The following is a 110,884-nucleotide window of genomic DNA, read 5'->3' as shown; positions in this document are numbered from 1 at the left end:
GAAATCGAATTCTTCTCAATAACAATTTCTAGGTCTGATTGAAGAGTAAGTCTACTAAGTATCATATATAAGTTATTTATTTATTATTTAATTGTAGTTAATTTTAATTGCTTAATTTTGAAGTACTATTTCAATGCTTAGCGAGTTGTGTAATTGAGTTCTATGTTGATGATTTTCAAATTTCATTTCATCAAGTACTTTTTTAAATAGACTAAAAACAGAACAGAAGCGGTGATAACCCAGAGTGCTAATGTGACACTTGCACCATCTCATTTCATTGATAGACCGATAGAGACAATTACGACAGTGTGTGTGTGTGTGCGGGCAAAAACAACAAAACTGCCGCCGAGTTGAGATTAAAACTAGAGCGAGCACGAGAACTAGAACTACTTAGAAGCTACTCCCAAGTCTTGTTGTCTATTGTCCCCACTAGATTTGTTCATCTCAATCTTTATCTCTCTGTCGTTGTCTCTGTCTCTGTCTGTGTCCCTGTCTCGAGCGATTAAGTTTGAACTTTTGATTTCCTTTAGTTGTACTTGCCACATTTTCGAATCGAAAATCAGTTTTACTTTGACCACTTTCGAGAGCACAACATGCAGCTGGATCCAAGGATTCTGCTGCTGCTTCTGCCACTTGTAGGCATCTGCCACGCCCAACCCACCAACAGCTTCCACGACTGGGATGTCTTCACTCCTCAACCTCTGCGACCTGCGCCTTGGCAGGAGGAACCCACAACTCAGCCACCATCAAGTGGTGGAGTGCAGATTCCCGGTGTGGGAGAGGTGAATGGATTGCGTGGCTTTAAAACAATCAAGAACCGACCCATCGATGCCTTTTTGGGTGTGCGTTATGCCAAAGTGGGCACTCGTCTGGAACGCTTCCAGGAAGCGAAACGTTTGCCGTATCAGGGTCGCATCGATGCCACGCGTTCGTCACCGAATTGCGCCCAATTCCCGGAGGTTCAGCGCCTGCAGGAGGCCGAGGCACGTGGCGAGAATGTCGATGATTGCCTCACGTTGAACATCTATGCTCCGGCCGGAGCCAAGCAGCTGCCTGTGCTCGTCTTTGTCCACGGTGAAATGTTGTTCGATGGCGGTGCCGAAGAGGCACAGCCTGACTATGTCCTGGAGCACGATGTCGTCCTGGTATCGGTCAACTATCGTCTGGCGCCATTTGGATTCCTTAGCGCACTGGAGAAAGCGTTGCCAGGCAACGTTGCGCTTTCCGATCTGCAGTTGGCCTTGGAGTGGGTTAAAGCTAACATTCGTTACTTCGGCGGTGATGCGGAGAAGGTCACTTTGATTGGACAGGCTGGTGGTGCGACCTTGGCGCATGCACTCAGCATCAGTCCACGTACACAAGATCTTTTCCAGCAGCTGATTCTGCAGTCGGGAACCGCGCTGAATCCTTATCTGTTGGATGAGCAGCCCTTGGAAACTTTGACCACGTTCGCTCGTCTTGCCAACTGTCCTCCAGTCAATGGCCGCAATCTAGGTTCTGTGTACTTGTGTCTAAGTAATCTGCGCACCTCGCAGCTGGTGAGCGCCTTCCAGCAGCTGCATGAACAGAACGAGCCACGTGGCCTCAGCTCGTTGGGTGGCTTCAAGCTGGTCGTTGGCGATTCCCTTGGTTTCCTGCCCGAACATCCTGCTGCGCTGATTGCCAACAGCAACAAGCTGAACAAGACGAAGCCCCTGATTGTGGGTGCTGCCAAGGATGCCAGCGCCTTCATACTCTCACGTAAGTTTGGCATTCTTATGTTCTCTAGTGATAAACTTTAATGACTTTTTGTGTCTGGCAGGTTTCTACGATCAGATTCAAAGCTTGCAGTCGACGAACATCAGCGACTACATCAACGTTGTGCTCCGTCACACAGCTCCCCCACAGCAGCACAAGATCTGGCATGATTGGGCGATCCGTGAAATCTTCACGCCAGAGCAGACGCGCTACGTCAACGCTCGCAGTGTGTCGCAGGGTTTGCTCGAGCTGACCAATCTGATTTTGTATCGTGGACCGGTGATTGACTCCATCAGACTGTCGCACAAAAAGAACCCCACCTATCTGTACACCTTTGACTACCGCGGCGAACACCATCGCTTTGGACACCTCGACAATCCGCTGCCCTTCGGCGTGGATGCCTCGCTGAGTGACGACTCCGTCTACCTGTTCCCCTATCCCGAGGAGGTGAGCAACCTGAATCCCGAGGACAAGTCGCTGGCCCGCGCTTTGGTTGCCATGTGGGTGAACTTTGCCCAGAGCGGTATTCCCAATCCCAATGCGAACGTTTGGCCCAAGGCTACCTCGGAGTACGGTCCGTTCCTGCGTTTCACCAATTCGCGGCAAAACATTTTGGAACAGGATCAGCACTTTGGCGAGGGCATCAATGTGCCCAGTCTATACCCACAGCTGAGTGCAGTCGCTGCTCCAGCAACAACTACGACAAGGCGTCCGTACTACAGACCACAGCAGCCACCAACCTATCAACCACAGCCGCCACAGCAGCCAAATTACGAGCAACAGCAGCCAACTTATGAGCAACAGCAGCCAACTTATCAGGAACAGCCACAGCAGCCAACTTACGAGCAGCAACAGCCAACTTATCAGCAACAGCCACCACAGCAGCCAACTTACCAACCTCAGCAACCAACTTATCAGCAACAGCCTCAGCAACCAGCCCACCAGCCACAGCAGCCAACTTATCAACCACAGCAACCAACTTACCAACAACAGCCACCACAGCAGCCAACCTACGAGCAACAGCAACCAACTTATCAGCAACAGCCTCAGCAACCAGCCCACCAGCCACAGCAACCAATTTACCAACCAACTTATCAGCGTCAGCAGCCAACTTATCAGCCTCTGCAACCAACTTACGAACAACAGCCACAGCAACCACAGCCCGCTGAGCCTCAAGATCCCACCGCGCCACAACAACCAACCTACTATACTCCCTACTATTATGATTCCCAAGAACAAAGAAGACAGCAACTGCTGCGTGAATTGGCACTGAAGCAACGAGAGCAACAGGAGGCTGAACAACAACAACGCGAAGAACTGCAACGTCAAGAGGAGGAGCGTCGACTTGAGCAAAGACAACGCGAAGAGCAAATCCAACGGGAACAATTGAAACTAGAGCAATTGGAGCGTGAGCTACGTCAACGCGAACAGCAAGAGCGCGATCAATTGGCAATACGTCAGCAAGAGGAGCGGGAGCAAACTGAGCAAGACCAAGAGCAGCGAGAGAATGAGGCAAGACAACAGCAAGAACACGAACAGCGACAACGCGAGCAGCAAGCGCGTGAGCAACAGCAGCGACAATACCCAGCGCCAAGCGAAACCGAGCAACAGCAGCAAGAGCGACAATATCAACGCCACTGGGAGCAAGAGCAGAGGTCTCAAGAAGAACGGGATCAAGAGGCAAGACAGCAGCAAGAACGCGAGCAGGAAGAACGGGAGCAGCAGCAACGCGAGCAGGTGGCACGAGAGCAACAAGAGCGTGAGTCACAACCTGCTCAGCCCGAAGGTCCTAATCTTGATGATTTCCCCTCGTATGAGGACTATGTTAAAGCTTACGAACAATGGATAGCTGAGCAGATGAGCCGCTCCGTCCCACAGGCAAATGTCAGCGCAGAACAGGATGCTGAAGCAGAAGAATCCCCAGTAAACAATCAATATGAACCACAATATAAAAATTCCTTAGGTCCGCGTCGTGCTAAGCAAATGCGCAGATATCATCTTCGTTTGTTTTAAATATCCAATTCATTTTAATATTTCACTAATAATGTAAATTCCAATATATACAATGTATAAAAAATTGGTTAATAAATATAAATCAGCCTTGCTAATTTATCAAAGCAAATTTGGAAATATTATTATAATTGCAATACATGTCATATCTCTGCCAAATTTTTAAGGATCTTGAACGGCTAAAAATTTCCAACTTAGCGAGTGCAATACCAGGCGAACAGAAATCAGCAGAAAGCAAACGCCATCTATTGACTGAAGCTGGAATTAATTTTGCGCTGGCGCCATCTATCGTCATATAGTTCAATTAAAATTTCGGTCAGCGCCAACACTTTCAACACTCTGTGTCTCGGTCATTTGAAGACCGATCATGATGTCCTTTGGCACAAGGATTGGTCTAAGCGATAGTTTTAGTCCCTTTGATCCTGGCAATATGTGTCCTTTGAAAATATGGCAGGATATGACCGAAATATAGCATGTTTTCTAAAAAATACCAAGTTCGCACCCTCAAAGTATGCTACAAAAAATGGAATTTTGTCTAGCGCCAAATTTAAATTTGAAACAAATCCGTTAAATTTCAAAACAATTTTTCTGTTTTTTTAATTTTTGTTATATCTCTGTCAAATCGTTAAGGATCTTAAGAGGACTTACCTTTTTGTTATCAGGATAACCAAGACTATTGATTGCCATTCAAGGATTTTAAAGAACTTTAAAAAAAATTAACTTCAACTTTTTCAAGGGGTAACCATAGAAAAATGGCCAAAAATTTCAAAAATTCACTGTATCTCGGTCATTTGAAGGACGATCGCGATGTCCTTTGGAACAAGGATTGCTTGTACTAAAACAAACTAATTGGTATACTCAAAAGGACGAATGTCCTTACAGGACCTGAGATAATGTGAACAATTTGTATACAGAAAATTGCGTATATCTTAGTCATATCCTGTCTGATCCTTACGAGTCCTGTGTCAAACGAAGTTTTTGGATGGGAGATATCCTTGTGCCAAAGGACATTCCGATCGTCCTTGTAGTTCACGAGTTATCCTGCAATTTATGTTTTTCGCCTGTTTCCTTTGAGTTCCGGACTGAAAAATTTCAAGAATTGGATCCTTAGATGACCGCATATTTTGTTGATGCCAATCGTTAAAGTTGGTCCTTGCGATCCTTGAAATGTGTGTCCTTTTAATATGTGGCAGGATATGGCCGAGATATAGCTTGTTTTTGAAAAACTAACATTATCGCACCCTTAAAGTATGCAACAAAAATTGGTTGATCTTCGTGAATGGAGATTGTTGTTGTTGTTGCCCACTTGAAGCTACCGTGAACAGACAGAAATTGCCAACTTAGCTAGTGAAATACCAGGCGAACAGAAATCAGTAGCAAGCAAAAACCGGCTTATTTTTGTGGCGCCATCTATTGCTCAACGACGGAATTACATTTTGAACAGGCGCCATCTATCGCCATATAGTTCAACTAAAAATTGTTTAAGGCTACAAATTTCAAAAACTCACTGTATTTCAGTCATTTGAAGAACGATGGTGATGTCCTTTGGCAAAAGGATTGCTTACAGAAAAATAAATTTATTGGTGTACTCTAAAGGACGAATGTCCTTACAGGACTCGAGATAAAGTGACCTTTCTGTAGACAGAAAATTGCATATATCTTGGTCATATCCATGCGAATCCTTACGTGTCCAGTGTCAAACAAAGTTCTTTGATGGGAGCTATCCTCCTGCCAAAGGACATTCCAATCGTCCTTGTAGTTCACTAGTTATCCTGCAATTTATTATCTTGGTATATTTCATTTTTCAAACGAAACGGAAAAATTACATGTGCTGTATGTCAAGCGATAGTTTTAGTCCTTGTGATCATGGCAATATGTGTCCTTTGAAAATATGGCAGGATATGACCGAAATATAGCATGTTTTCTAAAAAATACCAATATCGCACCCTCAAAGTATGCAACAAAAAATGGTATTTTGTCTAGCGCCAAATTTAAATTTGAAACAAATCCGTTAAATTTCAAAACAATTTTTTTTGATTTTTTATTTCGTTTTTTTGCTATATCTCTGTCAAATCGTAAAGGATCCTAACAGGACTTACCTTTTTGTAATCAGGATAACCAGGACTATTGATTGCCATTCAAGGATTTTAAGGATCTTTCAAAAAATTTACCTTCAACTTTTTCAAGGGGTAACCATAGACAAATGGCCAAAAATTTCAAAAAGTCACTGTATCTTGGTCATTTGAAGGACGATCGCAATGTCCTTTGGAGCAAGGATTGCTTGTGCTAAAACAAACTGATCGGTATACTCAAAAGGACGAATGTCCTTACAGGACCTGAGATAATATGACCAATTTGTATACAGAAAATTGAGTATATCTTAGTCATATCCTGTCTGATCCTTACGAGTCCTGTGTCAAACGAAGTTTTTTGATGGGAGCTATCCTTGTGCCAAAGGACATTGCAATCGTCCTTGTAGTTCACGAGTTATCCTGCAATTTATGGTTTTTGCCTGTTTTCCTTAAGTTCCGGACTGAAAAATTTCAAGAATTGGATCCTTAAATGACCGCATATTTTGTTGATGCCAATCGTTAAAGTTGGTCCTTGCGATCCTTGAAATGTGTGTCCTTTTAATATGTGGCAGGATATGGCCGAGATATAGCTTGTTTTTGAAAAACTAACATTATCGCACCCTTAAAGTATGCAACAAAAATTGGTTGATCTTCGTGAATGGAGATTGTTGTTGTTGTTGCCCACTTGAAGCTACCGTGAACAGACAGAAATTGCCAACTTAGCTAGTGAAATACCAGGCGAACAGAAATCAGTAGCAAGCAGAAACCGGCTTATTTTTGTGGCGCCATCCATTGCTCAACGACGGAATTACATTTTGAACAGGCGCCATCTATCGCCATATAGTTCAACTAAAAATTGTTTAAGGCTACAAATTTCAAAAACTCACTGTATTTCAGTCATTTGAAGAACGATGGTGATGTCCTTTGGCAAAAGGATTGCTTACAGAAAAATAAATTTATTGGTGTACTCTAAAGGACGAATGGCCTTACAGGACTCGAGATAAAGTGACCTTTCTGTAGACAGAAAATTGCATATATCTTGGTCATATCCATGCGAATCCTTACGTGTCCAGTGTCAAACAAAGTTCTTTGATGGGAGCTATCCTCCTGCCAAAGGACATTCCAATCGTCCTTGTAGTTCACTAGTTATCCTGCAATTTATTATCTTGGTATATTTTATTTTTCAAACGAAACGGAAAAATTACATGTGCTGTATGTCAAGCGATAGTTTTAGTCCTTGTGATCCTGGCAATATGTGTCCTTTGAAAATATGGCAGGATATGACCGAAATATAGCATGTTTTCTAAAAAATACCAATATCGCACCCTCAAAGTATGCAACAAAAAATGGTATTTTGTCTAGCGCCAAATTTAAATTTGAAACAAATCCGTTAAATTTCAAAACAATTTTTTTTTGATTTTTTATTTCGTTTTTTTGCTATATCTCTGTCAAATCGTAAAGGATCCTAACAGGACTTACCTTTTTGTAATCAGGATAACCAGGACTATTGATTGCCATTCAAGGATTTTAAGGATCTTTCAAAAAATTTACCTTCAACTTTTTCAAGGGGTAACCATAGAAAAATGGCCAAAAATTTCAAAAATTCACTGTATCTCGGTCATTTGAAGGACGATCGCGATGTCCTTTGGAACAAGGATTGCTTGTACTAAAACAAACTAATTGGTATACTCAAAAGGACAAATGTCCTTACAGGACCTGAGATAATGTGACCAATTTGTATACAGAAATTTGCGTATATCTTAGTCATATCCTGTCTGATCCTTACGAGTCCTGTGTCAAACGAAGTTTTTTGATGAGAGCTATCACGGCGCCAAAGGACATTGCGATCGTCCTTGTAGTTCACGAGTTATCCTGCAATTTATGAATTTCGCCTGTTTTCTTGGAGTTCCGGACTGAAAAATTTCAAGAATTGGATCCTTAGATGACCCCATATTTTGTTGATGCCAATCGTTAGAGTTGGTCCTTGCGATCCTGGCAATATGAGTCCTTTGACTAGGCGGCAGGATACGGCCGATATATAGCTTGTTTTTGAAAAACTAACATTCTCGCACCCTCAAAGTATGCAACAAAATTTACATTTCTTTAGCGCCAATTTAAAATTCGTTTTTTTGGCTATATCTCGGCCAAATCTTTAAGGATCTGACAAGTTTATACATTTTTGTAATTGACATTTTAAATTAAGTTAAATCTTGTGGACAATTATTTACTCTATATTAAAGAATGTACAAAATTATGTTTCATATAAATACAATATTGTAATTTAAATTAATATAAATTTTCATCATTTTAATTATGCTAATTAAACAGTTTAGAAGCGTATCTTGTTGCGATTGGGACGCTTTACCAGACTCTTCCTAACGTGCACTTTTTTAAGTTTACTGGCAACAGCCGTCGCCTGTTTTTTTGCGCTGTGCCTGAGATTTCTGATGAGCACGTTTGCGAAGATAGTAAATCTCGCGAATGAGACTGTGACCCTGATCCTCGTCACGCAGAGTAGCGGAGAACTCATTGAAGTAATTGCCGGCAATGGTGAGAGTCTCGTCGATCTTCATGTAGGGGCCATAGAGTGTGGTCATGGGTGGCCAGTAGCCTGCTTTGTAGGAGCCCAGCGGATTGCCAGTGATGACAAAGTTGGTCCACAGATCCACCATGCGGCGAGCCATTGCCTCATCGGGCGGACTGAGACGCTGCACATGCTCCGGATAGGGGAAAAGATAAAGCGCCTCGTCTGTGAGTGAAACGCCCGCCTTGAAAGGACTTTGCATATTCGTTTCCTCGTCCATTTCGCGATAGCGATTGAACTCGCCCGCATAGTCAAAGGAGTAGAGGAATGTGTTGTCCGGATTGTGCTTGTTGTTCATGTTCAGTGCCAACAACACAGGAAGCTTGTGGTTCAGTGTACCCGCCACCTGAGAAATAAGAAAAGATTGTTACTCTGTCCGACTCTTCACAATCGCAGTACTCACATCAATTAGCCTGGGTATCAGCATATCGAAAGTGCCATTCTCGAGCAGCTGGCGATTGAAGAAGTCATGTGTGATGAAGCTGGTGAGGAGCATGGTCTTGTCAGTGCCCACAACCTGGCGTATGATGTGATCAATGTAGTTGTAGGTGTTGTATTCGTCATCCGGTATCTTTCCCTCAAAATCGTTCTCCACAATCTCGTTGAGCACACGCGTGCCTGCGTTCTTGGGACAGCCGCCCATGGCAGGATACGAGAAGTTGGACTCCAGCATCAGATCATAGGGATGCTTGGGCAATACGCCACTCGGTCCGCCGATGGTAAACTGTATACCTCCAGTGTGTCCAATGCCCAGATCAGATTTCTCCAACTGACAACAAGAAGAGAGTACTTTATTGAGTGTTTAAAGTTCGAAAAGTGAGTAGAGTGGAGTGACATTCACTTACCGCATGGTCCATAAAGGCATTCAGCAGCTCCATGGCGCTGAGCTCCATGAGACAATTGTTGAGATCACGCACAGTGACCATTTGGCACTCGGCCTTTTGGGCAATCTCCTGGGCATGCTTGCGAGGATTGTCCTCCAGAAAGATGGGCATGATGGCGGAGCCAGAGTGATAGATCACCTGACTGAACAGACCCCGTTGCACCATCGGCGAAAGTGTCAGCAGATGCGCTATGGCTGCTCCCCCCACCTGACCCGCAACGGTTACTCGACTTGGATCGCCGCCAAAGTATGTGATAAAGTGCTTGACGAACTGCAGCGCCAGAAAGATATCGAGGAAGCCCGCATTGCCGGGAATCTCATCGGTCTTGGTGGACAGAAAGCCAAAGGGACCAAGGCGATACTGCGGCGTCACCAGCACTATATCCTTCTCCAGCAGATAGTCTGGCGGTGCCTCAGAGTTGCTGCCCTCGTAGAGATATTCCCCGTGGATGTAGACAAGCACCGGCAAGGCGCCTGTTACATTTGGTGTCGTGATTGTCATGGTGAGGCAATCCTCCACGTCGAGCACATCGTCCAGCTTGGTCAGCGAATCCATGGACACCACCGAGGGGCAGCCAATCTTCTCGGCTGTCGCATCCATCACATCCTCCCAGGGCTCTATGGGACGCGGTGGCTGCACAGAGGAGGGAATTGAATTAATGATGCGTCAAAAATCAAAAGACTGCAAAGTGATTCGTTTAATGATTTTTAACCTTTTAAAGACTTATGTTTAAAATGTGTTAACTCAACTATAAACATTGGCCAAAATTGGAAAGAGAAACTCAAGAAATAGAGCAAAACTAAAAGTTAATTTAGTGAACTTCTTGAAATATGAATACTTTAAAGTGTTTTTTGTTTTGCAATTAACCTAATAAACAGAGTTCGAAATAATCTCAATACGTTTAAAATGGAAATAAAAATAATAAATCAATCTGAAGACAATGATTAATTTATTATTTTTATTTCCATTTTAAACGAATTGGATCTTATAAAATGACATTGTTTAGAACTACGATTATTAGGTAATTATTTTTAAATGTGTACTCTTGTTTTAGTTTTAGAAGCTATTCACTGATGAAGTTTATACTAAAAAAAAGTTGAGAAAGCTGTTTAACATAATATAAGATTATTTTGAATTTTGCTCCCGTTTCAAATTTCTTGATTTAATAATGTATTCTTGATATGTTTTTCTCTATGTTCTTCTAATTTGCTATGGCTCATCTCATTGCAATAAAGAATTGGTTTTGTTATTTCAATAAAATAATAATAACTTAAAGCTTACCTTGAATCGATATTGTCCCGTTGGCGGCTCGGCGTATCTCATATCCACAAACTGTAGAACTTCTCGATTAGTCCACGCTGTCTCGATGACTTTGCCCTGAATGGCGCCCAGTTTGGGCAGCTCGACAATTGTGTCCTTCTCCTCATCGTATTGTTTGCCACGCACTCGTGCCTCAACAGCTAAGAGCAAAGCGATAACGATGATGATGACGAAGACTACGGATCCAGATGACATAGATGAGCAGGAGAATGAAGACGACAGCACTCGAATACGCACGAAACTCAACTGAACCTTGGAAGATGATCCGGTTGAGCTTTTTGCCCAGGTCGAACTTGTCCGCGAATGAAAAGAAAGAAAAATAAATAGAAAAAGTTTCACCCCGGTGCGCATAGATCATGAACAGAGACTTGGAGACTCGGAGCCGGGCCTTTAGCATCCATATGTATATGCTAAGAAGAACGCCGAAAAAAAGAATGCCGAAAATGGAATGGCATCACAGACTCGAAGACTACATAGTGATCCATGCATATAAGAGATGTGAAAAACGGTGTCCCATTGCTTTTAATGGTGTGCAAATAATTAATTATGGAATTCGTTTGCTCCGGTTTTGTTTTTGTTTACGTTGTTTCGGTTGTTGTTGTGGTTGTTGCGGTCTTCTTAAAAGTAAAAGCATCACAAAGTTCCAGCAATTTGCTAATTGTCCGGCAAGAGGTCAATTCCAGCTGAGCCAATCACGAGCTGAACTAATTTGGTCAGCTGATCGTCACATTTGGTAACACACAGCATTAATAGTTGTCGACGTATTCTCGTAAATAGTTTTGTCGGTCTTCTGACGTTTATCTTTCTCACGACGAAAGTCCAAGCTTCAATTATGCGTTTAAAGCTGCGGGCCAAATGAATTTAAATTTTTAATTAATATTCATCTCGATGGCGGCGGCGGCGGACGGAGATTTGCGGCTACTGGTTTTCGGACTTAGTCTCAATTTGCGCACATCAAAATTAATCACTGCGAGCAGCGGGTGAAAGCATTTACCATTAAATACAAAACCTTAAAACAGGCAGCCGCTATAAACTTTGACAGGTCAACAACCTTTTTGAGCTGAACTCTTAACTCTTTTTGATATTTATCTATATATGCTTGTATTATCACATACATTATCAATAATTTAACATAAATTTAACCCGATGATAACATAATACTTGGAGTATTCTTTAGAATGCCACCTCCGAATGAATTATTCAAACAATTTATTTATACTCGACCCGCAAGAAAGTGTTAAATCACATTTACAAATCAAATCATTAATATGCTCGTATTGTTTTGCTGCTCAAATGCCTCACATACGAAATAGTTCTCAGTGGCGCATTTGAAATTTTTCATTTCAAACTTTGGTCCTTCAATATTCACGCAACCCGTATTTGATCCTCAACTTTTCTCCACATCTTGTGTCGACTTGAACGCGGTTCTCGGTCAACTACAATCGAATCTCAACCGAAATATTAGAGGTTAACTACGCTCGCTAACTTTAGAACACAAACTGTAGCCAATTAATACTTTACACTATTTAACAAATTTGTATTATTCGCTTTAAAACAATAATTACATAATAGATGTAAATAACATCCTACAATTAGTCACATAGATTCAAAGTTTTCTACAACTTATGGTTGCTTATATATAAAACAGTTTTATAAATCTCACAGATTCGTATTGAGCTTTGGAGCTATGTATAATCGAACTACTTCAAACGTTACACTTTTGTTACTCAGATGGATGTATATAATTGTATTATCACATACAAAATAAGATCGATAATGTAAATATAATAAACTTTTGGAAAGATTGCGATATGAATAATTGAAAAATTCTTAAGATCGCCATCAATAATAAATTATTCAAGAGTCCGCAAGAAAATGTTGACATTTACTATCTACATTTCCATATTGAAACAATTTTCAATAAATTTATTCCTCAAATGCCTCACATATGAAATAATTTTTCGACCGGCAATTCAGATCAATCATTTCAAACCTTGGTCCTTGGATGCCTGCGCATTCCTCACTTGCACTTGACTTTGGTTCTCCTCTTCTCCAATTAAAAAATTCAGCTCTCGATCCAGTGGTGATCGATACGTATTCATCAATTGACAGATCACTGACGTCAGTCCAGTAGGTGCCCTTTGCATACAGTTTCGGAATGATTGCATCCAGTTCCTCTTGATTATTTAGCGTGATCAAATGGCCACCGTGTCGATGGCATGCAAATACGGATGCAAACCAAGTGAGTTGCAACGCACTCTCAATGTAATAATATCCAGATCCGATCTGAACAAAGGGTTTTCGCAATTCCCTCTTACGCTTTTCAATTGATTTCATTTGATCGCTCAAATTCTTTCTATTTCTCGAAATGCGTTGCGTATTAGCAGACACCCTGAATTTCTGTGTCTTTAACTCTTTATCAATTTTATCCAGTCTGGCACTCGCATTGACAAATTGCATCGTCTCGTATTCGGTCAAACGGTTATACAGTGTGGCAATTGTGTTATGCAAGGGTTTCAGCTCTTTGAAGCAATAGGCATCGCAAGGAGCAGGTGCTCCGACCACAATTCCTTGCTGCCGATGGGGGAAAACACGTTTAACCGCTTCTTTAATTTCTGATTACTTATACGTACCGCATAACCGAAGGAAAGCCACAGAGCAAGAATAAGGATGCCTTCAAAATGGAATATCATCTTGTGACGACTTGAACGCGGTTCTCGGTCAACTACAATCGAATCTCATTCGAGTTATCAAAAGAGAGCTACGCTCGCTAGCTTCAGAACACAAACTGTAGACAATTAATATTTTACGCTATTTATCTAAATGTGTATTATTCGCTTTAAAATAATAATATATGTATATAATTGTATTATCACATACAAATTAAGATCGTCGATGTTATAAACTGTTTGAAAGATTGCGATATAAATATTTGGGAAATTCTTGTGATCGGCATCATTAATAAATTTTTCAAGAGTCCGCCAGAAAATGTTGACAATTACTATCTACATTTCCATATTGAAACAATTTTCAACACATTTATTCCTCAAATGCTTCACATATGAAATAGTTCTTCGTGTAGCAATTGAAATCATTCATTTCAAACGTTGGTCCTTCGATGCCTGTGCATTCCTCTTTTGCTCCTCCGTTTGGTTCTCCTTTTCTCCAATTAAGAAATTCAGCTCCCGATCCAGTGGTCATCGATACGTATTGACTAAAACTCAGATTATTGACGTCAGTCCAGTAGGTGCCCTTTGCATACAGTTTCGGAATAATTGCATCCAGTTCCTCTTGATTATTAAGCGTGATCAAATGACCACCGTGTCGAAGGCATGCGTGGACGGCTGAAAACCAACTGAGTTTGAGCTCACCCTCAATGTAATAATATCCAGATCCGATCTGAACAAAGGGTTTTCGCAATTCCCTCTTAGGCTTTTCAATTGATTTCATTTGATCGCTCAAATTCTTTCTATTTCTCGAAATGCCTTGCGTATTAGCAGACACCCTGAATTTCTGTGTCTTTAACTCTTTATCAATTTTTTCCAGTCTGGCACTCACATTGACCGATTGCATTGTCTCGCATTCGCTCAAACGATGATTAAGTGTGGCAATGTTGTTGTGCAGGGGTTTCAGATCTTTGAAGCAGTAGGCATCGCAAGGAGCAGGTGCTCCGACCACAATTCCTTGCTGCCGAAGGAGGAAAACACGATTAATCAGCTTCTTTAATTTCTGATTACTTATACGCACCACATTATCAAAGGAATGCCACAGAGTAAGAATAAGGATGCCTTCGAAAGTCAATATCATCTTATATCGACTTAAACCGGTTCTCGGTCAACTACAATCAAATCTCAATCGAAATATTAGAAGTTAACTTCGCTCGCTAACTTCAGAACACAAACTGTAGCCAATTAAACTAAATGTGCATTATATCCGCTTTAAAATAATAATTGCATAATAGATTTACATAAGATCCAACAATTAGTCACATTGACTCAAAGTTTTCTATAATTTATGCTTGCATGCTTATAAGACATTTTTATAAGTCTCACAGATTCGTATTGAGCTTTGGCATAACTCCATATATAATCGAACTACTTCAAACTTTTGTTACTCAGATAAATCTATATAATTGTATTATCACATACAAATTAAAAACGTCGATGTTACTATAATAAACTTTTTGAAAGATTGCGATATAAATATATTACTATCTACATTTCCAAAATGAAACAATTTTCAAGACTTTTATTCCTCAAATGCCTCACATATGAAATAGTTCTCTGGCAGGCACGGGTAATCATGCATTTCATATTTTGGTGAAACGATGCTCACGCATTCCTCTTTTGCTCCTCCGTCTGGTTGTCCTTTTGCCCACTTAAGAAATTCAGCTCTCCAACCAGTAGTGATCGATACGAAGTCATTAACTTCCAGATCAGTGACGTCAATCCAGTATCGGTTCCTTGTCAGTTTCGGAATGATTGCATCCAGTTCCTCTTGATTATTTAGCGTGATCAAATGGCCACCGAATCGAAGGCATGCACGGACGGCTCCAAACCAACTCAATGTAACCCCGTCTTCAATGTAATAATATCCAGATCCGATCTGAACAAAGGGTTTTCGCAATTCCCTCTTACGCTTTTCAATTGATTTCACTTTATCGCTCAAATTCTTTCTATTTCTCGAAATGCGTTGCGTATTAGCCGACACCCTGAATTTCTGTGTCTTTAACTCTTTATCAATTTTATCCAGTCTGGCACTCGCATTGACAGATTGTATTGTCCCGCATTCGCTCAAACGGTTATTCAGTATCGCAATGGTGTTGTGCAGGGGTTTCAACTCGTTGAAGCAGTAGGCATCGCAAGGAGCAGGTGCTCCGACCACAATTCCTTGCTGCCGAATGAGGAAAACACGTTTAAAAAGCTTCTTTAATTTCTGATTACTTATACGCACCGCATAACGGAAGGAATGCCACAGAGCAAGAATAAGGATGCTTTCAAAAGACAATATCATATTTTGTCGACTTGAACGCGGTTCTCGGTCAACTACAGTCGAATCTCAATCGAATATCAAATGACGGTTACGCTCGCTAACTTTAGAACACAAACTGTAGACAATTAATATTTTACGCTATTTATCTAAATGTGTATTATTCGCTTTAAAATAATAATATATGTATATAATTGTATTATCACTTCAAAATTAAGGTCGTCAATGTTACTATAATAAACTGTTTGAAAGATTGCGATATAAATATATTACTATCTACATTTCCAAAATGAAACAATTTTCAACACATTTATTCCTCATATGCCTCACATATGAAAAAATTTTTCGTCCAGCATGAGTAATCATGCATTTCATATTTTGGTGAAACGATGCTCACGCATTCCTCTTTTGCTCCTCCGTCTGGTTGTCCTTTTGCCCACTTAAGAAATTCAGCTCTCGATCCAGTGTTGATCGATACTAAATCATCAACTGACAGATTATTGACGTCAGTCCAGTAGCGGTTCCTTGTTAGTTTCGGAATGATTGCATCCAGTTCCTCTTGATTATTTAGCGTGATCAAATGGCCACCGAATCGAAGGCATAAGCGGACGGCTCCAAACCAACTTATTACAATCCCATCTTCAATGTAATAATATCCAGATCCAATCTGCACAAAGGGTTTTCGCAACTCCCTCTTACGCTTTTCAATTGATTTCACTTTATCGCTCAAATTCTTTCTATTTCCCGAAATGCGTTGCGTATTAGCCGACACCCTGAATTTCTGTGTCTTTAACTCTTTATCAATTTTATCCAGTCTGGCACTCGCATTGATCGATAGCATTGTCTCGCATTCGCTCAAACGATTATTAAGTGTGGCAATGGTGTTGTGCAGGGGTTTCACCTCGTTTAGGCAGTAGGCATCGCATGGTGCAGGTGCTCCGACCACAATTCTATGCTGCCGAGGGAAGAAAACACCTTTAAACAGCTTCGTTAATTTTATTACTTATACGCACCGAATAACCGAAGGAATGCCATAGAGCAAGAATAAGGATGCCTACCAAATGGAATATCATCTTGTGACGACTTGAACGCGGTTCTCGGTCAACTACAATCGAGTCTCAAGCGAGTTATCATAAGACGGCTACGCTCGCTAGCTTCATAACACAAACTGTAGACAATTAATATTTTACACTATTTAACTAAATGTTTATTATTCGCTTTAAAACAATAATTACATAATATATGTAGATAACATTCAACAATTAGTCACATAGACTCAAAGTTTATAAAACAGTTTTATAAATCTCACAGATTCGCATTGAGCTTTGAAGCTATGTATAATCGAACTACTTCAAACGTTACACTTTTGTTACTCAGATGGATGTATATAATTCTATTATCACATCCAAGTTAAGATCGTCAATGTTACTATAATAAACTGTTTGAAAGATTGCGATATAAATATTTGGGAAATTCTTAAGATCGCCATCAATAATAAATTATTCAAGAGTCCGCAAGAAAATGTTGACAATTACTATCTACATTTCTAAATTAAAACCATTCTCAATAAATTTATTCCTCAAATGCCTCACATATGAAATAGTTCTTCGCGTCGCAATTGAGATCATTCATTGCAAACGTTGGTCCTTCGATGTCTGCGCATTCCTCTTTTGCTCCTCCGTTTGGTTCTCCTTTTGCCCACTTAAGAAATTCAGCTCTCGATCCAGTGGTGATCGATACGAATTCATCAACTGTCAGATCATTGACGTCAATCCAGTATTTGCCCTTTGCATACAGTTTCGGAATGATTGCATCCAGTTCCTCTTGATTATTTAGCGTGATCAAATGGCCACCGTGTCGATGGCATGCGTGGACGGCTGAAAACCAAGTGAGTTTCATCGCACTCTCAATGTAATAATATCCAGATCCGATCTGAACAAAGGGTTTTCGCAATTCTCTCTTACGCTTTTCAAATGATTTCACTTGATCGCTCAAATTCTTTATATTTCTCGAAATGCGTTGCGTATTAGCCGACATCCTTAATTTCTTTAACTCTTTATCAATTTTATCCAGTCTGGCACTCGCATTGACAGATTGCATTGTCTGGCATTCGCTCAAACGATGATTAAGTGTGGCAATGTTGTTGTGCAGGGGTTTCAACTCGTTGAAGCAGTAGGCATCGCATGGTGCAGGTGCTCCGACCACAATTCCTTGCTGCCGAAGGAGGAAAACACGTTTAATCAGCTTCTTTAATTTCTGATTACTTATACGCACCACATTATCAAAGGAATGCCACAGAGCAAGAATAAGGATGCCTTCGAAAGTCAATATCATCTTGTGTCGACTTGAACGCGGTTCTCGGTCAACTACAATCGAATCTCAAGCGAGTTATCAAAAGAGAGCTACGCTCGCTAACTTCAGAACACAAACTGTAGACAATTAAAATTTTACACTTATTAACTACATATATGTGCATTATATCCGCTTTAAAGTAATAATTATATAATAGATTTACATAACATCCTACAATTAGTAACATTGAATCATTAATTCAAACTTTTTTATAACTTATGATTGAATGTATATTAAAAATTTTTATAAATCTCACAAATTCATTTTGAACTTTGGAGCTATGTATAATCAAAGAAAGTATTTCAAACGTAACATTTTTGATATTCAATTATAACGATATAATTGTAATATCACATACAATAAACTGTTCGAAATATTCCTATTTATGTAAATATTTAGGAAACTTTTAATCACGAACTCCAAGAAATTATTACTATTAACACATTTATTTCGTATTTATTTTGTACACTCGCACATATTTGTATTATTCCTCAAAAGCCTCACAAATGAAATTCATCTTCGTAGAGCATTTAAAATCATTCATTCTAAAATTATATCCACCGATGCTCACACAATTCTCAATTCCTCCTCCGTTATTTGGCTCCCACATTCCCCAGTTAAGAAATTCAGCTCCGAAACCAGTGGTGATCGATAGGAATTCATTCTCTTTGTTGAGATCATTGATATCAGTCCAATATGTACCATATTTTTGCAGTCTCGGAATGAGTGCATCCAGCTCCTCTTTATTATTCAGCCTGAGCAAATGTCCACCGTATCGAAGGCATGCGTGGACGGCTCCAAACCAATTAAGTTTCGTTGTATGTTCAATATAATAATATCCGGATCCGATTCGAATAAAGGGTTGTCGCAATTCCCTCTTACGCTTTTCAATTAATTTGCCTTGGTCCCTCAAACTCTCTCTATTTTTAAAAATCTCATGCGAATTAGACAATATCGTGAATTTCTGTTGCTTTAACTCTTCATCAATTCTATTCACTCTGGCGCTGGCATTGATGGAGTGCTTTGACTCGCATACTCTCAAATGATTATTCAGTGTGGCTATGGTGGAGGTCAAGGGCTTTAACTGTCTCAAGCAGAAGGCTTCGCATGTCATAGGTTGGACCATAATAGCTTGCTGCCAAAGGACGAAAAAAGTACGTTTAAGCAGCTGCATTAATTTCTTATTATATACGCACCGCATAGCCAAAGGAATGCAACAAAACAGGCATAAGGAAAAGTAATATCATCTTGTACCAACTTTTGCGGAGTTATCGCTTATAACGAAGCTTGTCAATAGTTGAGCTCAACTGGAGGCGGATCTCAGTCAAAATATCTTAAGTTAGCTACGCTCACTAAGCACAACTAAATTAAATCTGTATTCTATCCGTTTTTACACAGTGATAAAAGCTAAGAATTCTGCATTTCATTATAATTTCACACAGAAAAAGAACGGAGTGTAACAAATTTAGTTTACCCTATATCAAATTGTAAATATAAACCAATGAATATATACAATATGTATATTGATTTAAAGTATTGAAGAAGTTTTTCTAAGTTGTTCCTTTTTTATACCCGCTACCCAAAGGGTAGAAGGGTATTATAACTTTGTACTTTATTCTTGATCAGCGTCAACAGGCGATCGTCTCTAGCCATGTCCGTCTGTCCGTCTGTGTGTCTGTCCGTCTGTCCGTATGAAACACTGGATCTCAGAGACTATAAGAGATAGAGCTATAATTTTTTTTCGGCAGCATTTGTTATGTTTGCACGCAGATGAAGTTTGTTTCAAATTTTTGCCACGCCCACTTCCGCCCCCGCAAATCTAAAAAAATAATAACAAGCGCAATTTTATAGCTAGAGTTGCGAATTTTAGTATATACAATAACTATAGTAGTTATGATTCCTGAAAATTTGGTTGCGATCAGATAAAAATTGTCGAAGTTATTAAAGAAATACTTTTGTATGGGCAAAAACGCCTACTTACTAGGGGTTTTAGTTGCCCTGGACGACAATCTGGTATATTATGCCGTATATTTGGTATATTTTTAGTATTTTTGGTATATTTTGAAAATAATACCGCAATATTTTGCCTTTATTAAAAATGCGTAGCGGGTATCTCACAGTCGAGCACACTCGACTGTAACTTTCTTACTTGTTTAGTTTTGTTATGATTCATATTAAATTATAAACATTTGCTTCGTAATACCATAAAAAATTTGTTTGTTCACATATAATTCGATATCAATACGATAACGCAAAAAATGAATTTATTACTAATCTGTAAGATGTGTTGTTTTATAACATCACATTGAATCAATATCTCAAGTTTATTTACTTGAATGTAATCTGAACATTTTAATAAATTATTTATAATTGCACACCAATTGAAATATTTCATACACATTACGTTGGCCCACTTTTGATAATACAATAAACTGCTCGAAAGACTACGATATAAATACTTGAGAAATTTTTAAAAACTTGACTTTCAATTAATAATTCAAGAGTCCGCAAGAAAGTGTTAAGTCCTGATAAGAAATCAATTCATAACTATTATGCTATTTCCATATTGTAATAATTCATAAGACATTTATTTATTTTTTATTTTGTACACTCGCATATTATGTATTGTTTTATTCCTCAAATGACTCACAGATGAAATACGTCTCTGCGCCGCATTTAAAGTCATTCATTTGAAAACCTATTCCAAACATATTCACGCAATGCTCCAATTGCTGTGCATTATTCGGTTCCCCAGTTCTCCAGTTGAGAAACTCTGCCCCCAGGCCTGTTGTCATCGAAAGGAATTCATTCTCATGGCTGAGGTCATTGATGTCAATCCAATAAGAGTAATCTTTATGCAGTTTCGGAATGAGTGCATCCAGTTCCTCGCGATTATTCAGCTCAAGCAAATGTCCACCGTATCGATGGCATGTGTGGACGGCTGCAAACCAACTGAGTTTCATCGCATTCTCGATGTAATAATATCCAGATCCGATCTTCTCAAAGGGTTTTCGCAATTCCCGCTTATACTTTTCAATTGACTTCATTTGGTCCGTCAAATTCTGTTTATTTTCCTGAATAGCTGCTGCATTTGTCGCTTGAATTGCTTGCTGTGCCAGCAACTGTTGCTCAATTTTATCCAGTCTGTCGCTGGCATTGGCCGATTTCATTGCTCCGCATTCTTCCCACCGATTTTGCATAATGGATATGTGCTCCAACATGGGCTTCAACACATTGAAGCAATAGCTATCGCATGGGTTTACTTTGATCACCAGCTGATCGTCTGCATTTTGCTGAACGAATGAAGTGTTCGTTTAAGCAGCTGCACGAATAACTAATTACGTATACGCACCGTGTGTCCAAAGGAGTGCAAAAGAGCGAGCACAACGATGGCTCTCAAAAGGAATAACATTTTTGAACCGACTTACAACAAAGCTTCTTAATAACTGAGCTCAACTCTCAGCGAATTCAAGTCGAAATATGATTAATTCACTACAGCGAAAACTCAAAAACACAAACCGTTTGTAACTTGCGACGATAGTCAGCTAATTCACAATAATATTTAGACTGTATACTTATGCATACTCTATGCAAATTTGGCTCTATAAGAATTTATATATATATTATACATTTACTGCAATGTATTTGTATATAAAAATAAACACATTTTTGTCTATTAGATCTGCATAAAAAGCACATATACTTTTAGTATATATGAATTCCCTAAATTGCCAACTTTATTGTAAAGTTCTGCATTTAGACGTTACAAATCTCTTTGTAAAATAAAAGTACCCACGAAATAAAATAATTTAGTATTTATCAGAAATAAACTGCACAGCACACATATTAAAAGAAACTCGTACTTACTTCCGTTCTCTGGCGCTGATAAAAAATGTTACATTTATTACGAGTGATGTGGCTGGGCGAACAGTCCAGATTTTAATTGGGAATTGGGAATCCACAAAAAGCGCTCTCCATATTTTCATTTCTCACTTCACTGTTGGACACTTAATACCTTGGCAGGTTTGTAGTTGCGTCGTTTGGCAATGAATACCAAATTCTGACCACGCGCCTCGTTATCAGCTGCCTCCTCCTCCTCATCTTCTTGCTCGTCATCCTCCTCTTCCTCCTCTACGTTCAGTTTAGAGGGATTCTTCTCTCGCCTATCGAAAGCATCGCGCAGCACAGCCTCTAGTTCGTAGTAATCATCATTGATGAGGCTGTAACCCTGCTTCACCTCCTGCACAGCAATGCTGTACTCATCAAGATAGTTCTCCCCGAAGGTGACAGTGCGTCCGATGTGCATGTAGGGACCAGTCTCGTCACTCAACGATGGCCAAGCGGGCACTCCCTCGGCCCTAGGGATGCCATCGGCTGCAAAGGAGGTCCAGAGGGCGACCAATCGCTTGGCAATCTTCACATCGCGATTGGCATTGATCATGTGAACGCGTGGCCAGGGGAAGAGATAGAGATTCTCATCGGTGAGACTGACGCCCATGTCGAAGGGCACATCGACAGCCTCATCATCGCTGGTGGCATACCGATTCAACTCTCCTTCGTAGTCGAAAGTGTAGAGGAAGGTGTTGTTCGGCAGCTTCTTGGCATTCGCTTGCAGCACAAGCAACACGGGATTCTTTAGAGCAATCGTGCTACAGAGCTGAGAAATAATGAAGAACATATTATATTAATATTGATATATCTAATTCAATTTCGAAGCACACTCACATCGATCAGTCCAGGTGTCAGGCGCTTGAAGCTGCCGTTCTTGATGTCCGCCTCGCTGAAGATGTATTCCTCGGCAAACTCCCGCCAAGAGCCGGTGGGATCGTCTCCGTTGATCTGCTCGATGATTGTATCAATGTATTTGGCTCCCGTCATTTTGGCATTCGAGGTGCTCTCGTTCAAGTTTTCCACAAATATGTCTGCAATGAGAAGTTAGAATATGATAATGAGTATAATAGGAAATACATCAATTAATGCTCTCAAAGATTGATGCATAAGCTATAATGCGAAACCTAGATATTAAATAATTAGAAACTGTGTCCCAAGTTAAGCTTAATTTATAATTGAGTTTAACTTCCCAATAATTATAATAATATGTTTTATTTTCTAGCTATCTGCGCATGACATGCATATTAGTTTGACCCACTTTTGACCCGCCGAAGACTTAATTGATTTAAAACTGGTTTAAGCTCTGTTCTGAATACAATGGAAACCTGTTTCAATAATTCTTTTCCAGCTTATTTTGCAACTTCCATAGATGGTGTATATGATTAAAAATTCGTGGATATTTCGGTTCATTTCGGCATCTCATTTCTTTCTTCTCTTAAGTCATTCATTGCTACCTCCCTAGATAGTTAAAGTGGTTAATTCCGAAATATTTCTTTTGATATTAGCTTTTAATCTCTGTCGTCTGTTTTCTTCCGCTTCTTTTCGTATTTTTGCTAGCTTAAATATTCTTTCTTTTCTTTTCCCCTATATGTATTATGTATTCCTATTAATCGTTCCCTTCTTTTTGCATTTTTCCATTCTTTTTCGCATTCCCAACTGGTCTGTTCTACTCTACTCTCAACAATAGTTTTCCCTTGACGTCTCTAAAATTTTCTTCCCCCCTTCCCAGTCTTACCTCTCATCATGAAGGTGCCGCCGTGCTTGACGCTGCCGCCCAATGTGGGATACGCCTTGAAGTTCTCCGCAGCAAGCAAACGTCCCGGATGCTCGGGGAGAATTCCCTGAGGGTCCGCCAATGACCAATTGAATGCCACCGTAGGCGCCAGCACTGATCGATGGCTTATTCTCGCCATGTACACTAAAGGCAGCCAGCAACATGGTGGCGTTCATGCGATTGAAGCATCTGTGCAGAGAATCTGTTTTGGTCAGACTCTTGCAACCAGCTATGCGAGCAATTTCCTTGGTGGATGCCAAAGGAGAGTCCGTAATAAAAGCGGGCGACAGCGCTGTGCCCGACTGATAGATGACGCGATGGAAGAGATCCTTGGGCACAGCCGGACTCAAGGTGAGCACATTAATGAGAGCAGCACCGCCCACTTGGCCAAAGAGTGTCACACGCTCCGGATCACCGCCAAAGGCAGCAATGTGCTCCTGAATCCATTTGAGGGCGAGTATCAGATCAGTAACTGCGGCATTTCCGGGCATTTCCTCGCTGAGCGTGGAGAGGAACCCAAAGGGACCCAGACGATAACGAACCGAAACGAGAACCACATCGTGCTCCAGCAGATAGCCAGGAGCGGCCTCCACGCTGTCGCCATCATAGAAGAAGTCACCGTGCACATAGACCATCACAGGAGCATTGCCCTCCAGCTAAGGGATGAGTAATTAGTTAAAGCAAATTTATAGGAAAATAAGAGCAAAGCACTTACCGACTTGGTGTTGACTGTGAGTCGCAGACAATCCTCGATATCGACACCATTCTCCTCGAGGCTGGCGAACTTCACCAGGTTCTGAATCGAGGGGCAGCCAATGTGATGTTTGTGCGCCTGCAGAATGCCCTTCCAAGGAGCAATAGCCTCAGCTGCCTGTAGGAAATTGAATTAGTTACAGTTTAAATTAACTGCTCCTTACTAACCTTGAAGCGTTCGGCTTTGCCGTAGGGAATATCGAAGAACTGCATGATGCTTTTGCCAGTCCAGTCTGTTAACGCAGTGCGTCCTCGAATCTTGCCCAAAGTTGGCAACGTAGTTGTGAACACCTTGCTGTTGGCATTAGCATTTAAATTGGGTTTATTCTGCTGCGTCTGTGGTTTGGGTCTCTGCTGCTTCTGTGGTCGATTTCCCTGTTGTTGAATGGGACGTCTGTTGGGATTGAAACCCGGCTTAGGCCTCTGTGGTTTATTGTTCTTATTCTTGTTGTTATTGTTGTTCTGGGCAGATGCACTGCTAATGAAAGCAAGTGCTAGAAATGCTACCAAGAGCAGCAGCAGGACACTGCGTAGTTTTGCCATTTCGATGTGTGTGTTTTTCACCCGTTCCAAACGCCTGTCCAAGCTCAACTGTTCATCAACATCGGCATCTGTTCACCACGAAGACTTTCTTCTCGACATCTTTTGGCATAATTAAGTGTCTCTCGATCAATGGCAACAACTGCCGTCGGTTCTACTTTAGACGAGTGCTCTTCTCCTCCTAGGAAATGGGGTCAAGTTGCCTCAAGTTCTTCGTCTCAATCGAACACAATCCAATTCGCCAACCAATATTTTGATTATGAATATTAATAGCAACAGCATCAAAAGATCTCGCCCTAAGGGGCGTAACTTGAGAGAAGCTGCTTGCATGAATTATGCTTGATTTCGAAAGTAAAACACAGTCGCCAACCTACTTCTTGACCCCTTTCTGGGTAATATGTCAATATATGCAAAATCTGCATATCTATCTATCGGCTAATAGGCGACTAATATCGCTTATTAATCAAACGACTTAGGTCTATTGGATTTACAGACTACTATAAAAGAGATATCTATCTTTTAATGAATCGAATCGGTGTTTAAACTGCTATTAATCAAGCGGAATATAAAATTGACATTGTCACAGACTGCCGCATACTCTTACAGTCATTGTCAATATGGGTTTGAGGAAACATGGAAAAGAATTCAGAATATATTCTTTTAGTCCCCACACTGAGTAGTCTAAAAGCGGCTTAAACCGAAGAACATTAAGATGGCATTTTTAGACTATTAGGCTAATAAAATAAAGACATTCTATACTGCACAATGTGGCAAAATTGACAACAAAGATCTTATAATATAAAATAAATTCACACTTCGAAGTTGTATTACATTCGTTAATACTTTAATCATAAGTTAAACAATCAATTAAATTATAAGTATTCATTAAAATGCATTAGTCTAGATCCATATATGTATTTGTGAGTGGGTGTATGTGTGTGTTTACGATGATTTTCACTAGCTTAAAAACGCACAATTAACAATTGCATAGAAATGCGCAGAATTATTTCTGTTGCTTGAGCTGAGTCCAACAACAACAATTCTAGTCTCATTGCCAAGTTAATTTGAGAACATTTCACTGAATTCTTTTTCTAGTCATTTGTTGTTGGCAATGCAGATGAGCAGCAGCAGCGGCAACGGCGACGGCGGCAGAGACAACGGCAGCGGCTGAGGCAGAAGATCAATATGTATGCGATATTTTGTATATGAAAACGTACACCTGACACTGTGTGTGCGTGCAGAAGAGTGTGTCTGTGGGTGTGTGTGTGGTGATGCGAGCGTGCTTATGCGTGTGTGGGCGGCGCGCCCCCTTCTCGCCATCTCCATCTCTCCCTCGCTCCATCTCTTCCATTTATATGTAATACAAGCGCACAACCGATTTTGTGATGAGTGTTTCGTTGTCATAGAAACTGGTTTGAATTGTCACATTGCCATTTAAGACTTTTGCTGGCATCATTTGCGATTCGGGCGCCGCCTCGATGGTGCTCTGCCAGGTGTTTGTCGTATTCGGGCCCACAAAGCCCATCTCGAAGAACCATTCCTCCATGATGCGGCCCTTGAAAAGAACTTTCTGATCCAGTCGAAAATTATCCATGGCCTCAATGGTGCTGAAATTGATTTCTCGTGACACGGCTCGCATATCGAGAATTTTGACTGGCACTCGGGCCTCGTGCTCCACATCGGGGGCGGAAAAGTCCTTGTTCTCCTGCCAGATCACTTTGCCGGTGTCCGCATCGCGCAATATCATGTAGTTGATTTGGAAACCCTTTTGGATTTTCTCGCCGGCGCTGAGGTCATCGGAGCCCATATTAACTAAGCCACTAATTGTGTCACAACCAAAGGGAGATGCTTCTCCTATGCGTATTTAGTTCTTTCGCCTTGCACTTTGCTATTCGACAGCTCCAGATTATATTTTTGGAAATAAATCAATGTTTATTTTTAATACAAAAATATGTATGTGAACTGTGTCAGCCAAGCAGCTGTGCCAGCCAGCGTGACCGTGTGTAGAATGAGAGTGCACGTTTTGGTATTTCCGTAAATGGTCACTCTATTCGATTATGCCAGCAACAACTGTACAAAAACAGTGTTGGAAAGCGCACATTATCACTGTCATTATCAAACTCTGCTGCTGTCTGAATCAGCTGTTCAGCTGTTTGATTTTGTCACGAAAACATTCCAAAAATGATTATTTTTGGCGTTTATATAGTCAGTAAATCGGGTGGCCTGATATTCAATCTGGACAATAATGTACCTCGCATAGAGCACGAAAAGACCTTCACATACCCGCTCGACTTGGTCCTCGACTACGATCCAAAGAAAGTTTCTGTGGTATTCAATCGCAAAGACGGCATCAATAGTAGGCGTTTTCTTTTCTTATTGAATTCTCTTCCAATTTGGATTTATACCAATTTTATATTTCTAGTTGGCCATGTGCTAGTCGCTGTCAATGGCATGCCCGTTAACGGTGGCACATTGGAGGACGGCCGGGATGTGAAAACAACGCTTGAGTCCGCCGAGAATTTCCCCATAAACCTTAAGTTCAGTCGCCCCAAAATGACGACAAATGAGAAAATCTTTCTCGCTAGTATGTTCTATCCGCTCTTCGCCATTGCCAGCCAACTCAGCCCGGAGCCCAAGAGTTCAGGCATCGAGATACTTGAGGCGGACACCTTCACACTGCATTGCTTTCAAACGCTGACGGGCGTCAAGTTTATTGTGATCTCCGAGACGGGACTCAACGGCATGGATCTCTTGCTGAGGAAAGTCTACGAGTTATACTCGGATTACGTACTCAAGAATCCCTTCTATTCCCTCGAGATGCCCATTCGTTGCGAACTGTTCGATAATAAGCTGCAGGAGCTGCTATCGCAGGTCGAGAAGACGGGGATTAACAATATTGATAAATAAAACTAATTGTACTTTGTTAAATATTAAATTTATTAGCTAATTGTAGTACATCAATAGAGTATGTGTGCTTGGCACACATAATACATCAGGGTCTCGCAGTTTTCCGTATTTAAGAATCCCTTGGACATTACCACACATTTGTCCGTGTCAATGTCCGAATGACATTCATTCCATCTATTGTAGGGCATCGGCTCTCCAGTCGTGATAGATAGGAAAGTTTTTGACAGACTGTTTGAGGATGTCCAAAGGCTGTCCGATGGATATAAAGCAGCAAACAAATCCATTTCCGTACTGCTCTCAATGTTCAACATGTATCCTCCCATCTTACGGCAGTTGTTGACTGCTTTATACCAATTGACCTTCTCCTTGGACTCAACGTAATAAAGTTTCTTGCCAATTTGGAGATTGAACTTGCCACATGAGGCAACACATTTTGAAGAATCGCTCAATTGAGTAAAAGTTTGTGCTGTAAACATTTCTAGTTTATTTGACAGGACTTTGAATCTTCTTTGGATTACTCACGTATTTCCATCGACATGGACAGATGACACAATTGAAGGCAGAAGAAAAGGAAAACTAGTTTCGGACTCATTTTGAATGTTTAAACAGAACTGACGACTCTTTTGGAAAGTCTTCAGCATTTATTCTAAAATTTACACTCGATTGAAATTATCGGAGAATTCGCAAAATCTGATAAGAGTTCGCAATAAAATTAAGACCTACTTATAAAGAAATTGGGGTAATAACCACTTCAAGAAAGGAAACGGAAGTAACTGTTGTATTAGATATGTACATATTTCTCTTATAAATCAATTTAAGTGTTTTAATACGACAAGGTATGTTCTTATCGGTACCAACTTATTAACGTATATTGTCCACTGTTTGATGTTATGTCATGTGTCAAAAGCACTATAAATTATTCGAATTTGTTAATGACTTCTAAAGGTAAAACTAAAATGAATGAATGACACTGACGACCATTTTAACCATTTAATCAATTTGAATTTGTTTTTCCTTAAGAACGTTACTAGACAATTAAATTATTGTCTTAAATAATGCACAAACACTACATTTTTTAGTACAGTAAATCAATTGAGAATTGATAATTAATTGATAATTGATTTATGACGAAAGTAAACCAGCATATAATTATATGCATATGCATATATATATAGATGAATATAAATATAAGTAGGATCACGCAAAGGAGAGATTCTATAATACACATCATATAGTACAACAATGTTTGGTCTAGACTCTACAGGAATCTCCTGTTTATGAAAATGCTAACTAACTTTGTCAGATACTCAAGAATATCTGGAAATGTAATTTAGCAGAACAAAAAAAAAACAGGATTATGTCAATGATTTGGTGACACTTTTCGCTAAGTCAATTCTAATCAAATGAGAAGAGAAAATATCGAGAAACTGTAATATCCCAATGGTGAAATTAAAACAAGTAAGAAAGTTACAGTCGAGTGTGCTCGACTGTGAGATACCCGCTACCCACTTTTAATAAAGGCAAAATATACCGAAAATACTAAAAAAAAATACTAAAATTATAGCAAATGGTATGTTTGGTATATCAATATAGTACACCATTCAAAATATACCATAGACGGCACAATGTACCAGATTGTCGGCCAAAGCAACTCAGACCCCTAGTAAGTAGGCGCTTTTGCCCTTACAAAAGTATATCTTTAATAACTTCCATAATTTTTATCGGATCGCAACCACATCATTCAGGAATCATAACTACTATAGTAATTATTGTATATACCAAAATTCGCAACTCTAGCTTTAAAATTACGCTTGTTATTCGATTTTTTTTGATTTGCGGGGCGGAAATGGGCGTGGCAAAAATTTGAAACAAACTTGATCTGCGTGCAAACATAACAAGTGCTGTCGAAAAAAAATTATAGCTCTATCTCTTATAGTCTCTGAGATCCAGTGTTTCATACGGACGGACGGACAGACGGACATGGCTATATCGTCTCGGCTGTTGACGCTGATCAAGAATATATATACTTTATAGGGTCGGAGATGCCTCCTTCTACCTGTTACATACATTTCCTGCCGGCACAAAGTTATAATACCCTTCTACCCTATAGGTAGCAGGTATAATCATCACAAAAATTCCATAGCAAATTATGTATTATTTTGAAAACTTTGTCAATAATTGTATTAATACATTGTTTTGGCTTCGCATATAAATAAGCGCAGCTTAGTACACTTATTGTCATTTAATGCAGTTTTATCAAGTTCGCCACAGTATTCTGGGCCATCGGCGTTATTGGGTTCTCCAGATTTCCATCTAAAATATGGCATAGGCTCTCCTGTCACGATAGAAATGAACTCGCGGTTTTTTTGCCAGACAGTTAGCTGATATCCAATAACGATCGACGGGTATAATTGATAAGAGTTCATCCATTTCGTCGCTGCTTTCAATGTTTAGTAAATTTCCTCCCATTTCTCGGCAAATGTGAGCTGCTTCAAACCAAGTTACTGTCGACTCGGATTCCACATGGTAAAATTTGTGGCCAATTTGATATGTAAAGCTTGAAGCGACTTGGCGAACTGGATTAGAAAGTGTTACGATTACAAAATTTTGTATTATATATTTTGAATACATCAATTCAGTCCTTAGTTCTATATTACCCGTTTTAGTTGGCACTCCAGAATGCAAAAGTTGCGAGAAGAGTAATAGAATACCGAGTTTGCCGACCATGTTGCTGACTTTCGTTCAACTAATGATTCCTCGTGAAGGCTTTCCGAATTTATACTATTTCGAAAGTCCAGACTTATCGTAAGAAAAGTGATTATATTTGTTATCATTGATAACATCAATCAGTAAATTATGAATTGCTTTAATCTTTATGGGTTTTGCGTACTTTCTTTGATTCCTGGTTTGGCATCCGTATATTTGAAAATCAGATAACGGTCAGATTATGGCTAATTATTTGATATGTTAAAATATGTTAAACATTCTTTTCTTGCTTGTTTTGCATTTCAATCAACATTGTTTAACATTTAATTCGGCTTAAACGGACTTCAGTATACAAAGCCCAAAACAAATAGACGAATTTAATATTCAGCATGTCGAAAATGAGTTTAATAATTCCTAATTCGTTTGAAATATATCTTTGTGTTAAATAGGCATTAGATGCTAGGAACTTCATAGAAAAATGGTAGCTTTTGGGTTATCCAAGTATCCATCACACAAAATCTCTTTGAAGACTTTATCAATCCATTTGACATATATTGTATGCTCTTGTTTATAGATCGACCTCGTCGTTGAGATTGAAGAAGATTTCATTGTGTTACGTACTCAAGAATTCATTAGAAATATTGATAATAATGTAAATTGTATATTGTTTTTCGTTCGATTTATTTGCCAGAAAAGTATGTGAATTAACTAATTATAATTCATCAATAAAGTATGTGTGCTTGGCACACATAGTACTTCAAATTTTCACAATTTTCCGCATTCAGGAATCCCTTGGTCATTTCCACACACTTGTTTGAAACACTATTCACATGTCCCGCAATCCATCTATTGTAGGGCATTGGTTCTCCAGACGTGATAGAGAGATAAGCTTTGTACAGACTGTTTGAGGATGTCCAGAGGTTGTCCGAAGGATATAAAGCCACAAACAAATCCATTTCCGTACTGCTCTCAATAATTTCATTATTGTTTAGTATAGTAAAAAAACATATATTTCATATATAATTTCACAATTTGTGAAAAAGTAAAGTATGCATATAATTATATTCCACATATCATATAATTATCTAACTTTCTACACAAATCACAAAATAAATATTTCAAGTTCATTTGTTATAAATGAATGAATGAATATAAATAATAGAAGAAAAAGAAAAGAAGAATAAAAGAATAAAAAGAATCACGCGAAGGAACAATTTTATAATACATACGAGTATAACATAGTACAGCAGTGTTTGGTCTAGACTCTAAGTTATATACTAAACTAAATAGTTGAATTGTGATATAAATTCCAATGAATCAATATCATTACTCTAACACGACAAGTGTAAGTGAAAGTTAAGTATAATTTCATTATCAACACATTGATGTAACTCATTATGAATAGCTGCGTATTATTTAGAGTCGACCAAAAAAATCGCAAGTTTTAATTTAGAAATCTTCTTTTCTTTTATGAAAAAGCTAACTAACTTTGTCAGTTATTCTAGAGTATCTGGCAATGGAATATTAGTAGAACAAAAAAATTCAGGATAATGTCAATGATTTGGTGAAACTTTTTGCTTAGTGACTTCTAATCAAATGGGAAGAGAAAATATCGAGAAACTGTAAATGAACATCTCAAAGGTGAAAGTAAAATCATCACAAAAATTCCGAAGCAAATTATGTATTATTCTGAAAACTTTATTAACCCTTTGTAAGTCAATACATTATTTTGGCTTCACATATGAATTTCTTTACATGTACACAATTAGCATCGTTAAATTTGGAATTTTTGAATTCAAGACAATATTCTTCTCCATTATAATTATTGGGCTCTCCTGCGTTCCATCTTTCATAAGGTAGAGGTTGTCCTGTGGTAATCGAAATAAATTCCCTATTCCCCGCCAAACAGTATCCAGACAGCCAAATATAATATTCTGTAAAAACTGTTAAGAGCGCATCCATTTCTTGGCTGCTTTCGATGTTCACCAAATTACCTCCTAGCTGTCGACAAATGTGACTCGCTTTATACCAGGTTGCTTTCTCCTCACTGATTCGGTACAATTTGTTGCCAATTTGAAATGGGAAATTACCTCGCAATTCATCATTTGAATCTGCTGGGGTAATTATTTCAGACTGAGCTAAAACTTCAATTTCTAAATTAGATCAAGGCTTTTGAATCCTTCGTATTCTTCACTTACTCGTCTTATTTGCCATGGAAGAGTGCAAAAGTTGCAGGAAAAGTAATAAAAGAGCGAGTTTTCCGATCATGTTGCTGACTTTCGTTGAACTTATGGTTCTGCCCAAATGCTTTCCGAATTTATACTAATCCCAGATTGTGCACTTATCGTACGTGAAGTGGCGATAATTAATAATGTTGTATTCGATCCGCATATAGATTTATGATCATTGTTTATTGATGGGTGTATGGGTCTATTGTAAAACTTTTGAGTATTTGATCAGGAGAAATTATAATCTTGCAATCTTTACTGTCGGTATAATGAGCAAATCCTGTTTCATTTCCGTCTTTTTGAAGATTTGATAACGTTCGAATGTAGGTAAACTAATTGTGCTTATGAAGCAAGTTAACAAAGATAACAAATCGAATCATTCTGTCAAACTTTCTTTTCATGATTGCTTTGCATTTCAATCAACTTAGTTTGAACAATTCAAATGGTTGAGTTAAACCGTCTTCATAACGTAAAACTTAAAACCAATAGATGAATTGAATATTTGGAATGTCGAAATATCCTGAATTTTCGGGTACTTATGTAAAATGAATTTAAGAATTCCTGTGTGAGGGCTTTGCGTATGTTAAATAGGAATTAGATATTAGGATGTTCTTAGATAAATGCATTATAATAAAAGTCATTCATAATATAGGTATCTTAGTACTTCATCTAACGGGTAATTGTTCCCCACTTAGGATTCCCTTCGACACTTCCATATAAATGTCCGTTTTATTGTCCTCTCCATCTATGAAACTCATTCCATCTATTGTAGGAATCGGCTTCTCAGTCTTGATAAATTGAATATTTCTTGGCAGACTATTTAAAACTATCCTGGGCGATTCAATAGAAATTATTTATATTTAACATTATAAAGAAACAGTGCGACCAATTAAATCTTCTCTAGTGAAATATTGATTTTGTTTATATTAATTTGCTTTATTAATACATTATTTTAGCTTCGCATATAAATTTGCGCAATATAATGCACGAATTGTCATTTAACGCTGTTCGATCAAATTCACCACAAAACTCAACACCATTACGATTATTGGGCTCTCCATAGTCCCATCTAAAATATGGCATGATCTCTCCTGTGGCGATAGAAATGAACTCGCGGTCCTTTGCCAGACAGTATGCGGATATCCAATAACGATCAATGGGTATAATTGAAAGGAGATCATCCATTTCGTCGCTACTTTCAATATTGAGTAAGTTTCCTCCCAACTGTCGGCAAATGTGCGCCGCTTTGTACCAGTTTACACGCTGATCTTCGATTCGGTAAAATTTCTTGCCAATTTGAGTGGGAAATTGCTTTCCAATTCATCAATCGAAGATGCTTGGGTAATTATTTCAGGAGCTGAAACTTTAATTAATCAGTTAGATCAAGGCTTTTGAATCCTTTGTATTCTCTTACTCGTCTTATTTGACATTGCAAAGTGGCAAATTTGCAGAAAAATTAGGAGAAGACCAAGTTTTCCGACCATGTTGCTGACTTTCGTTCAACTAATGATTCCTTGTGAATACTTTCCGAATTTATACTATTCCAAAAGTCCATACTTATCGTAAGAAAAATGATTTTATTTGTTATCATTGATAACTTCAACAAGTAAATTATGAATTGCTTTAATCTTTATGGGTTGTGCGTACTTTGTGATCAGTATTCCGGTTATTTTTTCACCTAGTCGTTGAAGTGTACGTGAAATAATATATTAATTATAGTTTCATTATTAACACCTTGATTAAACTTCTCATGAATAGTTGCGGAGATTATTGAAAACTTTATTAAACCTTTGTAAATCAATACATTATTTTGGCTTCACATATGAATTTCTTTACATGTACACAATTAGCATCGTTAAATTTGGAATTTTTGAATTCAAGACAATATTCTTCTCCATTATAATTATTGGGCTCTCCTGCGTTCCATCTTTCATAAGGTAGAGGTTGTCCTGTGGTAATCGAAATAAATTCCCTATTCCCCGCCAAACAGTATCCAGACAGCCAAATATAATATTCTGTAAAAACTGTTAAGAGCGCATCCATTTCTTCGCTGCTTTCGATGTTCAGCAAATTACCTCCTAGCTGTCGGCAAATGTGATTCGCTTGATACCAGGTTGCTTTCTCCTCACTGATTCTGTTGCCAATTTGAAGTGGGAAATTACCTCGTAATTCATCAATTGAAGGTGCTTGGGTAATTATTTCAGACTGAGCTAAAACTCCAATTTCTAAATTAGATCAAGGCATTTGAATCCTTCGTATTCTTCACTTACTCGACTTATTTGCCATTGAAGAGTGCAGAAGCTGCAGAAAAAATAATAGAAGAACGAGTTTTCCGACCATGTTGCTGACTTTCGTTTAACTAATGATTCTTTGTAAATGTTTTTCGAATTTATACTATTCCAAAAGTAAACACTTATCGTAAGTGTAGTGATCATTTATAGTTACAAGGAAGAAATTGTGTATTGCTTATCTTTATGAGTGTTGCATACTTTACGCTATTGATCAGGATTCCTGTTTGATTTTTGGTGTAGTTAAAAATGCTATAACGATTGACTTCACGAAGCAAGTTAAAATTATATGAAATCGATTCAATATGTTAAACATTCTTTTCTTGGTTGTCTAGCAGTTCAATTAACATCGTTTCACATTTAACTCGCTCGGACTTCAGTATAGAAACATTAAAACCAATTGATGAATTAAATATTCAGCATGTCGAAAATGAATGTAATAATTTATAATATAATACGTTTGAAATATATCTTTGGGTTAAATAGGTATTAGATTTTATTCATTAATTTCATTTGAGATAGATTGTTTGCTCTTATTTTCAGATCGGGCTCGTCGTGGAATTTGAAGAAGGTTTAATAGTGTTATGTACTCAAGAATATGACTATTAAAAATATTGAGAATAAGTTAAATTGTATATTGTTTTTCGTTCGATTTATTTGTCTGGTAACTTTGTGAATTAACTAATTGTAATTCATCAATAAAGTATGTGTGCTTGGCACACATAGTACTTCAAATTTTCACAATTTTCCGCACTCAGGAATCCCTTGGTCATTTCCACACACAAATTATCACGGTCCAAATATCCCTCCTTCCATCTATTGTAGGGCATCGGCTCTCCAGTCGTGATGGATAGAAAAGTTTTGACAGACTGTTTGAGGATGTCCAGAGCCTGTCCGATGGATATAAAGCAGCAAACAAATCCATTTCTGTACTGCTCTCAATGTTCAACAAGTATCCGCCCATCTTACGGCAGTTGTTGACTGCATTATACCAATTGACCTTCTCCTTGGACTCAACGTAATAAAGTTTCTTGCCAATTTGGAGATTGAACTTGCCACATGAGGCGACACATTTGGAAGAATCGCTCAATTGAGTATAAGTTTGTGCTGTAAGCATTTCTAGTTTATTCGACAAGACTTTGAATCTTCTTTGGATTACTCACGTATTTCCATCGACATGGACAGATGACACAATTGAAGGCAGAAGAAAAGGAAAACTAGTTTCGGACTCATTTTGAATGTTTAAACAGAACTGACGACTTTTTCGGAAAGTCTTCAGCATTTATTCTAAAATTTTGCACTCGATTGAAATTATCGGAGAATTCGCAAAATCTGATAAGAGTTCGCAATAAAATTAAGAACTGCTTATTAAGAAATTGGGGTAATAACCACTTCAAGAAAGGAAACGGAAGTAACTGTTGTATTAGATATGTACATATTTCTCTCATAAATCAATTTAATTGTTCTAATACCGACAAGGTATGTTCTTATCGGTACCAACTTATTAATGTATTTTTTCACTGTTTGATGTTATGTCATGTGTTAAAAGCACTATAAATTATTCGAATTTGTTAATGGCTTTTAAAGGTGTTTCTAAAGGCAAAAATAAAATGAATGAATGACACAGACGACCAATTTAGTCATTTAAACATCAAATCAATTTGAATTTGTTTCTCCTTAAGAACGTTACTAGACAATTATATTATTGTCTTAAATACTGTTTTTTTTTTTTAGTACAGTAAAAAAAACAAGTAAGAAAGTTACAGTCGAGTGTGCTCGACTGTGAGATACCCGCTACGCATTTTTAATAAAGGCAAAATATTGCGGTATTATTATCAAAATATACGGAAAATACAGAAAAATGCTAAAAATATACCAAATGGTATGTTTGGTATATCGATATAGTACACCATTCCAAATATACCATAGACGGCACAATGTATCAGATTGTCGGCCAAAGTAACTAAGAGCCCTAGTAAGTAAGCGTTTTTGCCCATACAAAAGTATTTCTTTAAGAACTTCCACAATTTTTATCTGATCGCAACCAAATTTTCAGGAATCATAACTACTATAGTAATTATTGTATATACCAAACTTTAGCTTTAAAATTACGCTTGTTATTCGATTTTTGATTTGCGGGGGCGGAGGTGGGCGTGGCAAAAATTTGAAACAAACTTGATCTGCGTGCAAACATAACAAATGCTGTCGAAAAAAAATTATAGATCTATCTCTTATAGTCTCTGAGATCCAGTGTTTCATATAGACGGACGGACAGACGGACATGGCTATATCGTCTCGGCTGTTGACGCTGATCAAGAATATATATACTTTATAGGGTCGGAGATGCCTCGTTCTACCTGTTACATACATTTCCTGCCGGCACAAAGTTATAATACCCTTCTACCCTATGGGTAGCGGGTATAAAAACATATATTGAGAATTGATAATAACATTCATTTCGTCGCTGCTTTCAATGTTTAGTAAATTTCCTCCCATTTCTCGGCAAATGTGAGCTGCTTCAAACCAAGTTACTGTCGACTCGGATTCCACATGGTAAAATTTGTGGCCAATTTGATATGTAAAGCTTGAAGCGACTTGGCGAACTGGATTAGAAAGTGTTACGATTACAAAATTTTGTATTATATATTTTGAATACATCAATTCAGTCCTTAGTTCTATATTACCCGTTTTAGTTGGCACTCCAGAATGCAAAAGTTGCGAGAAGAGTAATAGAATACCGAGTTTGCCGACCATGTTGCTGACTTTCGTTCAACTAATGATTCCTCGTGAAGGCTTTCCGAATTTATACTATTTCGAAAGTCCAGACTTATCGTAAGAAAAGTGATTATATTTGTTATCATTGATAACATCAATCAGTAAATTATGAATTGCTTTAATCTTTATGGGTTTTGCGTACTTTCTTTGATTCCTGGTTTGGCATCCGTATATTTGAAAATCAGATAACGGTCAGATTATGGCTAATTATTTGATATGTTAAAATATGTTAAACATTCTTTTCTTGCTTGTTTTGCATTTCAATCAACATTGTTTAACATTTAATTCGGCTTAAACGGACTTCAGTATACAAAGCCCAAAACAAATAGACGAATTTAATATTCAGCATGTCGAAAATGAGTTTAATAATTCCTAATTCGTTTGAAATATATCTTTGTGTTAAATAGGCATTAGATGCTAGGAACTTCATAGAAAAATGGTAGCTTTTGGGTTATCCAAGTATCCATCACACAAAATCTCTTTGAAGACTTTATCAATCCATTTGACATATATTGTATGCTCTTGTTTATAGATCGACCTCGTCGTTGAGATTGAAGAAGATTTCATTGTGTTACGTACTCAAGAATTCATTAGAAATATTGATAATAATGTAAATTGTATATTGTTTTTCGTTCGATTTATTTGCCAGAAAAGTATGTGAATTAACTAATTATAATTCATCAATAAAGTATGTGTGCTTGGCACACATAGTACTTCAAATTTTCACAATTTTCCGCATTCAGGAATCCCTTGGTCATTTCCACACACTTGTTTGAAACACTATTCACATGTCCCGCAATCCATCTATTGTAGGGCATTGGTTCTCCAGACGTGATAGAGAGATAAGCTTTGTACAGACTGTTTGAGGATGTCCAGAGGTTGTCCGAAGGATATAAAGCCACAAACAAATCCATTTCCGTACTGCTCTCAATAATTTCATTATTGTTTAGTATAGTAAAAAAAAACATATATTTCATATATAATTTCACAATTTGTGAAAAAAAGTAAAGTATGCATATAATTATATTCCACATATCATATAATTATCTAACTTTCTACACAAATCACAAAATAAATATTTCAAGTTCATTTGTTATAAATGAATGAATGAATATAAATAATAGAAGAAAAAGAAAAGAAGAATAAAAGAATAAAAAGAATCACGCGAAGGAACAATTTTATAATACATACGAGTATAACATAGTACAGCAGTGTTTGGTCTAGACTCTAAGTTATATACTAAACTAAATAGTTGAATTGTGATATAAATTCCAATGAATCAATATCATTACTCTAACACGACAAGTGTAAGTGAAAGTTAAGTATAATTTCATTATCAACACATTGATGTAACTCATTATGAATAGCTGCGTATTATTTAGAGTCGACCAAAAAAATCGCAAGTTTTAATTTAGAAATCTTCTTTTTCTTTTATGAAAAAGCTAACTAACTTTGTCAGTTATTCTAGAGTATCTGGCAATGGAATATTAGTAGAACAAAAAAATTCAGGATAATGTCAATGATTTGGTGAAACTTTTTTGCTTAGTGACTTCTAATCAAATGGGAAGAGAAAATATCGAGAAACTGTAAATGAACATCTCAAAGGTGAAAGTAAAATCATCACAAAAATTCCGAAGCAAATTATGTATTATTCTGAAAACTTTATTAACCCTTTGTAAGTCAATACATTATTTTGGCTTCACATATGAATTTCTTTACATGTACACAATTAGCATCGTTAAATTTGGAATTTTTGAATTCAAGACAATATTCTTCTCCATTATAATTATTGGGCTCTCCTGCGTTCCATCTTTCATAAGGTAGAGGTTGTCCTGTGGTAATCGAAATAAATTCCTATTCCCCGCCAAACAGTATCCAGACAGCCAAATATAATATTCTGTAAAAACTGTTAAGAGCGCATCCATTTCTTGGCTGCTTTCGATGTTCACCAAATTACCTCCTAGCTGTCGACAAATGTGACTCGCTTTATACCAGGTTGCTTTCTCCTCACTGATTCGGTACAATTTGTTGCCAATTTGAAATGGGAAATTACCTCGCAATTCATCATTTGAATCTGCTGGGGTAATTATTTCAGACTGAGCTAAAACTTCAATTTCTAAATTAGATCAAGGCTTTTGAATCCTTCGTATTCTTCACTTACTCGTCTTATTTGCCATGGAAGAGTGCAAAAGTTGCAGGAAAAGTAATAAAAGAGCGAGTTTTCCGATCATGTTGCTGACTTTCGTTGAACTTATGGTTCTGCCCAAATGCTTTCCGAATTTATACTAATCCCAGATTGTGCACTTATCGTACGTGAAGTGGCGATAATTAATAATGTTGTATTCGATCCGCATATAGATTTATGATCATTGTTTATTGATGGGTGTATGGGTCTATTGTAAAACTTTTGAGTATTTGATCAGGAGAAATTATAATCTTGCAATCTTTACTGTCGGTATAATGAGCAAATCCTGTTTCATTTCCGTCTTTTTGAAGATTTGATAACGTTCGAATGTAGGTAAACTAATTGTGCTTATGAAGCAAGTTAACAAAGATAACAAATCGAATCATTCTGTCAAACTTTCTTTTCATGATTGCTTTGCATTTCAATCAACTTAGTTTGAACAATTCAAATGGTTGAGTTAAACCGTCTTCATAACGTAAAACTTAAAACCAATAGATGAATTGAATATTTGGAATGTCGAAATATCCTGAATTTTCGGGTACTTATGTAAAATGAATTTAAGAATTCCTGTGTGAGGGCTTTGCGTATGTTAAATAGGAATTAGATATTAGGATGTTCTTAGATAAATGCATTATAATAAAAGTCATTCATAATATAGGTATCTTAGTACTTCATCTAACGGGTAATTGTTCCCCACTTAGGATTCCCTTCGACACTTCCATATAAATGTCCGTTTTATTGTCCTCTCCATCTATGAAACTCATTCCATCTATTGTAGGGAATCGGCTTCTCAGTCTTGATAAATTGAATATTTCTTGGCAGACTATTTAAAACTATCCTGGGCGATTCAATAGAAATTATTTATATTTAACATTATAAAGAAACAGTGCGACCAATTAAATCTTCTCTAGTGAAATATTGATTTTGTTTATATTAATTTGCTTTATTAATACATTATTTTAGCTTCGCATATAAATTTGCGCAATATAATGCACGAATTGTCATTTAACGCTGTTCGATCAAATTCACCACAAAACTCAACACCATTACGATTATTGGGCTCTCCATAGTCCCATCTAAAATATGGCATGATCTCTCCTGTGGCGATAGAAATGAACTCGCGGTCCTTTGCCAGACAGTATGCGGATATCCAATAACGATCAATGGGTATAATTGAAAGGAGATCATCCATTTCGTCGCTACTTTCAATATTGAGTAAGTTTCCTCCCAACTGTCGGCAAATGTGCGCCGCTTTGTACCAGTTTACACGCTGATCTTCGATTCGGTAAAATTTCTTGCCAATTTGGAGTGGGAAATTGCTTTCCAATTCATCAATCGAAGATGCTTGGGTAATTATTTCAGGAGCTGAAACTTTAATTAATCAGTTAGATCAAGGCTTTTGAATCCTTTGTATTCTCTTACTCGTCTTATTTGACATTGCAAAGTGGCAAATTTGCAGAAAAATTAGGAGAAGACCAAGTTTTCCGACCATGTTGCTGACTTTCGTTCAACTAATGATTCCTTGTGAATACTTTCCGAATTTATACTATTCCAAAAGTCCATACTTATCGTAAGAAAAATGATTTTATTTGTTATCATTGATAACTTCAACAAGTAAATTATGAATTGCTTTAATCTTTATGGGTTGTGCGTACTTTGTGATCAGTATTCCGGTTATTTTTTCACCTAGTCGTTGAAGTGTACGTGAAATAATATATTAATTATAGTTTCATTATTAACACCTTGATTAAACTTCTCATGAATAGTTGCGGAGATTATTGAAAACTTTATTAAACCTTTGTAAATCAATACATTATTTTGGCTTCACATATGAATTTCTTTACATGTACACAATTAGCATCGTTAAATTTGGAATTTTTGAATTCAAGACAATATTCTTCTCCATTATAATTATTGGGCTCTCCTGCGTTCCATCTTTCATAAGGTAGAGGTTGTCCTGTGGTAATCGAAATAAATTCCCTATTCCCCGCCAAACAGTATCCAGACAGCCAAATATAATATTCTGTAAAAACTGTTAAGAGCGCATCCATTTCTTCGCTGCTTTCGATGTTCAGCAAATTACCTCCTAGCTGTCGGCAAATGTGATTCGCTTGATACCAGGTTGCTTTCTCCTCACTGATTCTGTTGCCAATTTGAAGTGGGAAATTACCTCGTAATTCATCAATTGAAGGTGCTTGGGTAATTATTTCAGACTGAGCTAAAACTCCAATTTCTAAATTAGATCAAGGCATTTGAATCCTTCGTATTCTTCACTTACTCGACTTATTTGCCATTGAAGAGTGCAGAAGCTGCAGAAAAATAATAGAAGAACGAGTTTTCCGACCATGTTGCTGACTTTCGTTTAACTAATGATTCTTTGTAAATGTTTTTCGAATTTATACTATTCCAAAAGTAAACACTTATCGTAAGTGTAGTGATCATTTATAGTTACAAGGAAGAAATTGTGTATTGCTTATCTTTATGAGTGTTGCATACTTTACGCTATTGATCAGGATTCCTGTTTGATTTTTGGTGTAGTTAAAAATGCTATAACGATTGACTTCACGAAGCAAGTTAAAATTATATGAAATCGATTCAATATGTTAAACATTCTTTTCTTGGTTGTCTAGCAGTTCAATTAACATCGTTTCACATTTAACTCGCTCGGACTTCAGTATAGAAACATTAAAACCAATTGATGAATTAAATATTCAGCATGTCGAAAATGAATGTAATAATTTATAATATAATACGTTTGAAATATATCTTTGGGTTAAATAGGTATTAGATTTTATTCATTAATTTCATTTGAGATAGATTGTTTGCTCTTATTTTCAGATCGGGCTCGTCGTGGAATTTGAAGAAGGTTTAATAGTGTTATGTACTCAAGAATATGACTATTAAAAATATTGAGAATAAGTTAAATTGTATATTGTTTTTCGTTCGATTTATTTGTCTGGTAACTTTGTGAATTAACTAATTGTAATTCATCAATAAAGTATGTGTGCTTGGCACACATAGTACTTCAAATTTTCACAATTTTCCGCACTCAGGAATCCCTTGGTCATTTCCACACACAAATTATCACGGTCCAAATATCCCTCCTTCCATCTATTGTAGGGCATCGGCTCTCCAGTCGTGATGGATAGAAAAGTTTTTGACAGACTGTTTGAGGATGTCCAGAGCCTGTCCGATGGATATAAAGCAGCAAACAAATCCATTTCTGTACTGCTCTCAATGTTCAACAAGTATCCGCCCATCTTACGGCAGTTGTTGACTGCATTATACCAATTGACCTTCTCCTTGGACTCAACGTAATAAAGTTTCTTGCCAATTTGGAGATTGAACTTGCCACATGAGGCGACACATTTGGAAGAATCGCTCAATTGAGTATAAGTTTGTGCTGTAAGCATTTCTAGTTTATTCGACAAGACTTTGAATCTTCTTTGGATTACTCACGTATTTCCATCGACATGGACAGATGACACAATTGAAGGCAGAAGAAAAGGAAAACTAGTTTCGGACTCATTTTGAATGTTTAAACAGAACTGACGACTTTTTCGGAAAGTCTTCAGCATTTATTCTAAAATTTTGCACTCGATTGAAATTATCGGAGAATTCGCAAAATCTGATAAGAGTTCGCAATAAAATTAAGAACTGCTTATTAAGAAATTGGGGTAATAACCACTTCAAGAAAGGAAACGGAAGTAACTGTTGTATTAGATATGTACATATTTCTCTCATAAATCAATTTAATTGTTCTAATACCGACAAGGTATGTTCTTATCGGTACCAACTTATTAATGTATTTTTTCACTGTTTGATGTTATGTCATGTGTTAAAAGCACTATAAATTATTCGAATTTGTTAATGGCTTTTAAAGGTGTTTCTAAAGGCAAAAATAAAATGAATGAATGACACAGACGACCAATTTAGCCATTTAAACATCAAATCAATTTGAATTTGTTTCTCCTTAAGAACGTTACTAGACAATTATATTATTGTCTTAAATACTGTTTTTTTTTAGTACAGTAAAAAAACAAGTAAGAAAGTTACAGTCGAGTGTGCTCGACTGTGAGATACCCGCTACGCATTTTTAATAAAGGCAAAATATTGCGGTATTATTATCAAAATATACGGAAAATACAGAAAAATGCTAAAATATACCAAATGGTATGTTTGGTATATCGATATAGTACACCATTCCAAATATACCATAGACGGCACAATGTATCAGATTGTCGGCCAAAGTAACTAAGAGCCCTAGTAAGTAAGCGTTTTTGCCCATACAAAAGTATTTCTTTAAGAACTTCCACAATTTTTATCTGATCGCAACCAAATTTTCAGGAATCATAACTACTATAGTAATTATTGTATATACCAAACTTTAGCTTTAAAATTACGCTTGTTATTCGATTTTTGATTTGCGGGGGCGGAGGTGGGCGTGGCAAAAATTTGAAACAAACTTGATCTGCGTGCAAACATAACAAATGCTGTCGAAAAAAATTATAGATCTATCTCTTATAGTCTCTGAGATCCAGTGTTTCATATAGACGGACGGACAGACGGACATGGCTATATCGTCTCGGCTGTTGACGCTGATCAAGAATATATATACTTTATAGGGTCGGAGATGCCTCGTTCTACCTGTTACATACATTTCCTGCCGGCACAAAGTTATAATACCCTTCTACCCTATGGGTAGCGGGTATAAAAACATATATTGAGAATTGATAATAACAAAATGATATAAATTTCAATTTCAATATTTGTAAAGAAAGTAAACCTATAGCATATAATTATATTCCACATATCTAACTTTCTACGTAGGTTAGGTTTTCTACGTAAATCACAAAACGTTTCATTTATTTAAAGTTCATTTGTTAAAGATGAATATAAATAATATAAAAAGAAAAAGAATCACGCAAAGGAACGATTTTATAATCTATATTCTATATTCTATATCTATACTAAACTGAATGGTTGAATGGTGATATCAACTCCAAAGAATCAATATCATTACTCTAACACAACAAGTGTATGTGAAATAATATATTAAGTATAATTTCATTATCAACATTTTGATTTAACTCATTATGAATAGCTGCGTATTAATTAGAGTCGACCAATAAATAAATTCGCAAGTTTTATTATATGAATCTTCTTTTTATGAAAAAGCTAACTAACTTTGACAGTTATTTTAGAGTATCTGGTAATGCAATTTTGTAGAACAAAAAAAAATTCAGGATAATGTCAATGATTTGGTGAAACTTTTTGCTAAGTGACTTCTAATCAAATGGGAAGAGAAAATATCGAGAAACTGTAAATGAACATCTCAAAGATGAAAGTAAAATCATCACAAAAATTCCGAAGCAAATTATGTATTATTTTGAAAACTTTATTAACCCTTTGTAACTCAATACATTATTTTGGCTTCACATATGAATTTGTTCATATTGAAACAAAAAGCATCGTTAAATTTGGAATATTTGAGTTCAATACAAGATTCAAGTCCAGCTAAATTATTGGGCTCTCCTGCATTCCATCTTTCATAAGGTAGAGGTTCTCCTGTGGCAACTGAAATAAATTCCCGATTCCCCCCCAAACAGTGTCCAGACACCCAAATAGAATCATCTGTAAAAAACTGTTAAGAGCGCATCCATTTCTTCGCTGCTTTCGATGTTCCACAAATTACCTCCTAGCTTTCGACAAATGTGATTCGCTTGATACCAGGTTGCATTCTCCTCACTGATTCTGTATAATTTGTTGCCAATTTGAACTGGGAAATTGCCTTGCAATTCATCAATTGAAGCTGATGGGGTAATTATTTCAGACTGAGCTAAAACTTCAATTTCTAAATTAAATCAAGGCTTTTAAATCCTTCGCATTCTTCACTTACTCGTCTTATTTGCCATGGAAGAGTGCAAAAGTTGCAGGAAAAATAATAGAAGACCCAGTTTTCCGATCATGTTGCTGACTTTCGTTGAACTTATTCTTCTGGCCAAATGCTTTCCGAATTTATACTAATCCCAGACTGTGCACTTATCGTACGTGAAGTGGCGATAATTAATAATGTTGTATTCGATCCGCATATAGATTTATGATCATTGTTTATTGATTGATTTATGGGTCTACTGTAAAACTTTTGAGTATTTGATCAGGAGAAATTATAATCTTGCAATCTTTACTGTCGGTATAATGAGCAAATCCTGTTTCATTTCCGTCTTTTTGAAGATTTGATAACGTTCGAATGTAGGTAAACTAATTGTGCTTATGAAGCAAGTTAACAAAGATAACAAATCGAATCATTCTGTCAAACTTTCTTTTCATGATTGCTTTGCATTTCAATCAACATAGTTTGAACAATTCAAATGGTTGAGTTAACCCGTCTTCATAATGCAAAGCACAAAACCAATAGATAAATTGAATATTTCGAATGTCGAAATGTCCTAAATTTTCGGGTACTTATGTAAAATGAATTTAAGAATTCCTTGTCTGTGTGAGGGCTTTGCTTATGTTAAATAGGAGTTAGATATCAGGATGTTCTTAGATCAATGCATTCTAATAAAACTCATTCATAATATAGGTATCTTAGTAATTACTTCATCTACCGGGTAATTGTTCCCCACTTAGGATTTCCTTCGACACTTCCATATAAGTGTGCGTTTTATTGTCTCTTCATCTATGAATTTCATTCCATCTATTGTAGGGCATCGGCTTCTCAGTCTTGATAAATAGAATATTTCTTGGCAGACTATTTAAAACTATCCTGGGCGATTCAAAAGAAATTATTTATATTTAACATTATAAAGAAACAGTGCGACCAATTAAATCTTCTCTAGTGAAATATTGATTTTATTTATATTAATTTGCTTTATTAATATATTATTTTAGCTTCGCATATAAATTTGCGGAATATAATGCACGAATTGTCATTTAACGCTGTTCGATCAAATTCACAACAAAACTCAACACCATTACGATTATTGGGCTCTCCATAGTCCCATCTAAAATATGGCATGATCTCTCCTGTGGCGATAGAAATGAACTCGCGGTCCTTTGCCAGACAGTATGCGGATATCCAAAACCGATCAATGGGTATAATTGAAAGGAGATCCATTTCGTCGCTACTTTCAATATTGAGTAAGTTTCCTCCCAACTGTCGGATAATGTGCGCCGCTGTGTACGAGTTTACATACTGATCTTCAATTCGGTAAAATTTCTTGCCAATTTGAAGTGGGAAATTGCTTTCCAGTTCATCAACCGAAGATGCTTGGCTAATTTTTTCAGGAGCTGAAACTTTAATTAATAAATTAGATCAAGGCTTTTGAATCCTTTGTATTCTCTTACTCGTCTTATTTGACATTGCAAAGTGTCAAATTTGCTGGAAAAATAGGAGAAGACCAAGTTTTCCGATCATGTTGCTGACTTTCGTTCAACTAATGATTCTTTGTAAATGCATTTCGAATTTATACTATTCCAAAAGTAAACACTTATCGTAAGTAAAGTGATCATTTATAGTTACAAGGACGAAATTGTGTATTGGTTATCTTTATGAGTGTTGTGTACTTAACGCTATTGATCAGGATTCCTGTTTGATTTTGCGATAACGATCAGATGTTGACTTAATGAAGAAAGTTAACAAAAAAAAGAAATCGAGTCAATCTGTTAAACATTCTATTCTTGCTTGTTTTGTTTCTAATTTATCTGGGTTAAGTTAAACGGACTTCAGAATATTCAGCATGTCGAACTGTTTTGAATTTTGTGGTACATATTTTGTAAAATGAATTTAATAATTCCAAATTCGTTTGAATGATATCTTTGTGTTAAATAGGTACTAGATGTTATGAACTTCATAGAAAAATGGTAGCTTTTGGGTTATCCATCGCACAAAATCTCTCTGAAGACTTTATCAATCCATTTGACATATATGTATGTATGTTTATAGATCGACCTCGTGGTTGAGATTGAAGAAGGTTTTATTGTGTTACGTACTCAAGAATTCATGAGAAATATTGATAATAATATGTAATATGATAATGTAAATTGTATATTGTTTTTCGTTCGATTTATTTGCCAGAAAAGTATGTGAATTAACTAATTATAATTCATCAATAAAGTATGTGTGCTTGGCACACATAGTACTTCAAATTTTCACAATTTATCGAATCCAGAAATCCCTTGGTCATTTCCACACACAAATTATTACGGTCCAAATATCCCTCCTTCCATCTATTGTAGGGCATCGGCTCTCCAGTCGTGATGGATAGAAAAGTTCCTGGCAGAATGTTTGAGAATAGATTAACTTTTGACAGAGTGTTTGAGGATGTCCACAGGCTGTCCGATGGATATAAAGCGGCAAACAAATCCATTTCCGTACTGCTCTCAATGTTCAACAAGTATCCGCCCATCTTACGGCAGTTGTTGACTGCTTTATACCAATTGACCTTCTCCTTGGATTCAACGTAATAGAGTTTCTTGCCAATTTGGAGATTGAACTTGCCACATGAAGCAACACATTTTGAAGAATCGCTCAATTGAGTATAAGTTTGTGCTGTAAGCATTTCTAGATTATTCGACAGGACTTTGAATCTTCTTTGGATTACTCACGTATTTCCATTGACATGGACAGATGACACAATTGAAGGCAGAAGAAAATGAAAACTAGTTTCGGACTCATTTTGAATGCTTAAACAGAACTGACGACTCTTTTGGAAAGTCTATAGCATTTATACTAAAATGTACACTCGATTGGTGAAATTATCAGAGATTTTGCAAATACGATAAGAGTTAGCATTGCGACCGCAATAAATTATACAACCACTTCTAAGCTAATTGGAGATATAACCCCTTCAGACAGGGAAACGGAAGATTTTCATGATTACGGTTAATAATGATGAAAGCCTAATTTTAATTGGATTAACAGTCAGTAAATGACTAAATTATTAATTAAAAGAAATCAGTTTGGTCACAAGCGATTTCTGATCCTTTATTTTAATTCCTTAAGCATCCCCAGTTGTTCTTAGAGCAATCTTTCCTTGGACTGTAGACGGATCTATGCTGATCTGATTTCGCATTTTTTCATTTCATTTTGGAAGCTCCATCGGAGGCAGAAAGAGTATTATTCGGAAGTTTACTCCAGTTGTCTTAACTCCACACAAGTTTGCAATACGTTGTGCTCAAAAATAATCTCTTTACTGTTTCAAAGCCGCATTGATCTCTCCGTTTGATCAAGATTTACATTGTACAACTTTTTTTAGTCACAAAAAGCAAAAAAAAAACGACACTGAGCTTCGCGATTTCACTTGCTCAGAGAATGAGAAACACGTGCTGCCTTTGAATACGTATATATTTTGATAGTTTATATATTCTATAGTTTCTTTTTTGTTTTTAGTTTACTGCTAAAGCAATACAAAATTGTTGTTTAAGCTACGAGTAATATGTATATAACAGCTACTGGCGCACTTATAGAATTGTAATTGTAATTGTGTAATGTATTTCTATATATATATATATATATATTCGCACTAAATATGTATGTACAAAATGTAAATGTATGCATACAATATTCTTAATTAATTTCCACACTCGCACACGCACGCAAATACTCTATATAATAATGCTAAAACGCACATTTCTTCATATAGACAATTCGATCTGGTGCTTATCTAATCATAATGTAATTTATTTATTGCGTACACGTCTATAAGTCTAGAGAAATACAATATATTTATATAGTATGAGAGTAGGGCATTCATTTATCCTCTCAGTTGAATGAATGTATGATTCAAATTATAATTCCACACTCTGTTGATATAGTACATATGTATAATTGTGTAGTTCGATACAGTTTATAATAGTATTGCAATAAGTTTTGGGACTCTTCTTTCATTCCTTATCCTTCTTCATTTTCGATTACAATTGTATAATAATATTGGAAAGAATTAAAGTGCTGGGATGAACAGAAAAGATGAGGAAACATTGGCTTTGGGAATGCGTATCACAGATACACAATGTATCCAAAGTCGCCTGTGCTACAAATGGATTATTTAATAAACATTTGTCTACGATTTCGTAGGAACACTTTGCGGTCTTCTAGTTGCACAATACAAAAGGTTGCATCAATCGAAACATTTCCAAAATATCTTCTTATTTATATATTTCTAGTATAGTCAGTCAGTCAGTCGTTGGCCTCTCTTGGCACCTGTTTTACTATTCAGATATTTGGTACATATGCGTAATCTAGGGAAATGTTTCAATCTTCAAATGCATCTTCATCGTATTGTCTTGGCTAATTTCTTAGTTTCGTTGTGTGCGAAAAAGGCCTTTTGTGTTAAGTTTTGACTTTCTTTTCTACTCGTAACAAATATTCTTCAGCAGGCGGCTGGGATATGTTTCAAAGCACTAAACTCAAATGAAAGAGAGAGAGTGAGTGGGTGAGAGGAAAGGAGGATAGATAACTAATGCTAAATGGTTTTGAAGACATATTTAGGAGGACTAATCATAACATATATAATTTGCACTAATTGAAAATTGTATTTCTTTCGGTTTAACATAATAGTATAATATATATTTATGCTGTTGCTTTTGCTGCCACCTTCTTTGTTCTCTCTCCGGGTTTTGTTTCGAATTTTCTGGTATGCTTAATGTAAATAAATTATATCACAACAATAGAGACAAAGTTTGTGGTCAGTGTGAGTGTGAGCTGAAGTGTGTGTTCTCAGGTGTGTGTTTGTGTGTGTAGTGTTGCTTTCGAGTCAAGAAAACGAAACGAACGAGGGCTGCACGCAGACTACAAAATACATACGAGATATGCTTATATACAAAACGTTGGGCTTATTACAACAATGAATTTGGAGCACTCACACACACACGTTATACATAAATCCATATATATACACACTACACACACACACAAGCACGCACACACACACATACTATTCTGCACCCACACAGACACAGACAAGCGGGCGCGTTTGCGCACAGCAAATGTTCCACTGAGATCCAAGATACACAAGAGTGACGCCCCCTCAAGTTGGAGGCGTGTCCCGTCCAGCGCTCACTTAATACTAACTCTTGCTGAGCGCCTTCTTTTTCCTTTGTACCAGAATATCGTAGAACGGATTGTGGCTGATGGACTGCGTCAGTCGCTTGATCCATTCCTGTTGATCCTCCTCCGTTGCGGCCGACATGCGATACACCGTGTGCTTGCCCTCCACCACCTGATAGATAAATCGAAATCGAAATGTGAATAGAATTCAGCTTCAGAAGTTTACTTCCTTCGTCGTCTTTTACCTTGCCCTCGGAGTCAGTCTTGCATGCCTTGATAATATCAGCGCCGCCGGTGGCAAAGAGCTCAAAGCAATGCGGTTTACTGCGATCCTGAATCTCACGCACCGATATATTCTCCAGCGGTATAATGCCACGCGGCTCCTTATCCGTTGTATACTCGAAATAATACAGGCAATTGTCGTTCAGTATGAACCAGCGTCGCTTCCACGATTTGTATCTGCACATACACAGTATAAATATTTTTAGCATTTCCAACATCAAGTTGCAATTCGAATTTAACTCCTACCTGCCGCCTTGTTTCCATAGCCAGCCCTCCTTGTCGGGATTGAAGAAGGTGTGCATCAGATCGTTGCCATCATCTTGGGGTATCTTAAAGGGTTCCGTTCGTATCGATTCGTACAGCGATTCGAGTAAACCGCGTGGCAAATCGCCTCCGTTGTTGATGCCACGATTCATCGAGATGAATTGCTCAACGGTGGGTTTGTCTTTGACCTTTTTTTTATTGGGATCCAACATTGAGAACAGTGAATATTAGAGAAACTTTCAACACCATTTCCAAACGCACTTTGCAGAGAGAGATAAATACACTTTACGATATTGACACTAATTGGGGTTAGATGCTGATGATGCTTTTGGCTAGCCAATTAGTTGACACTCGTGTGAAATGCTTTAGACTTGACCTATTTATAGCACAATTTTATAATTGCTGCTGCTGCTTCTACTGCTGCTGTTGCTGCATGCGGAAGTGGCGTCGTGTGCGTCGATAATTGCCAGCTGACAGGCGACACAAGTTAGAGAAACAGAATGTGTTTTCAATTCCGCACAACATTTTTGGGACACGCGTTTCGCGATTTCTTTTTCGCCAAAAAAGAAAACAATTCAAAAGAAACACACACTGAACTTCCTTCCGGTGGGCGAACATCATGACAGTGAATTGCAATTTGTTGGCAATAAAAACACACAACACAGAATGAATTTAACAAGTTTCTTTTTTTGAGTTTAGCACAGATACAAAATAAATTTGTAACTTTTGAATGGTGATTTTTTACTTCCTAATTTGTTTTCGTTTAGAGAACTTGCTGTTCGATAACAGATTTATATTTTATCACTGAAATTTTCTCTTTTAAATGGGAATTGTTTATAGAACTTTTTCGTCCTAATTTGTCTCCCTCTTCAGCGTCATATTTATAAAATTGACTGCATATTCTAGAATTTTGTTGTATATCAGCATAGATACAAAATAAATTTGTAACTAATGAAAGGGAATTTTGTTTTATAGAACTTTTTTGTCCTAATTATTTTTGTTTTTCAGTAACATTTAAATCACTTGTGGCCTCTATATCATATTTCTGTTTTGATTGGAATAAATTTGGAACTATTAAATACGAATATTTTTTTAAAGAATTTTTTCGTTCTAATTTGTTTTCCTTTTTAGGGTCATATTTATGAAACTTTTATATTGTGAATTCTTCTTCCTAATTTGCTTTCATATCTAAAACTTGTTTGCCTGGATTTTTCATGTTAGCAGCATAGATACAAAATAAATTTGTAAATATTACATATGATTTTTGTTTTATAGAACTTTTTCGTTCTAAATTGTTTCCCTTTTTAGTAACTTCTTTTTGCTGTTCTACATTATATTAATATTTTTGATTGGATTTTTCATGTTAGCAGCATTGATACAAAATAAATTTGTAACTTTTTTGCGTCCTAATCTGTTTCCCTTCTTCAGTGTCAATTACATCAACATATTTATCTTTTTGGGTGCCATTTGTTTGGATAATGCTATCCACTTTTTTGAAAAATATCGTAAACTTGACTCACCGATGGATTGTGTAGAGATGTATTGAGCATAATGATGGCAAAACTGAGCACATAGCAGGTATCTGTGTTGGTAAAAATATCCAGATTGAGTTGACAATATCGCTGGGCAAAGCATTCCATCATGCGATCGATCTTTTGCGCCTCGCCAGGCAATCGAAATGACCACAGAAATTGCCTAGAATAGAATAGGAAATATAATCAAAACATTATTATCAATTCAATTAGCTGAAAAGAGAGTGAGAGATGGAAGACATACCTCAGTGCTTGCACCAGTATCAGATTGGTGAAATCATGCAGGGCAACGAATGCCTTTAGCACATCCTCGTTGAAATCGTTTTTCTCGCCGAGGTAATCGCCTGGAAGAGAACGCGCAGTGAAATTTATGTTATGCGTTATGAACTTTTAATTGAATTTATTCGCCCAACTACCCTCCCCCAAAGTAAAGTCGTTGAACTCTGACTCTTACCTATTGCCGTTTTGTTGAGTCCCTCGCCCTTGTAGAGGAAATGCGCCACATCCTGTGGATCATGGCGTAGCAGTCGATTCTCCACAAGATACTCGATGCCTGCGAAGAAGATAGACAGAGAATATTTGTTAAAATTGCAATTAGTCGTGGTTCTATTGTACTTTCCAAAAGATAAGAAAACACCCGGAAACAGCTACCAACCAAGGCAGAGGCAAATGCAGGCCACAGCGAGCACAATCTCCCATATATGTAAATATTTATATATGTATGAAGACTGCGTTCGTATCGTCGTCAGTGAGCCGCAACATAAACCACACAGTAATCTCAATATAATAATAAATAAAGCAAAACACTAAGGAGCGGCCTTTGCTGTCGCTGTCGAAGTCGATGTCATTATTTGCCAATCAAAACGCGGAGGGTTCCAGAGACTCGAGTCTCTGAATCCGACTGCAGCAATTTGCGATAAAAGCCGGAAAGCAACAGAGCTCGAGGCAACATATAAAGTAAACACATTTAGAGCAAAGCAACACCCAACAACAACAACAACAGCGGCAACGACAGCAACAGAAAATGCGACAATCGACAGCCAAATTTGGCAATCGCGTGTGTTGGTACACACAACAGACGCTAGGTGGCGCCGTAAAAAACAATGCGCCCCAGGGACGTTCGTTGAGAAGATATCATCATAAATACACATAGATGAAATGAGGAAGCTACAAACAAAATGGAGTAATAAAAGGGTTGCCATATTCAAGCAAATTACATTTATATACTAAAAAACAAAGAGAGGTCAGCATATTAGGGAATTAAAAATGTAATGCAGTATTTTTATATACTGAACTTTATGCTGTCAATAATTAAGTTATTTAAATACATATTAAAGAAATGAGAAGTTACCATATTAATTAAAAAAATTTCATCTAAATTACATTGTCAATAATTCAGCTATTAAAAGCTAATAAAAAAAATTGTTGGTTGCCATTTTAAGCTAATAAAGTTATAAATTGTAATATAGCACTCTAATTGCCCGTAATCATAATCACATAATTATGACAATAATAAAGTTATTTCCGTTTACAATTATAACTGACAATTGCAAATCATGTAATTTAAGATAAAAAGTTATAATTGAGGAAATCAGTTTTTGAAAAAGCAACAAAAATTGTCAAAAAGAAATTGTCATTTTAGGTATTAGTTTTTCAATCATCATATCATTGAATTTAATAATTCCATCACTTTTGTTATATAGTGTGAAATGTTTTGAACTTAATAGATGTATTATTATTGTTATATAGGGGCAAGTTTAATATGACTCATCGTCTAATTACTCCATAATTTAATTAACTTGATAATGATGAATATATTGAAAATGATAATAATATTGTAAAAATGATAATAAATTAATCAAATTATAATAAAATGTCAAAAATTATAGTAAAATAATAAGAACAAACATTGAATGGCAAGCAATAAATTTGAACTTTTCTTTCCTTAGGAAGTTCGAATGATTATCATTTAAAATAATGAGCTTTTAATTGATGTATATAAATCACATTATTCCTAAGAATAACACACAAAACACTTTGGAAGCAACCCTCGCTTCGGCCAAACAACAAGTTGAGCGCTTTTCATTCTTTTTGTCGCTGTTTTTCTTGATAGCCAGACAGATTGGCTTTTCAGATTGAGGCTTTTGTAGTTTTGTTGCTGTCAATGGGAATCCATATACACCACAATGACAACAATAATAATAATGACAACAACAACAACAACAACAACAGCAAGAACAGAAATGACAATGACAACAATAATAATGGAGAAATGGCAACGATAATGACAAAGGAGTCGCCGCCTCGAGGAGTCGCAAAAGTTTTTGCGTGTCGCTGAGCGAGAGGGAGAGGAAGTGAAGAACCGAGAAGGGGGCTCGTCACACGCGATTAGCATCAGCAAGTTGGCAGCTCCACACTACCAAGCGGCAGCACCTCCCACCCAGACAATGTATCGCTGCTGTGCGTTATGGATGGCACATTTGTGAGCTATTAATTTAAGTGTGTGTGCGTGTTTTCTTTTCTTTTTTTTTTTGTTTGTGGTGTGTGATGTGGAGTGTGGGGGCTGATGTGGATAATCGGCCGATAAAGCGACAAATGACGACCCGACTGTCACCTCCCCACACTCCTCCCCTCCTCTAGGGACTTTTGCTCATGTGCAAGTTTTTAATGGCGTCTCCTTCGTTTTAGAATTCGAACCCGATTCCCTCTTTGTTATCACTCGTGTCGCTTCGGTCGCTGACTTCAATGTGGATTAGCATTTTTATTGCCGCCCCCTCTGACAATTGGTATTTTATGCAGGATATATTTTCATGCCTTGTTCAATGACAGGCGGAAGATGCGTGCTGTGGCCTAATTTCAACTTGTCAACGTGAATTTATGGCCTAGAGAGGACGATGAAAATATTTGATTGGCTCTCGAAAGTGACACTCAAGAGTGGAGGAAACCAGGTCGAGATCTTAATCGGGAACAGTCAGCGGTTCATGTTAAGAATGTTTGTTATATTGAAGCACTTCTTGAAGTGAAGACTCACTTTTTATACCCACTTAAAAGAATTGAAATAAACTTTAACAAGTACTTCTCTTCTCTCTTCCTAAGACAGTTTTCCCTGTAGATCTTTTGCTTGATATTAACTCACATCTGTTTGGAATCAACTACTGTTCATAGAAGATCTTGGCCTTGTTCGATCTGTCTGTCTGTCTCTTCATTTGTCCGTCTGCCCTTCACGCAGTTGTATATTGCGACATTGACATTTCCATTAAAAGCACTTCACTCTGCCTCATGTCTCTTGGGGCACACGCTCTTGTGGTGATTCCTGCAGCACGTACTACAAAATGTCAACGAACTGTCAAATTTGTCAGCGTTTTAAGCTAGTGAATTCCACTCTGTCTCTCTCTCTCCATCTCTCTTTCACTGACTGCATCTCATTTCAGGCTCATTACGTTATTAAATTAACGTCGAAATTATCTTGAACCCTCTCGACAGCAAGCATTGCATCACATTGAAGCCACCCAATTATGAATATGATGAGTGGAAATTTGCATGACAATTTTCGCTCTCTGGCGCCATGTCACGCTTGCAGTTTTCTCTTTCTCTTTTTCTCTTTTTGGCATTTTACTTCCTTGTCTCCAACATTTCAATTTGTCATCATTGAAATTTCATTTAAATTACTTTTCATGCGCATTTCCTCACGTATAAAGGACACTTTGCTCTGATTAAAATCAGTCACAAAATGATTCTTATTTAATACTTTTACAATGACTCAATCTGTTTGGCTTTTGTTTTCGTAAGAACTGCAGCTACTTTTAGCACATTTCTTGGAATGTCAATCAGTAGCGGGATTCACATTAAACAAAGTGTTTCAAGATATTTGAGGTTTATATCTGAATAACCCATTTAATTTATGAATAAACTTGAGATTCTGTACTTTCCCAGAACCTGCCAAATGTAAACTTCTGTTTACAGCTAATAAAATAGCACTAAATATTGAGAGTATATTTACAGACAAATAAAGTGAAGAACAAGATGTTTGAGAAGTCAAATAAAATACTTCTTTTAAATGAAGAATAACCAATAAAATCCTTGCTTGATATATGAAAAGCAACCAATAGAATCTTTGCTTTGATATATTGAATGCTTTTCAGCTAATAAACATTTCGGTAATAAAATATTACTAAATGTTAGTTGGTAGGTGTCCATTGAATTAGAAAAGCAGCAATGATACAATAGTTTAGTTACTCAAATCGGCATCTATCTTTCAATAGATTAGCTAAATAATAAAATGTCTGCCCAAATATGTTTTCTCCAAATTGAATATAACCAGTACTAAAACATAAACGGACTTTAACAGACAAATAGTTGAAAAATTCTTGAAATTAAAAGATATCAATAAGGTAAATAGTTTCAAACTCTCGAATTTCTGGTGTCAATTGTTGCATTCTTATCATACTATTAATAAAAAGCAAACCAGTGCTGTATTAATTTCGAAAATATACCAAAAAATATACAACAAAAATACTAAAAAATATACCAACGTCTATATTTGGTAGTAGTATAGTACATAGTACTACATCCAATATATGTGGTATATGGTAGTGTAAATATACCATAAAATGCCAAATATAGCAAATTGTCAGCTAAAGCAACTAAGACTGAACAAGTGCAGTGGAAAAGAAATTGTATCTTTAATTTATAGTCTCTGAGATGCAGTGTTTCATAAGGACATTTTACATTACATTGAAGAATCTTTTTTGTCAGTTTTACTATTCATTAAATTTAGCATATTATGAAAACTCACCTTTCTTGGGATCCATGTTGAACTTTTTGCGTCCAATCGACATCTGTTTATCCTTGTTGGAATGCTTGTCCTCGGGCACATCGAGCGCCTCCATTTCGGAGACGACTTCGCACAGTTCATCTTTGATTTGCTGCAAGTGAACGAAAACGAAAGCGGAAAGGAAATTGAATTTAAAGAGTTTACAACTTTCACAAAAAACATATTTGCATGCACAGCTGCAGGAACTCAATTCGCACTCGAGTGTCGAGTATGCTATTCACATATTCGAATTGAGTGGTATTGAGCAAATGAGCGAATGCAGCTGGAATAGAGTCGTATAATTTGCGGAAATGTGGCGACAACAATTGTTGCTAAAAATATCGAAAATAAAAAACAAAACTGTTGACGAAAAGCTCAACAAGAAGTTGTCGTTGTCAGTCAGAGTTGTGAGTACATTCAAAGTAAGTGAGTGTAATGTGCGAATCATTTACATTGGCGACTGGCGCCAAACGGGACGAGCAAACGAATTTGTTTCACTTGAAACAATTTTCGTGATTCGTTGCAAGTGCTAAAAATAGAGAAACAGAGAGAGAGAGAACAATGAAAGCGCAGCACTGAGATTCATGGCGAATTTGATTTAATTGAATTATGCGGCAACAACAAGTACCTGTCACGGTGCGGTTCGCGTCCATTCATGGGGGTCAATTGCGCCTTAGAGGCAGATACAGATACGTTTAACAGTATCCATGAGATACTTGAAGCGTGTCACGCTCACATCGCTGTCGTTGTCGCTGTCTTGCGAATATTCATCACATACATATTATGCTCACAATACGTATGAGCAAAGAGGCGTGACAAATTTGTCAAACATCTAATTGAGAAGCAGCAGCAAGGCTGTAAATGTATCTGTGAAGTCTACAAGTATCTGAGTATCTGTAGCAGCACATTCGAGATACAGTTTAGTGCACTCAAGTGTCTCTCAGTTATTTGTCAAACAGTTGACGCTTGACTTGGCGAATGGCCACGAGACCGGAACATATCAATTGCCCCCCAAGACACAGCATTGCCCCTTCTCCTCCTCCTCTTTCTCTCTCTCTTCTCTGAAGTCTACTGCATGACCTTCTGACTCATTTGCTCAGTCTCTATATGCAAATCGAGTGCGGAATGCCAATTAAAACCGTTGTGGAAAAACAATTGACAACAGCTAAAGATTTTTTTGTCGTCAGCGTCTTGGCAAGTTTGGAAGTTATGCGATGAGCTCATTCCTTGCGATGACCCCAGAGAATTTGCTAATTTTAGAGATTTCCGAAACAGAATCTCAATTCGTCTTTTTCGAGAATTCGATGCGCATCGACTGATTTCTACGGGTCGTTGACGTGACGAATGCTTTTTTTTGTTTTTCTTTTTGCTCCACTTCGAAATTCCGAAATGTCTGAAATGCTGATCAATAATTCCGATCAGCAAACTCGAATTCCGTCTACAATAAAAGTAGACATCGATATAAAAAAACAACTTGATTAGACACAGTTTGGGAATTGAATCTCTGAGAGGTTTTATGCATATGGAACGCGATGCGCTTCCGCTGGGCATTAATAAGCCATAAAAAACCAAAAACACAACGAAACCTTTCAATTAGTGAGGAGTTTGAATTATGTAAATTACCGCGTAGGGTTAAATGATCAGACAGAAGCCAAAGCGAAGCCCTTGGCTATGATAAAAACATTTACCAAATGATCGAAAATTACATAAAATCCAAACCAAAAGGGGACGACGGCGAAGGCTGATCAAAGAGCAACAGGTGGACAACTTCCAGGGGTTATTGATAGAGCAAAGACAGAATTAAAAAACCAACGAGCGAGTGGCAGACGCAAAGCTAATGAACGTCAAGCTTTAAAAATAACTCGACAACAATGTGAACGATGACGCTGAGAACGACAGGTAAACGACGTCGAAGGTGTGGGAACGAGAAAGAGAGAGAGAGAGAATCAGAGAATCAATCAAGAAACCTGTTTCAATGCAATGCAAATTCAATCACACTTCACAACACAATCGAGAGTTGCACAGTGTATGTTGGTTATCGCACATCAAGAAATACTTTTAAATAGCATTTGTTTCACTTAAATGACAATCCAACAATTAGGTAATGTCATTAAGCAACTTATAGAGAACCGATTGCAGATTGTACGCAATCGACAGTTATGAATTGTTTGACGCTGCCAAGTGAACATTCTGAGTAATTAGATCGAGAATTCTATACGAGGTAGTTGGAATATAGGAAGTTATGAAACTAATGAGAAAAGTAGTTGAGAAAACATTTGAATTATAGAGTAAAATCAATTAAGAAATGAGAATAAATACAGGTAACTTGTTGTAAAATAAATTGGTTAGATAAAATGCCTAAGAAAAGGAATATTTAACTTTGAAATACAAAATTAAAATAAAAATAAAAACTAAGAATAATTTTATTTGTGGTTATGAGTAAAGAAGGTTGTAGAAAAAACATAATGAATAAAAATCAACGAGACATTTGTCATTCAGGAAGTTATAAAATCAATGACAAATGTAGTTATGAAAAAATTTAATTATAGAGCAAAATCAATTAAGAAATATGAACAAATATAGGCAACTGTTGTTTAGTACTTTAGTTAAATTAAATGCCTAAGGAAAGAAATTTAATTTTGAAATACAAAGATACAAGATACACACACATAAATAACTTTCCGTTTGTCGGTATGAATAAAAAAGTATTAAAGTCAACTGTGATAGGCATGTGCCATTAAGGAAGTCATAAAACTAATGTGAAAAGTTGATATGCAAAATATGAATTATTAAGGTAATACAATCCAATTGAAATTCCAATTGAGGTAATGACAATTCGTAAGATACATAGAAGAAATTCTTTAGTTTGCCAATATTTTGATACTAAAGATTTTATACTCTGCCAAGTTGTAGTTTAATGATGTAATGAACCTTTTGCTTCATAAAGAAAGTACTTGTAAAGAAAGAAATTCCCTAATGAAACATATTTGATATGCTTCATAAAAAACAAAAGTAGTTTTTGACAAAGTTAGACAGAAATTATTACAGAAAATCAAATGAAGAATTCACATGAGGAAGACATTCATTTATATAGTGAATTTTATCATTAAAAAAGTGTTGTAAGCAAATACCAAACAATATGAAATTTCCATTTAAGACAAATATAATTTACGATCACTAAAATGGATGTAGAGAATAAAATTGTTGCTTAAATATTGTGAAATTTGAGAGAAGTACGCATTTACGCAGCAATATTATAATGAAATATAAATTCAAAATTTGTTAGATAAACTACTCATTAAGTTAAAGAAAATAAGACAGCAACATTATAAAATTGAAATATGTCATCAAATTGAAAAATAAACAGAGAAAAAGAATAGTTGTTATCCATTTCAATAGCAAGATAATAACTTGATGTCGCCTTGGGAACTCGGCACATAATCCGAGACAATTGAGGACGCCTTTCGCAATGACAAAACCCCAACCAACACTATAAAATATCTTTTTTCGCTGTAGTTGTATTTGTTGTTGTGGTATTTCACAAGCGGCGAGGGAATTGCAGACGGCAAGAGATTAGGTTAATTCGCAGAAAGATCACAAAGTAATTCCCAAAGCCCATATCAGATAACAGACACACATGACTGTCTCCGTTCCCCTCGATCAGTCTCCCCTTCCTCCCTCCACCCCTCCTCCACTATCTTCTCTCCCCGTGTGGCGACTCAATCTCATACCTGTGGTCGCCGCAGTATGACGACATTGCTCTGCTCGGCATTGTTGCGATTTCGCTCGATGAGCGTTCGACAACTCTCGCAGAGATTCGCCAGCTGTTGATTGTTGTAATCACTGCTGCTGCTATTGTTGTTGTTGTTGTTGTTGTTATTGAGCTGCTTGCTGCTGTTGTTGTTGTCGGCAATGCTGTTGCTGTTGTTATTCTGCTGCTGCTGCTGTTGCTGACTGATTGAATTGCGCTCCGATTCGCTCTGCGAATTCGAGCTGTCATCAATGAACCGCAATTCACCCGCCTCAGGTGTCAACGGCGAGCTCAACACCGAGCTGCCCGCCTCCCTCTCCTGCTCCCTCTCCGTGTCCAGCTGCAGCGCCTCATTGTCAATGCCCCCCTCAAGTTCATCCTGCACATCGAGCATGCAACCCAGCGAATTGGAGCGCGTTTTGCGAGGCGCTTGAGGCGGTCTCTTGGCCACAATTTCGCCTCGCTCGTTGAGCAAAAGTTCGACGGGTCGCGACACAATCAAAGTGCTCGTCGTTGTCGTCTTATGTGTGTGTGTCAACTCCGAGCGCATGTTGTAGAGCAGCGTTCGAGCATCTTCACTTTGCAATCTGTGGAGCTGCGTCTTGTGGCTGACATCGCTGCAGTTGACGGTTGTCGAGCTCAAAGTGGGACTCGCTGGCGGAGGCGACTCTGCTCGCAGTTCTGTGATCTTATAGGTGGCCACGCTGGTGAACGGCGACAGCGAGGGCGAGCGTGGCGAACGGGGCGTGCCAGTCAGGGGAGTCGTCGCTGGTGTTGTTATGAGAGGCGGCAACTTCTCGGGCAGCGACTTCTCCTTCTTGCAACTGCTGCTGCCGCCCAAATTGCAAAAGCAACGCGCACAAACGCCGCTGCTCAAAGTGCTGCTGCTGCTGTTGCTGCCACTTCCATTGCCGCTGCCACTTCCACTGCCCAGCAGTCGACGTCGATCTTCTTCAGTCTGTGGCGCACTTATGTAGAAGGTGCTGCTGCTGCGACTTCCAGCCACAACTCCGCTTTGAGGTGTTGTTGCCACCGCCGTGGAGCTGAGATCGAAGCAGCTGCGTTGTAACTGCTGCTTGCTGCCAAAGCTGCCACCGCTGCGTGCCCCAAGAGAGCCTGCCGCGCCCTTCTTGGCCTTTGGCTGGCGACGCAGCGAACTGAACCAGTTGCTGATGCTGGGACGCTTCTGATGCAGCGTCTGTGTTGTTGTTGTCGTCATCTTTTCTTTATCCAATTGCTCACTTCCTTTCGCTGTTTGACTCTTGTTGAACGAGTTCTCTCTTTGCACGTTTACGACTTGGATTTCAGGCTAATTATTTTGGCTTCTTCATGGCGCTGAAAAGTGTAGAACGCTATTGTAGCAACCAGCAACACAAAGGGTTACCAGCAATTTACAAGTACAAAAGGTGCGACGCAGCGGCAAGAAAAGCATAAATTCATTAGCTAATTATGCTGCCGATGACAACAGGATGAACACAACAGGAAACGGCGTCAGGCGACCTCAAAAATTTTTCAAATTTCGGTGAGACACAAAACAAATTACGCTAATGGCGCACAGGTTAAGAAAGTTGCCTGGCTTTAATCCCCGACAAACAGGACGACAGGACATCAGCACACAAGTGTGTGGCAAAGCGAGAGGGAGAGAGAGGGAGCGGAGTTAAGGGCAACAGCTACAAATTGAAACGCACATTCAACTTGTGGCCTGGCGTTGATTTATTGCGCTGCCTTTCCTTTCACTTCGCTCTGTTTCAATGTTTGCTCTTTGCATTTTGGGTTTTGCTCGTTCGTAGCGGAAGGAAGTCAGCACGATAAAGCAACTCTGCCTCTGGCTGTGACAACTCTGGCTAACTCTAATTGCAGGCACGATGTTGTTGGCCATGTGGCACAAAACAAAATAATGAATGTCCCCCCTTTAAAAAAAACTCAGTGATCCATATGCAAAAATAAGTAAGAAACCAACTGTCAAGTATGCTCGACTGTGAAATACCCGCAAAAATATACCACAAAAATACTAATATATACCGAAGCCGACACTTGGTAAATCGTATTGTCTACTACATTCTAAGTATACCAAATTCTAAAAATATACCGCAAAAATACTAGCTTATACCGAAACCAATACTTGGTATATCGATATAGTATTGCATTCAAAATGTTCGACTATGAAATACCCTCTACCCATTTGCAATAAAACCAGATTCTACAAATATACCACAAAAATACTAATATATACCGAAGCCTATACTTGGTATATCGTACTATAGTGCATTCAAAATATACCAGATTCTAAAAATATACCTCAACGATACTAAGTCTATACTTGGTATATCGAGATGTGAAATATACCTTAAAAATACTAATATATACCGAAGATTATTCTTGGTGTATGGATATAATACTACATTCAACATTTGCAATAAAACTATATTCTACAAATTTACCGAAAATATACCGCAAAAATACAAAAATATACCGAAGCCTATACTTGGTATATCGATATTGTACCAAATTCAAAATATACCAAATTGTAAAAGAATTACAAAAGTATTTCTTAAATAAGATCAACATTTTCAGTAGACACAAAGCTATAATACCCTTCTACTCTATGGGTAGATGAAAAATGTTGCAGACATTCTTTGTTTCGCACAGCTTATTGTTATTTATGACATGTTCGGCAACACTGCGCAGCAGAGTTGTCGCCCATCTCAATTATGTTTATGCGTGCGGTGTTTGCACGTATTTCAAATCATAATTTGCGGCAAATGAGCGTGAAATGTGACAACAAAATAAATGCGACAAAATGTGCAGCAAACACGAAACAGAAATGATTGAAATGTGACTATTAAATAAGCCAAATAATAATTACGCTGGATAAATGAGGAAAACACAAAGTTGTTTATTAAAGACAACTTGAATGAACTGCTGAAGTTGCTAAACAATCGAAAGTCTCTCGACTTTAGCTATTTATTTAAACTATTTACCTTTTTTGAGGGACCTAAAAAACTCTTTCAATACTCTGGCATGCCATTCTAAGAGCGAGTCCCAAGGGATGGAAGGCGAAAAGGGCAATTGAGTTGGTGCCACACCCACACGCATAACATTAGCAACTTTAAATTACGAGTAACGAGAGAAAGAGAGAGAGAGGGAGAGAGATCCTTTTGGTTGCAGAACGTGATTCGATTGCTTAAGTAAGAACAATCAAACCGCAGCGTCAAGAATCTTTATACATACACACAATGTATATGCATTAAAAAGGCGCGACCAAGAGTAGAGTAGAAGAAAGAAAAAAAAACAGAAGAAGTCGACGTTCAGGTGAATGCCGCAAAGACATTAACAAGAGAGTCAAATGAAATTTGTAAACAAACTATCAATCAAACAAATGTGTAGAATAAACACAGACACAAGACGAAGCGATATGGAAGCAGGTATAATAGAATTTTATATATGCTATGAGATGGTCGCATAGAGAAGCTTCAGATACAAGATACTAGATACGAGATACAACAACGACAGCCTCAAGTGCTGCTAAACAAAAGGCCAAAGCCGCATTCTCAGCTACCTGAGAAAATGTCTACGAGTGTGTGTGAGTGTACTCATGAGTGTAAGTGAATCTGTGTGTGTGTAAGTGTGGGCAGGAAATGCGCTTTGGCTATGCCAAACTAATGCGGCATGTAAAACGCTTCTCGCTTTGGTTTCTGTGTGTTCAAACTTTTGTTCCAACCATGATGAATGGCCAACAAAAAAAGAGCAGAGAAAGAAAAGCATTTCGTCTGTCAGACAGTAGCTGAGAGCGAAAGAAAGGCGGGGAAGCGGGCGGGGTGTGGCACTTGTTAGGTGCAATTTATCTTGACATTTTAATCTGTAAACTGCAAGTGTGGCAACTACGACAACGAGTGAGTTTCGAGTGTGCTCTCGGCCAACGCCCATGGGTTAACACGCTGCTGCTTAACCCCTCACTGCCCCTGCTCCCGTTGCTTGAAATCCAATTAGGCAATCAGACACATAAACAAAGATACTGCCTGGAAGCTTACAAGTTCTGGGATTTAGTATCCTTGTAAAGAGACGACTTTCACTTTCGTTAGCGCGGAATGCAATTAAACGCAAGCTTTGTTATGTTCCTTCATCTTTTGTCTCTGCCAACTAACAACAAAAGTATCTCAATGCGAGCTCGGTCAATGCTCGCTAGAAGTCGCTGCGGGAAAGTGTGAAAAATGCTTTTTCTTGTCGCTCATTTTCCTCTATTGATTGCGTGGAAATATGCCAAACACACTTTAACTGAGCTAAGCGCATCTTTTCACTTTTATTTCTCAACATAAATTGTAAGCGCCTTAAAAAGAACTCGCAGTCTCTTCTTTGCTTTTAAACATTTTCAACTGAATGAAGAGAGGTCGCTATGCGAGTGATTGAAGCGGAAATAGCAGCAGCTCATTGATGCACACAATGCAATTAGATTCATTACACTTGCAAAGTGATTCAATTACAATCTCATTGAAGAAAAGAGAATGTGTTTATAGCTCTTTATAACTTTTTATCGAGCAGATACAAATTGTTGAAGTTATTTAAGAAATACTTTACTAAGGGCTTTAGCTGCTTTATCTGACAATCTGGTATATTTTGCACTCTGGTATATTAAAATACCATATACGACTTTTGGTATTTTTTTGAAGTATTTTTTGCATTTTAGTATTAATGCATTCCTTTGGTATCTTTTGAAATGAATACCAGTACTATATCAATATATAATACTAAATATAGCTTTTGGTATATTTTTAGTATTTTATGGTGTATTCCTTTGGTATCTTTTGAAATGAATGCAAGTACTGTATTAATATACCGAATATAGCTTTTGGTATATTCTTTTAGTATTTTAAGGTATATTAATTCGGTATATTATTATACTAAATATAGTTTTTGGTATATTTTCAGTATGTGAACAGTATATTAATTTGGTATATTTTGAAATTAATACTACTACACTCGGCTGTATCTTTTCCACTTGTTTTTACTTTGCCTTTAAAACATTTCCCTTGCATTATTTCTCTTCTAGTCATCATCATTTTCTACGCTCATGTCATAAATCAAGCTAGCAAACGGCTTTCGCAATTTCTGCTCTAATGCATATATAAAAACGTTGACCAAATATCATATTTTTACATGGTAAACAAATGGCTTAGCGAAGGACCAGCTGCTGTCAGTCAGGGAGGTCGCCACACATTGCGTCAGCTACAAACATATTTGTATCTGTATCTATAGCTCTGGCTGCCGTTGTATCTCAACCATATATACTCGCACGCTTATGGATATTGCTCATTAGACGGCCAGCATCCCCAACAGCAAAACTGGGCTGCTATTTATTTATTTATCCAACTTTGCCAGACAGTCAGCTAATTTCCAGCCCAACTGACCGCATGCCATTTTCTTCCACAGCATTCTTTCCTTTTTTTTTGTATTATAATGTTGTTTGTATTTGCTATTTTCAATAAAATGCCCAAAAATTTACATTTTCGAAACTAAAACAAAAGACACGATAAATTTGCATCTTTCTTGTTTTTAGAAAAATGACGCAACTAAAAGTGGCAACAAATTCCACATATGGCCAAAGTTTATGCTTAAAGCGTCACATGGTTATTTTGTTTTGCTTTCAATTTGTTGCAGGGCAAAAAAAGTAAATAAACTCAAACAAGTTTCGGCCATTAGCAAAAACAACATAAAACAAAAATACATTCATCATTGCTATATTAAGTAAATAGTTAAAACGAAATGAGCAGAAGCTATTTTAATGTTCGATTTGAAATTGGCATTGCCAAAAAAACCAAAAACTAAAAACAAGAAATGCCCAAAAACATATTTCATGTTTTTCTTAGTAGAAAAACTTTCTCCTTGGCTAAAGAAATCTTTAATATTTATGTCAAAAGCTGTCAATCATTTGTTAGCTACTTTCGTTAGACAGTCGATTCTAGTTAAAGTCAGCTTCCAAATTCTGCATTAATATACAAAATTTGTCGCTGCTTCAAATGAAAGTTTTAATAGAATTTTGCTGGGTATAAAAATAGCATCAAAAACTGTGCAAATTGTATTAATTATGGGCTAGAACATGTGTTGTTCTGTGTTGACTACGCGTTTTGCTTACTGAACCATTAAAATACACAAGTTCGTTGGCCCACTTTGGTAGAAAAAAGGCGACAACAAACAAAACAATGGCAACATTAACGAGAAAAGCAGAGAGTCGCCGCCAGAATGTCTATTTAAATGTGTTTTTAATTAAATGCCTTTTGTTCTGGGCTCAAGAAAGACAAAAGCGACGAGTACCTGTCGCCTCTATCTCTATCTCTCTCTGTATCTTTTAGCTATTCTTCGGCTGACCAATTTCAGTCGAAATAATTGTGAATATCTTTGCTGCTCTACTCAACTTTTTTGGTGGGCATTTCCCACAGCTCATTAGAAATGCCGCTTAGCAAACAATTTAGTTGCTCCAGCACGAATATTTTCCCAATGTAATTACACTGAGCAAGCGAGTGAAAGAGAAAAACACACAATACAAGTAAGAAAGCTACAGTAGAGCTCGACTTTGAGATACCTGTTACTATTCCATAAAAATACTAAACATCTACCAACGGATATATTTGGTATATTGATATAGTACTGGTATAAATTTCAAAATATACCCAATTAATATATCAGAAAATACTATTAATATTATATTAATATATTAATATTATATGTCATATTCGGTATATTAATATAGTATTGGTATTAATTTCAAAATATACTAAATATACTCTTAATATATCAGAAAATACTATTAATATACCAAAATGCCATATTCGGTATATTAATATAGTGTTGCTATTAATTTCAAAATAAACTGAATACAAATATACCAAAGTCTATATTTGATATATTAATATAGTCCTACAAAATATACTGCAAAATATACCATAACGTCAGTCCAAGCAACTAAAATCCGAGGTAATTAGCCGTTTTTGCCCATACAAAAGTATTTCTTAAATAACTTCTACAATTTCTATCTAATCGCAATCAAGAAATCATAAAACCTATAGTTAACATAGTATTTACATTTCATAGGGGCACAAAGTTATAATACCCTTATACTCAGAGTAATGGGTATAACAAGGCACACACACATTTTTCTGTAGCTTAGAACAAAAAACGGCTATTGAGTATAAATTGTATACACATTTTGCTGTGGAATTTTCTATTGTATACTAATAAAATGCTAGTTTGACGCGTTTTGCATATTAAACAGCAAAATACACAAACACAACTATCTATCAGATACTCGCAACTTGCTTCATGCGTGAGTTTTTATGGCGCCGCTGTTCGTCATTGAGGGAGCAACAGGTGCACTGGACTCTCGAGTTATAAATGTATCTAGATACTTTTGTAGCTTCTGCCATCAATTGTAACTGACTGCCTTTGAGATCAATGCCATTTCTTTATACTTTCAACATTTGACTTTGATGCTGTCATGATGTGTGTTGGGTCAAGGTACATACATCAGCTGGGAGAACACATTTCGAATTCAATTTGCTAAATTGATAGACTGAAATTGACTGATTGATTGACTGGATACGAGTCGAGGCGTTTTTGCTGCATAGTTGAATATGAATCAATGCTTTTCAATTCACTGCAGATGAACTTAAATTAATTACATATGTAATTTTCAACCAGCATTCGAAACTTTTCTGACATTCTAATTAGCAACTAGTCGAACTGAGTGCAACATTTTAGCAAAAGTTGAACTCTAGTGAAATGTGTTTTCTTCGATTTTTGTTGTCACATCAAATTTGCAATTCGAAATGAAAAAACTTTTGAATGGAATGCCGCCATTCGGGGACGGGGAAAACTAATTAAGAAATTGAAAAACTAATTTGTAAAACGAGCTCTTGACCTTTGTCATCTATCGTGTGGCCTCTGCAATTGGAGCTTGAAAATTTAACAAATTGGTGTATTATAATCAATAAAAGCTCAGGCAAACAGGTTGAGGCCAAAAAGGGTGTCGAATAATGTTTAACATAATCAAAATAACCAAAACAATGCCGAATGCTGCAAAAGGTTGTGAAACCAGTTTTAATAAAGCGAAACAGCCAAAAGCACGTTGTATTATGATTGCTTCTAAGAAGCTGCGGGTATATTTTATTCTTTTCGGTTTTTAAAGAGCTCGTAGTTTCCTTTCTTTTCAGAATTTCAGCTGATTAGCTCAAAGCCGAGTTGCTTTGAATTTTAGTTTCGCTGATAAAATGCGACGAACGGACGCGACGCGCATTGCGAAAGGCAAGCGGATGTTTTTCTCAGATATGTAAGTACACATATTATTTATTTAGTATATATGTATATCGCAAGTCGCTTTAGAGAGGACGCAGCTGGCAGCAAAGCAAGTGTGCAACATTAACAAGTCGTTGACACTCGCACAGAAGTACAATGAATACCAAAATCCATAAGATAAACACACAAACACACACACACACTCACAGAATCCGGCACATAAAGTCAGCTCTGAGGTTTGAAGTAAATGCTGCGAGGGCTGCTTACAATATAAGTTAAACTGCATTAGAAGACTGTATTTTATAACTACTTGACTTAGAAATAAAAGGTTGAATTTAGTTCCAAGTCAGACTAACCAAAAGATTCGGTACAAAAGTGTATTAAAAATACAACTTGAATTAAAAGATTCACCCAAGGTTCGTTACTAAGAAAATATACCAAGTCACATATTTAGTATTTTTTAGTATTTATAAAAAAATTATCGTAGACGAAACTAAGATTGTTATTAGCGATTTTTGCTTCCAAAGTTCAATTTAAAAATAAATACTAAAAAAAATACTAAATTTGTGGTAAGCTATGAAGATGTTGTAAAAGAGCAAACACAGATTCATATTACCGATTGTTCGAAGACATAAGTTAAAAATAACTTAAAAAATAAGTCAAATATTTGTCAAAAGATCCATTACTTGAAAAATAAATACTAAAAAAATACTAAATTGATGACAAGCTAGACATATTTCATAGTTTAGCAAGCAAATATATATAGTATATACTGCGACTTCAAGCAACATTCTTTAAAAATAACCTTGCCAATAGTGATTGTAAAAGTTTCTAGACTTCAGTCAATAGATATTCATTAACGTTATTCTCCACACATTTTTAACATAGCTTAAGCAATAAATTCTAAGAATCGTGAATGCCACATAGCTAGTAGAACACTTTCCATTTTGAATTCGAAAGACAAAGAAAGGCAAAAAAGGAAAAAAAAGAGGGCAAAGGCAAAGGACAAATGCCAAATGCGTCTGCAACACATACAACAAACAATAAATGAATATGTGGCGAGTGCATTTAAATGTCTTCTCCAGAGTCTGGATGTGAATTTGGTATTTTGCCACTTGCCCTGGTTGCAAGTTGCCCAGTTGCCCGGATAGCCCGGGTTGCCAGACGTGCCTCGTCTGCGACGTGATTTGAACACGCAAAAGATATCCGCACTGGCTTTTTTGTGGCTCCCTGACTCTCTGACTATTTTGCACTTTTTCTTTCAGTTGAGTTCTCTTTCTCTATCTCTGTACAATTTTTTTTGGCGTTCTTTTGTCTGACTGATTGTCTGTCGTCGTGGTTGTCTGTTGCTTCCTAAATGTGTTTGTGGCTGGGTCGTCAGACACGCGCATCTTTTGCTTACGTTTTTTTTTTCATCGTTGTCGTTTTCTTGTTTATAAATTTGAGCATTTTATGGTTGCTTTGGCAAAATACACACACACACACAAAAACTGAACCCAAACTGTTTCACTGTCTCTGTCTTTGTCTTGTGTCTCTATTTTCTGGTCGCATATGGAAAGTGAATTGTGTGTAGTCCTTGAAAATAGCTGTCAGCGAGCTCAGTCGGATCTCAACTTCTTGGGCGCGGTGTTAATAACTGCAATGCACTTTTAAGTTGTTTCCAATTGCGTCGCAGATACAATTTTTGTATCTATGCCTTGCCTTTGTCTTTGTCTCTCTAGTTTTCTAGTTTTTCCTGCTGCATTTTCCCCTCCTCGCTACACGACGTGTGAATTGCTTTGCCTGGTTTTTATTTTTGGTTACACGCTTCCGACATGTGTTTCGGATTGAAAAACTCATTTAGTGTGTCAAACGACACATTTTCCAATTTTCCACCAGTTTCTACGAATTATTTCCATATTTATACATGATGTTGGGCATTTCTCTGGCTTCGAGTTGTCTAGCAAAAAAAAAAGACAAACATATCTATAAATACACGTATCTTATCATCCATCGACTGATAGATAATGATGATATTGATTGATAATGTTGACGTAAATGTGAAAGTTCAATTAAGTTTGCTGCGATTACAACTGATAACAACAACAAAATTGGTTGTGGAAAATCCAAGAAACTTTCAGTCACTGCCAAAAGTGTTCGATTGCTAATCGATTCTATTCACAATTAAAAGCTATTTGAATGCAATTCTCGCCTTCATTCCGTTTTCGAGTGTATTCAATGTTGTTGCCAAAATACTCAAGGCCATTGAACGACGAATCTTTCTCTCTTCTCTCTGTATTCACTTGGGATGAGTCACAAAACATTCCAATGTCGACGCTAATTCAATTAATAATAATAATCACATTATTAACCACAGACACAGACCAAAAACAAATACCAGAAGAACTTAACTTGAATAGCATTTAGAAATTGTCATTTGCTGTTGGCTCAAGAACACGACAAGTTCACAAACCAAATTTCACTCTTTTGAGTTAATTAATAAACATAAATCTTTTCTATTTTCTTTCTTTTGATTTTTCCACACAATGTTTGTGCTTTTTGTGTTTTGCTTTTGCTTTTGGCGCATTTAATTATTTATTTTCATTTTATTGACAGCCAAAAAGGCAGCCAAAAAAAGAGAAACGGCTAAACGGCGGAGAAATTCAGCGAGCCAACAAAATTAAAAGAAATATAAAAAGAAAAAAATAAACAAAATATGTAACGAACTGCCGGCAACCAAAAAATAAAATAAAAATAAAAACACTTTCGTAATACAATGTGCCAAAAATGTATAATTAAGTTGGCAAATGAAACGACGACACTCAGATACTCATTGAATAACGAAAATGTTACAGTGAATAGTTAAAAGTTGTTTACGATTGTTGAAGATATAGCAAAGATTTACTCACATTGTGTTTTAAGATAGAAGATATAGCAAAGATTTACTTAAATTGTATTTCAAGAGTATTTTCTTTACTTCTCACATTTTTCATTAAAGTAAAGTAAATATATTTCTCATAAAAAAAAAAGATTTGCTATCACATTTCATTGAAAAAGATTTTGTAAATTTTAAACAATAACTAAAATGATATTGAGAAAAGTTTGGCAGTTTTTTAAGATTTGTTGAAAATATAGAAAAGATTTACTTAAATTGTAATTCAATATTCTTATTTCTTATTTTTTTACATTTAACTAAAGTAAATATATTTCTCATCAATGAAAAACCTTTTACAATTTTCAATAACAAATCTAGGGTACAAACTGCGCAACAAAAGATGCATTGTGGTTGGTATAATTATTGCTTAAATCATTGCTGAACGTCTGTTTCATATTTGAATACATATTATTGAATTGAATTGAGCACAATTTGCGCTATTCACTCGCAGCTGGAATGAGACGAGGCGGCAATTGATCTATTTATTTAGTTAAGTGCTAAGTATATCGATAAAGTGGTTGCAGATACATGATATATTGCTATATAGCCAGAGAGCAGTCAGACCGCAGCGTGTGGGAAATTGAACTCGTGCAAAGTTAAACAAATAAAAGTGGCACACAAATTGTTTCCCACGTGCATTTAAACAGTTTCACCTAATTACGTTTTTGCATTGATCAAAAGAGAGTGAGAGAGAGAGAGACTGTAAGAGAGTGAGGAGAGCAACCCCAACCGCAACCCGAACCACACAATTTCAATTTCCCCCCACAAACTGAAACCCAACCCTACGAACAGCCTTAGCCTCCTCAGTTATTTGGACAGGCTATAAACATCAGATGCTCACGTTAATTTATGACCTTTACATGACTAAAAGTATCTGTATCTCTCTCGCATCTGTATCTACAACTGTGTGTGTTTGTGGATTATAAAAAGCGTCACAGCTTTAATATAAAAATACCGAAATTGTGGAAGAAGTATGTAGACGTAGAAAAAGCGCCACAAGTTGCATCTCAAGGAAAGGAAAACAAGAATTAATGTCCGCTAAAGGGAAACCTCAGCACACTTGAATTTGAATTTGTTGTGCGATGAAAGTATCTTTTACACTATCGAACACACACAATTCAATGCAAGCGATACTATCGCTAGGTTGTTTGTACTTTGGCATAATGGAAAAAGCCCATTTGCAGCACTTGCACATGAAAGTGAGTGAGGAAATCCTGCAGAAGGAGCAGCTCCTTTCCACAGGCCACTTGACACAGAAAAATGCGACAGCTAAAAGCCTGCCAAAGTAATGGCATTGTGAAAGTGATTGTGAGTGAGTATATTCACACACACTACAACTACAACTACAACTAGAATGACTCAAAATGTAAAAATGAGTCACAGTCACAAACGAAACGAAAAAAGCGTTTCAAATGCAAATGCAAATTCGCAAATAGAAGGAAGGCGAGGTCAAGAGAGGGATGGCAACAGTTTAATTACGCATGTCAAGTATCTGAAAGATACATTCTTGCATAATTAACATACGCATGCGAAATGCGAAACAATCAGCAACAAAACTATAAACAGTTAGTTCAACAACTTGTTGCTTGTGGCATGCAACATTCACTAAGTGCACAGCCATTGTATTTGCATAGAAAGGGGCAGCAAACTCGACGCATTGCAGCTTAGATCAACTGGCCCAAGATAGGCCTCAGTTTCCAAGTCCCCAGTCATGGGACGCACCCATCAAATTGTGTGACTCATTCTCGATATTTGCACACATGCAACACGACAGTAGCTGTTGCTGCTGTGTCAAGTAAAAGGCAAAAGTAGCTATGCGCCGCATAAATCAGACGTAGATAAAGAAAATCGCAACGAAACATTATGTTAGATAACTGACAAGCACATAAAGATAACAAAGAAATAAGCAAAAGACTTGTATTAGCGCTCTTGTTAAGTGCCACAAACTGGGCGACAATTGCCACGAGCAACAACGGATGTTGACACACAATGATGCACAACAAGGGGAGAGTGAGGTGAGTTGTCAAAGAGGGGGGAAAAGGTGAACAGTGAGCGCTTGTTGTGATCGAAGTCAATAACAAGACAAAACAAACAGCAGACAGCAGCTAAAAGCTAAGTGCGCAAACAATTAAAGCTAGCTTACACAACGATAACACGCAGTTATCGATAACTTATCGTTGTAAGACAAGGTTGTAAACAAAGTCTAACGAAAAGGGAATTCTTTAGAGTTGAGTCAGAAATATAATATATTAACTATTTAATAAAAAGAATTAGTTAAAAACATTTAAATTAGAACTTGAATTAAACATCAAGAATATAACTCATTAGAAATGATTAGATATGAAAATATGAATTAAAAATGTAAAAAAAAATAGTTTAAGAGAAGAAACACATTTAATGATTTACTTATTAAATGGAAATTACTAAAAAATGTATTTAAATTTAAGTTTTCTGCTACTGAAGTTTCACTTAAATTTTTCACCTTCCCAGTCATTTTCTTTTAGCTACGATAACAAAGAGTTATCGATAACCGTGACATAAGAAGGTTTTAAAAAGAGAATATTAAAAAGGGAGATCTTCAGAGTTTGAATAAAAACAAAAGAGTGCGTGTTATTAATTTTAAAATATACTAAAAGTATACCACAAAAATACTTAAAAATACCAACGGCTATTTTAAGTATATTAGTACAGTACTACATTCAAAATATTTCGCAAATTGTCAGCCAAGGCAACTAAGACCAAAACTATCGCAACCAAATTTTCAGGAATCATAAAGACTATCGAAAATTTGATATCTTCAAAATTACCAATCAAATTTTGATTAATCTTATCGAAAATCTTATAGCTTCAAATTTACCAATCAAATTTTGATTAATTTAAAGCCTTTTGCTATTTAATTTTCACTCTCTATTTATCATTTTACCAGTCAACTTTTTTTTAGCTACTTGCACAAATTTAATCACTTATTGCCATTTAATTGCTTTATTCACTTTGGGCAAAATCTGTTGCGAATGCGTCGCAAAAGACTTTGAACACAACAACTTACTGAGTGGTGTAGAAAAACAATAGCACGTTGTCGTGTTGATCAAATGAAAACAATTACAATAAATTAATTTAATGGCAACAATAACAATTCGCACTGCCCGCAGCAATGCAAAAAATAACAAAGAAACGACACAAGTGAGAAGGAAAATGTATTTTAATTGCGCACAATGGGTGAAGTGACTTTGCCTGGCTTTGGACCTGCTACTGGAATTTGTATTCGCAGCCTAGACTGACAGATAGATGGAGAATGAAGAAGGGAGAAGGAAGAAGGGAGACGGATAGAGAGTCCGCGTCCATTTCAAGTCATTGATCTTCGTTTGGCTCTGACAAAAGCCAACAGCAGCAATGGACACGCCCCAGACGACAGCAGCAACAGTCGCAACAGCAACATCGACAACGACAACAACATTAGCATCAATTTCCAACTACAACAGAGAGACTGAGACGCAGAGAGAGAGAGACATCAATGTCGCCCTTAACGTCAACGTCAAAGTCAGACAGAAAGGTCGAGCATTTCCTCTTCATGTTGCTTGTTGCTCGAGGGTTAAGGTCGCCCAACGCCCTTTTTTCCAGTTTAGTTGGCTAAAGTGCAAACAACATTTCAGTGTTCGATTTAATAGTTTTAGAGTTCACAATTTCCCATACACGCAACGCACACTTCAAAACTTGGCGCCATCTGTATGCAAATTTCACACACACACTAAACAAAACAAAAAAAAAAAGGGGCAACAACTTTTGCATAGGGTTCGAGTTTGGGTTTTTGGACTTGGGTTTGGTCGGCTGCCTGGCACGCGAGAGGAAGTTCAAAATGTAATAAAAACTGAACTGTGTGCTTGGCTCTGGGCTCTATCGTCGTTTTGTTATAATTAGCATTTGCCGCATGTGGCAGCAGCTGGTGTGGCAACAGCCAGATAGTCAGACAAACATGCAGCAGAAAGTAGTTCCGTTTGCTAGTTCAAAGTCATAAAAGTCCAGGTTAGACGCCATTTGGTGGTCGCGACTTCTTCATAATGCATTTCCTATTGACTGCCGAAGATGCTCTTTTCCCCTGCTGAGCACACAACTTAAGGCGAAGAGTCAGCGCAACAAGTTCTTCATGTTTATTGCCACCGAAACGTGAAATTAATGAAGCACAGTTGATAATGAAGAAGACGTCGAGTTGCTTATTATTTGAAACAACATAGAATTATTCTTGTTTACTTTAATGGTAGAGAGAAGTAAGCAAAGAACCAGTATTCAAGTTCATATTTCATACGTTTTTCCCCTTTAATACTTTCATTAAAATATATTCATGCTTGCTTTAATCAATGGTTCATAAAAATCAGAGAACCAGTTCAGTTCTCGAGCTAGAAATGACTGCAAGTCAATCTAAAGTAAATTTTTTATTCGTTATTCCTCTTCAATATTTTCATTAAAATATAGAGGATTATTCATGCTTACTCTTATCAATAGTTCAAAAATGCAATGAACCAGTTCAGTTCACAATCTACAAACTTTAAGAATGTCAGCAATATAAATCACCTCTTTTCTTAGGCACAAGTGCATTTAGTAGTTGAATTTTTTGTCTGACTTCCTCTTAAATATTTCCAATCTAAATTATTGTTTACATGAATTGATAGTTCATAAAGAGCAGTAAGTAAGGAACTAGTTCAGATCACAATATACAAACTCAGGTAATATTAGCAACCTAAATCCCCTATTTTTTATTTAACTTCCTCTTTAATATTTAAAAAAAAAATTCAGTTCACTTCAAAAAATAGTTCATAAAAAGCAGACAAGTGTAAACAAAGAACCAGCTCAGCTCAGTTCTGAATCTCAATTCTCTTATAAATAGGTAACCACAAATAATGATTAAGTTGTTATTTCTAAACAACAACAAAAATCATCAGTAGCTGTAAGAGAGCGTGATTTTTTCTAAAATATACATCGTATATATAAAAAGTTTGAAAATAAATAATTTGCGGTCATTCGAAAATAAAGAAAAGGGAATGCTTACATTATGTAGATCATATGTTGCATACTTCAGTAAAAAATAAAACTAAACAAACAATGATTACAGTCTCTGCTAAAAATTACTTTAATTGAAATCCCAACTCAACTAAAAAGTGCATTTAGTGTTCGATCTGCTGGCTCTTTAATAATTTCGTTGCATTTTAATAACTTAATAATTTTGTAAAGTTTTCTCCCCATTGTCAGTTGCATTTTCGTTTCATTTTCCATAGTGCACCCTCTCTCTGATTCTTTGTCCCCTTCTTCATCCGCTGTCTGCATTCAATAAGTGCCATATAAGCCATTATTTTGTGAGTTGCCAAGGGCTACTCCCCGTTTTCCCTCCCTCTCTCCCCACCGACATGGCACATGCAATTAGCTGTAGACTGTGAGGCATGAGGGTGTCTCGGGGCCTCGAGTCTTGGGTCTCGAGTCTCGGGTTGCCTTGCCCTTGGAAAATGGAAAATATTATTATGAGTGCGGATAGTTTTTATTGTCTTTATAGCCAAAGTCTGGCAGGCAGGCAGTCAACTAGCCAAGGCACATTAGGGCCATAAGCAAACACACACATACAGAGATACTATATGCATTTCTATTGTAACTAGTCCGTAAGTAGACGGAAAGGGGTGAGTCGCTTTTGCTTCTGCGGCTTCTATTACGAAGCAAGCGAGCGTCTTGTTTACCTACGTGCCATGTCGGAGAACTATTAAATTAATTATGCCCGCTTTAATGGCGCTGACTCGCTTTTATTTTATAGATTTATGAAAAAAGGCGACCCAACAATTTAGAACACACACACACACACATACTGACTTCTATTACTATTTATTCATGCCACACATTGTTTTTCTTCTCGTTATCTTTAAATGTTTTTTTGTTTTTCGCATGAAAAACTTTGCAATTTTAATAGTTGTGGTTCTTATGGTTTATTTTTTTGGTTAAACATTAATTTATCTACACACTTGATAAACAACCATGAACGTAATCTTGAAAATAGCTTTTTACTATTATTATTATTATGTTATAAATTCAGTTGAAAATGTTTTACTAGCATTTTGTGGCCACATAAACAAATCAGCTTGGATATATTATATACAGCAATTGAAGGGCGACTATTCTGGGAAATATTATGAAATCATTCATTAGAGATCAACCCACACTCACAGTTATTAATTAACTGCTTTAGCGGTTTGTTGTGCAATTTTTTAATTAGTGCAAAATTGCAATTGCATCGAGAATATATACTTTGTTTTCTATGCATTTAATCGGAAACAAATCAAATTGCGATCTAATTGCTGACAGCGTGCACAGCATCTGCTCTGAGCACGTGATTGAAGTTTGGCTCTGAGATTGACATTGATTTTTTTTGTTTGTTCCTGTCTAAATAAATACGTTTATAGTATACTATATAATCGCTGCTACTTCACGCCTTTTGCTCTCAGCTGTCTGCAAATTGTTTGTTGTTTTGCTGTCAGTTTTAGCAGAGCTCTAATGAGAGCATATACAAAGCCGAAAGCCAAGAAACAAAAACAATCTTGCCAAGTTCAGTATTGCATTACAACATGAGCACACACACTCTGTGAGTAGACTTTTGCTGTTGACTTTGGCCTAAAGAAGTTTTTTTTTCGGCATTTGTGTTCGTTCGTGCTCGAAATTCGAAATCTGAAATCTCAATTCATGAAATCCTCACATTACAACGATCCACACCAGATACGACAATAAACAATTACACTTGCACGCGCCTTGTCCAAGCATTGTTGCGTCTCCTTTTCTTTTTGGGGTCTCGGCAACAGTTTGTTAAGTAATTCAACAAAATATTGAATTTCATCAAACGTAAACAAAACGAACAAAAAAACTTTGGTTGTCCGTGCGAAAATTGTGAGTTTGCCCCACAGCAAAATTGGCCAAAATGTTCGATGGTAAATCGCAGTTGGCATAAACAAATTGGTATGCAGTGAAATCACATGCGGAACATATGGAATGGAACATGTAAATGCATGTATATGAAGTAATTTCTACACAGCATGAAGTTAATAGTGCAATTGCACTTTGGAACGAATGGAATGGAACATGTAAAAGAATCATTTCTAAGCAGTATGAAGTTAAAAGGGCAATACACATGTGGAACGAGTGAAATGGAACACTACTGAAGTCTCAAATACAGTTGACACTAAAAGTGTAGCTTGAAATCGAATAGTTACACCCGAAATACTAATAAATTCTCGCCAAGAAACTTGGAACAGCTGAAATGGAACACGAATTGCACACACTTATAGTGTACACAATAAACAAAAAGTGTATACAGCATGTATAAAAAGTAATTTATATACAGTAAAGTTAGTTGTGCAATTGCACATTGGAACGAATGGAATGGAACACAACTAAAGTCCCAAATACAGCTAATACTAAAAATGTAAGTAGCTATCGAATAGTTACACCCAAAATACTAATAAATTCTCGTATATAAACTTGGAACAGCTGGAATGAAACACTTTTTGCGCTTACTTAAAGTGTAAACAATCAACAAAATGTCCAACAAATTGAATGCTAGTGAACTGTATTTTCAAAGCATGTTTAAGTTGTAGATAAATAAAGTTTTCCAACTAATTTCCAGAGGAAAAGCAAGAAGGGAAAACAGGTAAACTTTCTATAAAAAAGTAAAAAGTAAAAATGTTGTTAACAACAAGCAAATTGCAAACAGTTGCAAAAAGTTATAAACAGATATGCAACTAAATATAGATAGAGAAATGCTTGAAAAAATATGCTTTAATTGCAAGTGTGCAGATACTTTATGCAGCACTGTTGTGTTTACCCCTTCAACTGTTTCCATGTTGCTGTTGCAACCGTCTGCGGTTACCTGGCGACAGTGTCTACTTTTCGCACCTGCAACCGATTAAAATCGCGCCCCTCTCCACCAACTTTAAATAGAGTTGACCACACGTGGCCTGGGACAAGCAAAAGTATTTTTTTTGTTGTGCTCTGCTCTGGGGTCGCTTAGCTAATGCACAATTTGAACGAACAGACATAACATACATATAATGCGAAGGGGCCAAATGTGAATGCAAAAATTGTAAATGGCAAAATGCAATTATTTTTAGCGCATGCAACGCGACTTTGCACGGCACACGAAGCTGCTTTTGTGGCACACGCGTTGCGCATGTTTGTTGACAATTAATGTGTGGCTGTTGTTGTTGTCAGTTTGATTGTTGTTGGTTGCTGGTTGTTGGGCGCACCCAAAATGCAAGTTAGCAACCGGAGTGCGGCGCCGCAGCAACTGCAACTGCAACTGAAAAACTGCAATTGCACTTTGTGCATTAATTTCCGCATAACTTGAACACATTCGGAGCGATTCAGTGTATGCAACGCTGTCAACCTCAACTAGCAACAACAGCAACAACTACAACAGTTGAATGCATTAATAGACTGACCAATTGCACAAAATTCTTGCACGGCAACTGAAAATTTAATGAACGCATCCGCTGCAGGGTCAATCGTTGGCACTTGGGTGACACAATGTGCAGCCAGTCAATCGAGCATGGCGAGCGAACCACACACAAACACACACACACATACATATAATCCCCCCTCTCCCTCATCATCATTCGCTCATTCATTCACTCTTGCAGTCACTCAAACTCAACTTGATTATGATGAAGCTGGACGCATCGCACTTTGATGTTGTTTTAGTGGCTTTTCTGCTGCTTCTGCTTCTGCTGTCAACGTCCAGAGGTTAATATACCCTGATAAACCGCAAATTGTGGCTTCTTTTGCTGCTTCTTCTTCCACTTCTTGCAATTGTCGCCGCCCTTTGACTTTTTATGAAACCCCGCCCGCTGTTCCGCATTAATGTCGCATCATTGTCACGCATTTGTTGACTTCTCTTACACAAGATTGTGGATATATTGGCTAATCATCAGCTCAGTTGCAAAACGAATTGGAAAAGAAACAAAAACTGACAATCGCCTAATGAATGTTTTGCATTCCATTCCAAATCGTTGCGCCTAACAGGCTTTTTCCGTTTTGTGTTCCATTCCAAGTGAAAGAAGAGAACGGAATGAATCAAAGTAAAGAGGAAAGTAAATAGCGACTGTTATATGCAAGAAATAATATAAGAAGTTGGAACTACTCAAAATTCGCTGTTTCATTTCAAGTATTCCACTTGGCGTGTTCCATTCCCAATTATACCAACAATCAGTCTTCAAAATGTTATTCATTATCAATGCGTTTCATTCTCGCAAAACTGCGCTTAACACGCTTTTTTGTTTTGTGTTCCATTCCAAGTGGCAGAAAAGCGACAGAATGGAAAGAAACAAAGTAAGGAAGAAAGTAAGCAGCGATTGATATATGCAAGAAATATAAGAGTTCCAATCCAATCGGATTTAAGTAGGGAACTATGCAAAATTCAATGTTTCAAGCGTTCCATTTAGCTTGTTCCCAAAATTCGATTTTCCATTTCAAGTATGCCATTTAGCATATTCCTTTCCCAATTATTCAAACAATCACTATCCAAAATGTTTACAACCATTTCTCATAATCAAAATAACTTTGTTTACTGTTGTGAAATTGTTATGCGCATATTTTATGTTTGAAGCCAAGAGATTAGATACGAAACCATATTCAGTTTTTTTTTTCTGGGCATCATAAAAAGTAACTACGAGTTTATAGCATACAATTGGGAGGTACTTTTAATCAAATGAAAGGTGAAAGGAGCACACAAAAAAAAAAGGAAAAGAGAAAAGTGCAATCGACATCTTCGATTGCAATTCACAGACAAAGGAACAACGCATAATTCCAGTGTTGGCTATTGATTTTCTTCTTTGTGTGAACTTTTCGGTGACTGAAAAGATACTTGCCACTTGCGGCAAAGTGGCCCAGAGAGAAGCCGGCGGAATGTCGACAAACACAGCGCGCGCCATTTGCATTCTTGGCACTACACAAAAAAAAAAAAAAAACGTTGGCAACACTTCAATTCCCCTCCTCTCCGCTCTCCTCTTGTAGTTTGCTGTGTTTTTGGCATGTTTCATTGGCAGGCGCGCTTAAAATATGCAGAAAAAGTCGGCGGCAAAGACGCGCAGCAGGTGGATGAAGCCAATGAGGAACCAGGACGCAGAGCAGAGCAAAGGGGGACAGCAGGAGGTTGATGGGAGGAGGGTGCAATAGGAGCCTCTGCTCCACACCCAGTTTTATAGTTTGCAGTTTACAATTGCTTGCGCAGCGTGTTTTGTGACGCGGTGTTTATTACGCGACGCTTGATAAAAAATGCCACCGCTAGAGGTCGCCACCCGAGTGGCAATTGTTGTGGCTTGTTCCCATTGCAGCAGACAGACACAAAACTATGGCAAACCATGTTCCCAAATGCAAAAACGCCAAAAATAAAAAACATGTGCAATTGATGTTTCAATTCAATGAGTTTCTCATGAGAAAAGCGAATATTTGAAATTGAAATTGAGACCGAAATGAAATAGTTTACTCATGTAGATACAAAAGTTTGGCAAACAGTCTTCCCAAATGCAAAAACGCCAAAAAAAAGTGACAGCTACAAAGATGTTTCAATTTCATGCGTTTCTTATGTGAAAAGCGAATATATGAAAATGAAATTGAGAACGAAATTAAATATTTTATTCATGTAGATACAAAAGTTTAGCAACCCGTGTTCCCAAATGCAAAAACGCCAAAAATAAAAGTGACAACTACAACGATGTTTCAATTCATAGCGTTTCTCATAAGAAAAGCAAGTACTTTAAATTGAAATTGAGAACGAAATTAAATATTTTATTTACGTGAACATACAAAACTATGGAAACCCGTGTTCCCAAATGCAAAAACGCCAAAAATAAAAATGACAGCAGCCATCATGTTTCAATTCCATGCGTTTCTCATAAGAGAAGCAAATATTTGGCATTGAAATGGAGACTGAATTTAAATACGATGTTCCAGATTGCAAAAACGACAACTGTTATTTAGCTTAAATTTCATGCGTTTCGCTTTATAGAATCGACTCTTTTGGCATTGAAAACACCGAATTGAGTTCAAATTTAAATGCCTAATTTATTTGCTAGAAGAAAGCAGACATCGTAAATCTCCAAAACACATTAGTTGTTCTAAATTGAGTGCGAAATTAAATATTTAATTTATATAGCGAAGAAAGTGTGAATCGGAAATCTTTCTAAACACCTGAGTTCCTCATTGCAAGATTAATGAAGCGGGAAGCGAATGCAAATGACAGCGATAAATACAAGTGTGTGTGTGTTGTTTTGTTGTTCATGTTGCCCTCGCAAAATTCTTGCGAATTGAAAAACGCGTTTGGGGATATTGGAACAGGAAGTGTTAAGTTGGCAAACGCCATCGACACTTCGACATCCAAAAGGGGTTGCCACCCACTTCAGACACAACTACAACTACAACTACAACTACACCAAACTGAATGTGGGGGAATATTTATTTATCTATACAAGTCTGGTTAGCAAGTTCTACAATTGCTGCAGCGTCATTTTCGCTGCTTCTCTTCTTCTTTTTTTGGCGCAGTAAATTTGTTGTGAATTTATTTGGGGGCCAAAAGTTTTGGCCTATTGGGAAAATGAGTCTCGAGTGCTCGTAACAGCAAAACGGGTTAGTGCGAAAAGTGTGTGTGTATGTGTGTGTGAGTGCGTGTGTGTGTGAGTGTGCGTAACTTGTGCCAGGGGCGTCATGCGGTCTCCCAAAAAACTAACCTTCGTCTGCTTTGGCTGCTCGCTGAACTGTATCCAGCTAGCCTGACCTTTTCCATAATGATTTGTTGTGTCCTGTCCTTTTTTTTTGTTCATGTCTTTCCATTTCATTTTGCCAAATAATTTTCATCATTGGGCGATGCTCTACTGCATTATTATCTTGTGTTTATTTAAGTACATCATGTACAATATATACGTATATAAGAAAAAAGAGACTGAATAAAGGAAAAGCTGATTGTTTTCCATACGATAAAGTGGATTTGGCTTAACTCGCCATGAGTCATCAATTGTTTCAGTTGAAATAGCTCAAGATTAAACAGGAAATGCTCTGTGTATCTTTGCCAACGTTGCTGTGACGTTTGTTCCATTCCATTTCGTTCCCGTCTCATATATTTAATCCTATTTGCCATACAAATTAATGTCGATTGAAGATGGAATTCCCAAAAAAACAGTTGTTCTACTTGATTCTATTTCTCTTTCACCATTTTAAACCTCTAAAATGTCGCTTGCTTCTCTAGTTGTTATCGATAAACCATGTCAAAGCTTTGCAAATAATCGATAGCTAAAAGAAGTCATTCTATTTGATTATATTTCTCTTTACGATTTTAAACATTTAAAATCTTTCTTCCTTCTCTAGTTGTTATCGATAAGCTAGCTTTAAGCTTAGCAAATAATCGATAGCTAAAAGAAGTCATTCTATTTGATTCTATTTCGCTTTTACCACTTCAAACCTCTAGAATGTTTCTTGGTACTTATCTGCAATGTTGTCTGTAGTTGTTATCGATAAACCATGTCAAAACTTAGTAAATAATCGATAGCTAAAAGAAGTTCTTCTATTTGATTCTATTTCTCTTTTACCACTTCAAACCTCTAGAATGTTTCTTGCTACTTGCAATGTTGTCTGTATTTGTTATCGATAAACCCTGTCTAAGATTAGTAAATAATCGATAATTAAAAGAAGTCATTCTATTTGATTCTATTTCTCTTTTACCACTTCAAACCTCTAGAATGTTTCGTGCTACTTGCAATGTTATCTCTAGTTGTTATCGATAAACCATGTCTAAGCTTAGCAAATAATCGATAGCATTTCATTCCCAGTGTCTCCTGCTTATCAGCAATGTTGCCCAACAATTGTTATCGATAGTATTTCATTCCACACCTTTCAATTTCTTATTCCTTGCAGTGGAAAATTCTGCAGCTCATCAATCCAAAAATCACGTGCTCACACACACAAAGACAAATACACACCCACACACACCTCTTTGAGGTGTTAATGATTTAGTTAAGCAACAAAAAATATAAATTCGCTTGATCAAAAACGATTCTTCTTCGGCTGCCACCGCAAAATCGCAAAGCGTGTCGAAAAACAATGTTTATTACTCATGTGTGTGGCCAAAGTTAAACAAATAAAATGAGAGAATGGGGGAGAATAAAATTCCATAGTTGATAAAAAAAAAAATAACTACTATACTATGTTTGCTATCGATATGTGAACAGTAAGCGTCAATAAAGCGGAAACACGAAACTGACGTCACAACGACGCCTATTTGTTTATCATGTCTCAAAGTATGATTAACCAAAAGGTGAGGCCGGCTAAACGCTAGGGGGGAGAGGGGTCAAGAAGAGGGGAACAGGGGAGGGGCAAACCTAGGCAAATGGAGCAAGAGAAACGTCGCGTCTTTCGGCCTTGTCAATTATTTATTAGCTGACGCGATTCGCTGATTTTTTTTGTACTTGTAAATTGCTGACAATAAAAAATACAAAATTTATTTTTTGCAATATTTACATGGAAGATTCAGGGAAAACGGCTCCAAAGTTGGTTGCAATATTTTCGTGTTTGATTCACTCGACAAACACAGCACTTAAAAAACTTTTTCGCACAAAATTCTCACTTGTTTCGCTTTCAAATTTGTTGATAATTTTATTTTCTTTTTATTTTTTGGATTGCGATTAAATGCGATAAGACGTCTTCTTATCACAACACTTTGTTAGGCACAATGTGATGTTTGCACAATAAATAAAACGAGTTTATTTATTTCTAAATCCACTTTAATTCTTTTCTTTTCTTTTTTTGCACTAATTCCTTTGAGATTTTATTTGCTGAATTGTGTTGTTGTTGTTGTGGCTATAAATAAATAGATCCATGCGCCGGGCTCACTAAAATATTTTTTGTTTTGGCACTTCGACAAAATACGGGATTTTCTCTTGCGTACGAAAATAACACGAAAAATAGAATTTTTGTTTTGTTTTTTTTTTTTTGTTGGTGGTTTTCCGCTTTCCGTTTTCGAGTGCCGCACGACGCCGACGAGTTTCGTCCGTTACGTTGACATTTTGTTTGGATTCTCGACTGTTAATGGTGCGAGGCCAACAACAACAAGTGTCTCGGAGCGAAAAAAACGCTTAACAGCGTCTGTTGCTGTTAATGCTCTCCGGCTGTTATGCTCAAATGGCGCTGTATGACTCAAAACTGCACTGCTAAGTTGCTGTTAATCAGTAATGAGCAGCATGTTAACATAGTCTGTAAAGCCTAACAGTTGCTAAGAGAAAAACATTTCTCTTACATGCCAAGCTCACAACAAGTGTCTTTAGAGTTGAAGAGAACGCTGATTTGTAGTTGTAGAGTAATGGCTAAGGATACAATGTGTTTTAAAGACTAGGCTACATTTTACAACTTGCCGGAACGTGCGGAATCGAAACACACAACACAACACAAGTGAAGTGAAGTGAAGCCATTTGCATGCAGACGTCATAAACTGCAATGCTCTCTGGCCACATTTGTGCTGCTTGGCCACTTCGATTAGACTGCCATTGTGTGGAGCAGCAGGAGAGACAGAGGGGGGAGGGGAGAAATGGATGTTGTAGTTGAAACGGTCATTGTTGCCACTCGTCGTCGACGTCGTCGTTGTCGTTTATAACCTCAAAGCAGACGCCATAAATCAAAGCACAAATTTGCACTTTAAGTGCGCTTTCAATAAGTTTAGCACTCGACTTCATTGTTGTTGTTGTTGCTGCCGTTGCTGTCGTTCAAAGTTTTGTTTGTTCTTGCTGTTCACATAAATCATAATTTAAAAGCTTTGCAAATACAGCGTTGTAAAATATATATAACAACTTAATGAAGCAAAGCAAACAAAACAAAGTAAAAACTTTGCAATTTGCATTTCGCTGCCATATTAACGAAGCAAAGAGAGCGGGAGGAGATGGCAAATTAAGAGAAGACAAGATCCCAATCAGACGAAGAGTAATAATGACTAACAACAACAACAACAACATGGCGCAAGTTTAAATATAACATTTACATACATATATATTTATCTACAAACGCTGTTAGCGACGTCAACGTCAACTGAGTCCATCAACATCAGCAGCGGAGATAAGAAAATGTAGAATGGCGGAAGAAAGAGAGAGGGCAAAAAAAAGAAGAAACGTTACTCTCTTTATCTTATCAGCTGCGGCAAAAAAAAAATTGTAAAAGAAAACAATTTAGTTGAAATGAATGCAAAGCAGCGACGTCAAACACACACACGCACACACACACTCATACAAATGCAGTTGCGATTCCTTAAGCAAAAGTCACTCACACATATTAACACACACGTGCAGTTGTCTGACAATGAGTTTATTTTGATAAGCGGGGGCACTTGAGAATGATTCATAGCCAAGCATCTGCGCAAATCGAAAGGCAAATAATGAATTAATTCCGAGGAAATTCCTGGAAATTATGATGCACTCGCCGGGGGTCAATAAAGCAACAAAACTAGCTGAATAATTTACAAATAAACGCAAATTAATTTACTAAGAATCAATATTTCTAAGTAAAAAGTTTTGAATATTCAATCAAAACACATTTCAAGTTCAAAGTTAGCTTCACCAAATTAAACATCTCAATCGTGTTGTAAAAATTTTAGAGCATACTTTTAGGCTGGATACTTAAATTGCTCGCATGCGATATTTTCAATGCGATAAAAATATCGCATCTTGCATTTAAAATTTAAATGTAGAACGTCTGCTAATGATTAATGTTTATTAGCACAAGTTTTTGGCAAAGTTTGCAACAGTTTTATGCTGTCTGCGTTAACAAAAACCATTAGCAAAGAAAGTTGAGCGGATAATAAAACTTTAAATGCTCCTCTAAAAGTAAATGATGATGATTGGAGTGTGAATATGAATATGATCCATAAGTAAATAAGATATACAATAACAAAAAAAGGGGTTGAGACGAGCACAAGCCAAAAACTTAACCCAACTTAACCCGAAATCTGAACTCGACTAATTGCCGAAAAATTGAAATGAAAACCCAAAGAAACCCTTCGCACAATAGCGAGGGGAGGGAGACAGGAGAGAGGGAGAGAGCCAAGAAAGGAAGTCAGGTAAGCGAGGGGAACACTCGAAAGAACACAGGAGAGGATCAGAGAGCGCAATTGAGGTGTCGATTGCTCGCGCCAGGTAGTCAAGGAATTATTTTACGAAATGGAAACCGAAATTATGCGAAAGAAACTGTTGTTGTGGAAATTGAAAGGAAAACTCACGAAATATTTATAATATGCTGAGCATATGAAGAGGATTAGCGGACTAGACTGATACTCTACCTGCTTTAGGTTTACGAAGTTTCAAGATTAAACGAGAATTATTTGAAAACAAGAATGCTAAACGAATACGAATACAGTTGATCGAGGCATTGAAATAACTGTTTAGATTAAAATTCCTCAAGATTATTTATTTCATTCATTCGCTTATCGAACATTGATTAAATGCAGTATTTCTTAACCTGCACAACAAACGCATAGTAAATAATTTCATTTCATTCATTCAATTATAGATAACAATATTTTACAACTGCGGTCTTTTTTGTTGTTGTTTGTGAATCACTCACCTTGGATTTGGTTTTGTTTATAATCTTGCGATATAGGAACTTGTACATAGCACAACAACAAGCACAACAACGATAACAACGGCAGCACAATAACATTCAAGAAATCACGTTTCTTCGCTCGCGAATCTATTTCTCCAAATTTGACACGCACGACACAAAAAGTTTACAATAATTTATGTTTATCGCCTGCGATTCGAACGCACTGCGATTCGATAGTCGATAGCCTGTCTGTCTGTCTGTCTGTCCGTCCGTCGGTCTATCGGTCGATCTGTCTGTCGGTCTGAATTTTAATGTCTGCGGCGCGAGACGTCATCGATGACTAAGCGACGATATCAGCGACTTGTGAGAGACGAGGGCAAATTTTTGCATGCGACCGCACAGAAGCGGATCGCAGGTAGATCTCATTGTTTGGGCCCACATGTTGTCACAGCTGTTGTCTAGACTATGCAAATACTGCTTCTTTAAAAACAAAAAAAAGAAGCGAACTTAATTCATAATTGAGAAACAATGTCTAGTCGAATGATAGGTGAAAATATGACTTAATTGGAATTATTTAGTAAGCATCAAAAAGTTTAAATAATAATCAGAAAAGAATCAATTTAAATCACTGCTCAAATTGATTAAAAGTTTGCAGTACAAAAATTAATAAAATTATATTCGTCTCTAAATTAAAAACCATTTAATATTAAGAATACCTTGCATAGCAAAAGAATGATAAAGGAAATTCTTAATCAAACAATGATTATATGAATTATTTAAAAAAAAAACATTTAACTTTTGTATTAATAATCTCAATTTCACTCGCCCCACATTGGGCCCTTTAAGCAAACCCTTGAATGCGCTACTGTTGCCGAGCAATGTTTACCGTTGCTTTTGCGATGCCGCCACTTCACTTGCTCCCACGTTGTTAAGCCAAGAAAAAGCAAAAACAACAACAAGAAAGATCAACACACAGAAATGTCACAAAGCAAAAGTTCAAAAACTGGGCACACTTCGCTCTTTATTACTGCTCATTAGGCGCGCATTGTTGAGCGAGAGAGAGACAGAGAGAGCATATTCACGACGAATAGCCAAAAGAAGCAGAAGCAGAAGCGAAGTGGTCATTAAAAACAATCAAATCGATTTGACAACAAAATCAAAACTGAACGTGGCAAAATGTGAACAAACTAATTAGCCATAACGAACGAACAAAATAAGAACGAAAACGTGCGAGGCGAACGAAGAGGAGGAAGTGACAATGCGCAAGGTGTTTGAAAGGGAGAAAAAGAGACAGCCAGATATGGGAGCTTTGACATTTGCAGAGTTAAAGTTGTTGGTGTTGGGCACAAAGGTGAAGGCAATAACAAAATAAAAAAAGATGAAGAGATAAAGTTTTGCGAACTTACCTGAATCTCGAGCAGAAGCTCCTGTCTCTTTCTGCGCAGCTCAATGAGCATCTTCTGCTGCTCTGGCGTCAATTCTGCAAGAGAGACAAGAACACACACATAATTCTCGCTTTTGCTTTGCCTTTGTTTTTTTCTTCTTTTTTTTATTTGGTTAATTGGAACAGCGACATTCCACTCATACACAAACACAGGCGACGCACGCAGCACGTAAACAGTGGAGTGCACACACCCACACATACACACAAGCACACACACGCTAGCTGCATTGCAGTGCTGCCAAATCAATACAAACATAATTTAACAATTGCTCTCACTGTTTTTATGGTATTGTTTCACAACGGGCCATCATCGAATTTGGCATTAATTGGTTTATTAGTTTAATGCCGCCTCGCCGGATTACGCATTAATTCAATTGAAGGCCAGTTTAATAGACATAGTACACATACACATACACATATTCACACACGCACACACACACACACTCACACACGCCCACAAAAGCAGCAGCGTCGCGTCGCTTGTTGCTTCCAGTTCTCGATTTGCGTCTGGAATTATTTGAATTGCTTTCATCGATTTGCATTTCGACTTTCGCACAATTGCACTTCAATTGCAGCTTAAACTAATCTTTATTGAGCCTTCTTTGTTTTCTTGTTTACTCATTTCTGTGCTTTGCTGCATTTGTAGTTGTACTTGTATTTGTAGTCGTGTTGTGTGTTTACCTGGCATCGAGAATTCACTGCGCCCCTTGGAAATCGCACCGTACGATCTGTTGTCGAAATTGTCCATAGCGCTAATCATTGTGGCGCGGCACAGCTAACACACACACACGCACGCACTCACGATCCGTTAGTTTAACATAATTCACAACTTTTCACGATTTGTTGGCGTTTTTTTCATTTATTATTACAAATTTATTTTGAAAAAACAAAATCAACAACACAAAATTCTTTCGCCTTTTTTTCCCACTAGGGATGGACTATTTGCGCTGGTCAAAGAGATGTGCCAACAGAAATATCGCAAGCGTATATCGATAGGCGTGCGATGTCAAGCTCTGTTAATAACAGAGTGGTAGTTTACAGCACTCACGATTGACTTATTTAAAATTAAATACAAATGTACAATTAATTTTAGTAACATGTAATAATATTTATATACATATGTATGTTTTGCCTAATCTTTTGCATCTTATTAACAGCAGTAGTGTAACAAGAGTAGCTTAATAGCAAGTGTATAACAGAATTGCTCCTCACAGGCAAAAGAAGAGCAGTAACTGCGACTCGTGACAAGTGAATGGCAATAATGCAGTGTGACCCATGAGCAAGCTTAATTGTAATTGTAAAAGTAAAAGGATGGGAAAATATTAATTTTTTACTTATGACTTGTTAATTTAATATTCCCATTCCCAATTTTTAAGCTATTTAAAAATAAGTGCTCTATCAATACAATAGACTATCTGTAATCAGCTGACAATTAACAGTGTTTTTGCTAGTCACGCTGCTTTCATCGTTGTTGATGCTTAAACGATATTTCGACATACCAAAGCACGCAATACTAATTGATAGTATCGTCTAATGTGCAATTGCGGTATCGATGTATCGATAACAACATCCCTAGTTCCAAGATTGACTGCCAAGGCAGCGAGCGAGTAACTTGAATTTCTAGAAAATTCCAAATATTTAACAATAAACAGCACCAAACGCCAACTGCCAGGCAACACAAACATAGGCGGAGGACACGCGAATGCGATTATCACAGCGAGTTTAATACAGCAAAGAGCAGACAAAAGCAAAAGCCATGGCCAAATGGGGAGAAGGAGATCCACGCTGGATTGTCGAGGAGCGACCCGATGCGACGAATGTGAACAATTGGCATTGGACGGAAAAGAATGCGACACCCTGGTCCAAGGAGAGATTGCAACAGTTGTTCGACGACTTTAAAATCGGTACATATGCAATTACATTACAAAGTTTCTGTTTGTTGTACAATTCCTAACCTTAATCTTTGTTTCAACCAACACAAGTGCAAAGTGATATCGAGTGCGCTGTGGATGCGGTGGATAAGTGCACCGGGGAGGCAACTGTGAACAATCGCAAGGGCAAACTGATATTCTTCTATGAATGGGAATTGGTCTTGAAGTGGTCCGGCCGACTGCTCAAAAATAGCAAACTGAGCCACAAGGGTAAACTGACAATCCCCAATCTATCCGAGGAGAATAGTCTGGAGGATGTGGAGCTAACGGTGACCATTGATGAGAGCAACGATGAGTCCGAGACGCTTAAACAATTCATGTACAATGTGGGACGTGAGCGTGTGCGCCAACAGCTGGGCGTCTACATCAAGGAGCTGAAGGAGGAGTATTCCAAGAACTTGATACTACCAAAGAAAAGTGACGATGGCAGCGGCGGCGCTCTGAAGGATGCCAACAATGCGAAGAATGCCGCCCAACAGAAGGCAGCGTCTGGTGTCACATCATCGTCGTCATCGATCAACAGCAGCAGCAACAGCAAGAGCAGCAGCGTTGGCTGCAAGCTGGACGTGCGCACGTTGTCCATGTGCGAGGAGTTCCACTGTAATGCCAACGATTTGTACAACGCACTAACAAAGCCCGACATGGTCACAGCATTCACACGTGCCCCGGCCAAAGTCGATGCTGTGCGTGGTGGCGAGTGAGCATCGAAATCTTTTTTTTTATTACACTTTAACAAAGAATCTCTCAATTGAATTATATTTCTTTTTTTAGATTCGTCCTCTATGGCGGCAATGTGCTGGGCAAGTTTGAGGAACTGGTGCCCGAGAAGAAGATCCAGCAGAGCTGGCGTCTGAAAAACTGGTCATCTGGTCACTACTCGCATGTCGTTATCGAGCTCGAGGAAACTGTAAGTGTCGGCGATCAAGTGATCATCTTGTCTCAACTTAGTTGTTAGTCTTAGTCGCATTTCTTTTCAAGTTCATAAAACAATTCTCTCATATTAGTGTTCGAGGATCATCATGTCAGATCTTTGATTAGTGTAATAGTTTACTTCTTTGTAAAAAACTTGTTTAATTACCTTTTTTAACATTGCAACAGATCCTCATATCTGATCTTCGTTTAGTTTAGCAGTTTACTGCATTGTAAAAGACTTGTTTAACTACCATTTTTAATTTAGCGACTTTAATCTTCATTATTATCAAAGGTTGATTTGTATTTTTAAAGTTTATAGAACAATGTTCTTTAAGGATTAACTTGTCTGATCTTCAAATTAATTGTATTAATAGTTCACTTCTTTGTAAATGATTTGTTTTCTGAATCTTATTGATTATCAAAGGTTGTTTTTTATTATTAATATTTATGCAACCATTTTTTTGCTACCTAAGGATATTCTTGTCTGATCTTCAAATTGTATTAATAGTTTACTTCATAGTAAAAGAATCCCTTTTAATTAACTCAATTTACCTCCAATTAATATCCAAGTTTGTTCACTTAAAGCTTCTAGAACATGTCTCTAATATACTCTTAAGCTCTTTGTAATCTATTTAGATCCTTGTCTATGGTTTTTCATTTGAGCTGCTTTCCTTTAAAAATTGAGGAACTTTTGTGTAGAGCATCAGCTTAACTCACTTTAATCTATAAAGAAAATCAATTCACTTTAAGAAAATGTCATTAAATCCACGCTTGAAATAACTCTAAAAAAATAATGAGTATAGTTTAACTCAAGATTTACTTCAATTTATATGCTAATGTTAATATTTAAAATCAAGTTACTTTTTCGAATACATATAGAATTTATTTTATATTATCAGACAAAATATCATTCTTAGAGATTTGTAAGTTGCTAAAGCATTTCAATGTGTGCCTAATGTGAGTAAGATAAAGAATCTATTAAATTTATCTTTGCAATGTAGTCGTGATAAAATTAGCAAGTAGGGAGAGTCATATATGAAGGTGAATAGAGGATTTAATCAACATATCAGCTTCTAAACATATCAGCTTCTAACTACCAATACAATTAAGTCAGTTTTTTAGTTTCAAATTGATTCGACTTTAACATAATTTCAGCATTTAAAATATTACTATGATAGAATTGTATTAGAAAATGAATAGTTTAATCTATATCAACACATTTTCTATGTTAAATGTTGAAAACGAAAGCGATCCTTACGACTAACTTTGCTTACTGAAAGTTTCTATATTTCTTTATTTATTGTGCTATATTAATGTATCGTTCTCTGTTGCAGTCATCGAGCACAATGATGACGCTGAAGCAGACCGGCATTCCCGCCTCAGAGTACGATGCGATGAGGACAAACTGGCATCGATACTATTGGCACAGCATTAAGCAGACCTTTGGCTTTGGTAGCTCCATTTCCGACGCCTTATAAGGAGCACCTTTTCCGTCTCCCTCATTCGGTTAAATTGGACACACATACACACACACATAGACACAGATACTACACTACACTAGCTTCTCTGATTGGCTTTGCTTATCACTCGGATTTGGATTCGGATTCGATTTTGGATTCCATTACAGAACAGAACAGCGGCTGCAACTTGATTATCCATCATCCACCATAATAAGAACAACAATCTCTAGCTATAATTTCTGTCCAGCTGCGCGCCATTGCACTCTGTTAACAATTTCATTATGATAATGGTATTAAAGTACATACATAACGCATACATATGTAATGTAGATGGATTCACTGTACGACAACAGCAACACGTACAAACAAACACACATACACTCACATATATAAAACAACCATTCTAAGTGGCGAAATAAATGCGAAATCGAAATGCTTCTCTCGTTTAGCTTATTCAACATCAAAATAATCTTTCTTCCAATCGTGAGCTGAAATTACAACAATTGGATTGGAAAAATATCGGAAAAACAGTCAGCTCTATAATAAAGGCTTTATCTCGATTCTAAACAAGCAAGGAAAAATGTGTTACTCGCTGAAATACAAATTTAACTCAAATGCTGCAATATTAAAACAAGATTGAGATTTTTTTTATACCAGAAGCGTTTTATAACTTAGTGCTGTCAAGAAATATATATGACAACCAGAAGGAGGCATCTCCGATCCTATAAGGTATATCTATTCTTGATATGGCCATGTCCGACTGTCTGTCTGTCTGTATATTTTAATAGCGCTCTAAAAATTGGTAGTCGAGCTCATTCGACTTCAACTTTTTTGTTTAAATAATCTTTTAAGAAAGAACTTCCGTTTTACATTTGCTCTATTTATTTCAACAATTGAATGACTGATAAGATTGTTATGGATTTATTTATTTATATATTTATATTTATATAACACTCATTTTCGCTGTGAAGCTTTTGAGTTTTAGCTTCTTTTATCCTCTATTTATTTAATTTACCAATTTCCTCATTTAATATTTGCTGGGTTCTTTCAGATTCAATCTGAACATCGTTCAATCTTTGCTTGTAGCGAGCGATATCTTCCTCACTCCTCTTAAGCCAATCCTGGACATGTTTTATGTAATCAAGATCTTTTTGGCGTTGTTCCCAATAAGGTTTCAGCAATTCATCGTGTTTATCCTTGTTATCCTATGAATGGAATCACACTCTTAAAACTATTATTAATTTGGTTCGTAAAGGACACTCACTTCCGCATAGCCGTAGACAACAAGAACTGCGACGAGGAGCCCGAATAATATTATTTTCATTTTGATACGCACTGAAAAACTTTTTGTGAAACACTGAAGCTCTTAGTTTAATAAGTGGAGCTTAAATAGCCAAAAAAAAGACAATAAAAACTATGTGGCAAGTGGCGTGATGTACCTAATACTTTTTATATATGTATTGTATGATTTATTTCTTGGGGTTATCATTAAAAAAAGAGCGCGATCATTGCGTACTTAGATTTCAGTAATCTGCATAGCGACAGCGCTTTTGTTTTTCAATCTATTTCCGTGTTTTGTTAAGCGTGTTTGAAACTTTTCAAGACACATTTTAAATACGAATATTTGTTAGTAGATTACTCATTTGAACAATAACACATCATCATGCTCTGATATAGAATATACATTTATTAAATTAAGGTTTCCACTATCGCAGAGAATTCGCCCACTTAAGTATATTTTAATATTGCAATGATCGAAATGAGTTTTATTTATTTTGAATTCTTTGAAGTCGCGGTGATTCTTCTTATTAACATTACATATGACATATCTATTACATATATATTACAAATATAACTCGTTAGAGAACTATGCAAGCTAGTTTCTATGTTCGAAAATAAATTGTTTTATATCACATTTATCATCATTAATTTTTTTAGATGTTCCATGTAGTTCGATTCTCAATTTTTGAATTGCTTTGCTTATGCGACATTTTTTCGCATATGGAGAACTTTGATAATTGTGATGTATTTGATCTTGAGGTCATTAAAATTGGGTCAAGAGCAGAGATAAGTCATTGACTTTTACTTTCATTAATCTAAGCATATAATGTATTGAATTCTGAGTACGTTATCAGAGCAGCGTCTGGCAGACTTTGCTTTCGGGCTTTAACTATCACAATTTCTAATGATAGAATACTGAATTCAATTTTGAAATTTTTCGGAAAAGAATCACTTTATTATATATACAATTTAGTAAACAAAATTTGTCTGAAAAAAAAAAAAAAACTGTTGCTACAATCGAATAAGCAATTCTTAAACATCCCTTTCAATTATACAGATGTGTAGTAATATTTATTTGGCTAGCTGGGAAAATAATATATTTAATAAAATTAATTTCCAAATCCGCAAATAAACAATTGTTCATAACTACAATCAAAAAGAAACATTTGGTGTTCGAATATTGAATTCAATTCGACGCAATTTTGATCACCATTGAGATCGTCTGGTTCATCTGGCCCCCCATTTAAAATAGTTTGCTCTGCGGCCTGTAGAAATCGAAGTATATTCATTCTTTTTAGCTAAACCGTTAATGTCAATCCAATATTGTTTACGATTTTGCAGTTTCTGCTTGATTGCGTTGAATTCATCCACATTTTGGATACTAACCAAATGTCCATCCATTGAGAGACATTTGTTGACTGCACCAAACCAATTGAGTTCTTCAGATTTTTCAATATAATAATACTTCGATCCAATCTGCTGATAAGGTGGTCCAGGTATTGGCTTCTTAACTTCCTCCGCCTTAGGAAGATGTTCCAATTGTTGCTCGACTTGTTTACCCTGCAATTTTATTTGTTCCATAATTTGTTCACTTGCAGTGCTTAAGTCTCTCAATTTCTGTTCAATCTTTTTATCCTCAGCTTTATAAAGATGATCCAATTGTTGCTCGAATTGTTTACCCTGCAATTTTATTTGTTGCGAAATTGATTCAATTGCAATGTCCAAGTCTTTAAATTTCTGTTCGGTCTTCTTTTCTTGCGAATCGAATTTGTTCTCCGACAAGCATTTCTCTTCAGGTTTAAAATTAGTCAATTGTCTCTCTAACGCCTTCGTATGTTCTAATACAATCTTTAGGACTTTATGGCAATATGTTCCGCAGATTGACTCAAGTTGCCTCGATTCCTGACAGCTCTATGAATAGAAACCGAAACTAAGGATCATCTAAAGATGGATTTATTAGGAGTACTTACTTCCTCACTGCCATACACAACGAGGACTGAGAGAAGGAGTCCAAATACTTGTATTATTATATTCATTTTGATTCACACTATATTAAACAGTGATGTGTTTCAAACTAAATCTCTGTTGCCCAAATCAGAGTTTATATAGCCAAAATTTATTACATAATTGAAAGCATATAGCGAACTGTGATAAGTAATTATAGTATTTGATCTTGAGGTCATTAAAATTGGGTCAAGAACAGAGATAAGTCATTGACTTATACTTTCATTAATCTAAGCATATAATATATTGAACTCTGAATACGTTATCAGAGCAGCGTCTGCCAGACTTTGCTTTCTAATAATAGAGTACAGAATTTTAAAAAGAATCACTTTATTACAATTATTATTATTATTATTAGAATTTAGTAAACAAAAAACGGTTGCTAACATATAATCAATTAATTTTTAAATGACCCACTCAATTATACAGATGTGTAGCAGAATAATAATATATTTATTAATATTAATTTCTAGATTCGCAGATAAACAATTTTTCTTTTGAACATGTGTCATCATTCATTTGGTGCTCAACCGCAAAATACAATTCACCGCAATGTTCATTACCATCGACATTGTTTGGTTCATTTGGCGCCCACTTAAAATAGTTTGCGTTGCGACCTGTAGAAATCGAAGTAAATTCACCCGTTTTAGCTAAATCGCTAATGCCAATCCAATAACTTTTGTTAGTCTGCAATTTCTCCTTGATTGCATTGAATTCATCCAGATTTTCGATACTAATTAAATGTCCATCCATTGCCAGACATTTGTTGACTGCCCCAAACCAATTGAGTTCTTCAGATTTTTCAATATAATAATACTTTGATCCAATCTGCTGATAAGGTGGCCCAGGTATTGGCTTCTTAACTTCCTCCGCTTTTTTAAGATGTTCCAACTGTTGCTCGACTTGTTTACCCTGTGATTTGATTTGTTGCATAATTTGATCACTTGCAGTGCTCAAGTCTCTAAATTTCTGTTGGATCGTATTATCCTGCAAATCGAATTTTGCCTCTAATATTTTCTTCGTGTTTTCCAGCTCCAACAAAAATGGTTTTTCATGAGCAAAATCAGTCATTTGTCGCTCTAAGGCCTTCGTATAATCTAACATAGGCTTCATGGCTCTAAAGCAATAATTTCCACAGATTGACTCAAGTTGCCTCGATTCCTGACAGCTCTATGAATGGAAACCGAAACTAAGGATCATCTAAAGAGAGATTTATTAGGTGTACTTACTTCCTCACTGCCATACACAACGACGACTGAGAGAAGGAGTCCAAATATTATTATATTCATTTTGATTCACACTATATTAAACAGTGATGTGTTTCAAACTAAATCTCTGTTGCACAAATCAGAGTTTATATAGCCAAAATATATTACATAACTGAAAGCATATGACGAACTTTGATAATTGCGATGTATTTGATCATGAGGTCATTCAAATTGGGACAAGGACAGAGATAAGTTGTTGACTTTTACTTTCACTTTTCTAAGTATATAATATATTGAATTCTGAATGCGTTATCAGAGCAGCGTCTGGCAGACTTTGCCTCAGGCTTTTACTATCACAATTTCTAATGATAGAGTACTGAGTTCAATTTTGAAATTTTTCCTAAAAGAATCACTTTATTTTTCACGAAGTGCGCTAACAAAAGCACTGCCATAAGAAACGAAAAGTAAATAAAATACATTTTAGTAAAACAAATTTGTCTGAAAAAACTGTTGCTAACATATAATCGAATAAGCAATTCGTAAATGACCCTCACTCAATTATACAAATGTGTAGTAGAATAATACTATATTGAATAATATTAATTTCTAAATTCGCAAATAAACAATTGTTTTGTTGAACATGGGGTATCATTCATTAGGTGCCCTAACTCCGAATACAATTCAACGCAATGTTCGTCACCACCGTTATTGTTTGGTTCCGGTGACTTAAAATTAGAATACGTCGGCTTTTTGCCTGTTGCTACTGAAATAAATTTTTTCTCCTCAGCTAAATCATAAATGTCAATCCAATAATCTTTTCCAGCTTGTAGTTTCTGCTTGATTGCGTTAAACTCATCCTGATTTTCGAAACTAACTAAATATCCATCCATTGCCAAACATTTGTTAACTGCTTCAAACCAATTGAGTTCTTCAGATTCTTCAATATAGTAATACTTTGAGCCAATCTGCTGATAAGGTGCTCCAGGTATTTGCTTCTTAACTTCCACCACTTTATAAAGATGTTGCAACTGTTGCTCGACTTGTTTAACCTGTGATTTGATTTGTTGCATATTTTGTTCACTTCCAGTGCTCAAATCTCTCAATTTCTGTTCAATCTTTTTATCCAGCGAAGCAAATTTCTCCTCCATCATCTTATTCGTGTTCTCGAACTGCGACAAACATTTCGTTTGATGTTTAAAATCATTGACTTGGCTCTGTAGATTTCTCGTAACGTTTAGCACAGGGTTTATAATATTCGAGCAGTAATTGACACAGTTCGTCTCTTGCTGCTTCGACTCCTGAAGATTCTATAGGTGGAAATTGACTTTGAGATCATTTTAATGATCATTAATCGAATTAGACTTACATCTTCACTGCCGTATACCACAAGGACTGAGGCAAGGAGACAAACAAATAATGTGTTCATTTTGATTCGCACAAAGTTAAATATCGAACTGAAGCTATTGAACCCGTAAGTAGAGCTTATATATCCAGAAAATATATACTATATATATATACATATGTACTATATATCAACACATTCCTTAGAATGCTGTTTGATAACAAATTTCTGGTTACACAATTTTTTTGTTATTCAGATGAAATTTGTAAGCTTTTTCCCAATTCAATTAAAAAATAATAAAATTTCTTTTCAGATGATTTATAACAATGCTGAAATTTCCAATTGCGTCAAATAGAAGTACATTTCCAAAATATAGCCTCATTAAACTGAGGAATTTTTTTACATACTTTTTCGCATTTTTATCAGAATAAAACATTAGAGAAAGCTACAGTCGAGTGTGCTCGACGTTGAGATACCCGCTACCGATTGTTAGTAAAAGCAAAACTGTGTTGTATTTATCCCCAAAAATACTAGAAAAAAATGCTCAACATACCAGATTATCGATAGTGATTGATAGTTTCCATAAACTATCGACGATAGCAAGGAAAATCTATCGTCGATAGTTGTCGATAGTGCACTAAAAGAAAATAATTTAATTAGTTATTAAAAAAATTCCATATTCGTTTAAAGTATGAGAGTATGAAATTGGTTTTCCAATCCATATCTAAAAATAATAAAAAATTATTATTCAAACAATTTGATTTTTTATTTTTTAGGTTTACCATAACTGCTATTTATATATTTATTTCAACCAATAAATTTGTACGCCAATTTGAAATGATTTGTCCTGTTTTGTTGAAGACCCTCTACGATTTTACGGAGGATACGGGTTTACAAAGAAATTTGAAAAAATATTGACCACTATCGACGATAGCGATTCACCACTATCGACAGTGCGCGCCGCTATCGAGAGCGTGTCGATACTGGCCAACCATCGATAGTCCCGATATTGCAATCGATAGTTCTCCACCTCTACTATGAATATGTTATTGTTCTAATCCCAAAATAATAGTCTCTGAGACTTAGATGTTCATACAGACGGACATGGCTAGATTGTCTTGGCTGTTGACGCTGATCAAGAATATTTATACTTTATAGGGTCGGATACCTTCTTCTATCTGTTGCATACATTTTCTGCCGGCACAAAGTTATAATACCCTAAAACCAGAATTCATATACCCAAAATATATTACACTGAAGAAAAGAACAGTTTCTAAAATGAAGAACATTCGACTTAAAATTTGTGTTCTTAAAATTAAAGCACTTTAACAACTAATTTCTGGCACTAAGAACATTAGTATACAAAATTTTTTATGTGGGTTGTATCAAATGTTCTTGAAATCAAGATGTGTTTTCTAACTTTATGATTTTTATTTTCTTAATCAAAATTCTTAGTACTAAGTCCAAAATCTTAATTTTCGAACTTTTGTTGCAGTGTATAGGTACATAATTGAAAGTGTATAGCAAACTGTGATAAGTGTGATGTATTTGATCTTGAGGACAGAAATGAGTCGTTGCCCTCTACTTAAGAAGAAGCATATAATGTATTGAATTCAGAATGTGTTATCAGAACAACGACGGCAGTCTTTATTTTCGGATTTTTACTATAAGAATTTCTAATAATAAATCAATTTTGAAATTTTTGCGAAAATATAATAATATACATTTTAGTAAACAACATTTGTCTAAAAAAAAAACTGTTGCTAGAATCAAATAAGCAATTCTTTATTTCTAAATTCGCAAATAAACAATTGTTTTTTGGTACATGTATCATCATTCATTTTGTATTCATGAATCGAATTCAATTCACCGCAATCTTCATTATTATTGAGATCGCTTGGTTCACCTGATTTCCAATTGAAATATGTCGGTTTTTTGCCAGTTGCTACTGAAATAAATTCTCTCTCGTTAGCTAAGTCGTTAATGTCAATCCAATAATCTTTTCTAGCCTGCAATTTGGCTTTGATAGCGTTGAATTCATCCAGATTTTTGATACTAACCAAATGTCCATTTATTGCCAGACATTTGTTGACTGCACCAAACCAATTGACTTCTTCTGATTCTTCAATATAGTAATATTTTGAGCCAATCTTCTGATAAGACGCTATTGATTTTTTAGCTTCCTCGATTTTAGTAAGATGTTCCATTTGATACTCGATTTGTTTAACCTGTGATTTGATTTGTTGCATAATTTGTTCACTTCCAGTGCTCAAGTCGCTTATTTTCTGTTCAATCTTTTTATCCAGCGAAGCAAATTTCTCCTCCATCAGCTTATTCGTGTTCTCGAACTGCGACAAACATTTCGTTTGATGTTTAAAATCATTCACTTGCTGCTGTAGATTCCTCGTAACATTCAGCACGGGTTTTACAATATTCGAGCAGTAATTTACACAGCTCGTATTTTGTTGCTTCGACTCCTGAAGATTCTACAGATGGAAATTGACTTTAAGATCATCCTAACGATAATTAATCGAATTAACATAGACTTACATCTTCACTGCCGTATACCACAAGGACTGAGGCAAGGAGAAAAACAAATAATGGGTTCATTTTGACTCGAATAAATTTAAATATCGAACTGAAGTTATTGGACCCATAACCAGAGTTTATATACCCAGAAAATATGTACTATATACGTATATCAACGCATTTCTTAGAAGGCTGTTTGAAAGCTTTTTCCCAATTCAATTAAAAAATAATAAAATTTCTTTTCAGATGATTTATAACAATGCTGAAATTTCCAATTGCGTCAAATAGAAGTACATTTCCAAAATATAGCCTCATTAAACTGGGGAATTTTTTACATACTTTTTCGCATTTTTATCAGAATAAAACATTAGAGAAAGCTACAGTCGAGTGTGCTCGACTTTGAGATACCCACAACCGATTGTTAGTAAAAGCAAAACAGTGTGGTATTTATCGGTAAAAATACTAAAAATATGCCAAAGTCTATATTTCGTATATTGATATAGTATCATGCTCAAAATATACCATTGAGTGCATAATATACCAGATTATCAGTTAAAGCAGGTCAAATTTTATAGTCTCTGAGATATAGTGCTTCAGACGGACAGACAGACACAGACAGACGGACTATATAGAATATATATGTACTTTACATGGACGGAGATGCCTCCTTCTACCTGTTACATACATTTCCTGCCGACACAAAGTTATAATACCCTTCTACCCTATGGATAGCGGGTATAAAAAGAGCGCCATCATTGCGTACTTAGATTTCAGTAATCTGCATAGCGACAGCGCTTTTGTTTTCCCAATCTATTTCCGTGTTTTGTCAAGCGTGTTTGAAACTTTCCAAGACATATTTTAAACACGAATATTTGCTACTAGATTTTTGTAGTTAATTCCCAACAACAACTTTTATAACTCATCTGCTTTCCGTTGGAACAATAACACATCATAATGCTCTTATATAAAATATACATTTATTATAGTATTAGGGTTTCCACTCTCGCAGAGAATATGCAGAGTCAAACCCCATTTAGGTATATTTTAATATTGCAATGATCGAAAAGATTCCGCAAATTTCAGTGTCGTCGGAAATGAGTTTTATTTATTTGGAATTCTTTGAAGTCGCGGTGATTCTTTTTATTGTCATTACATATAATAAAACATATGTACTCGTATTACATATATATTAGATATTTAACTCTTTAGAGAACTATGCAAACTAGTTTCTATGTTCGCAAATAAATAATTGTTTTTTATCACATTTATCATCATTCATTTTTTTTAGATGTTCCATGTAGTTCGACGCAATTCTCAATTTTTGAATTGCTTGGTTGATTTGTTAACCAATTAAAATAGGTTCCTTTCCGGCCCGTGGCAATTGAAAAGTATTCTCCTTCATTTTCCAAGTCATTAATGTCAATCCAAAAATCTTTTTCAGCTTGCAGTTTCTCCTCGATTGGATTGAATTCATCCTGATTTTCGAACCTAACCAAATGTCCACCTATGGCCTGACGTCTGTTAACTGCTTCATACCAATTGACATTCGCATATGGAGAACTTTGATAATTGTGATGTATTTGATCCTGAGGTCATTAAAATTGGGTCAAGAGCAGAGATAAGTCATTGACTTTTACTTTCATTAATCTAAGCATATAAAATATTGAATTCTAAATGCGTTATTAGAGCAGCGTCTGTCAGACATTGCATTTTAATAATAGAGTACAGAATTGCAAAAAGAATCACTTTATTACAATTATTACTATTATTATTATTACAATTTAGTAAATAAAATTTGTCTGAAAAAAAACTTTTGCTAACATATAATCGAATAAGCAATTCTTAAATGATCCACTCAATTATACATATGTGTAGTAGAATAATAATATATTTAATAATATTAATTTCTAAATTCGCAAATAAACATTTGTTTTTTGGTACAAGTATCATCTATCATTTTGAATCTATCATTGAAGTGCAATTCACCGCAATGTTCATTACCATCGACATTGTTTGGGTCACCTGACTGCCACATGAAATAGTTTGCTCTGCGACCTGTAGAAATGGAAGTAAATTCATCCTGTTTAGCTAAATCGTTAATGCCAATCCAATAATCTTTATTAGTCTGCAATTTATCCGTGATTTCATAGAATTCATCCGAATTTTCGAAACTAACTAAATGTCCACCTATTGCCCGACATTTGTTGACTGCCCCAAACCAATTGACTTCTTCAGATTCTTCAATATAATAATACTTCGATCCAATCTGCTGATAAGGTGGTCCAGGTATTTGCTTCTTAACTTCATCTGTTTTATGAAGATGTTCCATTTGCTGCTCTATTTGTTTACCCTGTAATTTTATTTGCTGCATAATTTGTTCAGTTGCAGTGCTCAAGTCTCTCAATTTCTGTTCAATCTTTTTGTCCTGCGAAGCAAATTTCTCCTCCATCAGCTTATTCGTGTTCTCGAACTGCGACAAACATTTCGTTTCATTTAGCACGGGTTTTACAATATTCGAGCAGTAATTGACACAGCTCGTATTTTGTTGCTTCGACTCCTGAAGATTCTACAGATGGAAATTGACTTTGAGATCATCCTAACGATCATTAATCGTTTAGACTTACATCTTCACTGCCGTATACCACAAAGACTGAGGCAAGGAGACAAACAAATAATGTGTTCATTTTGAATCGCGCAAAGTTAAATATCGAACTGAAGCTATTGGACCCATAACCAGAGTTTATATACCCAGAAAATATGTACTATATATGTATATATGTATATAGTAATATATCCACCACCAGAATAATTTCTCGTACGTGACAAACACTCATAATTATTCCCCTATCTTCCAAATTCTTTCCCACAAGTCAAATCATAAACATAAACACTTGTCGCGACGGCACCGACTGTCACAAATAGAAAGATCCTATTACATTGGCGATCGTGCCACTTCCAAAAATCCAAAGTCCATTAAAACTTTCCGTTTGCAACTTGAGGACTCAGCATTACTGCACTAACACAAACACAAAACATCACACGTATGTTAGCCCTAAGTCGTAATAAGAACTTTCATGTTAGAGCCCAACATATTGTGAGTTCAGTTTTTTTAAGACACTTTCCTCATTCAAGACGCGTAGCTCGCGACTTTATAAATAAAAATAAAGTAGTCTATTAAGTAAACAAAAATAAATCCTTGCGTTTTATTTTTTTTACTGTTCGTGTACCGCGAACTTATAATTGGCGCAGCCGGTAGGATACGTCGATCTAGTTACTGAATCAACAAAGTAGTCGTGAACCGCTAGAAGGACTTTAACATTGTCCGGGAGAACGCGTCCAAGTTGTGAACTAGCCAAAACGTATCCGCGAAAAACATCTACGTGCGTGAGTGCGTTATTAAACGGTAATACAAAAAACCCTGTAAAAATCCGTCATAATAAAAATCTCAAAAACCCGAACCACGTGTGCAAATCAATAACAATTCAAAAATGGCAACCGAATTAACTGAGGCACACTTAAACCAGTGTCTAAATCAAATCAAACACGTGCCAGCGTTTGATAACGGAGCAGAAAACTTGTCGGCATTTATAAAGAGAATAGATTTCATTCTGTCTCTATACCCAACAACTGATGTACGCCAAAGCAGCGTAATCTTCGGTGCTATTGAGCGACAACTGGATGGAGAAGCCTTGCGTACCTCCCAGATTACTCAATCCAACAATTGGCTGTCGCTGAGATCGTCCTTAATCGAGGAATTCAAGACGCAAACACCTTATGAGGAGCTACTAAGAAAACTATACAATACCAATTGGAACGGAAGCCTGCGTAAGTTCGTAGAAGAGCTCGAGAGAAAATCCTATATTATTAGCAATAAGTTAGCACTAGACACTGATGGTAGCACAGCAATAATTTATAAAAATGCGTTAAAAATAACAACAAAAAATGTAATAACCAGAAAATTACCAGACAGGATATACATGACCTTAGCAAGGCATGATATAACTTCAATAAGCAAACTAAAAGCAGTTGCTCAAACAGAAGGTATTTATGAGTCTTATGAGACTCAGAATAACCAAAAAAGTGAAAACAATAGTCGTAGGAATCAAAATAGATCTTACGCAAACTATACAAACAATTCTCATTCAGATGATTCGTCCAATTCAAAACCACAAACTAATTATCCAAATTCAAATCAGAATAATCAAAATCTTCACCAAGAATTCAATAAAAAACTAAAAGAAGCTCAAACACAAAACCCTTATAACTATTCGAGGGATACTTCAACAAGCCGTGGGCCTAACCCACCGGTAAAAAGACAAAGAGAGAGCCAAAGCGGCCAGTTCAAAATGGAGCATGGTGAAAATTTTCATCAAAATGCCTCGGAACTAAATGCAGAACAAACACACCATACATAAGAATCAAAATGAATGAAGTGAACCTAAAATGTATCATTGATACAGGTTCCTCAATAAACCTTTTAAAACAAAATACTTTCAGTTTTCCAATTTACAAAAATCCAATCAATGTTCAAACAATTAATGGCACTACCGAGTTGTCAGAAAGTATACTTTTGGTCCCAGCAGACTTTGCCCTACAAATCAAAATTTTACATTCATAATTTCTCTGAAAATTATGATATGCTATTAGGAAGAGAATACTTAAAAGCCAGTAAATCCCAAATTGATTACGAAAATGGCACAGTTACATTAGGAGAATATAAATTTACATTTCAAAACGAAGAAGAAAATTCTGAAGAAACTTACACAGAAGATTGTGCAAATCCACCCTTGACCGAAGATAGGCCATTCAACTTCGCAATCGAAGATGAATTAAAAGAATGTAATGAGTTCAGACTTGAACATCTCAACACAGAAGAGGTAGAAAAACTAAAAAAGGTTTTACATGAATTTCGCGATATTCAGTACCGGGAAGGTGAAAATTTGACTTTCACCAGTACGATTAAGCATTCAATTCAAACGAAACACGAAGACCCAATATATAAAAGACCCTACAAGTATCCACAGGCTTACGATCAAGAGGTCAATAAACAAATTAACGAAATGATAGAGCAGGGCATAATTAAGAAATCAAAATCCCCCTATTGTTCACCCATCTGGATTGTTCCAAAGAAAATGGACGCTTCAGGAAAGCAAAAATTCCGGTTAGTCATTGACTACCGCAACCTCAATGAAATAACCATTGACGACAAATTCCCTATACCAAATATGGATGAGATCCTAGACAAGTTAGGCAAATGCCAATACTTCACTACGATCGATCTTGCAAAGGGTTTCCATCAAATCCAAATGAGTCCCGACTCAATTGCAAAACTGCCTTTTCAACCAAGCATGGTCACTACGAATTTACTCGTATGCCCTTTGGGCTTAAAAATGCTCCAGCGACTTTCCAGCGCTGTATGAATAACCTACTTGAAGATCTGATTTTCAAGGATTGTCTAGTTTACTTAGATGATATTATTATCTACTCCACTTCATTGGAAGAGCATATATCATCCATTTCGAAAGTCTTCTCAAAACTTCGGGAAGCAAATTTGAAATTACAATTAGACAAATGCGAATTCATGAAAAAGGAAACTGATTTCCTCGGGCATGTAATCACCACGCAAGGTATAAAACCAAATCCAAACAAAATTAAGGCAATTGTTGAATTCCCAATACCAAAGACACCAAAAGAAATCAAATCATTCCTAGGTTTATGCGGATTTTATCGCAAATTTATACCCAATTTTGCAAGTATTGCAAAACCCATGACAACAAAGTTGAAGAAAAACGCCACCATAAACATAAAAGATCCCACTTATGTATCAGCATTTGAAAAATTCAAAGTTTTAATAACGTCCGATCCGATACTAGTTTATCCAAATTTCGAGAAACCATTCTCATTGACTACAGATGCTAGCAACTTTGCTATAGGCGCTGTTCTATCACAAGAACACAAACCCATTTGCTATGCAAGTCGAACTTTAAACGAACACGAATCAAACTATTCAGCTATAGAGAAGGAACTATTAGCTATCGTGTGGGCAACCAAATATTTCCGTTCTTACCTATTCGGTAGAAAATTCCAGATCTTAAGCGATCACAAGCCATTAGTTTGGCTCAGTAACATTAAAGAACCAAACATGAAATTACAAAGATGGAAAATCCGATTAAACGAATACGATTATCAAATCAAGTATTTACCAGGAAAGGAAAATAACGTAGCAGATGCACTTTCACGTATAAAAATAGAAGAGAATTTCTTAGGAGAAGATGCAATTAGCACAGGAGCAACTATACATAGTGCTCAAGAGGACAGTCAATATCACATACCAATAACTGAAAGACCTTTAAACTACTTTAACAGGCAAATAGAATTCATAAAAGTGACGATAATAAAGTTGAAACAACTCACTATTTTCATAAACTTAACATTAAAATTTCTTACAAGGAAATGACTAACCAATATGCCAAAGATATGATAAAGGAATATCTTTGCTCGAAAAATAGTATTGTCTATTTTCATGATGAAATAGATTTTCCAATTTTTCAAAGAGCCTATTTAGAAATAATAAGCCCGAGTAATATAACTAAAATAATGAAAACAAGCTTAAAATTAATTGACTTACAAACCTTTGCAGAGTTTAAAGAATTAATTTTAAAAACACATAAACAATTGTTACATCCAGGTATAGAAAAAACAATAAATTGGTTTAAGGAAAAATATTATTACCCTGATTACCAGAAACTAATACAAAATCTAATTAATGAATGCGAAATTTGCAACATAGCTAAAACCGAACATAGAGATACAAAACTCACGTTCGAGATAACACCCGAAGTACTTAATGTTAGGGATAAATATGTTATAGATTTTTATATGATAGATAAGAAACAATTTCTTTCTTGTATAGACGTTTATTCCAAATTCACAACATTAGTTGAAGTTCAAAGTAGAGATTGGTTAGAAGCTAAAAGAGCTTTACTAAAAGTTTTCAATGAAATGGGAAAACCCATAGAAATAAAAGCAGACAAAGACTCAGCATTCATCAGTGCAGCTTTGCAAATTTGGTTACAAGAAGAAGGCATAAAAATTAACATAACAACAAGTAAAACAGGAATATCAGATATAGAAAGGTTTCATAAAACTATAAATGAAAAGTTAAGAATAATAGGAAGCGACGATAATATTGAAAATAAAATTACAAAGTTCGAAACAATATTATATACTTATAATCATAAAACAAAACATAAAGCAACTAATAGAACTCCAGCAGATATTTTTATTTATGCAGGA

General features: G+C 36.5%; 22 protein-coding genes across 24 annotated transcripts; 3 read left to right on the top strand and 19 right to left on the bottom strand.

The window, feature by feature from the left end:
- The first annotated feature begins 555 nt into the window (after window positions 1–555).
- LOC132798466 (glutactin) lies at window positions 556–3,859 on the top strand. Its single transcript, XM_060810332.1, has 2 exons — window positions 556–1,740; window positions 1,802–3,859. Exons 1-2 carry the CDS (start codon window positions 594–596, stop codon window positions 3,748–3,750), a joined length of 3,096 nt encoding a protein of 1,031 aa, XP_060666315.1. The 5' UTR covers window positions 556–593; the 3' UTR covers window positions 3,751–3,859.
- A 4,154-nt stretch (window positions 3,860–8,013) lies between these two features.
- On the bottom strand, window positions 8,014–11,717 carry LOC132796934 (glutactin). Its single transcript, XM_060808298.1, is given in 5 exon segments — window positions 8,014–8,236; window positions 8,238–8,749; window positions 8,807–9,172; window positions 9,249–9,920; window positions 10,569–11,717. Coding segments are annotated over 5 exon segments (2,028 nt in total). The 5' UTR covers window positions 10,959–11,717; the 3' UTR covers window positions 8,014–8,148.
- Window positions 11,718–12,500: 783 nt separating this feature from the next.
- LOC132796943 (uncharacterized) lies at window positions 12,501–13,347 on the bottom strand. The gene is made up of 2 exons (XM_060808311.1): window positions 13,241–13,347; window positions 12,501–13,181 (listed from the first exon to the last, which is right to left on the bottom strand). Exons 1-2 carry the CDS (start codon window positions 13,298–13,300, stop codon window positions 12,534–12,536), a joined length of 708 nt encoding a protein of 235 aa, XP_060664294.1. The 5' UTR covers window positions 13,301–13,347; the 3' UTR covers window positions 12,501–12,533.
- Window positions 13,348–13,527: 180 nt separating this feature from the next.
- On the bottom strand, window positions 13,528–14,513 carry LOC132798136 (low affinity immunoglobulin epsilon Fc receptor-like). The gene is made up of 2 exons (XM_060809872.1): window positions 14,355–14,513; window positions 13,528–14,294 (listed from the first exon to the last, which is right to left on the bottom strand). The coding sequence occupies exons 1-2, from the start codon at window positions 14,412–14,414 to the stop codon at window positions 13,647–13,649; spliced, it is 708 nt and encodes a 235-aa protein (XP_060665855.1). The 5' UTR covers window positions 14,415–14,513; the 3' UTR covers window positions 13,528–13,646.
- Window positions 14,514–14,827: 314 nt separating this feature from the next.
- LOC132798138 (accessory gland protein Acp29AB-like) lies at window positions 14,828–15,687 on the bottom strand. Its single transcript, XM_060809875.1, has 2 exons — window positions 15,561–15,687; window positions 14,828–15,500 (listed from the first exon to the last, which is right to left on the bottom strand). The coding sequence occupies exons 1-2, from the start codon at window positions 15,618–15,620 to the stop codon at window positions 14,856–14,858; spliced, it is 705 nt and encodes a 234-aa protein (XP_060665858.1). The 5' UTR covers window positions 15,621–15,687; the 3' UTR covers window positions 14,828–14,855.
- Window positions 15,688–15,806: 119 nt separating this feature from the next.
- Window positions 15,807–16,749, bottom strand: LOC132798137 (accessory gland protein Acp29AB-like). The gene is made up of 2 exons (XM_060809874.1): window positions 16,610–16,749; window positions 15,807–16,551 (listed from the first exon to the last, which is right to left on the bottom strand). Exons 1-2 carry the CDS (start codon window positions 16,667–16,669, stop codon window positions 15,907–15,909), a joined length of 705 nt encoding a protein of 234 aa, XP_060665857.1. The 5' UTR covers window positions 16,670–16,749; the 3' UTR covers window positions 15,807–15,906.
- A 371-nt stretch (window positions 16,750–17,120) lies between these two features.
- Window positions 17,121–17,988, bottom strand: LOC132798139 (C-type lectin domain family 4 member M-like). Its single transcript, XM_060809876.1, has 2 exons — window positions 17,871–17,988; window positions 17,121–17,810 (listed from the first exon to the last, which is right to left on the bottom strand). Exons 1-2 carry the CDS (start codon window positions 17,928–17,930, stop codon window positions 17,169–17,171), a joined length of 702 nt encoding a protein of 233 aa, XP_060665859.1. The 5' UTR covers window positions 17,931–17,988; the 3' UTR covers window positions 17,121–17,168.
- Window positions 17,989–18,375: 387 nt separating this feature from the next.
- LOC132791896 (C-type lectin 37Db-like) lies at window positions 18,376–19,296 on the bottom strand. The gene is made up of 2 exons (XM_060801020.1): window positions 19,145–19,296; window positions 18,376–19,083 (listed from the first exon to the last, which is right to left on the bottom strand). Exons 1-2 carry the CDS (start codon window positions 19,193–19,195, stop codon window positions 18,433–18,435), a joined length of 702 nt encoding a protein of 233 aa, XP_060657003.1. The 5' UTR covers window positions 19,196–19,296; the 3' UTR covers window positions 18,376–18,432.
- A 1,204-nt stretch (window positions 19,297–20,500) lies between these two features.
- On the bottom strand, window positions 20,501–21,404 carry LOC132794058 (accessory gland protein Acp29AB-like). The gene is made up of 2 exons (XM_060804285.1): window positions 21,301–21,404; window positions 20,501–21,241 (listed from the first exon to the last, which is right to left on the bottom strand). The coding sequence occupies exons 1-2, from the start codon at window positions 21,358–21,360 to the stop codon at window positions 20,579–20,581; spliced, it is 723 nt and encodes a 240-aa protein (XP_060660268.1). The 5' UTR covers window positions 21,361–21,404; the 3' UTR covers window positions 20,501–20,578.
- A 448-nt stretch (window positions 21,405–21,852) lies between these two features.
- On the bottom strand, window positions 21,853–25,155 carry LOC132796923 (glutactin). The gene is given in 6 exon segments (XM_060808288.1): window positions 21,853–22,605; window positions 22,674–22,870; window positions 23,575–23,680; window positions 23,682–24,269; window positions 24,329–24,484; window positions 24,535–25,155. Coding segments are annotated over 6 exon segments (2,085 nt in total). The 5' UTR covers window positions 24,910–25,155; the 3' UTR covers window positions 21,853–21,942.
- A 573-nt stretch (window positions 25,156–25,728) lies between these two features.
- Window positions 25,729–26,918, bottom strand: LOC132798196 (probable cGMP 3',5'-cyclic phosphodiesterase subunit delta). The gene has a single exon (XM_060809963.1). It carries the CDS (start codon window positions 26,711–26,713, stop codon window positions 26,258–26,260), a length of 456 nt encoding a protein of 151 aa, XP_060665946.1. The 5' UTR covers window positions 26,714–26,918; the 3' UTR covers window positions 25,729–26,257.
- Window positions 26,919–27,033: 115 nt separating this feature from the next.
- Window positions 27,034–27,903, top strand: LOC132798194 (trafficking protein particle complex subunit 4). The gene is made up of 2 exons (XM_060809961.1): window positions 27,034–27,262; window positions 27,329–27,903. Exons 1-2 carry the CDS (start codon window positions 27,088–27,090, stop codon window positions 27,811–27,813), a joined length of 660 nt encoding a protein of 219 aa, XP_060665944.1. The 5' UTR covers window positions 27,034–27,087; the 3' UTR covers window positions 27,814–27,903.
- On the bottom strand, window positions 27,854–28,563 carry LOC132798195 (C-type lectin 37Db-like). Its single transcript, XM_060809962.1, has 2 exons — window positions 28,336–28,563; window positions 27,854–28,279 (listed from the first exon to the last, which is right to left on the bottom strand). Exons 1-2 carry the CDS (start codon window positions 28,403–28,405, stop codon window positions 27,864–27,866), a joined length of 486 nt encoding a protein of 161 aa, XP_060665945.1. The 5' UTR covers window positions 28,406–28,563; the 3' UTR covers window positions 27,854–27,863.
- A 1,448-nt stretch (window positions 28,564–30,011) lies between these two features.
- LOC132783401 (accessory gland protein Acp29AB-like) lies at window positions 30,012–30,549 on the bottom strand. The gene is made up of 2 exons (XM_060788539.1): window positions 30,471–30,549; window positions 30,012–30,389 (listed from the first exon to the last, which is right to left on the bottom strand). Exons 1-2 carry the CDS (start codon window positions 30,538–30,540, stop codon window positions 30,127–30,129), a joined length of 333 nt encoding a protein of 110 aa, XP_060644522.1. The 5' UTR covers window positions 30,541–30,549; the 3' UTR covers window positions 30,012–30,126.
- Window positions 30,550–35,804: 5,255 nt separating this feature from the next.
- Window positions 35,805–36,277, bottom strand: LOC132798167 (uncharacterized). Its single transcript, XM_060809921.1, has 2 exons — window positions 36,199–36,277; window positions 35,805–36,142 (listed from the first exon to the last, which is right to left on the bottom strand). The coding sequence occupies exons 1-2, from the start codon at window positions 36,266–36,268 to the stop codon at window positions 35,805–35,807; spliced, it is 408 nt and encodes a 135-aa protein (XP_060665904.1). The 5' UTR covers window positions 36,269–36,277.
- A 4,640-nt stretch (window positions 36,278–40,917) lies between these two features.
- LOC132798637 (C-type lectin 37Db-like) lies at window positions 40,918–41,495 on the bottom strand. The gene is made up of 2 exons (XM_060810573.1): window positions 41,418–41,495; window positions 40,918–41,360 (listed from the first exon to the last, which is right to left on the bottom strand). Exons 1-2 carry the CDS (start codon window positions 41,485–41,487, stop codon window positions 40,942–40,944), a joined length of 489 nt encoding a protein of 162 aa, XP_060666556.1. The 5' UTR covers window positions 41,488–41,495; the 3' UTR covers window positions 40,918–40,941.
- Window positions 41,496–42,825: 1,330 nt separating this feature from the next.
- Window positions 42,826–43,533, bottom strand: LOC132798574 (C-type lectin 37Db-like). Its single transcript, XM_060810483.1, has 2 exons — window positions 43,455–43,533; window positions 42,826–43,398 (listed from the first exon to the last, which is right to left on the bottom strand). Exons 1-2 carry the CDS (start codon window positions 43,522–43,524, stop codon window positions 42,986–42,988), a joined length of 483 nt encoding a protein of 160 aa, XP_060666466.1. The 5' UTR covers window positions 43,525–43,533; the 3' UTR covers window positions 42,826–42,985.
- A 4,497-nt stretch (window positions 43,534–48,030) lies between these two features.
- On the bottom strand, window positions 48,031–48,693 carry LOC132798493 (C-type lectin 37Db-like). Its single transcript, XM_060810365.1, has 2 exons — window positions 48,606–48,693; window positions 48,031–48,549 (listed from the first exon to the last, which is right to left on the bottom strand). Exons 1-2 carry the CDS (start codon window positions 48,673–48,675, stop codon window positions 48,107–48,109), a joined length of 513 nt encoding a protein of 170 aa, XP_060666348.1. The 5' UTR covers window positions 48,676–48,693; the 3' UTR covers window positions 48,031–48,106.
- Window positions 48,694–49,659: 966 nt separating this feature from the next.
- LOC132787585 (cytohesin-1) lies at window positions 49,660–91,854 on the bottom strand. 3 transcript variants are annotated; one of them, XM_060794738.1, is made up of 9 exons: window positions 91,603–91,854; window positions 90,884–90,957; window positions 57,919–58,048; window positions 53,578–53,676; window positions 53,368–53,467; window positions 53,112–53,286; window positions 51,574–51,779; window positions 51,291–51,504; window positions 49,660–51,217 (listed from the first exon to the last, which is right to left on the bottom strand). In XM_060794738.1, exons 1-9 carry the CDS (start codon window positions 91,679–91,681, stop codon window positions 51,065–51,067), a joined length of 1,230 nt encoding a protein of 409 aa, XP_060650721.1. In that variant the 5' UTR covers window positions 91,682–91,854; the 3' UTR covers window positions 49,660–51,064. The 3 variants fall into 3 exon arrangements, with proteins under 3 accessions (XP_060650721.1, XP_060650714.1, XP_060650729.1); XM_060794731.1 differs by lacking the exons at window positions 90,884–90,957; window positions 91,603–91,854 and adding exons at window positions 61,668–63,022; window positions 86,415–86,990; XM_060794746.1 differs by lacking the exons at window positions 90,884–90,957; window positions 91,603–91,854 and adding an exon at window positions 89,499–89,790.
- Window positions 91,855–92,481: 627 nt separating this feature from the next.
- On the top strand, window positions 92,482–95,657 carry LOC132798183 (activator of 90 kDa heat shock protein ATPase homolog 1). The gene is made up of 4 exons (XM_060809937.1): window positions 92,482–92,825; window positions 92,904–93,549; window positions 93,624–93,759; window positions 95,099–95,657. Exons 1-4 carry the CDS (start codon window positions 92,678–92,680, stop codon window positions 95,240–95,242), a joined length of 1,074 nt encoding a protein of 357 aa, XP_060665920.1. The 5' UTR covers window positions 92,482–92,677; the 3' UTR covers window positions 95,243–95,657.
- A 3,239-nt stretch (window positions 95,658–98,896) lies between these two features.
- LOC132798273 (C-type lectin 37Da-like) lies at window positions 98,897–99,826 on the bottom strand. Its single transcript, XM_060810068.1, has 2 exons — window positions 99,739–99,826; window positions 98,897–99,679 (listed from the first exon to the last, which is right to left on the bottom strand). The coding sequence occupies exons 1-2, from the start codon at window positions 99,796–99,798 to the stop codon at window positions 98,972–98,974; spliced, it is 768 nt and encodes a 255-aa protein (XP_060666051.1). The 5' UTR covers window positions 99,799–99,826; the 3' UTR covers window positions 98,897–98,971.
- Window positions 99,827–101,933: 2,107 nt separating this feature from the next.
- Window positions 101,934–106,288, bottom strand: LOC132798166 (uncharacterized). The gene is made up of 5 exons (XM_060809920.1): window positions 106,213–106,288; window positions 105,530–106,154; window positions 103,610–103,635; window positions 103,120–103,545; window positions 101,934–102,113 (listed from the first exon to the last, which is right to left on the bottom strand). Exons 1-5 carry the CDS (start codon window positions 106,270–106,272, stop codon window positions 101,934–101,936), a joined length of 1,317 nt encoding a protein of 438 aa, XP_060665903.1. The 5' UTR covers window positions 106,273–106,288.
- Window positions 106,289–110,884: the final 4,596 nt, after the last annotated feature.

This window comes from Drosophila nasuta, chromosome 2L (assembly GCF_023558535.2).
Source record: "Drosophila nasuta strain 15112-1781.00 chromosome 2L, ASM2355853v1, whole genome shotgun sequence".
NCBI classification, from domain to species: domain Eukaryota; kingdom Metazoa; phylum Arthropoda; class Insecta; order Diptera; family Drosophilidae; genus Drosophila; species Drosophila nasuta.
The sequence above is the reverse complement of the archived record's forward strand: the minus strand, read 5'-3'. Positions and strand labels throughout refer to the sequence as shown.

Excerpts from the sequence above, each read along its gene's own strand:
- LOC132798466 (XM_060810332.1), top strand. The coding sequence starts at position 594 with ATGCAGCTGGATCCAAGGATTCTGCTGCTGCTTCTGCCACTTGTAGGC. Across the intron at positions 1,741-1,801 it reads CAGCGCCTTCATACTCTCAC|GTTTCTACGATCAGATTCAA; the intron begins GTAAGTTTGGCA and ends TGTGTCTGGCAG.
- LOC132796943 (XM_060808311.1), bottom strand. The coding sequence starts at position 13,300 with ATGATATTCCATTTTGAAGGCATCCTTATTCTTGCTCTGTGGCTTTCC. Across the intron at positions 13,182-13,240 it reads GGCTTTCCTTCGGTTATGCG|CAAGGAATTGTGGTCGGAGC; the intron begins GTACGTATAAGT and ends CCCCATCGGCAG.
- LOC132798136 (XM_060809872.1), bottom strand. The coding sequence starts at position 14,414 with ATGATATTGACTTTCGAAGGCATCCTTATTCTTACTCTGTGGCATTCC. Across the intron at positions 14,295-14,354 it reads GGCATTCCTTTGATAATGTG|CAAGGAATTGTGGTCGGAGC; the intron begins GTGCGTATAAGT and ends CTCCTTCGGCAG.
- LOC132798138 (XM_060809875.1), bottom strand. The coding sequence starts at position 15,620 with ATGATATTGTCTTTTGAAAGCATCCTTATTCTTGCTCTGTGGCATTCC. Across the intron at positions 15,501-15,560 it reads GGCATTCCTTCCGTTATGCG|CAAGGAATTGTGGTCGGAGC; the intron begins GTGCGTATAAGT and ends CTCATTCGGCAG.
- LOC132798137 (XM_060809874.1), bottom strand. The coding sequence starts at position 16,669 with ATGATATTCCATTTGGTAGGCATCCTTATTCTTGCTCTATGGCATTCC. Across the intron at positions 16,552-16,609 it reads GGCATTCCTTCGGTTATTCG|CATAGAATTGTGGTCGGAGC; the intron begins GTGCGTATAAGT and ends TTCCCTCGGCAG.
- LOC132798139 (XM_060809876.1), bottom strand. The coding sequence starts at position 17,930 with ATGATATTGACTTTCGAAGGCATCCTTATTCTTGCTCTGTGGCATTCC. Across the intron at positions 17,811-17,870 it reads GGCATTCCTTTGATAATGTG|CAAGGAATTGTGGTCGGAGC; the intron begins GTGCGTATAAGT and ends CTCCTTCGGCAG.
- LOC132791896 (XM_060801020.1), bottom strand. The coding sequence starts at position 19,195 with ATGATATTACTTTTCCTTATGCCTGTTTTGTTGCATTCCTTTGGCTAT. Across the intron at positions 19,084-19,144 it reads TGCATTCCTTTGGCTATGCG|CAAGCTATTATGGTCCAACC; the intron begins GTGCGTATATAA and ends GTCCTTTGGCAG.
- LOC132794058 (XM_060804285.1), bottom strand. The coding sequence starts at position 21,360 with ATGTTATTCCTTTTGAGAGCCATCGTTGTGCTCGCTCTTTTGCACTCC. Across the intron at positions 21,242-21,300 it reads TGCACTCCTTTGGACACACG|CAAAATGCAGACGATCAGCT; the intron begins GTGCGTATACGT and ends TCATTCGTTCAG.
- LOC132798196 (XM_060809963.1), bottom strand. The coding sequence starts at position 26,713 with ATGGGCTCCGATGACCTCAGCGCCGGCGAGAAAATCCAAAAGGGTTTC.
- LOC132798194 (XM_060809961.1), top strand. The coding sequence starts at position 27,088 with ATGATTATTTTTGGCGTTTATATAGTCAGTAAATCGGGTGGCCTGATA. Across the intron at positions 27,263-27,328 it reads TCGCAAAGACGGCATCAATA|TTGGCCATGTGCTAGTCGCT; the intron begins GTAGGCGTTTTC and ends TTATATTTCTAG.
- LOC132798195 (XM_060809962.1), bottom strand. The coding sequence starts at position 28,405 with ATGAGTCCGAAACTAGTTTTCCTTTTCTTCTGCCTTCAATTGTGTCAT. Across the intron at positions 28,280-28,335 it reads GTCCATGTCGATGGAAATAC|CACAAACTTTTACTCAATTG; the intron begins GTGAGTAATCCA and ends AAATGTTTACAG.
- LOC132783401 (XM_060788539.1), bottom strand. The coding sequence starts at position 30,540 with ATGGTCGGCAAACTCGGTATTCTATTACTCTTCTCGCAACTTTTGCAT. Across the intron at positions 30,390-30,470 it reads TGGAGTGCCAACTAAAACGG|TTCGCCAAGTCGCTTCAAGC; the intron begins GTAATATAGAAC and ends TTTCTAATCCAG.
- LOC132798167 (XM_060809921.1), bottom strand. The coding sequence starts at position 36,268 with ATGAGTCCGAAACTAGTTTTCCTTTTCTTCTGCCTTCAATTGTGTCAT. Across the intron at positions 36,143-36,198 it reads GTCCATGTCGATGGAAATAC|CACAAACTTATACTCAATTG; the intron begins GTGAGTAATCCA and ends AAATGCTTACAG.
- LOC132798637 (XM_060810573.1), bottom strand. The coding sequence starts at position 41,487 with ATGGTCGGAAAACTTGGTCTTCTCCTAATTTTTCTGCAAATTTGCCAC. Across the intron at positions 41,361-41,417 it reads TGCAATGTCAAATAAGACGA|CTCCTGAAATAATTACCCAA; the intron begins GTAAGAGAATAC and ends TTAAAGTTTCAG.
- LOC132798574 (XM_060810483.1), bottom strand. The coding sequence starts at position 43,524 with ATGAGTCCGAAACTAGTTTTCCTTTTCTTCTGCCTTCAATTGTGTCAT. Across the intron at positions 43,399-43,454 it reads GTCCATGTCGATGGAAATAC|CACAAACTTATACTCAATTG; the intron begins GTGAGTAATCCA and ends AAATGCTTACAG.
- LOC132798493 (XM_060810365.1), bottom strand. The coding sequence starts at position 48,675 with ATGAGTCCGAAACTAGTTTTCATTTTCTTCTGCCTTCAATTGTGTCAT. Across the intron at positions 48,550-48,605 it reads GTCCATGTCAATGGAAATAC|CACAAACTTATACTCAATTG; the intron begins GTGAGTAATCCA and ends AAATGCTTACAG.
- LOC132787585 (XM_060794731.1), bottom strand. The coding sequence starts at position 62,906 with ATGACGACAACAACAACACAGACGCTGCATCAGAAGCGTCCCAGCATC. Across the intron at positions 53,677-57,918 it reads CAACATGGATCCCAAGAAAG|GCATCGAGTATCTTGTGGAG; the intron begins GTGAGTTTTCAT and ends TCTTCTTCGCAG. Across the intron at positions 53,468-53,577 it reads ACTCAACAAAACGGCAATAG|GCGATTACCTCGGCGAGAAA; the intron begins GTAAGAGTCAGA and ends GTTCTCTTCCAG.
- LOC132798183 (XM_060809937.1), top strand. The coding sequence starts at position 92,678 with ATGGCCAAATGGGGAGAAGGAGATCCACGCTGGATTGTCGAGGAGCGA. Across the intron at positions 93,550-93,623 it reads GATGCTGTGCGTGGTGGCGA|ATTCGTCCTCTATGGCGGCA; the intron begins GTGAGCATCGAA and ends TTCTTTTTTTAG. Across the intron at positions 93,760-95,098 it reads TTATCGAGCTCGAGGAAACT|TCATCGAGCACAATGATGAC; the intron begins GTAAGTGTCGGC and ends TCTCTGTTGCAG.
- LOC132798273 (XM_060810068.1), bottom strand. The coding sequence starts at position 99,798 with ATGAATATAATAATATTTGGACTCCTTCTCTCAGTCGTCGTTGTGTAT. Across the intron at positions 99,680-99,738 it reads TTGTGTATGGCAGTGAGGAA|AGCTGTCAGGAATCGAGGCA; the intron begins GTAAGTACACCT and ends TTCCATTCATAG.
- LOC132798166 (XM_060809920.1), bottom strand. The coding sequence starts at position 106,272 with ATGAACACATTATTTGTTTGTCTCCTTGCCTCAGTCTTTGTGGTATAC. Across the intron at positions 106,155-106,212 it reads TGGTATACGGCAGTGAAGAT|AATCTTCAGGAGTCGAAGCA; the intron begins GTAAGTCTAAAC and ends TTCCATCTGTAG. Across the intron at positions 102,114-103,119 it reads TGGCAATAAATGGACATTTG|AACAATAACATATTCATAGT; the intron begins GTTAGTATCAAA and ends TTTTGGGATTAG.